Here is a 109,436-nt window from a genome sequence, read left to right as displayed (position 1 = left end):
GTGTCGAGCGACAATGGTCTACTGTCAAGGCGCGCTAGAACAGATGCCAGGGACTGTCGCTGAACGTTATAGTCAGGACAGTCGCACAGAACATGTTCCAGCGTCTCCTCGCAAAGACAGGCATTACAGAGATCGTTGTCGGCCATTCCAATGCGGAAGGAGTAAGATTTGGTGAAAGCCACCCCCAGCCATAAGCGATAAAGCAGGGTCGCCTCTCTTCGACGCAGTCCAGATGGCATATAGAGATGCATCAAAGAGGGCAGGTGGTATTGACGGTTGCTCTGGGTGGTCTGGCTGTTTGGTGTGCACCATAGAGATAGCGTGATCTCATGTGCAAGCACTCGAAGTCTGCTAGCTGCGTCGGATCGTGAAAGCGGTATGGCCTCTTCTTGTGCGTCTTCAAGAGCTGCCCGAGCGGCATTATCGGCGTCTTCATTTCCAGTGACGCCGCAGTGACTTGGCAGCCACTGAAACGTCACATGGTGTCCTTTCTCCTGTGATGTATGGAGTAGGCATCTAATATCGAATACGAGCTGCTCGAATGGCCCGCGATGCAGAGCTGATAGTACAGATTGTAGGGCTGCCTTTGAATCGCTGAAGATTGACCATTGCCGAGGTGGCTCCTGATTGACGACACGAAGTGCAGCGCGAAGAGCAGCTAGTTCAGCAGATGTCGATGTTGTTGGGTGGTCAGTCCTAAAGCTGATGGTAATAGCTTTTGCTGGGAGAACCACAGCACCGGACGAACACTGGATGTTTGTGGAACCATCGGTATAAATGTGTTCCCTGTCCGCGTACCTCTCGTGCAGAAGAAGCAGAGACAGTTGTTTGAGCACAGGCGACGACAGTTCAGACTTTTTTCCGATTCCTGGTACACTGAGATGGACTGTAGGGCTGATAAGACACCAAGGGGGTATCGATGGTTTAGATGCAGCGGTGAAGCCCGATGGCAGTTTGTCGTTGTATTTGATGATAGTTTTAGCGAATGATGATTGGTGCCTGTCCGAAGGTAGTGCTGCAAGGTGGTGATAGGTGGCACGTGCAAAATGTCTGATGTGCGTTCTCAGGGCTTCCACCGTAATGTGAGTTCGCATTGGATGGTCCCGAGCAATCGCAATAGTTGCCTCTGTTGAGGTGCATCTGGGCAAACCAAGGCAGACTCTGAGTGCTTGAGCTTGTGCTGCCTGCAGAACACGAATATTTGTCTTGCAGGTGTTGGTCAGCACAGGTAGACTATATCTTAGAAAACCGAGAAAGAGAGCTCTGTAGAGTTTAAGCATTGCGTCTACTGACATCCCCCACGTCTTTCCTGCCAAGTATTGAAACAACTGGGAAGTCGCTGTGAGGCGCCGTTTCATGTAGGCCACGTGCGGGCTCCAACAGAGGTCTCGGTCAATTATTACGCCAAGGAATCTGTGGGTTCGGACATAGGAAATAGTCCGCCCATTGATTGAGATGATATAAGGCGTCATCGGTTTGCGAGTAAATGCTAGTAGTGCGCATTTTTCTGGTGATATGCTGAGACCCTGTTTACACAAGTAGTTCGCTGTCAAAGTGGCCGCTCTTTGAAGTCGCGCACGTATCTGAGGACGTGTGACTGCCGAAGTCCAGACACAGATGTCGTCAGCGTATATTGAAATTTTGATGGTAGTTGGCAAGTACTCAGCAAGTCCAACAAGAGCGAGGTTGAATAGCGTCGGGCTGAGAGCACCGCCTTGAGGAACGCCCCTGCTGGTATAGCGTCGCGTAGTTGGGCCATCGTCAGTTAACACAAAGAATGATCTTGCAGATAGGTAGCTTGCAATCCACAAAAAAACTCGACCACCTAGGCCAACCGTCGCAAGGGCGTCGAGAATGGCCTCATGTAATACGTTATCGTATGCCCCTTTCACATCTAGGAATAAAGCTGCAGATAAACGCTTACGGGACTTTTCGTGCTGGACATAGGAAACGAGATCCACTACATTGTCGATAGAAGAGCGGTCACGTCGGAAACCAGCCATGGAAATCGGATAAATCTTGTAGTATTCAAGGTACCATTCCAGGCGGCCAAGGATCATCCGTTCCATTATCTTTCCTACACAGCTGGCCAGCGCTATTGGGCGGTAAGAGGTGAGTTCTAATGGGGATTTGCCCTGCTTTAAGAGTGGCACCAGGCGGCTTACTTTCCATTCGTCAGGAACATTTCCCTCCTGCCATGAGGAGTTGTAAAGGCTCAACAACTCTATCCGTGCGGACTCTCCGAGATAGCACAAGGCCCGGTATGATATACCATCCGGACCCGGAGATGATGAGCGCCTGCAGAGAGCTAGAGCCGCTTCGAGCTCCTCCATTGTAAAAGGAAGGTCCATGCGGCCATCACGTGAATTGGGGACGTCAGCTCGGGCTGGAGGATCTGGACGAGTAGCTTGGTCTGCGATCCGCGCACAAAAGTCTTCTGCGACATCGATGTCTTGCCGCCCTTGGAAAAGCGCTAGCGCGTTGAATGGGAAACGCCGTTCCGGAAGGCAACGCAGACCTTGCACCGTTTTCCATATGTGAGACAGTGGCTTGCGGGGGTCGAGTTTCTGGCAAAACGTTGCCCAACGTTCCGACGCTAATCTATCCATACGACGCTGAATCTTCTTTTGCATCCTCCTGGCTGCCCTAAGGTCATGAATTGATTTTGTACGCCGATATCGACGTTCCGCCCGGCGACGAAGCGCTCGAAGGCGCTCTAATTCTATGTCGAAGTCATTCCGCGTGGAAGAGGTCGTCATCATGCGAGTGGCGTTTTCCATCGTCATTTTAATCGTTTGCTCTAACCCTGATGGTAGGCCCTCGCGGCAGGCATCTTCCATCTCAGATTTGAAGTTGGCCCATTGAATCGTCCGAATGGTATTCCGTAAGCCTGATCTAGACGACAAGCCTTTGATGTTCAGATAGGTGGGAATGTGGTCACTCCCATGTGTCTCAATGTCTGGAAACCACTTCACACATCTGGCGAGAGAGTTGGAGACGAAAGCAAGGTCGAGGCAGCTGCCGTATGTCACGCCGCGAAGAAAGGTGGGGCTACCATCGTTCAGGAGAGTAAGGCCATAGTTGTGGGCGATGCTTGCTAATCTTCGTCCTCTTGCATTTGTCCGTGTACTTCCCCATGCTGGATGGTGTGCATTGAAATCTCCTATGATGACCCATGGGGCGGGACAAACACTCAAGATATCCGCAAATCTTTTGGTATCGAAATTGCAGGAAGGCGATATATACACGCCTATGAGAATAAACAAGAGTTTGTTCCTTTTAACTGTGATGCATATATATTGATTGTCGTCGTGGGGAGCAATCGGTTGCAAAACATAGGTGAGTTCACGACGAACAAAAATGACGATTTTGCTGCATGCACCATTTGTTGATGACATGATAAATTCGTATCCTGAAAGTCTTATTGATTTCGACAAGTTGGGCTCACAAATGACGATGAGGGGAAACAGATTGGTGTACACAAACTGCCGAAAATCTGAAATTCGTGATTTTAGCCCTCTGGCGTTCCATTGGATGATGGACGCAGCCTTGACTTCTTTCCGGAAGGATGGGGTATGGGTAGCCATCTTTCTAGTTGAGGGATGCAAGCACTGGGCCTAAGGCGTCCAGCACTTTAAGTGCGTTTTGAGCACAGGGTGTCCCGATGTCCACTAAAATTGCTCGAATGGCCTCCATGAGAGAACGTAGCACCGAGATGACACATCCATAGCCGGTGTGATTTACGACATTGACATTGCCATTCCCAATGATGACTTACCTAGCCTCATCAAGCCGGCATACGAAGGCACGATCATTACGCAAGTGCGCCGTCTTGGGAATACGCGCTGCGTAAAAGTCATATTCAAGGGGGATTGTATCCCATCCCACGTTAAAGTCGGACATTTCCGTCATCCGGTTCGACCATTCATCCAGAAGCCGCTTCAATGCCATCAGTGTTTCAGGCTAGGCCACGTCAAAGGCGTGTGTCCCAACTCGCTACTGTGTCCCCGTTGCGCTGAACCTCATGCAGAACAGACCTGTGGTGCCACGGTCCTAAAGTGCGTCAACTGTAGCGGCCCTCACGCGGCCTCCTCGAAGGACTGTCCCCACATCAAGAGGGAGCGCGCGGTTCTTAAGCAAATGGCCAGAGACAATTCTGCCCACAGGGAGGCAGCCGAAGTAGTCCGGCGTCGGCGACGACGTAGGCGCCATCGTACGTCTTCGAAGAAGGCGCATGCGCGAAGTGACAGTACCCACTCCACTGCGGTGCCAGTTAGTCACTCCGCGACAAGGCCCACCACTTCCACGAAGGAAGCAGAAAAGACTCTATCTTTAGAGGAATGGCCTACGCTACCAAGCCGCTCCCTTGCGAAGGAACCTCAGAAGGTCGGGGTCCCACCTGATCCTTCTCCGGCCATGGACGATTCACCTAAAACAGACCGCCAAGTCATCTCGGTGCTACGTTCTCTCATGAAGTTGGATAGAAGGTAGTAAATATTGCTACGGGGTAGTATTCCCAATGACGAAGAGCCGAGCAGGAAGAAGAAGAAGACGACGATTGGGAGCTAGCGCGGGCTGTTGCCTCTTGGTCAACTGCGGCGTATAGCCTTGTAAATATACTTGTAAATAGCTGGCATAAATGAATGCTGGCATTCGGGCAAGCTCCCCCGACAGTGGAAAACGGCTAGAACGATCCTGATTCCGAAACCGGGCAAACCACTGGACATCGGCAACCTGCGTCCCATCTCGCTGACGTCCTGCGTGGGCAAGGTGCTGGAGCACGTGGTCGCCAACCGTTGGCAGGAATACCTAGAGAAGGAAGGCCTCTATCCTGACACGATGATCGGCTTCCGGCGCAGACTCAGCACACACGATGCCATGTTACAGCTCAAACAAGAAATCGTCGACAACAAGACACAAGACAGCAAAGTAATTCTGGGTCTCGATTTACAAAGTGCATTCGACAAAGTCAAACACTCAGCCATATTAGGACAAGTATCAAGGCTCAACATGGGGGTAACGAGCTACAATTACATTCAAGACTTCTTGACCAACCGCACGGTGGAACTGCATGCCGGAGACCTCAAGCTCCCCGAACACAAGCTCGGCAGTACGGGTACTCCACAGGGTTCGGTTATATCGCCATTGCTCTTTAACCTCGTTATGATCGGGGTAGCGAGGGCAGTAGCGGGGACCGGCGTCCGGCATACGATCTACGCCGACGACATTACCCTGTGGGCGGCCGGCGGCACCGACGCCAGCATCGAGCAACAGCTGCAAGCGGCGGTTACCGCCATCGAGCAGCACCTTGATGGCACAGGCCTCATGTGCTCGCCCGCCAAATCCGAGCTGTTCGTCCTCACACCGCTTCGATCGGGACGGAAGCGCGCTCCTCTTCGCGAGTGTGATCACATCAAAATTGTGACTGCATCGGGGCAACGCATCCCCGAAGTTCCCAAGATCAGGGTCCTGGGCCTGCTGCTCAACAAGAGCGGCCGCAACGACGAGACCATCAACAAGCTTACCACCAAGGCAATGGACGCCATCCGGCTCATATATACATCGAGTCTCTGCACGACGGGCGGGCATGCGTGAAGACAGTCTCGTGCGCCTTGTCCAGTCGTTCGTGATCAGTCACATCGCCTACGTTGCGGCCTATCTTAACTGGCACGTCACTGACAGGACCAAGATCAACACGCTGATCAGACGGGCTTACAAGGCGGCGCTGGGTTTAATGGAGACCACGAGTACGGCTCGGCTCTTGCAGCTCGGCGTCCATAACACCCTAGAAGAAATAGCCGAGGCGCAGCTCAGCGCGCAATTCGAGCGCCTCTCTACCACCAAGACGGGCCGCAGTATACTGACGTCCCTGGGTTACAGCCCTCAAGCTCCCAGCCGGCAACCATGCGAGATCACAGATGAGGCGCGGGCCCACATTTACGTGGACCCCATCCCGAAGAACATGCACCCGGAATACAATCAAGAACGGCGGCAGGCGCGGGCCAAGACCCTCACTGAACAACACGCCCAAGACCCGCACGCCCGGTATGTGGACGCCGCGGAATACAAGCGGGAAGGCTTCGCGGTGGTGGTCGTTGCGGCGGCTACCGGCACCAAGACAACGGCGGCGAGCGTGCGGTGCACGAACGCCACAGACGCTGAGGAGGTTGCCATCGCTCTGGCGATCACCGAGGCCGAGTGTCGCACCGTGCTCAGCGACTCGAGGAATGCCGTGCGCAACTTTGCCAAGGGGCGAATATGCGCGCCGGCGGCCACCATCATCGGCAAGCTCCAACTTCAACACCGCGGCAGCACCGTCCGTATCAAGTGGTTCCCGGCGCACGCCGGCGAGTGTGCATCCTCACCGAACCACAACGAGACGGCTCATTCGGCGGCACGAGCGCTTACCTTCCGTGCCCCCGAGAGTGACCGTTCCGTGTGGTGGTTCGAAACCAAGGACAGATTGACTAGTTATGCCGAAGTAACCAAGTGTTACCGCTTAGCTCGGCGGACAATGCCGCCTCCCCACCCGGCACTCAGTCGGGAGGAGGCCGTAACACTAAGACAAATACAGACCGCGTCACTCCTCGCCCCCGCAATGCTGCACGTGCTTCACCCAGAGCTCTATCCGAGTGGGCTGTGCGGTGTTTGTGCAGCGGGTCCGGCGGACCAATGGCATATCATGTGGGACTGTGCCAGATTCCCGACGGCAGCTACCTCCAGGACTTACCCGCCAGAACTTCAAGTTGCACTGCAGTCTGCAGACAAGGAATCGCAACTATGGGCCGTCCAGCAGGCCCGGGGTGCGCTCGAAAAGCACAAGCCTCATGACCCACTACAAACGGGCCCAACTGGGCTAGTGCAGAGTAGGGTATAACCCCGGGTCGACGCTTGGCCAGCGTCACGACACGTTAAATCGTCGTATGCCGGCACCTCATTAAAGTTATCCCTATCCTATCCTAGCTTTTCGTCGGTGTCTTCCTACGTAACATATTTGGTGGAGGTGGACGTTCCCTGTACCTCGTCACGGAGCTTCGCAGTGGACAGTACGTCACGCCTACCTTCATGGCTCCCGGCGACGCCAACCCGCACTTACTGCTGTTACTACCGCAACCTGCTGTTACGCTCTTCCCTGTTCCGAAGTGTGTCAAGGATGTGCGCAGCTTCATCGGCCTTTGCTCGTACTTCCGCCGTTTCGTCAAAAATTTCGCGGCCATAGCACGACCACTAACCGAGCTTTTGAAAAAAGACGCCCCTTTCCAGTGGGGCGATACCGAGGCCTCTGCATTCTCGCTTCTCATCGATCTTCTCACAACGCCTCCCGTTCTGGCCCATTTCGATCCTTCTGCGCCTACCGAAGTCCGTACTGATGCCAGCGGTCACGGTATTGGCGCAGTACTGGCACAACGCCAGCGTGGCCACGACCGTGTTATCGCTTACGCCAGCAGGCTCCTCTCACCCGCGGAGCGCAACTATTCCATCACTGAGCGTGAGTGTCTGGCCCTAGTTTGGGCGGTTGCGAAGTTCCGCCCATACTTATATGGCCGACCCTTTTCCGTCATCACAGACCATCACGCGCTTTGTTGGTTATGCTCATTGAAAGACCCTTCAGGAAGACTTGGTCGCTGGGCCTTACGCCTCCAAGAATATTCGTTCTCTGTCACCTACAAATCTGGCCGACTACACAAGGACGCTGACTGTCTGTCTCGCTACCCGGTAGACGAGCCTGACGACGCCGACAGTAGTACCGCCGACGGCATTTTCTCTGTGTCTGCCTTCGCTAACATCGCCGATGAGCAGTACCGAGACCCATCGCCGCGAGTACTCATCGAGCGTCTGCGCTCTACACCTACCGACGCATCCGTTCGCCGATATGTCCTCCAGGGCGGCATTCTGTACCGAAGGAGCTTCCTCCCTGATGGCCCTGATCTTCTTCTTGTCGTGCCAAAACATCTACAACAGACTGTGCTCTTTCAGATGCATGACGCACCCACTGCAGGACATCTTGGCGTAACCCGCACGTACGACCGCGTCCGCCGCCGCTTCTATTGGCCTGATGGTCTTGCTCGCTCCGTCCGACGCTATGTTGCTGCCTGTGATCCCTGCCAGCGTCGGAAAACGCCTCAGGTGCTACCTTCCGGTCATCTCCAGCCGATCCCCATCCCTGTGGAACCGTTTTTTCGTGTTGGATTAGACCTCCTCGGTCCCTTTCCCACGTCATCCTCTGAGAACAAATGGGTAGCCGTCGCAGCTGATTACGCCACCCGATACGCTATCACGCGGGCTCTTCCTACCAGTTGCGCCACTGACGTCGCGGACTTTCTCTTGCGTGACATTATCTTAGTGCATGGCACCCCGCGACAGCTGCTTACTGACCGTGGTCGTAACTTCCTCTCGAAAGTTATCGCCGACATTGTGCGTTCCTGCTCTATTCAACACAAGCTGACTACCTCATACCATCCGCAAACCAATGGCCTGACAGAGCGCTTACACCGTACTCTTACCGACATGCTGTCCAAGTACGTTTCGAAGGACCACCACGACTGGGACGTTGCCCTTCCTTACGTCACCTTTGCTTACAATTCTTCCCGGCACGACACCGCCGGATTTTCTCCCTTTTATCTACTCTACGGTCGCGAACCGACCTTGCCCCTTGACACGGTACTTCCTCCTGCTGCGACCTCAACAACCGAGTATGCGCGCGACGCCATCGCCCTCGCCGATCATGCACGCCAGCTTGCCCGTGCTCGACTGACGGACTCGCAAACCACGCAGCAGCGTCAGTACAACGCCCGCCACCGTGACGTACAGTTTTCGCCTGGTGCATTCGTGCTCCTGTGGTCGCCTTGTCGTCACGTTGGACTTTCCGAAAAGCTTCTTTCGCGATACACAGGGCCCTACCGCGTGCTGCGCCAGGTGACGCCTGTGACTTATGAAATTGCTCCTGTGAGCTCAACCTCGTCATCTACTCTGGCGTCTAGTGATGTCGTGCACGTCAGTAGGCTCAAGAGCTACTACACTGCTTCAGAGTCCAGCCTTTAGTCGCTCCGGGACGGCGCTTTTGCCGCCGGGGGTAGTGCTACGGGGTAGTATTCCCAATGACGAAGAGCCGAGCAGGAAGAAGAAGACGACGATTGGAAGCTAGCGCGGGCTGTTGCCTCTTGGTCAACTGCGGCGTATAGCCTTGTAAATATACTTGTAAATAGCTTTTCGTCGGTGTCTTCCTACGTAACAATATAATAACGATAAAGAAGGGCATAAACAGTTATAAATCAGGTTAATAAAATGTCACTGAACAAGAGAGAAAACTAGGTAAGTTGGCACTGGTTCATTGGTAAACACAACAGCTTGGCAAGATAAGATAAACAGCCATTTTTCAGCAGCAAATTTCCTATTGATAATCAGCGCTTATGTTGCATCGCTGGTCTCCGTTTTCTCCGCGGTGTTGGCCTTAACCATAATAAAATTTGAAATAATAAAAAAATGTACAAAATTAACACCGACATGTGCAACGCAGTAAGCCGCCAGGCTCTTCTACGATTGTCACAAAGGTAGCTTGAGCAACCTCGTAAGCCTGCGTAATGCCTTCTGGGTAGAGAAGCGCGGGTTCTGAGTCGGTTATAAGACTCAAACGCGGACAAAAGCTGGCAGCACTTCAGGCCACAGTCGCCACAGTCGAGTCACACGTCACACAGCTTGAGCTTACATCAAATTCAAGAACTCACGACCACTGTGCTTCCCTACTTCAACGCCAATGTCGCCATCGCATGGGTGCCCGGCCGCCTTGCAAAACCAGGAAATTAGGAGCCTCGCGTGGCGTTACGTGATCAACATTCCACCATGCCTCAAGCCAGCTGGACGCCTTCGGACTCTGAATACGACCGGACACCTATTGCGAAGCTACGCAAAGGTCATTTAGCTTATTTGTCCGTCGCACCCATCTTCCCAAATATTATTCCCGCTCCAAGCGAGCCCGTTTGAGGCAACTCATGACCCTTACAAACGGTTATGCGGCACTCTTTCCTAATCTACCATAGAAGGACCGAATATTGAATGCAACTGCAAACACCATTCGGATCTGTATTGGCTTTCAATGGCAACTAGAGTCTCCATGCAGAACCTCCCCACTAATTTAAGACTTCAGTCGTTAAGGAACCTAATTCTGTCACATACACTCAAACTAGAAAAACCAGTCTCGGGCGCTATTTTGCACTTTATATTTCACCCTCATATTTTTCCCTGTTAATCCGTTTCCATAATCCATCATAGCACCTTCACGCTCCCCGAGATGTCTGATGCATTGGTAAAAGATCTCTCGCCATTTCTTTTTCTTTTTTTAACAACCACTTATAAAAACAACAAGAACAGTTGGGACAGGCAATAGATGTCAACGGAACGGACGCTGGATTAAACACTTCAATGCAGAGCGAAGTGGCTTGCTGCTGGTGGTTGAGCCAATACGTACTTGTGGGCCGAGGTTGCTTCGCCGAGGAGACATTGGTGTCAGCGTAGTGGAAGACAAGATGCATGTTACCCTGGAAAATAAAGTAGGATATTTTAGGTGGCATTACTAAAAAACTATAATCAAGACGCTATACAGACTTGCGCAAGTTACAAAACATAAGTAACCGATTAAAAGCACAATAACTTCTTTAAAAGATACAATTGATTACACTTACTCAATTATAACCTCACTAAAGCGATTGAGCAATTATTTAAAAAATAATCGATTATTTAAAGTTTACTTACTTCCCTACTTCTGCTAACATTGTAAATATACAGTAAATAGAACGAGCTCACCTGTGTCCTTCCAACGCGTCCTCTGCAGCTCCTCACACGTTGTTTTTCACTAAAAATTGCGTTTCAAAATTTTCTCCCGTACTGGATCTTCCTTCGTTTTCTTGTGAAGCCTCTTCAGCGACATTGGAAACACGTTCGACGTGCGCTCCGGAGCGATGGCTGTGTTGTAACGTGCGAACACCTCGCTCACACGATTGTGGTTACTCAATGCCATAATGATCAGGTCTGGGTCCTTTATGAAGCGCAGCACTTCAGTGTTTCTGGTGCAAGGGGAAGGCGCTCTGCATAGTCCCAGTAAAGAAACTGAAACATCGTCCATGGGTGATTACCTGGTATTCCCGAAGTGATTCCCAAAGCAGCCATCGCTGTCGAGTCAAAGAAGCGATGCTTTGATTGGCCAGCCAACATCTGGTGGACGTCCACCCGACACTCTTCATTATTTAGCCATTTAGACTTATAGGACTAACTGCAGCGGAGTCCAAAATTATAAGGTTTCACGTGCGAAAACTACGATCTGATTATGAGGCACGCCGTGGTGGGGGACTTCGGAAATTTGGACTACCTGGGGTTCCTTACCGTGGACCTAAATCTAAGTACACCGGTGTTCACGCATTTCGCCCCCGTCGAAATGCGGCCGCCGTGGCCGGGATTCGATCCCGCGGCCTCGTGCTTAGCAGCCCACCACCATAGCCACTAAGCAACCACGGCGGGTGAACGTAGTCCAGCAAACGTTCCCTTTCTTAGTTATAAAGGTGGCCAAATTTGTAATATCATCATCAGCAGCAGCAGCCACTGCAGGACGAAGGCCTGTCCCTGCGATCTCCAAGTATACCCCTGTACTGCGCCGACGGATTCTAACTAGCGCCTGCGAAAGTGATGAAATCAGGAAGTTGGGAAATGTGTACTGTAACTTATTATAAAGCCGCATATTATTCAGTCCTAATACTGACGATGTTCGTGCGTTGCAATCGCAAAATTGAATGTATATGAATCATGTACGAGGGCCATTTTTTTTTCAACCTCCGATAGGCTATAAATAAAAGACAAGTTCATCTAAAACAATAATTTTATTACCAAAAGATTAGTACAGTTACGGTTACTTTTCGACATAATCACCGAAGAGATTGAGGCATTTCTCATATCTCTGGACAAGCTTTGCAATACCCTCTTCAAAAAAAGTTGCCGCCAATAAATTCAAGTAGTCCTTGACGTTGGTTTGAAGGTTTCCATTGGTTTGAAAGCGCTTCCCCACCAAGCCACGTCTTCAGTCCAGGAAAAAGATGAAAGTCACAGGGTGCTAAGTCTGGACTGTATGGCGGATGATCGAAAATGTCCCATCCAAATTGTTCGAGAAGCCGTTGAGTTGCTCCAGCATGTGTGCACGGGCATTGTCATGGATCAGAACAACTCCAGTGGTCAGCTTTCCTCTTCGTTTGTTCTGAATGGCTCTACGCAAACGTCGTAAAGTTTCACAATAAACAGCTGCAGTGATTGTGGTTCCGGGCTCCATAAACTCCACAAGCAACACACCTTGTTGATCCCAAAACACAGTAGCCATGGTCTTTCTGTTGTTAAAGGTTTTTTTGAATTTCTTTGGTTTATTTGGTGAATTTGAATGCATCCATTGTTGTGATTGTCGTTTTGTTTCCGGTGTGTCGTATTGAATCCAGGTTTCATCCCCAGTCATGATTGATTTCAAAAGGTTGTCTCCTTCATCCTGATACCCAGGTAGCACAAAAGAGATACGTAACGTTTTCGTAGCGTTTATCCAAGACGATAAAAACGGGTTAAAGAAGACACGAATGAGAGAACTTCGGCGGGAAAACGTCGTATATCTCTGCTAATGTCCGGCTTAATTACTTTCTTGAGACGATCTAGAACAGGTCTGCAAGACGTATTCGAAAAGCTGGTCTAGAAATAGGATTGGGAAAGACACAAGTAATCCCTTTGCCAAAACTATTCGTAACCAATTTCTAAACGTTTTTAGGAGGTTATCAAAAAGCTGGTCTAGAAGTGGTCTTGAAAGGTTTACGATCATCTGAAGCTAATTTTCGCGAGTGACGGGTGCGATCAGACATCGTTGTTCAAAACACGCGTTTAGTTTCGCCTCACGCGAATGGCCTATTCCGCGCAGACGTCGTCAGCCGCACCCGTCGGCACGGCCTAGGCCAATCGCGTGAGGTGAAACTGATCGGGCGTTTCGAACAACGATCTCCAATCGCGCCCCAGATGAGTAGAAGCGTCGTGTTGACTGTAAGAGCCATGGCGCAGTGCCAAGCACTGTTCCCCGCATGGCCGGCGTATCCTCTACCAAGTCCCACGAAAATAAGCCTGTTAGGAATAATGAATCCTTAATACCACCTTTAGTAAGCTACGATGCTTACAACCAAAATGGGAATGACATCCTGCAAAGAACAAATGGTTACGACTTGGCAGGCGGCAAGACCAAGCCCTTCATGCCAAAAGTGAATGAAATGAGAACATTGTGACCAAGCAAAAACACTTTATTAAAATGTAATGCTTATGCAAGCTTCGAACAAACTGTGTGAGAAATGCAAATAGAAGTAAAAGTACATCAACAATGACAAAAGTCGCAGAAATTTAAGGATTCGTAATGAACTCGAAAGTGAACATTCACTAACACATAAACAAAATTCCAAGTACACATACAAAAATGAATAGAAGAACCTGGAGTGTACTAAAGTTTCTCATTTATCATAGTAAAGAGCACGTGCTATTAGATGGACTAGAGTTATGCAGAAGTGACATTCGGAGCGAATGGAAGTAGACTGAAAAATGCAAGAGTATGAGTCGGATGGTAACTGCCTCCAAGCAATGTTACCAATCAGCTAGAAGCTTGAAAAGAGCACAAAAAGAAATACCACCGCATACCATCATAAAACAATCCTGTGACAGAAATAAAAAAATGGGAACAATGCAAAATTGGAAATATCGCCTTTAGGATATATCAAAGAAGGTAATGGCGAGAAAAATAACCATACAACAAAAAAGCAATAAAGTGAAATTAGTACAGAATACTTAAACGGGGGATTCAGTGTAACAAGTGAACACTACTGCAGTACAGCGAACGATGAGACAGTAATGCTGCATCTTGCCACTCCAGAACGTGAGAAATGAATATGCAAGCCTCATATTAGTAACTTACATAAACATGGAAATAAACTGGAATGCACTGGAAGCTGCATTTGTGTAACAAAGGAAGCAATGCTCGTAATAAATAGTAAGTGTTTTATCTAAAAAACCCTGTACAAGAGGCAATGTTGTACCTCTCTGGCAAAGACAAAGTTGCAACGAATAATTTGCAAACCAGCAAATACATTAATTAGCACACTGACATGTCACACTTTGCGCACATCTTCAGTCTCCTAAAGTAAAAAAAAAGCAATCTGAATGAGAAAAACGTTTAACACATGTAGCCCAGAGCAAATTCTTTGCCAGTTCACCCACACTTTCACATCCAAAAACATTTGCCACAAAGTCCAGGCATAGTTCCACTGATGTTTACCAATTCACCCCCACTTTCACGTCCAAAAATATTTGGCACACAGTCGAGGCAGAGCTTCATAGATAAACAGCTTGAGCGCACCCTACTGATTATTCTGCAGTCCCGCTGGAAATAGAACTGCCGCACAAGCTGGTAGTGATTTAAATGTAGACACACTCGCTGCCCTGGACAGGTATGCTCAGATATCTGCACTGGTGCTCCGTTTTGTGAAGTAGACACATTGATGCACTACGCTGGTAGTTGAAATGTTTTGAATGCACAAGTATTGGCTTCACCAGAAAGACTTGCCCACATACCACCACTGGCATATATATGCACTTGCTTTTCACTCAGTAGCATTGAACTTAAAGTGTTCCCTATGTGGGAGCCATGTGTAAAACCGGTGTCACACGACCACTCTCGATCGCCATCACGCCCGATCCGGATCGAAATTATCGATGCGACTGGCTCACTGTCGTAGCTTGCGCAAAAGAGCCAATCACGACCGAGAAATTCGATTTGTAACGGATTGGATAGCGGTAAAAAGAGCCCCGTGTGAAACCGGTATCAAATAATGCACAAGCGTACGCTAGGAAAATGTGTTGCACAAGGACAAAGAACTGCGGCATGCCCTGCTGTGCGAAGCGCGCGAACAGAACACATACAAAAAAAAAACTGCGCGAGCGCTTCGCTAACTCCACGCGCACACATTGCACCCGCACGAACTCGGCAGGCCGCCGACTAATTAAAGCGCGAAGGGCGCACAGCGTACATTCCGACACATGTCCCAAACGGCAAACAATGGTACTACCTGAAGCATACTCGACTCACGTGCGCAGTATCCACAAGCGAGTTATGCAGCGTACATGCTGTATCCATTCGCCAAGTAGTAAAATTGATAACAAGCACAAAGCTACAAGGGACTCAATACATTAATACCATTTGAGGCGTCAAATAAAATAGGGTTGGGCCGTTTCATATATTGGACACAATATATGGACACACGTGGTACCCCGTAAGACCATGAAATACCGCTCACGTGGGTAAAGGGGGCGAAAACACAATCGAGAACCTGAAGCGTAAACGATAAAAGCACGGTATATATGGTGCACGCAAAATTCTGTCAGTGCGCTGTAGCGCGAGGGAAGAAAATAGGGCGAGCACTTGACCTCACCTTTTGGGATACCGTTCTAGTACTGAATCATAAAAAAAAAGCCTGTTTGAACCAGTTATCTTGTCTGCAACACTCTTGCTAAACGGGAGACTAAAATACCACGATGACGGCTCTATTGCGGAGATTGGCAAGGTGCGCACAGACAGCAATTTTGCCATCTTTCTTCGCATTCTGCAAAATGCTTTCTTGTTAGGATCACGCATAGCGGCCGATCCCGACGCTAGGGACACACAGGCACAATTTATTCCCTCTAACTTTCGTCCTTATACTGCCCTTAACGCCTGAATTACAGCGTCAGTGAAAAGGCGCCTCAAATAACATGACAATGAACTTGAAGAGCTGATTAGTGCCCTCCACTCGGCGCCCTGCAATTGAAAACACTACTGAATTCGAAATTAAAACTACGCAAACAGATCGCACAACCCAAACTAATCACAGAATGTCGTTTTCTTGACGGCAAAACACTGCAACACTTACATGACAAAGGGCAGCGGCAGCACATTCAGAACAGCCGCAAACATACCACAGCGCAATGCAAGTGCGATAACGCAACTATGCCAGGCTTCACGAATAACGTGGCCGCCATGGTCCGATAACAATTGAAAACACTACTGATTTCCGAATTAAAACCACACAAACAATTTCGCACAACCCAAACTAATCACAGAATATCGTTTTCTTGACAGCAAAACACTGCAACACTTACATAGCAAAGGGCAGCGGCAGCACACTCAGAACAGCCTCAAACACACCACAGCGCAATGCGAATGCGGGGACGCGACGACGCCATGAAGACGCGACTATGCCCGGCTCGCCCGGCTGCCCGGCATCACGAATCACGTGGCCACCTTGGTCACATGATAACTAAAGAGATAGAGCGAGTCATATGAAGTCGTTTTCAAAACGTATTCACCCCTCGTTTTTAAGCTGCCTGGCTTCCAACGTTATCCAAACGTATTCACCCCTCGTTTTTAAGCTATCTTGTTTGGAACGTCTTTGATGCGTCGATTTTGGTCAAAAATCCATTTCAGACGTTGAATCCCTTAATACGACGTTTTCAAGACTTTGTGTGCTACCTGGGTAACGCTCAAGGAACTCCAAAGCTGACGCCATTCGTCGAGTTTTGTGGCCGTCCGTCAACATTTTTGGGACCCAACGTGCACAAAGTCTTTTGTAGCGTAACCGTTCAGTAAAAATAGAGTACAAAACAGACCTTGAAACTTCTGGAAATTCCGTAGATAAAGCAGTAATGGTGAAACTGCACTTTTCTTTAACCATTCTGTCAACTCGTTTAACCAGGTCACCTGAAACGACAGGTTTGCGTCCTCGGCCCCCTTCATCATGCACATCATTACGTCCATCTTTAAAATTTCGACACGATTCACGCACAACACCATCACTTATGAAGTTTTCCCCATACACTCGACTCATTCTCCGATGGATTTCTGCAGCACCGTGGCCTTCAGCCTGTAGAAAACAAATAACACTTCGCAATTCACACTTGGCGGGAGCAACAATAATGGCAGCCATGTTTACGTGGCTGTAGTACAATGCCAACTGACGCCTGAATGTCAACAATGGCGGAGTGTGTAGTGCGAGAGCTGCGTAGTTGCCTACAGCGCATGTCCGCTTTCTGCTGCCCGCGTAGCGCCTGCACGGAGCGATCGGAGGTTGAAAAAAAAACGGCCCTCGTATATAGCACACAGATAGACACATATGCGTTTAATGGCGCAAAGCTTTTGTCTATATCAGAGAAGCTATAGACTCCACAAAGCATTAGGCAGCAGCTTTTAGCGCCTATGAAGGCCGATAAAAAGCGCTTCGAGGAGACAGAAATTTATCATAACTCATAAATTTTTGACGCCGACTGTACGTAGAGGTGGGCAACAAGAGTCTGGGAAATCGGTGGAGAATGATGACAGCATGGTTGTCTTAGTACACAAGTAAAAAAAAAGATAATAAAGCAGACTTGGGTTACATTGCAGTACCTCAACCCAGTTTTCAACAGAGATTCTTCTTTCGAGCACTTGCATTAGCCAATTTATTTGATGAACGTAATTAAGCCACTAACTCACGACTTTGCCCGTATGTGGCCCATACATGTTCTCCATTTCATACAAATGTAAACTCCTGTGGTCCCATTAAGCTCTTACGGAACACCGTAAATACTAACACCTAATGCTTGTTCAACACTTTCAAGCAGTACATTAAGTAGTCTAGTGCCTCCCCCACCCCATAGTATTTACTTAACTCACCTACCTCAACCTTAGTGCGCACATAAGCCCGAGTCCATCATCTGCATTTGGGGCAAACAAAGCACACACTTCGCATAAAGCCTTTATATAGGAACAAAGCAAGTGTTTAGTAATTTTATCCAAAGCCTCCAAATAAGCTACACGCGCTAAACTTCCAGTGCGTATCATCCATAAGAAGCCACACATGTCTCCAAATATAAAGTCGCGGAAACTTTTAATTCTCTTAGGACATCAGGCGAACTTTCTAGGCGTTTCATATAACGCATCTAGACATGGAGGAAACGAGCGTCTGGCAATTTTTGTTTAATCCACCATTGTAACCAGAACATTGCGATCTTTTCCCGCAAGTGATCCCTAATTTCAATGGCAGTGCAACAATCAGTTTTGCGAGGAAGTCGGAAATACATGCGCGCAACGTTTTCAGGTGCTTCTAGTCGCACTACGAGTTTCGCGTGAATTCGTGTAAATGTATCTTTTTGGAAAGTTGGCATCTGTCACCGCACTGAAAAAATGAGGCGGCTTTTGAATATCTATCGTGGTGAAGATTCGGCCCAGAAGACCGGGCCAGCTGACCAGCAGTCACGGCTGGCGCATACTTCATCACGTTCTTGCACTATGCCGCGATGTCGGTGTGTCTGTCCTATAGCGCGGAACAATGCCGCAATTCACACAGCGGTATCAAGGCCGTGGCCTCCGAGCCCGGCGGTCAGCTGGAGGTTTCAGAGGCGGCCGCAAGGCACACAAAAGCTGAACGCCGCCCCTTTAGACTATCGTGTCGAGGCTCCACCTGTCGTGGCTGGACATCGCGGCTGCCTGCGTAGATCTATCTATCTATCTATCTATCTATCTATCTATCTATCTATCTATCTATCTATCTATCTATCTATCTATCTATCTATCTATCTATCTATCTATCTATCTGTCTGTCTGTCTGTCTGTCTGTCTGTCTGTCTGTCTGTCTGTCTGTCTGTCTGTCTGTCTGTCTGTCTGTCTGTCTGTCTGTCTGTCTGTCTATTTATCTATCTATCTCGCTTGCCTGTTTCCAACTTCTCGCTACCACGACGCATGGTTTTCAAAAGCCGCAGAAGAGAGGAACACGTACCTGTTGTCGGCGAGTGGGTGAATTCGAGCTCGTGAATGCATCCAGGTGGGGACACTGAACGAATCAGCCATTTATTTGCTACGTATCATCTCCGGTCCACGAATTCGACACGACCAGCACAATAATTGAAATGTATGATTTCCCGCAGCCGAACATGAAGCCCTAACTGCCGCACTTCTCCGCCTCGTAAACACCACTGCTTCTATCGCCGTTTCCTCCCCTGCGCGCCTGAATCAGGGGTTGAATTTTGCATTCTGTGTGAAGAATCACCAACCTTTCTTTTTTCTTCGCCATGGGACTTTCACCCACCACATCTACGATAAAACTCCTCAAGATGAGAGCTTATGACACAAGGGATGATTTAATTGAAGCACACAAGGAGAACTAACTAGAGATAATGAAGCTTACGAAACTAAGACAAGCCTTTCTAAAGCATCCACATACACTCCAAGAAGAAGCGCACCTGCCCAGCGTATCCTCCACGAAATCAAGGATAAAAAAAAATTATGGCAGAGCTCATTTCACGATGACTGCCCACAGTTATACGATTAGTATTCTAGCAATTCAGTGACACGCTGCATTGCGGAAGTCACGTTAATTTAAATTCCATAGCGGTCGTTAGGAGACGTTCGTTGCTTCGGCAATATGCGAACCACAGGGTCTGCGGTATCGGCCTACTTTTCTGTGACACTCACTTGCCAAGCTCGCCTGTGAGCATGGCGGCATGACCACAACGCAGTGACGACGACGTAGTGATGGAGTAGGAATGACATCGAAGGAACGACAATTGACGTATGACGACGACGGCTCGAGGACAATCACATTTCGATTCTGAAGGCACGATGGTATAAAGACGACAGCGTGACGATTACGGAATGACGACGAGTGTATGACGACGGTGGCTGGACGACGGTATGACGAGAGCAGGTTGACAAAGCTCGGCTTCAAGCCATGGCTACCTGGAATAAGGAGGCACCCATTTCGAGGCGATGAACGCATGCGCAAGGTTACAAAATGAAGCTTTTTCTCTCTTTTCTCAGAGGTATCCTTGCGTAGGTGTTAATAAATTCACAAGTTTGTGTCTTGGTGAACAGTTGTGCGTGACTGCTTACTTAAAGGATGGTTTGTGCAACAGGTTACACCGGAATTAACGAGAAGAATTAAGCAATGCGGTAAATCATCTCTGCAGCAACGATTGCTACATTCGTTGCATCCGCAGGCTCGCATAAGATAGCATGTCGTACACATACGAGGCAACTCGTTTTCACAGAACACATAGCTTCAGATCACCCCTCGTTTGCCTGTCCAGTTAAAATTCGCACGTCCGTTTCGTTTTTGGTTAGCGCCACTTTGTAATTCTGGTGATCGTTACAGCTGTTTAGCTAAATGCCGTAGGTGCAAGTATATATACCAGCCGAACAGTTGCCTAAATGCTTATTGCCTGTCGGAGCTACGTGACCACGCGCTACGCCTGGAGCCAAGAGCGTCACAACTAACACGTCTGTCCCGTCAGGGTGGTCGGAGTCTGACACGCCTGTACATCTTCCTCCCACTTTTACACGACACCATTGACTTAGCCTCTCTCTTTCTCTCATCATATGTTGCACGCTCCAAGTCCGTACTCTGAATAAACAGATAGGCAAAACAAAGGAACGAAACGAATTGTGTTTTGTCCAGCGCCGAGTCAGGGCTGCCTGCTTGACATACTCGTTCATGCTGTAATGGCCTCCGCGGCGCCTCGTGGAACGTTGGTCGATAACATACGCGTCGGGTGAAAGTAAGCGTAGAGGCATGCTAAATGACTCATACAGTAAAACACGTGTGCACGTTCTCTCGACTGCACTCGCCGCTCACCTGATATCCAGACTTCTGCTCACTCGCGTGACATTTCCGGCATTTGATACTTTTCTTTATTTTGTAATAAATAAAATTCGCGGCCCTCGAAGCCCCACAGAAGAAATGCTGGCAGGCCTCAGTGACGACCAAACGTACCAAAGAAAATAGCTCTTTTACGATGCTGTTTGAGATTCGTTCTCGGAATGTGCATGTATCATGACATCATGACGCAGAATGTGATCACGAGGCAGCAGAAAGTCGCGACTTTTTTGTCACTCACTCCGGCTGGCTCGGTCATCTCTTACCCTGTTACGCTGGCCAGCGCAACTTCGAGCTTCATTTAGGGTAACGTTTTAGAAAGGCATTCAGGTTAAGACCAGTAACGTTCACTAACAAGTTAAATGCCCAACTGCAACGATATTTCACTGTGGCTTAAATTGTTGTAAATGTGTATTATATAGCACGGAAGCCCTCTTGGCCAAGCCACAGGGCTGGTAGGTGTATAGTTTTTCTGTTGGCAGCCTTTCATCAGCACCTAAGCAGACGATGCATGCACCTGGTGGCTCTCGCTACAACGGGAGTCCCAGCACTTCATTGGCTTCTCCTCCGAGATTTTCCAGCTCACTAAGGGTGGGCCGGGGTGCGGGAATCGGATTATCTCGGAGGTTATGCTGAGTAGCCGTGCGTTTTGAGGGCCCGGATAACGACCCTGGCTTTTGGCTCAAGGTCACTTGAAGGTCGCCGACAACGGGAGCTAGAAGCTTTTCATGCCTAAAACAGTGCCACTACACCTGGCGGGAAGTGACAGCTCCCCTTCCCCTTAGTGTAGAAAAAGCAGAACGCTCAAAAGAGCTCGTGCGAATAAGGAAAAAATTATGCGTGTTCGTTTTTCGTACATGGTTTACCTGACCTAGAATAGTATTCTGTGTCTGCATGCCATGCATGCCAGTATGATGAAAAGCGACCCCCTAACCTGTAGGAAGACTTTCCCTTTAAAAACTTAAGTCACGTAAACTTCCTTCCACGTGACTTTTTTCAGACAACAAGATACCGTCAAAAATCACTTCGGTTATTTCATTTACGCACGCATGTTGAAATGGATCTGTGCACTTTCTAATAGTAACAAACACAATTAACAGCGATACATAAACATAGCAAAATAATCATATATGAATAAATTTTCAGGCATTGCGGGAAATCCACGACTCATGTGGCAAACAATTGAAGAGACATTACATCTGAACAGAACAGGTGTGCAGTGAGAATCAAGATGTATTCTTTTCATGTTTGTAACCCCCCTGCTGTAACGCTTTCGGGCTAAGCGGGGATATGTCTGAATAAAGAATAAAGAATAACTGTGGTCTACCTAGGAAGGAATTATTCCATAAGAAAAAGCTGACGAACAGATACATCCGCAATATTTTTTCAGTTTATTAAATGCGTGAGCATTTCTATGTCTACCGAACGAGAGAGAAACAACTTTTATTGAGTCCTTGATGGGGTCAAAAACGGCCAAAGGAGCGGGAGACAGCCCCTCTCTCCCCTCTCCCTTAGACGGCGGCCTGTCCTTGTAGAGCGCCGACCGCGACCATCCGGACCACCCAGAGCTGATCCTCCGGATCACTGGATCGCTGCTAAGCAGCATAGCTTCCCCCTGGTCAGCAGCGGTAATGGTAAGTGCAGGGTGGGGGGCATGTTTGTGAGTGCACGTGACCGGTGGGCAGGCCAGACAATGTGATGTAGGTAGGCAGGATGGTTACAGAGCGTGCAGAGCGGGGAGTAAATTTCGGGGTAGATGCAATGGGAGAGCTTAGGGTTAGGGAAGGTGTGGGTTTGAAGTAAGCGCCATGTGGTAGACTGTTCTTTGTTGAGTGAGCGGTGAGCGGGTGGGTATTTCAAGTGCCCCTTGCGATAGTATTGGAGGCTCTCGCCGTAAGTGATCATGCGGTCCCTCGCCTGCTACTCGTGTAAGTTGTTTGATGCGGCCGCGAGGACCTGACTCGAGGTCTGATTGCCGCTCTCAGCAAAAAAAAAATGGCGTGCGAGCCCAATGGAGGAATTCTCGGGCGGCGCTTTGAGCGGCTTCGTTGCCAGCGAGACCGGAGTGGCCCGGGGCCCAGATCAACCGCACTGTGCGGTGTCGCTAGGGAGGGTTGTGTTTAAGGATGCGAAGTGCAAGATGAGAAATTAAATCTTCGAGAAAATTGCGCAATGCTGTCTTCGAATCACTGATTATTACTCTCGCTTTTGTGGAGACGTGCGCGAACGCTATGGCGGCCTCTTCGCTCTGCTCAGGTATGCGGTGCGGCCGGATGCGACGCTCATGTCATCGTGCGAAGACCGAGTGAGGATTGTAGTGACCGTAGCTTACCTGTCGAGGGTTCTCAGCTGCGTGTACGTAGGCTACATGCGGAAGGGAAGAATACGTCTGCAGTAGTTGCCGAGCGTGGGCCTGTCGCCTCCCGATGTTGTACTGAAGATGCATGTTTCGAGTTATCAGGGCAACACTTGTAATGGATCTATAATCGGGGGGATGGGGAACTTGGTGCCAAACTGGGTAACGTATGGGATCTAGAGGTTACCAAGGACAAAGCGACCCGAAGGCAACTGCGCAACATGTTTGTATTGTGATATGGGTTGAGCTTCTATGATTTCGTCGACGGAGTTATGTAGGCCTAGCGCTGCGAGGCGGGCATTGGACATGGAAACAGGGAGGTCGAGAACCGTCTTGTACGCTCTCTTCATTATTGTGTTCAGGCTACGCTTGTCTGTTACATTTAGGTGCAGATATGGGGCAAAGTAGGCAATGCGGCTGATGGAGAAGACCTGCACTAGCCTGACCGTGTTGCGTTTCTTCATTCCGTACTGGCATTGGGCGATGCCTGCAATCAGATGGGTTGTTTGTTGGGCGTGAGTTGTTGCAACGCTTCGGTGTTACGACCGTTCCTTTGCAGGCGCAAGCCGAGGATTCGGATGCTGTATACTTCGGGTATGCGGTGGCACAGGGCAAATAGTTGAACATCAGGAGGGTCAGATGGCGCGCGAGTGTCCCTGCCTGTGTCCCGGTAGAGAAGGAATTCCGATTAATAGGGAAGCAGGAGAGTCATCGCGCCTCGACGTAGGTCATTACTGTATTCATGGCTTGCTGCAACGTGTATTGAATGTGTCCGTCGCGGCCTCTTGTTACCCGTATAATGTTCTACGCATAGACGTTGTGATGTAAGGAAGGTATGCTGTCGAGAAAGGAGCGTAGACCAAGCACGGCCACTTTGAATAAAAAGGGGGAGAGAACTGACCCTTGGGCTATGCCCCGGCCTCCGAGGGCGATGGTATTGTTGGTTGTCCGCGCGAAGAAAGAGGAGGCCGTTTTGACCTCATTCTGTTGGATGGGGACTTCTAAAGTTTCGTCTGGCCTACCGTGGTAGGGAGGGTGCTGGCTCTGCTGTTGTGGGCCGAGGTAACTTGTTTGGCGGTCATCTAGTAGTTCCTGATCAGTGTCTGTGTATGTGTGCGCCAGGTCCTGTCGTTGGGCTGTCTTGCTAGGTTGCGGGCTTAGTAGCCTGCGTAGTATATTTCAGGTTCTTGGAATGTGGGGTTGGCGTTCCACGCGTTTGGAGACTGCATGCCAGTTTTGTTGTGTGAGGTAGGTCGCATGACCATCGATGGTGCTGCGTAATTTCGCGGTCCGTTTCCGCAAGCTTATGCAAGCCATCCAATAAGTGAACTAGCAGGGAGTCGGCACCCAATGCAGGCGTCTCCTCTAGGGTGGTCTTCGTGCATTGGCTTTGGTCATCAAGGAGGTTAGCTGTCCAGGTAGATAGGGAAGTGAGTGGTTCGATGTGGCAGTGGCGAGAGCGTGCGTCCCGGAAGCGGTCCCAGTCTGTGACGGTTTTGGGTGTCCCTGACGGGGGGCTTACTTGGACCGGCCTCCACTGGGATGCGAATGCAGTGATCTCTATTTACGATTTATCTGGTGTTAAGTGATTCAGCAGAAGGAATCTTATGGGTGAAAGTAAGATCGGTGGTTGTATCACGATTAACGTTATAGCCCAGTCCGGTGGGCACTGATGTATCGGAAAGCTGGGATAGCCCAAGAGTTTGTGCATCCGTCCAGAGCCGCCTGCCCTAGCGGCGGTCAATGGGATAGCCCCATACCGTGGCTGGGGCATTGAAGTCTCCCACGACGACTAGGGGGTGCCCACTGGTGCAAACTAAGGTTTTGGCGAAGAGTTGATGAAATGGATGTTGTAGTTTTGGACTGCTGTAGACATTAAGAATAAACAAACTGGCCGAAGATGCGGAGCGCGTGGGGGGAGGTATGAGATCGATGATGAGGTGCGGGTAAATGTTATATCGAGGTCACGCACAATGACCCCGACTGCGTCTCACGAGAATAGTGACACAGTTGTAAGTCGGATTACGGTAGGCGGTGAAAACAGTCAATTTAGCGGTCCATCCCATTCATTGGAGGGCAATAACGTCGGGTGCTGGTTGTGGTGTAAGGGTATCCAGGTATTGCTGCAGGAGCCCCCACTTTTTGTGCTAGCCCCTGCAGTTCCCCTGCCAGACCGTATACAAAGGGGATTTATTGCTACGTCTCTTCGCCATCGTGATGGTGGGTGGTGAGTCGCGGGTACGGTTTCTTGGGAAGGCTAGGTTGAAGCTTCAGAAGAGTTTTTGCCAGCGCCGCGACTGCGTGAGTGCTTCTACTGGCGTTTGTGGTGGCGCTAGTGCAATTGTGCCAGTCGGGCCGGAAGAAGGGCATCGAGCTTGGTCGTGAGGGTATCCTCAAGGAGTTGCTCGGGTGGAAACTGCGAGGGTGTGGAAGATTATGGTGGTAAGCATGCCATCGATGTGCGTGCGAATATTTTGTTCTATACTAGGCTGCAGTTGCTAGAATGTCTCGGGAATGACGAGCGTGGAAGGGGTAGCTCTGTGGATCAGTCTGTGGATCTTAGTTAGCGGCATAGAGCTGTGATACTTGTGTCGTGCACGTGTTTTTTGGGGGGAGGGTTGAAGGCCGCAGTACTCTTTGTAGTAGTGATCTAGGTGATCAATTTTTACGTATTTTAGCCTTGAGAGCATGGAATTCGTTTTTGATATGTATAGTGTCGCTTGTATTTTTAATGGGTGGTGTGGTTCTGACCGGAGAGGCTATGCTAGCGCAGCTTACCTGGCATTCGCCGCATGCGGAAGTCTGGGTGCGTGATGGCCCCTTATATGTCGAGGGTGGATTGAACCGGTGCTGGTCTTTCTCCTGGGACCTGTTGTGGCCTCTCGATCAGCTGCGGTACCGGGTGCGACTGCGGCTCCTGGAGCAGTCGCGGCAAGGTTGGTTTCCGGATGATGGCAAGGTAGGTGGTGGCTTGGCAGGGTGCTCCTCTATAGGTTCTTTTTCACCGGTGATCGGGTTGAAGGTAAGGCGGGCGTACAACGTTGTTGGTCTTGGCGGCGTTGAAGCAGCATGCGTGGTGTTTGGTAACGGCGACGACACGTCTTGTTCCCATTGACGTGGTCTTGACCGCACAGCGCACGTTTAGAGGTGCAGGAGTGACCCTTAGGTGGAGAGGCCATGGGGCAGCTAGGGCAGATGAGTTTGGTAGGGGTGGAACACACGTCTGTGCTATGGCCTACTGCTTCGTATGCGTTGCGTACTTCCATTCCACGTTTGTGGCTGTAGCATTTGCATTCGGCCTCTCGGTAGCATACGTACGTAAAAGGGGACTGTCTGGCCATCAAAGATGATGAAGACCGAGTTTTTGCTACCCATGCGTCGTGCATGAAGGATAGTGGGGTTGCGGCTGTTCATCAAGCTGCGTGAAATGCCTTGGCGCTGTTATAGGCTGGAATGTTGTGAATCACTCCCTTGACTGTATATTTTTGGGGCGTTGCATATGCGACTGTCTCGGGTCTGAATGTGCCGATGAGCAGGGAGGGTAGCTGGCAGCACTTATCGGCGTTGTCCAAGGAAACTGTGCTGGTAATAACTATGTTGCTATCCGCGTTAATACGATATATATTGTTGGTGGCCGCAAGAGCCGTAAGCGAGACAGAATGTAGTATAGCATCACGTAGGGCTTTCCCGACTCGGGTTACCGCCAGGCCATTGCAAGGAAGGACAACTGTTTTCATGTGAGCTCCAGGGAGGCTAGACTGTCGTATCGTGCGCGGACGTGCAGATCGACGTTGAGTAGAGGGTTGTGAAGAACGCTCTAGTTCTTAGTACGTATACAAGCTGCTCAGTCAGCATGTGGCGGCTGCGCTTGGTCTTGTGACACGTAAACCAGCCGTTGGCTGGAATTAATGCGTCTTGGTTGAGAACAGTGCCTTCTGTTACATCGGGGTTTCGGTTTCGAGACCGAAACTTATTCGCACTCAGCGGCGCTGTGGCAGCGATGCTGATCAGGTGCCGCGCTCTCAGTAAACTCTCCGAGCCTCGGTCCTCGTCTGCGTCCGCCTCTTCAAGCCGCCGTCCCGTCGTGCCCAACGTGCCCGGCGTGGTGATCATGGCAGCCACGCCGACATCACATTGGCGACGAGGATTAACTTTCCGAGCGGGCTGCCCATCGTCGACTGCTGCCATAATGCCCACAAGAATTGCCGATTCTGCCATTCTGCCATTCTGCTGCCGCAGACACCGGATCCGACGCTGCTATAGTGCTGCCCCTGGGCAACGCGTTCCGTCGCAATTCGTGACATCATATTGGCGACGAGGTTAATCCACATGCATCACGCCTACATGTGAGTTAGAACGCCCAGCTTGCTTCTCCACTGCGCCTTCTACTTCTGCTGCCCTCCTTTCAAGCAGCATTTCTGCATCTTTATGCTTTTTGACGCGACGGCGACGTCATCTGTCTGACCCTTCGACGCTACTGCGGCGCCTTCTTCACGGCTGTCCGAACTCCTGGTGACTGCCTGCTACTTACTTCTTCAACATGAAGAAGTAAGTCATGTCCGTCATGTCAGTCTTGGCAAGTCCTGGCGTACCGGCAATTCCTTGGTTCAAATGACGACGTGTTTTGCAGGCATACGTCGACGCCGCCGCCAAGACCGCTACACCGTACCAAAAGAAGCGCTTCTTTTCAACACACTGGGGGTGGAAGGCGGCAGTATTTATTATTACCTCATCGAGGGAGAGACGCGCAGGCCGGAACCGATGAAGGGACAGGAGATTCCGAGGCAATTGACGTATACGAAGCGGCGCTTCAAGTTTTACACAAACACTTTCGTGAAGAAGAGGACGAATTTTGCAGTCGCGTGCATTTCAAACGCGGAGTACAGACTCCTGCGGAGCCGACTGCCGAATTCATTCAGGATGTGCAATAGCTCGACCTAATGGTTCAAGACCAAATCCTTTGCGGCTTACAGTCGCATCAACTTCGCGCGATGGCGCATATTTCGAAAGCAATGCCATCCTCAAAATTTGTTGTGTGTGGAGATGCCTTCCAAACCGCCCGCTACAATTCGTAGATTGAGATATGTGCGGTAAGATAACCTATTAAGAAGTTAATTTGTTCATTTGCGTCAATTAATTTATTATGATTTTCGATTTCTCGAGCAAGTAATGTCCGCCTCTTGAAAATGATCACCGTGTTTATAGATTCTAACCTGTACGTTGCAGCTACCCAATTTTCTAAGTATAAATAAGTGCCACAACTAAAGCAACTCTATAAATATAAGTTAACGCCGGACACATTCCGTGAGCACATAACAAGTACTAAACAGCTTCTCTCGGAATGCGCGTACACCCGTGTAACGAAACAACCGATAAATATGGTTCAAGAACTAACTATGGAGATTGAAAATTAACTTTATTGCAGACATCAACCTTGCATCTTAGACGTTTTCAATGAAAGAACATCGTTTGTTAAATTAGGTTGTGGAAGAGATTATTTTTTCTTGCTGACGTCTGGTAATTATTGTTTTTGCATTGTATGCGGTTCTCTCTTTGAAATTTTATTGCGATTATTGCGATAGAAATTGTATGGACACTCCAAGCGCCTCTACCGCCGTCGGCGTCGCCGTGAGGGTGCGCGTTGTGTCCCAGCACGATAACAACGTCGCCGTGCGCTTTAAGCTGTATGTGGGAGTCAACACGTGCGAGGAGAGCCCATGATCGCGGTTCAATCTCCCCCGCGCGATAGAGACGAAAGCGGGGAGGAAGAACGCCGTCTCCCTAGTGGGCGAGGCACTCAACGTTGCGAGGCGCCTGGGGAGGGGAGAAGGGATGGGGCGGCCTTCTACTCCCGCTGCAACTGCGCATGTGGTGGCTGCGTGCAGTCGTGCAGCTGTATCGTGAGAGCGATCTGCGATGGGGGCCGAGTCTAGGTGCCTCGGCGGCTTGTAGCTTTGTACGTGCTGTGTGTTGTCGGCGTTCACATTGCGTTGAGCAATAAACAGCACGAACGTCACTTCGCTCGCTGCAGCTGCCGCGTTTCCCCGTGTCAGCGTTTTGACCGCCAGTTTTCGCGGTCATCGAGTCGGTTGCGTTCATGTTTGCTTGTGTGTGCGTGATACTATGCATGTTAATTTAGTAAGTGTGCCGATGTTTATAAGTTTATATGGCCGATAAAACTACTATCCTTACATCGTATAACTGTCCATTAATTTGCTATCGCGACGATGCAAATTTCGCAGTTTCACAAAAGTCGCAGTTCGCAGTTTTCGGGTGAAACTGCGGCTTCTTTAAACTTTTTCTTGTGCATGTGAATTATATACGCGACAGTTGATTACGATGTGTTATGTTATCATATCCTATGTCAACCAGGAAAATACTCCTTCCTTATTGTATAGTACGCCTCGTTTAAAGCGCATTATGATGAAACCTGCCGCTGTCCTTACTGAATAGGGTGGGTGGCTTGACCTCTGAGACACTTGTCGTGGCTTTCAGCCATGACCCCCCGAAATATTTTTTGTAGAATTGTGATGTTTGTGACATGTGTGTGAGTATTTCCCAACTGTGTGTATTGGGATAGCCGTCTCCCATCTATAGTTTATACCTTTCCATCAGTGCGCAGTAATTAAACTACCACAGATGTATGCAAATTTTAATTCTTACGAGGAAGCTTTCACTCCGGCCAAACTCCGATGCGGCCTATTCATATACATATAAAACACAAAAACGTTTTTCTGAGATAACGCCTGGACAGATTTCAATGAAATCTGTTGCATTTGAGAGCTAAAGTTCAATTCTAGCGACTGTTGGAAGCGAAATTTCGTTTTGGAGCCTGAATTTTGTTGAAATAAATTTCGAAAATTCGAAAGTTCGGAAAAACATTGAATTTCGATGTTTACAAATTAATAACTCTGCATCAAGAACAGATATCGTGGTTCTGAAAACGGCATCAACTAGATCATTGAAAGCGGACAAATTTAGTGTGTCATTTTATATTTTAAGTGAATTTGTTACGTTGTGTAAAAGGGTTCTGCAAAAGCTGTATTTCCATGTTACTAAATTATTTGAGATTCATGTGTAACATATCAATTTTCTCCGCTTTAGATGTACTATTAGGTGCAATTCACATAAATGTGATATCATTTTTCATTGCTGAGTTACAGAGTTGTAAACTTGATAGTCTTGTTTTCCTAAAGCTTGTGATTTTTGACAATTTTTAATAGGAAATTGACAACCTAAACCAAAATTCAAAACAAAGTGACTAGTTTTAAGTTTTTCTTTTATATGCAACAAACCTCGTCAAATTTGGTGCAGTGGTTGACGAGAAAAACAAATTCTCCTTTTACATGTAGTTAGGTAGGAGCACACGAGCTAAAGCCTCCTCTTAAGTCAACTCCATAGCAAATATAATAACTGAAGCGTTTCATTATTTTATACAGCCGTCAGCAGGTGCAATTGTTTTGTAACAGCTTCGCTGGACATCGAGTGTCGCAGGGCCGGGATGGCGAGTCAATTTTTATGTTTGTTTCTGATTAAATGTCTCCACGATTGCTAGAAGCGTATGGATTCGTGACATTAAATGCTAGCCATCTTGAATATGTCTAAACTATAGCTTGACTTAGCGCTAGCTGCTTTTAGCCTGGTCAAGCTGTACAAAGCTAGCTAATAGCCAACTCGTGTTTCCTGGGTTGTGACCAATTTTAGAAGCTTGCGAGCATATTACTAACGCACCTGTCGGCTGATGAGTCACGTCTAAGCAGCAACAGCGGTCCACAACTGAAGTGACAGCTGGCCTTTGTAAATAATCAGCACAGTCGAGACAAAAGAGTGCAATGCATGGATGGAAAACTCCGGAGAACGTGTTCGACGTGTACTGAAAACACTAATTCGATTTTCTTTTTTTAATTCCGATATTTATTCCAGTGAAAAAAGCTCTAGCGTTCCGTTATTGGCTCACAAAAAAAGAACGGATTTTTTTCTGTTTCCTTTATAACGGTTCCCTTTTCTTTGTAGTAGCACTTAAGCAGTTATCAAATATAAAGTTATCAAATGCTCGTGAATAGGTTCTGCAGTTTCAGTGTGCATTATGTGCTGTAGATTAGCTGAACAAGCATGAACTGCTGAATAACGGCAGTGTGTTAAACACTGGGCGGCAGCAATAAAAGTCGTTTCGGTTTCATTTTCGTTTACCAGCATCCCTAGCGCCAAACACTACGTACTGCGACCAACTCTATGACTGCGACATCCGGTTATCGCGATTTCCTTTTGTTCGTTTTTTTAAGTCGGAAGAAGTCGTGGAGTGCGCGGCGGGGCCAAATTCCGATTTCAGCGTTCGGTAGCGCTGCATATTTAGACACGGCGCCGGTGTTACGTGTCGCGTTTCCGAATACTCGCCGTGGTCGTAGGCTCGGCGTCCCGCGTAGTCCTTTGTGCCAGTCGTGTGATGCACGGACGAAAACCCAGTGCCCACCGTCAGCGACAGTCGGTGCACGTGAGACTGCCGGAGTACAACAAATCACACGTGAGCAAGCATCCTTACGCAACAGTTGCTCTGTCCAGACGGGTGCCAGCTTGCACAGTGAGATGATAGCGTTGTCGCGGTAATTTGGCTTGATGCTGTAAAAGAGCTGTAGTGGCCTGATAGCAGCCGTTTCGTGCGAAAGTTCGCGCTGTTGCCGTCTTCGCGCACCTGCGTTGCTGCAGCTGCCCAAGACCGACGTGTAGTACCTGACCCCTCCTTGTTGTTGCCCGTATTGGTCTTTCATCTCGCCAGCTGGCCGACTGCTGAGCGCTAGGCCGGACGGGTACGCGATTGCCAGCCGTAATTCAATAAAGCTTCGGCCCTGCGTTTGCTGCCTTGAAAGTGTTGTCATCTTGTTCCGTCGATCATGTCACACCACACGCTTCCCGTCTTGTGCCGCTACTTGGCGATTACTCCCTCCAAACAGACAAAGGATAAATGGTCGTTGTGGTTGTTATGTGCGCGTTAGGCTTTAGTTCTTTCTGTAGCTTCCAGTTGCCGATGCGCGCTAAGGCCGATTTATATGACCAGGCAGCGCCGGCATCACTGGAGTGGGCAGTGACGCCCGCGTGCCAATGTCGTGCGACCTCGACTTTAGCAACAACCCGTGCTGCTGGGTCGTTCTTAGTACAGTTTAAGTAGCTCTGTGACCCTGTGCACTCGCTGGCTTTTGAGGGTGCAATTTTATTATCTCTGTGCACCGCTCGAGATAAAACGAGCGCATCAGCTCAGCTGGCGTACGCGCGGGAAAAAGAAAAACAAGTTAGAGAGAGAAGTGGGGAGGCAGAGGAGAGAAGTTGCCGTGCCTGTGTGGCAGTTGCCGCGGTCGTCGTGTGCAATAGGAGTTTCCTTCTTTGCACTTTCCACTGCATCGGCGTGCGGCGGGTGCGCTCACCCTCCAGCGCATGCATATACAGACGGGTTTCTTTTTACAGTGCTGTCTCGCCGCATGCGTATACCTGCCAACTGCACCGGTGTACTTCGGTTTGCGCGGCCCTGATGTGAAAGCGGCGAGTCATGGCGAAATGTAAGTTAGGCAATCAACTGGCGTGCCTCCGTTCTTCCTGCTCCAATCTTTTATCATCTTTCTTTCTTTCTTGCATATTCGTGTGTGCTTGGTTGCGTGCGTACCTGTGGATGAATACACGCACGTTGCCGTTATGATAGCCATTTATTTTACTGGAGAGAACGACGGAGGCAGCCCTTCCTCCTTTTGACTGTGGGTGAGGGCACAGCATTAAACTGTCGGCAGAGGTGTACCATATGATGGCAAATATGTACAGTGTTATGCATGCATAGTGGAAGAACTCATTAGTATTAGTGCAATATTACTCGCACTACTTGTAATGCACCCTATTAAATGGGAGAGTGGGGGAATTTATTTACGCGAAGGCTGAGGAAGTCGGTCTGAGGTATAGGCATCTCTGGCCTACTACTTCACACTGGAAAGAGGGTTCGGAGAGTGAGTGAAACAACTTTATTTTGTCCACTATAGGCGTAAGTAAACTCCACGCCACCTGGCTAGGCCCACTCGGGGACCATCAGGTGGAACCTGACGGCCTTGTCGCGAGAAAAAAATTTATGGCGAAGAAGGAAGTAGATATATGCAAGTCCACCACGTTGTGGCATTTCCAAAATCCGTTTATCCCGGCCAGTGCATTACATAAAGGCGGCCATTACAATCACTACCATGCTGTTCGCATCAGGCTGAGGACTAAAAAAACCCAAGTAGACTTTGCGCTCAGTAAAGTACATTCTTATTGCAGTACAGTAATCTTTAACAGTCTTGTGTGCATTTCCCCTTAACATTACACTTCTAGTACTTTCCTGTCAGAAATGCTATACATGTCTATACGTGCCCCAGCTATCCTACAGGAAAGTAGTGAGCACCAAGCATTAAAGAAAGGAGAAAGCCACATTGCAGCGAGATGGGATGCCAAGCAGGAGAACAGATTGTAAAAACAGAAGCAATGAGTGTCCCATTGCCACTGCAGCATTGAGCTCAGCAGATAATGATTCTGGCGGGCTTTTATATCCCTCACCACATCCAACGGGAGGGCAGGTGGAATGCCTGTGTTGCCAGGCGGCTATTCTGTCATCCGCCAAGCTCGGCAAAACAGACCACACAGACACATTCATGAATTGGGATAGACTCAGAGTTACGTTATCGGCCATGCTTGACGAAAACCATGCAGGCTTGTGCAAGGTTCAGGGTAGATCCATGAAGCCACATTGCAGCGAGATGGGAGGCCAGCAAGTAAATCTGAGCGGTAGGACAGACTCTAATAACAAGCAATGAGCGTCCAATCATTGCATCGTCACCATGCCAATGGGACCCCGACTGGGCTTCATCGCAACATATGTTACCATCGCTGACGTACGCGAATTTTCTATGTCTACAGATCCTCCAGACTGCACAAAAGTTTTTTTTAGTTCAGGTTAACCACTCCCAAACATTTGTTAAGCGCTCCATGACGAGTGCTTCCAGCGCATACCCCATATATTGCGACAGGGCCCAGTCGGGGTTGCAGCCATCGAACAGTTCTGAGGGGACGATAACATCGTAAAGTGGAGCCAGTAAACAGTGAACTACACCTGTGCATACGACCCCACTTGGAAAGGCGCAGGGACAAATGTGCACGAAAGCGATCCGGCATGCTTGCAAGGGACAGATACGCATAGTCAACTTACCAGTTGTTCACGTACCTGCTAAAATGTGCTCAGAACGACCCTTGGATTTGTAAAGTTTCACGGTGAGTTGATATGGGAAATCCATCTCGTTGTCACTGTTCAAAAAGCTCCCCGGTTTCATCGCTCACATGCCTGCATGCCTTGGAAAATGCTAAAAAAATAGCTGAAATTTCTACTACATCATCATTAGCTAACTTCTTTTTTAGTTTGGAACAGTTGCTGCAACACCCAACTGCGCACGACACCATTTATTTGGCACACACTTGCTATAGTACATGCTTTCTGCTCGCTACAGAGTGCACCAACATTGCACGCTGCCCAGTTGCCGCCGTTCATGCATGCATTCTATACAGTATGTTGTGCTTTACAGGGCTAGTAGACAAGTCATCTGCTTTGCACATCAGATGACATGCCTACACTTTTTAGTTTTATTCTCGTCTAGAATATCATTTACTCTCTAGCTCGCACTGCTGTCTCCCTGTACCTTAATGTCACACCTATTTTGTTCCTCTGCTCATTTAAAGCATCTTATGATTTTTGTTTAGAAAAAATAATAGTGGGCTTTTGATTCGAGAAGAGGCACGACATGTAAAATATCAATCACACGTTTACGTTCAAGAATCCAACGTGTGTGCTTGACAAAGGCCATACAGGCGCGTCCAAGCTTTGGGGTAGATCCATGAAGCCACATTGCAGCGACACAGGAGAAAGTTAGCTATCTGTATTCACGCCTTTTGAATTATTATTAATCTGTTAATTTTTGTTTGTTCAAGTGCGCTTTAACCACGACGTCAAAATGTGACAAGGTAGAAATTCTGCTGTGTTGTTATGCTTATCTTGTTACTTTTATTTCTTGTAGTCTCTATTTCTGTCTTCCTGCTGCTGTGAACCCTTGTACTAATGGGGGTTGCAGTCTCGTCAAGCTGCCGAATGCCACCTTTCATATGCTGTTTCTGTGTCTTTATTGCAATAGATGAAGGTAAAATGATTGAGTGATTGGTTGCATGGTCCATACACTCTTAACAAAGTTTGCACCCTTTGGGGCGTACCTTGTCCCACAACAATAATCGTCATCTGTCTTGCCCGCATTTCCTTGTTTTAAGGGGGTATGGTTGGGTAAACACCCCCCCCCAAAATTGAATTTGCAATTCTGGCGCAGAAAAATCGACTGCAATATGAGGAACCAACCTATTGAAGCGCGACCTCGAACACCCGCTCAAAGCGGTTCAAATATCACGCTAAAGTGTGCCGCACGCCCTGGCATTTGAAAATGGCGGGTGGAGGCCGGTTTATCATCGTTCGCGGTTTTCTTCTTTATGGCATGGTTTTCTTTTGCTTGTGTGTGTGTGTGTGTGGTAAGTAAATGATTTGGACTAAAAATCATATATTAATTAAAAGAAAATGAGGCATCCACCCAATCGTAGCAATTGCCACAAAGGAATCCCATGCGGCTTCCTCGAAAGGAAAGCATCGCAGTTGTTGAAAAATTCGTCCTGGTCTAACACTCTAATATCATCACATTCCTCAGCGTGATTGCAGAGAAAAGGTACATCAAATAATTAAAACGCACCTGAAATTTTGGGAGTGGACCACAGGAAAGGCAAACCATCTAGACACAAACAAAGTTTCTTCTGTTGCACCCAAGAGCATCTTTTGTAAGTGCGGGAAATTTGATGCGAATATCTGCAGCCGTTTCTAAAATATTACGTTAAAACTAACATGTACCATTTACCCGACCATACCTCCTTAATGCTCCGAAGCCGGTACTTCCAAATTACGAAGTGCTTGCATGTTATCAGCATGACACAGCATTCTTGCAGAAAAGTAGCAAGTGCAGCGTTTTCAAAGGAAACGCAAGCAAGGTAGATGACGAATATTGTGGTGGGACAAATATACGCCCCAAAAGGTGCAACTGTTTTAAGAGTGCAGCTTCTCTGTTTTTTCTTGCTTTCCTTCTCAGTTATTTTTTGTTATTCACCAAGTTTCAAAGGCACGTTGTGGTTCGGATGATACATAGTCAAATGGCTCCTCGTGCTCGGCAGCACAAGCAACACTTATCTCCCCTTGAGGTGATGGTTAATTCTGTCCATTAAAAATCTTGCTTAGCACATTCGTTGGCATCCTCAGCACCAGTAAATCTAGGCAGCATAAGAGCACTTCAAGAATTTTGAATTTTCTGCGACTTCGATAAGCATCTAGAAGTGTGGATTGTCCATGTCTAAAATCTGAAAAAAATGTTTTACGTGTGGGAGAAAAGTCGTCTGACAATCATTGTTCTTGGCAATCACCTAGATATATCAGAACTTAGCCTGTTATAAATCCTCAGTGTCAGAAACAGAAAGAAAGGAATCTGCCAGATGATGGCATATTGATAACTCCAGGTAAGCCCTGAACGTCTTTCTTGCATCTCATTTTTTCCTAACACATATTGTCATCTATTTAATCCTTTATGGGCACCGTTTGGTGTACATAACACAGCAGGAGGAGAGTACAAAGGGACAAAAATGGAATTAAGACATGGCTGTGTGAGCATACAAAGCAACTAGATATTCCGTAAAACACAGGAAAGTAAAACATTAAAGGGTGGCAAGAAATTGAGTACTGTATATCAGTTTCTGAGATTAACTGTCAGTAATTTCTGTGAACTTGAGAGAGTTATGACCATTTACAATTGGTGCTGGTAGCTTGTCTGATTCTTCAGTCAGTGTCCATAGAAGAGATGAAGCTATTGGTAAAACCACGCAAACAGTATGCATAACAGTGCGCGCTTTGAGTGATGAAAGTTTGGTGTGACATGTGGGCAGATGGAATGAGACTTCTCTGTACAAGTGATCGACATTGAAGTGCAGTTTATATGCGGCAAAGTCTGGTAATTTTGTTTGGAAGATATAATGTACCCAGGCCAAGCAATGCTTCAAGTAATGCTGTGCTGAGTATGTTGCATAGGTCTTTTTCTTTGCAAGTTATTGCGTAATACATTTAACAGGAGCCACATTCGTGACGTTGAGTGGTGGTCCTTGTTTTCTATTTCCCCGAGGTGACCATTGCAAGACATAGCGGTCTGATCAGGGTTTAAAATGGAACAAGACATTTTACATTTATTTACATTAATTGGTGACTATAAGCTGCTAAACAGACAGGTTCAGAAACATTGTGTCACTTCCCAGTCGAAGTTCCATCTGCACCTTATGGCCACATTCTGCACTCCCCTCATTGGAGAGGAGGTTTACATTCACTTGCAGCTTAACAACCCAGTGGTTACTGAAAAAGAAACAAGGCCTTGCAGATGGTGTGCTGGTTGACGCTGACCTGGACATCGCTGTTAGCTTTTGAAAAGCGCTTCTCTGGGAATTTGGGCAAGACTGTCCCAGACCACCCATGGCTTCTTCGCTACTGTTGATTTTTGTTTTCTGTGTATCTTGACACTGCTCTTGGGCGGTCACATGGCATCCCTTACAGCTGCAGTTTTCTCAAACATTTCCTTTACCAGTGCAGGGGCTTTCCACAGGGGATGCTCCCCCACTTTGCACATTTGCAGACTTGCGCACATATTTTTTGACGGCCTCCAGTGCCGAAGTGTGTCTAGCACAAAAACACAGGTACTGACAAATTTTTCAGCATAGATGTAATCGGAAGTTTGACACCACAAACTATGCAACACATGCTGAAAGTCATTATGTATGCACGTAAATTGTATTCTTGACAATGCTAATTGCACCTTAGGATTTCTGTGCTATATCACCTCGTGTTAACCACTCCTGAAATGCTGATGTAACCTCATTTCACATGGATATTTACTCACAGTTAATTTCTACGAAGAACCTTGAAATATTAAAACTGCCTTCCCTCCTCCATCACTTGCCATCTGTAATGCCAAAAGCTTCAAGATAGCCACTATTACATGAATCAGTTCTTGCCCCTTCTATTTCGAAAATATTTAAGCACTTGAAAGTGTGAATATGAATTCATTACTCCTACTAATGATCTCAATGTTGAGCTGTTTATTTAATTAGTACACATTCCACACAGCTTCCAAAAGGAGTGTACACATTCTATAAACTATATAGTGCTGGTAACTCTTTCATTCCTTGGGTAGCTCTTCAGGAAAACTCAGGTAAAGGGACCCTGAAATGATTTTGACGATTTTGTACAAGCGTACCGAGTCGTTAGGGCAGGTCATTCTTATCATTAAGTGACACATTTAGGCGTTCCACAGAAAGCATGTAATTTATTACTACCCATCGCAGCAGTACTGCTCCCCTGAGTTTTCAGCTGCTCTGTTAGAATTTACGAAGTTTGTTCACGTGACATCAGTTGGGCAAGCTGTCCATCCAATTGGCTATCCAGGTACCATCGTAGATAGCTTTTACAACTTTATGGGGAACAAATGTTTGTAATACTTGGAAAGTTAGTTAACTTGCATCTGTAAAAAAAATAAGTAACAGCCAGAGAATACACAACGACAATTTATCACAACACTCAAGCACTTCTGGCACACAGCAACTGTCTACTTGTGTTACAACGTGCTGCATGTTGACGCAGGGTTAGTCTTGAGGTTTCCTTTTGCAAAGACCACGTATCGCCGTTATTGTGTTTTGGGCTGCAAACGCAGTGATTGGTGACATATCAAGCTGCGACATCGTGTCCCTTTGCAAAGCAACAGGTGAGCGGATTGGCTGCAGCACATCAGGCTGTCGGTAACCGGCTGGTGCCAGGACTTACGCATTTGCAGCCATCACCTCATGCTGGAGGGTTACCAAAATAATTGTCTGGTGCTGCACAAGCGTGAAGCCTTCATCGTCCATATCACTGATGTCCGCTATATCACAATCATCAATAAGCGCAGACACGTCTGTTTCGGTAGCCTCATACAGCCAAACCTCGATATATAGAACAGTGTGGTGATCGCGAAATAGTTCGATATAGCCAGAATTCGATATATAAAATCAAGTAAAAAATGCATCAAAAACTTCTGCAAATCAATCAATGAACCAAGGGTGCGATCAGGAATGGTTGTTCGAAGCACGCGTTTGGTTGTGCCATGCGTATTTGGCCTAGGCTGCGCCGACTTCATCAGCGGGGAGCACACTTTCGGTTACTCCACACACAATTAGCCTAGGCCACGCCGACTTTGTACGCCGCGCGAAGTCAGTGGGGCTTAGGCCAATCGCACACGATGGAAGTGAATGTGCACTATAAACAGCTATTCCTAAATGCGCCCCGATCGTGGTGCAGTAAACACTCACTTGAAGCTTGAAGTCAGCGAATGCTGCCGTTTGGAGGCACACTGGACTCTGGAAAACCCTTGAAACCTTCACACATTTCCCTTGTGCGAACAAGCAGACGTTGTGACTGCAATTCGCCTTTGAGTGGGAACAAACAGAACGACCTGCTGGCCCATAACAGAAGAGGTGAATTAAAGTTTATGGCTTTAACTGCCACCTGGATAATGGCGCTGGCAATAATCCAGGTGGTGTTAGTATTGAAAAAAGTGTAATGGTACAATATTTAAACAGGCATTCGCTGGCAAGATTCATACAATATGAAAACTTGTACGTAAGTTTCTGTGAATGCAGGCACGAATTTGTGTGTTGCCGAATTTGCAAGGAAGACTGTGCACCTTACTTTGAGTACGACTTGAAATAAAAAATGTAATTCCACTAGGGAACACACAAAATCAATTTCTATGGGTCGCACACGGCTGTCATGAAGTTAAGTACAAAGCAAACCCCTTAATCTAACAAGTTCAAGCACTATACATCAGGATAGGAAGTCGGTATAACAATTTATATATTGTTACAAACTTGCAAGAACTTTTTGTCAAACCACCGTTGTGATGCATGCAAAAACAATAAAATATGTGCGTAACAGTACCACAAGCATCTATTATGTATATCAAATGCAGGTTTCTTTTTCTCATCCCAGCTGAAAAATATACATGATGACTTAAGAAGAACGAAGAGGAATTACAATGATGATAATGTACGTGCATATAAAAGTAAGCCATAATTGCAATTACTCGTATGCACAAAGTTCCAAGGAAAAAGATTGTCGCAGGAGTATGGTATGAAAACCGGCGAGTGATCATCCTCACGTTGGCAAGGCAATCACTCACCAACTTGTGCTGAGCAATTGCCTTGCCATCTTCACTTTGGACGAACATTGTTTTTCATATATTTATAGAGCTTATTATTGTAATAATATGCAACATTCAAGAACTACTCTAAAACAATCGCAAATTTCATGTAATATGGAGCTGCTCGACTAAAACAAATACCGAGAAGAAATGCATTGCGTAGAGTCCCAATTGATATTTCTTACACTGGGGATTTACGGTACTGGATTAAATATACAAACTATCTCCATTTGAATTAACTTCTACTGCCACTTGGACCATATAGAACTGCAGAGTTGAAACGCGACAGAAACTGTTCTTCGGACTGAAAATCTTTGCAGCAGTCCCCACTGTCTGCTAGACCAAACTTAACATGAAAGAGAGCTTGCAGTGTCCCATCCAAAATGCAGTTTCTCAAATCATTCTTTGTCAATGAAACCTGGCTGAACACGCATTGGACTGGTGAGTTTGAAAGAGGCCTTGCAAGTAGACACAAAGTGAGCTCAGACAGCAGGAGGAACATTGGATTTCCGGCAATTTTTTGTTTTTGTATTCCTGATGCTTGTTGATGTTTGGTGATGCCAGAGCAGAATATTTAGTTTTGATCGACACTCAAGACCACTGCGCTTCGTTGAGCATGTACATAAAGAGCCGAACTATCGCATTTCTCGTTCAAAGCGACATACGGATTTTTTCATAAGTTTACTGCGTAAATAAATAATGTGGTGATTTGTGGGAAAACCAAGTAATAGGTTTCGAGGAACCCTTGATCAACATGGAAGGACCACGGGAGAAAATGACTCACTACAACATGCATACGAATACTTGACCTCTTGTGGTAAATCGACAGAATAGTTTGCTGTATAGCAGCCAGCATGGAACATGTACTCTACAGCTGTCAGCCCCACAGTTTTTCCTGCTGAACCACACGTGAACTGGTAGCAGATGGCGCGAAAACCAAAGAGAAGGAAGATAGCTTAGCGTTGAAAGGACGTATAAATATGGAAGCCATGACTTAATGCCATCCTCCCCATGCCGGCATTGCTAAATAAAGGCCTTCGAGATTGCCTACATATCTTTGTAGCAGCAGTGAGCTTTGGGTTTTACAGCAGCCTTCCAGAATTTTGTCAGTATGGACTTCTCCTCGGGACAAAAATAGCCCAAATATAGCCATGTAGCTAACTCAGAATTTTCGACGCCAACCTGCATAATAAGTAGCCCAATTTGGCTATTAATAGCCCATTCTGGCAACTCTGTGAATTGCGCGTCTCAACAGGCGCAGAGCGCGGCACCAAGAAGGAGTCAGTGCGACAAGTGCAATGCGTCGTTGACATTGTCGAACTAGCCAAGCCACCGCATACATACGCTGCTACGTTCAAATGGCACCCTCGGCACGATCATTGTGTGCAGCTACAGTGCGCAGCAGTTGGGAATGCCCATCGCGCCACCGCTATCTTTGAGGGTGTTGCGGGAAAGCTCACTGCCTGTTAACACAGCGCACATGGTCTGGGGTGGCGGAGTTCGATATATCCATTTTACGTCCGACCTCGTTCAACATAAAAAATTAAAAATACATGCGAGTTTCCAGGTGATATTCAAAGCACTCAATATACGCAATAATTCAATATATCCGTGTTCGATATATTGAAGTTTGTTGCTTACATTCACGATTGCTCTCAGTCACTTGGTTTCCTCTGGCCCGGTGTCAGGTCTGGCGTAGTCATGACGGAGCTCTCGCTACTACCAGATCAGGCTCTTTTGGAGGCACCTATCGAAGTGGCCGGAAGGGTAGGCCCCTCTGCACCCCCCGAGCCTCTGGTAGGGAAGGCATCTTGGCGAGTCGTTCGACGTCTTCAACAATTCTGGTTGACAAAACATCGAAAAAACGCAAAAAAAAACTAGAAATTGAGACAGCAGTGCGACTGTGGTGAACCAAACTTCCTCTTCTCATCACATCATGTCACAGAGCTAGTGAAGGTGGAGCTTAGCCTAGGTCACTCGGTGAATGAGTTGAGGAGAAAAGGCTAGGGAGAAGGTAAGTTGCACTTGTGCGTAGCTCTCTTAATATATTGCTTCACTTAAATTGTGGTGCACATGCATTACTGTAGCTGTACCCTACGCATCTACAAAATTTGTCAAAATTATTTCATGGACCTTTTAATGACAGCACAGGATTGAAGGCTAATCACAACAAAATTTAGGCCACGTAGAAAACCTAGCTTCAGCAAGTTGAGATATAGAGCAGCAGCCTCAGTGCAAAATTTTGCATTTCTAATTCGAATGGATGCAGTATTTGAAAATCTAGCAAAAATAGATGTTTTTGATACCGAAACTGAAAAAAAAGTGCTGCTGTTGTTGCCAGAACTGGCGCATCACGCAGAATATTGAGCACCAGCACAGCTTCTTGGCGTGACCTCTGAGAACAGGCAGCACGTATTGCAGGCTAAAAATCTTGGAGGTGATGCACCAAGATTGCGTCATATCTGCTACCCACTAGGGGCATGCGTAGTCTGCTTAGGTGATATTTAAAGGCTTCTAATAAGAAAATTGTACCGACTACTATCCCCACAACTTTCTCAAGACTGCTTTAGTAGTACGTACTACATAACTAAAGTGAAGTTTTTGTTGCAGTTGACCTTAAGGGGTGTGATGAGGGTAGAAAATTTGCAGGAATAGAGTGCAGTTGCCTCTCACAAAACACGAGGAATCTGAGGTCGCTCCAAGAATCCCTTGTTATGTTGTGGGCATAAAATACTGTGAGGATGAGGAACTCTTTTATATAGGAGTAACTGCTAGACCTCTGCGTGTCTGTTTTTTTTTTTTTGTCTTGCCAGAACCATTTCCATGAAAGCTTCTTAGAAAGAAGTATGTCTCATTATATGTCGTTGCTGCCTGTAATAGACGCAAGTAGTGGGACGTGTTCTTGTAATAAAACATATTTGGTGGACATGTATCCAATACTGCACAAAGGATTTGAACTGCTGTGCAGCACATCTTAAGGTTTCACATTTATTCAGTGAAGGCAATTCTTTGAATGGTGTCTTCGTGTAGAGTATTGCTGGGAAATATAAAAATGCCTGTTAAATGCTTGACTTGGTCTCAAAAAGTGCAGTTCTGCTACACATTATAGCTGTCAGCGAATGACAGTGAAGAAAGACATTTTTGTTGTTCCTGGAGTATTGGTCAGATACATGTGGTATTCCTTTTCATGCTATTTTCTGGTGTTAACTGTGGCTGAAATAAAAAAATTTTTTTTTTTCATGCACGCGATAGAAATTGTGGCTTTAATGACAGTCTTTGTTTAGTGTGTGTGCATCTGCATACGTGCTTGTTGCTTGCAGAATCTGTGAGTGTTCTTCCAGCAGTGGCTCCTTCAGTAATGACGCCTATTAATTCGTAATTTTTGCTTCAACTTTCAAAGTTCTTATGATAATTTTGTTACAGTATTTCATGGAAAACATTAGTAACAATGTCCCAAAATATTCTGCCTGCCAGACACCTGTAACGAAACGTGCTGAGAAAGTGCTAAACAAAATGCAGATTGTTTTGCAGAAGCACATTCACAGGTGGGTTGCCAAATGCCAAAAAGTGTATCGTGATGTCTCAACCATCAATACTGAAAAATTATGTATGAAATTATTAATCACTACTAGGGTGGCCTAATTTTCACACCATCTCAATGAAGTAAACGCATCTTTAGGAAATTCTGAGATGTACACATATATAAACTTGATTTAATAATTGTTGCTGCAAGTGAGCTCAAATATATATGTTTTTGAAAATGGCAATATGCTTTTCTTTTATAGTGTAGCTTGCTTTAGAAAAAGATATGCTGGTTTGTTCAGTAAAGATAGCCATTTTACTCTATTGGCAACAGAAAAATTGTTGCTGGGTCAGCACGTGTTGCTGACCCAGCAACAAAAGTTAATTGAAGCTATATTAAGTTGGCGAACTCTGCCAACTCTGATGGTAACATTGCAGTAAATAGGAACCAGGAGTTATTGAATAAACTGCTTTGTTTCAGAGGTTTCACAGGCACAATTGTATAACTGCATGTTACCTCACCCTGATGAAGCAGTTGGGTTGATTAAAAGAACCGCAGCTAAAGCAACATGCAGAGCATGTGTAAGGACAAAAGATTCAGTGCTTCTAGGGATTCAAACTTTGCGTTCGAAACTTGAAATAAAGTGCTTCAGGGACATTCGCACTCTAAGCAACATGTGGAATCAAATTCAGTGCCTATGCAAGAACAGTGACACGGCCAGAGTTTCATTGATGCTCAACCCTGACAAAAGCCAAGCTTCATGTTTGTGGAATGCCCTGTCTATCTGCTAGTTAAAACACCGTTGCGCAATGGTGTCTCACAGTGGGCATCTCTGTACATCATCTTAAAAGCATCCTAGTATCATGCAAACTAGACACGGAAACATAAAGCATGGTGAAACACACGTGGCGGTTTGTATTTTTTCACGTAGCATCCTGTAGCACTGTGTATGTCTCCCAATCCTTGCAAGACAAAGAGGTCATAGGAAGATGGACTTGCATTGAACAACCGTGGCTGAACAAGCAAACTCTCAGTGGTCTGCAGCTGTTCCCAAAAAAGGATATCGTCACTATGGCCCTGATGGAGACAGTTGTCTCTGTTGAAACGTTGGCACTAGGCTCAGGATTTTTCTTGTTCAGGGTTCTTGTTTGCCCATGGTCAAACTGTACACACTATAGCTGTATTTTCAACACAAATATATGATATGTCATTTTGATCTGCTTTAGGGGCTCAGGAGGTATAGTTGCATTACTTTTGTCATTTGTTTTGTGGCTCATTTAGACTGTTAAGCCCCCCAGGTAACAACAACTTGCCTTGTCAAAACATTGGCTCCAAGCTGATGCTTCCCTAGTTTGCCCAGTATTGGCCAGTCATATCCTTGTGCTGCCTCTGTGTGTCTGTTCTTGTATCCCTGTGTTAACGGTACATTCTTATTTGCATCCATTTGCTAGAACTGTTGCCTTGTATCTTCTGTTGTACCCACATCTTGCTTGCGCTACTCTATAGTGCCTTTATAATGGCCATTGCATAACTACATGATCAATGCTGCTATGTTTTTCTCTAGAACTGTTCTAGAAGCTGCTTGTTGCATTGAAAGTTCAGCATGTAATGCATCTCCACGTGCCTTTATCATCAACAGGTCGTGTGCCGGGGCGTTACTTGCTCCTAGCCCTACTCTTCGTCGGCAACACGATCCTCTCAACACACAAGTTTGACCTGGGCATTGCAATTTTGGCCATGACTAACCAGGTTCCCGCCACAGACGAAGCGGCCAGTCTTGCACCCGGTGATTCCTGGCTCCAGCATGACAATGACACAGTAGCGACACATTTCAATGCTTCTAGCATTGCTGTAGTGAACAGCAGTGTGGAAACTGAAGTAAGTGAATAGTTTGTGTGTCTTTCTTTAATATAAAGGCGGGCAAGTTTGCCACATTTAGCTGACACCATATACATATTAAAGAGTTTATTGCAGCATATTCGTGAGAAGTAGATGCTTTCTTGATGATATTGCCTCTTGGAAGAAACACCTTCATCTAATACATTATTATAGACTCAAGTTCTCTCATTTTTCCAGTTCTGTTAGGATAAATGATCTCATAAGTAGAACGATTTGGGGACAATGTGTAGTTCATACTGATTCATTGAACATTGATTTAGACAAACTTCTGATCACATTAATACTATTGACTTTCAAGTTCCCTGCATTTTCACCTGTAAAGGAACACACTGTAATAACATGAAGTGAAGTTTTTGTTTTGGCTTTCCACTACATAATTTCAAGATTTCCTTGTGTTAACTGGAGTTCTCAACTGTTTAACTGTAATTCCTTTTATGAAAAAATGTATGGCCATGGTGCACGTCTGTGAAAATGACAGAGCGGTAGTTTAAAGGGTGCACCTCTATGGTCCTCAAGCATTAGGGTGAAGTAATTGGAGTTGGATCTAAGTTAAACCTTTCTCTTGAGCCTTAGTTCTAATGTGCAGTTATGACAGTTATTGCTTAATGCAGAACTATGGAAAGCTTTGTCCTTGAAACATTCTAATTCCAAACGCAGAAATATGGTGTTGCCACTTCTCATTTCTCAGCTGTTTCAATGGCCGGCACATTTTACAGCACATAACTGAGCTCACTTGATTATACTTTTGATAATGTCTGAGTTGTGTATTTGGCTTGAGTGGTGCTACTATATTTCTCCATATATTGAGAGTGCATATCTCTTCAATGTTGTCAATCAATATTGTCAGACAGGCACTCACACTTGGGTGTCGGCTCATGCTCCCTAGGACTCTCTCATGCTATGTATTGCTTTTGTATTACTATACATGCTGGGTAAGTGTTACTTCTGCGTTGTCTTGAATATTACATTCAAAGCAATGATATGTAAGCCTCACGCTTCCTTTCTTTATTTGGTTTGCTTTGATTTTAATATTTTATGCAGTTTTTATTTCTTTGTTTCACCTGCTTTGAGTTTCATCTGCTGTACCAGTCAGGAATTCCTGCAAATGGAGCAGGGATCCCTACAAGCTGGCATATGAATAGCTTTTTTTATCTTTGTTCCCAGCATTATTGCGATTTCTCAAAAAATGGTAATGATTAAGCATATCTTGAGTTTCATCATCGTGCTTATGTTTTTGGAATAAATATGAGTGATAAAACTCAAGGCGAGTGTACTGACTTTTGGGAAAGCGCATTAGTGCTCAAGCGAAAATAATAAAGTAACATTAGATGCCCTCACACCAAGTAAGGCCATGTTGATTTCAGCTTGAGGCAGAACCTCTGTACATTGAAGAATGTTGTTTTAACTTACTCAATTAAAAGTTTTCTTGTTTCGTTACTATTTGCAACAACAGCTGCCTAATTGTTGCTGCCACACTTTCTGTGCCTCTGTTATATGTCATATATGTGCAGTGCTGTAGGCAGACAAAATACAGAATAAAAAACTAATATGCAGTCCAGTTTTCAAATTACTTCATTCGTGTCTCTTATCCGATGACCACGTCTTCTTTCTCTATCTGCAATGTCTGCAGTGTTGCTTTTTAGTGATGAATGGAAATCATTTTGTACGGCATTCAACTTTGCTATCTAGATGTATGTGAATTGGTTGTGTGCTTAGTGGCAAAGTTATGGAATTTAAGCCCCCGGTGAAACCTCGCAACCAGTGTGTTCACAACTCTTTGGTACACTTTCCTCCATGCATATCCTGTGAATAGGTGATCAGTAGATGACTTGCATGTGGAATTGCACGTACTGTACTGGAACATGATTTGTAGCTTCAACAGCACACCTAGTGATAAACAAATTAGATCAGCATGCAGCTTTCCAGTTGCTAGTGTCCTTGTAAACACGGCAGTTTTCCCAATGTTGTTGCTGTACTTTTTGTTATGGCATAATATAACGGGACATTTTGACAGTGACACCAGAATGGAGAGCATGCAATGGATGTTGGAAGTCAGTGTGTTGTGTCATGTCATGTGCACTGTCCTTGTCTCATTTCAGTGATCGATCTGTGCTGGCAACTGTAAAACTGTCAGTAAGAGCCAACTGTTGTAATGCACCCACTTTTCATCCTTTCGCATTTGTTGTGCCTCTTCCTTTGTTGTGTGGTATGTGTGCGGCATACGAGCATTCTGCTGTACAAGTTCCTGTGCTGTACGAATACACAAAGACTGCCACATTGTAACAGCAGGGATGTCCTTGTAGTAAGTGTCTAGTCAATTAAGAAGGAGAGATTGTGGCACAAGGACATATTTCCAGTACGATTAGGTTGGGTGCTGTTGTTTGGCTAAGTTACTACATTTGGTGATCATATCTTACGTAATATTGCTCTATTTCAATGAAGGAAAAAAAAGAAAGCATGATTAATGTGTAGGTAATGAAAGCTCGGGTAGTTTATTGGCTGAAGCATTAACTGTTCAAATGTTGTGCTCAGGACAATGCCCTCCTCACCACCACACCTGCAGTTTCACTGGAGGAGGAAAGCACAGGAGCACCTGTATTCTCGTGGTCACCTTCAGTGCAAGGTGTCATCCTGGGTGCATACTTTTACGGAGTAATTATGCCGCAGGTGAGATTACGCAGCTCATTTACGGGTATTTGGGCACTCTCGGGGCCAGTGAATTACATGTTGGTGTAGGCAGTCGCATAAAAAAAAAAGAGTAAGAAATACAACGGACTTAAACCAGAGCTGCTAGTCGCTATTTGAGAGGCCATATTCTTAGTCAGTCACGTTTAGAAATATAAGGTTCCCTGAATGCTGATTGATGCTGGTTCACATGGCACGATCTTCACTTTGCAACACAGTGATTTGCATCGCTCTGTAACGGTCATGTGCTCCCCATGTCTCGATTCCGCGAAGTTGTTAGCACTGCCACAGTGTTGCAGCGGTCGGCACAATTGTGAGCAGGGAAACAGCAAGGGATGTCGAAATAGGGGCTCTCCTGTCGATGTCTATTTTACCTTGTTTTGTCTTATCAGACTGGCATTCTTTTACGCCGCAGCTGCAGACAAAGGAATTGTTAATGTTCAACAATTTTAAATGCTACAGAGCATGAGTGTCATCAGCTGAAAAGCACCTAACTTGAAATTATGACCTGCATTGTATTTATCTTGTGCCTGGCTGTTTGTTTTGTGGGATAAAATTTTCATCCACCCTGTTATGACCTCGACTAAAGATTACTGTATTCATAAATAAAAATAAAGATATTATGGTCTTAGAATAATAAAGTCTGGGATACTTGTAGCATTTTGTCTGATTCTTCCAAAGCTGTTACCTGCTTACATGTGACTTCTTCATTTATTTATTTTTCATTTTTGTAATGGGTTTCCGAAAATTAGCTATCCGCTGCAAGTGGTGGTCTTAAAGTTCGAAGTTTTACTTATGGCTATGTAGTGATCACTACAGGAGATGCTGAAAATGCTCACCAGTGGCTTGAAGACATGTCTGCACGGGAGACTGCATATTGTTAAACACTTGGTGGAGAGTTGCTGGAGGTATTCTGTAGCTCCGGCAGTGTGTGAGGATTGTTCTCCCACACCTGTCATTTGAGTGCAACCCACTAATGTTATCAGACTAACTGCAGGTCTTGCACTATTGTATCGCATGTTAAACTGCACTGTGGCTCATAATTGTCATACATATTTTCTTTTATTTTCTCACTACATAGTTATGTTAGGATTCCGTATGCGCTGTGCAACTTTCACACTTTCAGCAGACGCTATGGCAAAATAGCTTTCTTGGCTCCGAGTGCTCTAAGTACAGTGCTTTAATACATTTGGAGCGTGCCTGTAACATTTCTTGAAAAATGTAATGCTAATTTCATTTCGTTTAGTTTCATTTCCATTTCGTTCTCTGAAAGCCGCTTTGGGGTATGGTGTAAGCTGTGAATGAAGTAAGCAATACTACATACTTCACCGTAACAAAGTTAGTCTTGAAGCATGCATTGTACACACGCATAACATGCAGCCCAAGCAACTATTCTATGGTTACTTGAACGTTGGTATATGCGAACGGAATATTTGTTTGCTGCCAGCATCCATCCTTTGGTTGGAAGAGGTGATATTGAGTCCAGCCCATGGTGCACCGTCTGCCAGCTCTATTTGCAGCAGCAGTGCTTTACTCACCGGTGTGCAATTACGCAAGGTTTGCATTGTAGTGATTATTTGCTGCGTGCAATGTGCACTGTTGCATAATCCAGGGTAGCGTATCGTACTGCTGCCGACTTGTAGCAACGCCTGCCTATCGAAGCTCGACCGATGTTACTTATTGGGTAGCGTGGCGTTGTCGGCGAGCTGCAGGCATCCGGTAGACCATGGTGACCAAGCAAGGGCGAGACGATTTCTAGTGCAAAACTTGCACTATTTATTCAAAGGTAGATGAAAGAAAATGAGAAGAGCATGAAGTGATCAAAAGTAATTCCTTAAATAGGCTCTCTACAATCGTGGGAGGGATCTTGCTTCCGTCGACGTCACATGACCGGCACAGAAAGCCTGCTGCAAGGAGGAGGCCGTCCCGCCTCCTGCAATTGTAGACGCTTGTCCGTCTCTTTTGCGCATTACTGGTTTGTGGAAGTTCTCCTGTAGACTTTGGCCGTTCGAGGAAAGGGTCCCTCTAAAGTTGCACACACACACACAGACACACACACACAAAAGAGGCCTGTAAACACTGCGGGGCTTCCGCCCGACCGGCAGACACTCGAAATGGTCATGGTGAATCAGGAAGTCACGCTTATTTCGATGAGGCATGGTGAGAGAAGGTAGGATGGAATCCCTTTCTGCACGTGGTGCCAGACGCCAACACTAACAGCACTTAGCAGTTGGCCCCAATGGTCACGCAATGTGTGCAGTGTGTTCTGTAGTTACTACTGGCCAAGGCTCACTGAAGAAGATGCCTACCATGAAACCTCAGTACAGTCGAAGCCCATTAATTCGACCTTGACAGGACCGACCAAATCGAATGGATTAACCAGCGGGTTGTATCAAACAAGAAGCAGAAACTAACACCGAAACACACATGCCACTGGTTTATTTGGCAGTATTTTTCCCTATTTTAATATGCCCCCAAATCAACCGCTCACCCACTTCCTATATGTATAGAAATATGTATACTGTATACATATATGTATATATGCATGCTATATGATGAGCATGGATATAACGAAAAATGATTCTCATCAACATCTGTACGTAACAAATATAGGCTTATGATGAGTATAAGATATAATGAAGGAATTTGATGTCAGGTGCAATTTCACTGTAACGAGGTTCGACTGCGAGTAGAAAAAATGATACTGTCATTCACAAGATGCCCCCACTACATGTCGAGTTCATGCGACATTGGAGAGCAACCTTTGATAGTTCATTGCAGCATAGCCCTACAGAGCTAGACAACATTTAAGTGAGATTCGTTTCATAAGGTTTCTGTAATATTGGTGAGATTTCTACACTTAGAACTCGAAGTTTTCACAGTGATGCTGGTAAAGAGAGTTCAGCAACGGTTCTCATGCGGCAGTGTCAAAGGCCGGCAACTGCAGCAGCGGGGTTAATATCAAATGTCAGTCAAAGAACAGCCAGCAATACAGCCAGTGCTGTAGTCCCAAAGCAACCATACTACCAGGGCATCAGTGAGAATGCACAGCTCAACTCCAGCGTCGGCAAAACTGGCACAGTATGCAGGAACACGTGTTCAATATAACATGCAGTACAGAAGTAGTAAGCTTGGATGTAGTGAAACGTTTAAAAGGCTTGTATATAATGAAGGCATTGCAACATATATAGCAAACTACTTATTAAGTTTTGGATAAATTTTGGCAGTGGCAAAATGGACCTCTACCCAGGATTTCCCAAAAGTATGAGAAGCACCTTGTAGAGCTTCACTGTCTTTGACATGCAAGTGGTACTCCTCGTGGTAGTCGCGCGTTGCGCAACTACCTATAGCATTGCGTTGCCGAGCTGAAGGTCCTAGGTTCAATCCTGGCTGTATAGTGGCTGCATTTGATGGGTGTGAAATGCAAAAGCACTTCAGCACTTAGATCTAGGGAAACTTATAAGAACCACAGGTCAAAATTAGTTTGGAATCTCCCACTATGGCATTCCTCATAATCGGATCATAGTTTCAGCACGTAAAAACTCTGAATTTCTTTTTGTTTTGTTTTAGTCGCCAAGACATACTGAATGAACTGTAGGAGACTTGTCTGAATTGATAACTGGGTTTATTTCTGGTCTAAAATACACAGCCACTCGAATTGAATCTTCTTGGTTGTACTGTCGTGTGAGAACTGTCACTGGGGATTTGCCAATCAAGTTGCTTCTTTGGGCTTTGTCCTCCTCGCTGGCACTCAAGCTACTTGTTGCGTCGAAATGTGTAGCAGCGTAGGGTGCCCGGACAGTGTTCTTGTATTACATCTTTCTTGCATTCTTCTGTTGCTCCGTTTGATAGGAACAACAGAAGCAAGGTAGCAAGCAGAGATGATCACCATACATCTGCAAAGCCTTTCTTTTTTTAGACAGAGTCAATATTTTCACATATGTTTAACACCTTTGCACCAGCACTGCAAATCACTTTTGTGACTAAGACTCATTGCGATGCAAAAAGGGTTAGCGTTTATGGTCTGTAATCTGCGCATGTGATCTCGCTTGTTGGCTATCAGGTTCTGGGTGGTCGCCTGGCGGAGCGCTTCAGTGCCAAGTGGACCCTGCTGGCAGGGCTGCTTGCTTCCTCGGCACTGACATCGGCAACACCATGGATAGCCACGTTAGGTGTCGCACCTCTGGTTGCGCATAGGATACTCCTGGGATTTGTGCACGTGAGTATTTTCGCTGCACAATCGCACATGTTCGGTGCATACTCTTGAAGTGATGTCTTTTTTATTTGTTTAAATGCAGGTGGTTTATGGTCCTAACTGTGTTTATGCAGGAATTAATGTAAAAGGTGCAGCTTTGTGTAAGAGAGGCACAAGGAAGACATGCATAGCACTGAACTTTGAACAAAACATTTATTTTACCGGGAGACAGATTGTGTACTTAACACCGTAACAAAACAAGAAAATGCTGCATTGATACTGCTTGTCGTATCACGATCTCGCATTGGCGGTGATTGCTAAACATGAGCTCTTTTTTGGACAAGGCTACAGACGCAAAACTTATACCATTTCTATCCACACAAGCTATTTCGGCAGCCTCGATAATTTCCCTGGTAAGCACTGCCTGTGCTTAGTTTTGCATTCAGCCCTCTTGTGGAAAGCCTGCACAAGTTTATCTGCACAAGGATACAACTTTCGCAGGTGCACAAAAAATAGTCTGCAGTTGTGCACCCTGACCTACTGTCTCAATGGTTGCACAAGGTTCCATGAGAATAGGGAATATAACAGCCTTCCTATTTTCTTTTTCGCCCCGTCTATTTTCCTTCCTTCATCCCCTGCTCATGCTTGCGAGAATAACTTTTTCCTTCAATCTGTGCCAGACCAACCCGCAAACCTAAGGCATAACCATCTGCACTAAGGCGATGGCCCTGCATGTGAAAACTTTCTTCCATCAGATGTGAACATGACTTTTTCAAAGCACTGGGGAAGTAAGAGGCCCCTATTCTTTCTTTTTACGAATTTAGAGTGTGCTGACACAAGTGGGAGATGCGGTTTGTTCACCCTTGCTTTAGACATCCAGCACGCATGATGCCTAAAAATCCAAATGTTATTGTTTTCTGGAAGTTCATATGTATGGGGTAGTGGGTTTTAAATATCTTTGAAAATGCTCAGAACACTTTGCACTACAACAAGTGTGGTCACAGCTGTTATTCGAGTCATGTTTGAAAATGACATCTTAATTCTTCTTGATGATTAAAAGATATTGTTACGTGTGGAAAGACACAGACAACATATGACTACTTACACTGTATTTATAAGAGCAGCACAACCAGAGACCAAGATGGAAACCAGCTCGTGCCAAGCCCAGATGCTCGTCTTTGTTAGCGCCATGTCTCTTGAGTGTCTATTGTATAGCAACAATATCTTCAAATATACTTTACACCAGTTTTTACACAGTTTTACACCGCAGTTCTGCACCACTTTTTACTAAGTTTTCTAGGATATTGTTATGTGGAAGCACAATAGATGAACTACTGTGTTTACAAGGTGTATTTACAAGGGGCAGCAAGCACGAGCCAACATGGAAGCCAAGCAACATCAAGCAAGGCACATGTCATCCTCAGGTCAGCCAGTAGTCGCTTATAGGTACATGCCACTAACTCTAAGGGTCAACATTTTCTTCTTCAAGCAGCACGTAGCATGACACCCGCAAACAGAAGCTGCAGCCCGGTGCCACTAAGAACCCACAGCAGACAAAGAGTGGTTATGCTTGAGTCTCGAAATCGCTGGTGTTGGAACCTCAGTGCTGACACCCGTTATTGCAGTCGCACCGCTGGCACGAGTTGTTGCAAATGGGTCGCAAGCCCCAAGGGTAGCGTTGGCCTGGCGGCCTGGGGCACAACTGGAAGCATCCGAAGGTCCTGGTAAAGCATGAGTCGACTGCTAACAGAACAACTTGTTTATTCTAGCATCGCAAAAGAGCGGCCGGTCAGGTCGACCGAAGTGGAGAGACGGGAGAGCACGCTTCTCGACGGAAGAATTCGGAGCCTCTCTCTCTTGGCGTCCGGGGGCAGCTGCTTTTATACTCTTGGCGTCGCGGGCAAGAAGGAAGGTCACGGGATGACACCACGTGACAGCGAGGCACGGACGAGCTGAGAGACATGTAGAGACGAGTGTAGTGACGCATCAGCCGGGCCGGCGCCGGTCGCGCCTCCTCGCTTCACACTTGGGGAGCTCCTCTCCCCGGCTGCCGCACTTTGACAAGCGTGGGCACACACACGCACACACAAAGACACGTGGCACTGAACATGCCGGGACGCGCTTGGCGGGGATGCGTTGCGGCCGCTCCGAACGGGCCAAAATGTCCGCCGCTTTGAACGAAGCTCCGGCGTCCGTTGCATCCGCGCCGGCTACACCGCGCGTTGTAGGCGAAACGTAACACTGGGCAATGGAACAGAAGATGAAGTGGGACTGCCGGACAAAATCTCGTGCGTGACATCAGTCACTTGTCAAAGGACGTGGTATGGGCCCATGCAGTGAGGACGGAGCTTTTCAGAAAGGCCAACCCATCGGGAGGGGTTGCAAAGTAGCACGAGGGCACCCGGAACAAAACGTTTGTCGCGGTGTCACTAGTCATGAAGCTGCTTCCGATTCTCTTGGAAAGCAGCGAGACTACCACGGGCTACCTGCCGCATGTAATCAGCCTGGGCAATGGCGCCGCATGCATATTCACTAGTGGAAGTTGCAGGGGAAAGAAGAAATGTGTTGATTGGTAAAGTTGGTTAACGTCCAAACAAAATGTAAAAGGGAGAGTATCCAGCAGTGTCATGGTGGGAGGAATTTTATGCAAACATCGCGTATGGCAGTGCAAGGTCCCAATCGTGGTGGTCAGCCGACACATACTTTCAAAGGATGTCTGTCAGGATTTGCTTGAAGTGCTCAGAGAGCCCGTTCGTCTGAGGATGGTACGACGTGGAGATCTTGTGTTGCATGGATCAGCAGTGCAGTATATTGTCGATGACTTTAGACAGAAAGGTATGGCCTTGGTCAGTCGGCAATTGACATGGGGCATCATGTACTAAAGCTATGTCACGCAGGAGAAAGTGCCACGTCTGTAGCACATTTGGTCTTCTGTCAAGGTAGCTTGTGTCAATGTGTAGTGTGTCGCGTAATCAGTAGTGACGGCAACCCATTTCTTTCCTGAAGCAGATGTAGGAAAAGGTCCGAGAAGGTCCAAACAGACACGGAAGAAGGGCTGAGGTGGGATGTCGATGGGCTGAAAATACCCAGCAGGAAGCACAAGCAGTTTCGGCGTTGACAAAGCAGATGAGAGGATATCAAGCCTTCAATTATTTTTCTTTAGTAGGCATCCTGACACTGTTCATCGGCACTGTTATGCAGCTGACTCACGGAAAAGACACAATTGAGGGATTCAGTGCACAAGGAGTCACAGTCAGCCACGGAGTAAAGGGATGGACAAACCGCATCTTTGTGTGGATATGACCGTGTAGGTGTGCTCTTACAGGCGCAGTGCCCATCGTGCGAGTCTGCCTGTACAATCTTTCAAAAAGATGAGCCTAACAGAGGGCATGGTGGTCAGAAACTAATGTGAACGGTTGGTCGAATAGATAAGGGTGAAATTTTGCAGCTACCCAAACATAAGCGAGGCACTCGCGTTCTGTAATTGAGTAATTTTGCTCAGATGCGAACAGCATCCTGCTGGCATAAGCAATGATGTAGTTCACTCCACGTTGACGTTGGGCCAAGACAGCGCTTGTTCCGTAACCGCTTGTGTCAGTGCGGACTTCTTTTTGGGCTGATAGGTCGAAATGTACCAAAATACGAGGTGTTGTGAGGTGTATGGCTAACTCGGAGGAAGCCACGGCTTGTGCAGGACCCCAGGTAAAAGGGGTGTCTTGTTTAAGATCTGTGAGTAGTTTTGCAATCACTGCAAAATTCTTCGCAAACTGGCGAAAAAAGAAGCAGAGCCCCACAAAGCTGCGAACATCTTTGGCAGACTTGGGCCACACGGAAGTCTTTCACAGCTTGAATTTCCTCCGGGTCAGGTTGTACACCGGCTGCCAGCATCCACAATATGGCCAAGGATCATAATGGAGTGACGGCCACTTTGATGAATTCAGGAAGTCCAGCACAGCGGAACACGTGAAGAGTCACTGAGAGGCATTTGAGGTGTGTATCAAACGTAGGCAAAAACACAATTATGTTCGTCGTTTAAGTAACACAAGCATGTATACCACTTGAACAGATGAAGCAGAGAGTGCATAATTTGCACAAATGTGGCTGGGGCATTACACAAAACGAAAAGCATGACCTTGTACAGGTGAAGTTCATCAGGAGTTGCATAATACATTTTGTTTCGGTCCATTGGGGCCATAGCTATCTGCTGACATCCAGATCGAAGGTCGATAGAGGAGAAGTAGGCGGCACCATACAGACAATCGAGGGCATTGTCATGTTGCGGTAATGAGTAAGTGTTTTTCTTCGTAATATTGTTGAGATGCCGATAGTCCACACAAAAGTGCCACGATCCATCCTTTCTTTCAACTAAAACAGCAGGGGAAGCGCTGGAACTGGAAGACAGCTCCATAATGTTCTTTGCAAGCACTTTGTTGACTTCCTGCTGGATGACACTTCACTTAGACGCAGACACTCAATAGGACTGTTGGTGAGCAGGGCTGGCATCGCCTGTGTGTATGCGATGCACGACAACAGACGTCTGACCCAAAGGCCGATTCTGGAAGCCAAAAATGTCTCAATACGACTCGACAATACATCTAAGGGCTTCAGTGCACTTAGGCAGAAGGTAATTGGCAATCATGCTGCGAATTTCACAGCTGCCACAAGTTGTTGGAGTCAGAGTGCCCTTCTAATGACGTGTAGCATCCAGTGCAAGAGCTTCTAGCTGAAAATCTTGCAGGGAGCAAAGGTGGGCTACGGAAAGCACCTATAGAAGCATTGTTTGATGAAGCTAAAATTCGCAAGTAGAAGGCAGGTTCTGTCAGCCCTAATTCTCTGGACTGTGTAGTTTGCAGTGATACTGTGAGTAAGCAGGACATCAGTAAGAGGCAACACATAGTAGTTGCCATCTGGAACACCTGGCGAACATTACGCTTCGACATATGTCATGGCTTTAGATGGTAGGCGACCAAAGTCGCTGCAGTGTCAGCGAGACGAAGGAGGTTGGTCACTGGGTTCGCAGAGGTTAGGCAGTTCAAGGCAGAATACACCGGCAGAACAATTAATCAGAGCGGAATTGGCAGAAAGAAAATCAAGTCCAAGTATGAGGTCGTGGGGCACTGCGCAAGGACCATAAATGTAACCACCTGGTGACCAGCAACAGCACCTCCAACTGTGCACATCTAAACAGCAGTGACCGTCGCACCGTCAGCAACACGTTCGACTCGGGTCGTGGGAGGTGTATGGATCTTCTTCATGCGACGACGAAGACTGGCACTCATGACAGAGATGTGCGCCCCAGTGTCAATGAAAGCTCTGACAGGGACCCTGTTGATGTGGACTTCAAGAATGTTCCGGTGGTCACGTAAGGGCAGTAGAGAATTTTGGGTCAGCATTGACAGTGCAGCTTCACCTCCAGAAGCTGCGCAGTCTAGTTTTCTGGCGAAAAGCGACGGCCAAAGGATGGCGGAGGAGAGCGTCGGCGCATCGGTGACTGAGATGGATGGCAATGTGGTGGAGGCGATTGGGCGTAGCAGGTGCCTTCCTCAGGGACATTGGGTGCAGGGGATTCGGTGTGGGACAGAGAGTGGCTTGCAGTACGGAATAGACCAGAGCAAGTGGGAAATGGGCTATGGGACTGAGAGGACTGCTGGCTTTGGCAATAGCGAGCAATGTGTCCACTCGGCTGCAGCGAAAACAGATAGACTTATCATCTGCAGTTCTCTATTTCAGCGGGTTTCTGGAACGATGAAGGGCGTATGGTCTGCGACGAAGTCTGCCCATGGAGACTAGGGCAGCGTCAGGAGTGTTCATGGCGCAGACAGTAAAGAAGAGGCCTAAGTTCACAAATTCCTGCCATACAGTGGCCTGGATCAATGAAATAGCCGGCGTCAAGGTCTCGGGTACCATGGGTTCATAAAAAGCTGGATATGCGGCCTCAAGTTTTTGGCGCACAATGTAGGTCACATCATCTGATGTGCATAGTTGACAAGGAGTTGCCTCACAGGACGACGTTGCAGCCGCTCGGTAGACACTCGAACTGAGGCGAGATGGGCCTGCATTTCACTTGCCCAGATGACAGCACTCTTTGGTCACCCTTTCAACGGTGTTCACGTTGGTGAAGACGAGCAGATTGAATGCATCGTATGCGACACCCTTCAATTTGTGGGCAATCTTGTCAGCCTTGGAAATCTTCTTGTCAGCTTATAGACACAAGGCCAGCATGACCTGTGTGTACAACGAGTAAGGCTCACTTAACATCTGGGCACATGCTGCAAGTTGGTTCTTGGCAGTTGCTGTTGACCAAACTGCTTGCTGAAAAGGTCGCAGAGCTGCTGCTTGAATGTGTCCCGACTGGTGAGGTTGTCCTTGTGGGTCCGAAACCAGACGCAAGGGGTTAACCAAGGTAAAATATGACATTGACCAGCATTATAGTTAGATCTCGGCCATTTTGCCGACACGCTCATACATGCTTAGCCACTCATCCATGACAACACTGTTTGCCCCAGAAAAGATCCCGGGATCGCAGGGCTGTGAGAGGACAATAAACTTGGTAGAGGTTGCAGGTGTAGCTGAGAGTGACGTGTCATCACCAGGTGGCATGGCGGTAGATTCGAGATGACATTCTCTGCAAAGCTGCGTCGTTAGAAGAAGTACTCTGCACCTCCACCAAATAAATGTTAAGTGGGATTACAGTAGGGGAACCATTTACAAAATGTGTTTCTGGCCAGCATGAAAGCCAGCCAACATCAAGAAAGTTACGTCGTCCTTTTCAGATCAGCCATTAGTCGCCTATGCGTACGTCCCAATAAATCCAAGAGCCGATATCTTTGAGTAGCACGTAGCAGTATTTGACAACCAATGTGTGAACCCTGATGTGTGAACTTTCAGAAAACGATAACATTCGTAGTTTATATTTGTGTCTTAATTTTTCAGACATGTGCTCGATGTTTGAAATAAGGGCAAACAATCCAATACTCCCATTTGTGTTAGCATTGTCATAATATATGGTACGCGGGAGTGGAAACATAAACATACGAAGACTGCGCCGTGCGGGGGTGAAGAGGACAGTGAATCTTGGCAAATACCCGCAAGATGGTCATCATCATCATCGACGCCGACTTGGGAGCGTCGGCAGTGGCGCCTCAAAAAGCGTGGCACGAGAGTGTGGCCCGTGGCCCGTGGCGTGAGCAGTGCGCGAGGTTCGGCGGTCGACGGAAACAGCTTCCTCGCTGGGCGTCTGGCCCATAGGAGCTATCGCCGACCGCACCAATACGCCACACCTGAAGCAACACTGTCGTCTGCTGGGAGGTTACCTCGCCACGCTCTTCCACTGGGCACTGGTCCAGGAGGGCTGGCGGTCCGGAACCGGGGCGCTCGAGCGTTCGGGTGAGCGGCCACAGGGCTACCCCGCCTGCTGTGGACGCGACCCGGTGACTGCGGCCGGCTACCTGAGCCCCGCGAGGCGGTCCGACCCGGCCGTCCAACCTGGCTGTCCGACCCAGCCGACCGTCCCGGCCGTCCTACACGGCTGTCCGACCCGCCGGCCGACACTGTTGTCCGACCCCGCTGGCCGGCATCGGTTCAACGAGGTCTCAGACACGGCGACACACGCTTCCGCCGGAACTGTAGGCCAATCATAATCCACCGATCCATAGATATAGTGCATGTCGCCTATGAGGCATTTTGGGACATTGTCACGTGTGTGTGCCGTTATCTGTGTCGTGTACGTCAATACCAGTCTGATGTGTGTTTTGCTTTCGCGTGCTGCTTCTCCCTTTTTCTGGAGTGATCCGGCCCCAATAACATCACAAGCATGCTCTAAACTCGTGAAGAGAAATATAGGGGCCTCTGCACATGTGGCTCTACCATGCTATCTCATTTGTATATGTGCAAGAGTGTGTCATGATTTTATAAGTGGTAGCACCTTTATTTCAGTTTTCACCATTGCACTTTGAGAGGTAGTCATGTTAGTAATACACTAGTGAGCGTTTGGAATTGGTCACCATTAAATAGTTCTGTTGGCAGAAAATGTATTTGTAATAGTGGAGATCACTTTTGCACATGCGTCGGAAGGAAGAAGCGTTTCCCAGCTAGGCGGTCACTTTTTATCATGCTGGTATGTAATCTGAAGTAGGTATGATAGAAATGATGTATGGTTTCTGAAGCAGTTATGCGGTACTTAAAATAACGAAAAATTTCAAAAAGAAAAATACTCAGTCTTTTGGAAGTCATGATATTAAAGTCATTATATTGCAAAGTATGCTCTGGCAGAATATTATAGCTCAATTCCATCAACAAGTGCTTAAAAAACAATACTTTATAAGCGTTGACTGACCCTACTCCACGCTGAAACTCTGAAGTTTGACCCAACTTCGAGCCACATTATCTCCGCGCGACAAGAACCGATCAGCATCATCTTGGTCTTGTTGCAAAGCTGCTTCTCAGCGTTTGAATTTGGGCTACCTCAAAGTAATGTATGCCTCCCAGAGGCAGGGTAGTTGGCTCTTTTGATAGGTCGTTAGGAGGATGCTGATTGGGTAAAATGCGCCTTCCTCTCCAATGCAGCCATGCCCCATCCTTCCAGTTGGCCTTGATACTTACTTTCTCTCCCGGTGTCCCATGGTGTGACAAAAATGTCTTAGTCTTTCCTTGCTTTCACTGCTGCACCTTTATTCAGGGTCTGAGTATGCCATCATCAGTTGCCCTGGTGGCCCGGTGGGCGCCCCGACAGGAGCGGTCAACCTTTGTAGCCGTGGTGTTCTGCGGCCGGTACATGGGCATCGTGGTGGCCACCCTGCTCTTCGGTCACCTCTCCTCCATGTCAGTGGCTGGAGGGTGGCCCTTTGCCTTCTACATGTCTGGTGAGCCATGTTCACTCAAAGACTGCATCGTCATAAAAACATTGGCCTGCAGTTTTACAGATACGGTCAGACCCGTTTGTAAGAGCACCGATTAATGCGGTATACCAGGCATTTCACAACAGCTGTCTCTCATTTGAACCCTTTGAGGGTCACAATTTTTTTATTGCATATTGAAGTTCTTCAGAGGGGCTTGTGTCAAGAAAAACAAATAATTTTTTGGGTGGTATAAAGCGACAAACATTTTTTATGTGTGTGCTGTATTATGCATTGTGTATCGTACTGTTGTTCAGTAGATAATTGACTAGCATAGATAGTTTTTTTACAAATGTAATAAAATTCACACAACCTATCTTTATCCTCTATATATGTTTGGCACAACTAGGGTCCTTATATTGTAATGCATGTATAAGATGCCGGATGCAATCTTTAGAGCTGGAAACATTTATTGTCAGCCATATTTCACCCCAGCAACGGTTTCATCAGTGCAAGAAGGGGAACAGCATGGTAATGTTACCAAGTGCACGCTAGGGAGTCGGGCGACAGGTGGTGTTTGCTCACCTACCCTCTCCACCTAGTGCATGCATCTTCATCTTTACTCTGGCCACTACGGAGCACACAGGGTGGGCCATGCGCCGTATTTTGGAGGTAATCTTAGGCAGATTCAAAGAGTGCAAAGGGCGGGCTGAGATGGCTGGTGTCTTGTTTCGCCTTGAGTGATTTTGAGTGTGAGGGCTTAAGAATGAAGCAGAACTTGATCAGCAGTGCTGAATATTGAATAAATGCATGTTTAGTGTGTAACCGCTGTTAGCATTGTTCTGCATATCATTTGTCGCGTCGTTTGCGGTTCTTCAGTCATGTTTTTCACTCGTGTAAGGGTCACACCTTGCCACATTTCCTGGAAAAAAGAAGTCTGGGTCTTACGCAAGTAAATGTGGTGCATTAAAATGTTCTCCTATAATTCATTCTGGATGGCATGCTAATTTCATTGCAGGGCTACTGGGGTTCCTGTGGCTAGCCCTGTGGTACTTCCTGGCCTTTGACGATCCGGCTCGTGACCCAAAGGTGTCTGCTGCTGAGCTTCACAATATACAGGGAGCGAATGGAGGTGGACCACTCAGGGCTAGCACAGCGGTGAGGAACAATGTATTCGTTTCTTTCACCTCTTCGTCTCATTTCAGCGAGGCGCCTTTGCAGCTAAATGGGTGTACGGTTGGAGAAACACGCAGTCATGTAAAAGTGACGAGTACAAGCAGGCAGGAAGGTGCCAATGAACTTCAGACATTAAAAGTGTTTATTGGATGTACTTGTGGCTGTGATAGAAAGTAATAGCGGCACTGTTCACCGCAAGGTCTGCAGTCATCGGATCGGATGACCCTGATGGGTATCAGCGCCTTACTTACTGGACATTACCGTATTTACTCGCATAATGATCGCACTCGCGTAATGATCGCACCCCTAAATTTTGTCATCAGAATTCGATCTTTTTTATTTCCCGTGTAATGATTGCACCCGGAACTTGCCACAGTGATATGTCGTGTGCCACGTCTAGCTAATAATGATCGCGCTTACCATCTGTCGAATGCTACGCAAACGACCCTTCAAGACAAGCCAAGCGGTCTGCACGCACCAAACATTCTTAAGTAGATGCCTCATTTCATTACTTTCATCACTTTCTGCACTTCCATTACAAAAAGAGGTACAACCAAACTTGCCTTTATTATGGGTAGGCTTTATAAAGATTATGGTCAACAAAAACAAGAAAGGCACCTTTTGATTATTTTCACCTGCACTCATGAGCACACAACAAATCGCGCGCAGCAATGATAGTAGCCACGTTTACACTGATACGTTAAAAGTGTACACTATTCATACGCCGACGCTTGTAACATGGCTAAGATATTCGGCCGCCCTTAGCGGAGACGTGCCGTGTTAGGATAGTAGTGAAGACAGATGCCGCAGTTTCCGCATCACGCCGGCCGTGCGTTTCTGTCACTGGCAGCTAAGCGCGCCCATCTGTTTCTGTCCCCTCAAAGTGGACATGGCTACGTTATTGCTGCAAACTTGCCGATAATAACAGTATTATCCATCACTGATACGGAAGAAACTGTTTCAATGCACGTAATGTACAGTTAAACCTGGATATAACGAAGTTGACAAAAGCTTGCAATTTTTCGTTACATGCAGGTTTTCGTTACATGCAGGTTTCGCGTGAAGGCTCGTACGAATGATGCAGAAACGAAACCAAATAGCTCAATATATCCGCGAAGGTGAACTCACCCTTCAAGCATTTATTTTACACCAAAAAACTGCGTAATTTGCGCTTGCTTCTTCGGCACAAGTGACGGCACAACACGCCGCTCCAAAGAAGCTAAATCGTGTAGAGCTCCTTCATCGTCGAGCGAGCCGACGAAACGGCGCATAACATCCATTGCGTTGATCACCTCCTTTGCAGAAGGCACGTCACACGGATCTGCCTCACAGGCACCATCATCACCGCCATCGGGATTTTGCACGCTTTCAGCTACTGCTGCATCAGACATTTCTTCTGTAGCCACGGCGGCGTTGTCGGCAAACAAAAAGTCAGTCAGTTCAACGTCGTCGGGTACACCACCGTTAGTGCATAGCTCGTTCCACGCTTCGGCCACATCGGACGGAGTAGAAAGGTCTTCCTCCTCTTCCTCGTCGGCACCAGCCCGTGCGTTTTTGGCTATTCCGGCCTTTAAAAAGCAATTCACGATAACTTCTGCCCTGACCTCTTGCCAGGAGGCAGCAAGCATCTCGACTGCTTGATAAATGTCGATCTTCATCTCCCGTTCCAGACGGATGTCGAGAAGTATCTTCTGGATTAGTAGGCACCGGTAACAGCATTTAAAACTGTTAATGACCCCTTTGTCCAGGGGCTGTATTAGAGACGTGCAATTGGCCGGGAAGTAATGCAGTTCGATGTTCGACAGCTGCAGGCCCTCGACGTGGTGCGCCGAGCAATTGTCCAGCAGTAGGCAAACTTGACGGCCTTGCCGCTTGACGTCCTGGTTAAATTCCTTCAACCACTCAGAAAATATTGGCCGAGTCATCCAAGCTTTGGAATTCGCCACATACTTCACGGGCATACGCTTCGTCCCCTTAAAACACCTGGGACGGGCACTTTTGCCGACAACTAGCGGGACTCGCTTGTCTGTGCCGTCGAGGTTGGCACACAGCAGAATCGTTATGCGGAGCTTGCTCTGCTTTCCACCGCGGCAGTCATCGCCTTTTAACGCTAGCGTGCGGCCCGGAAGCATCTGATAAAATAGAGCCGTCTCGTCGGCATTGTAGACATCAGCCGCCTCGAAGCGACTCAGGATTCCAGGCAGCTCGTCAGCCACCCACGAAGCAGCAGCATCGCTGTCTGCGGAGGCAGATTCGCCGCTGATTACTCTTCCGACAACACCATGCCGGCTCTTAAATCCCTGCAGCCACCCGTTACTTGCCTTGAAATCATCATGGCCCAGGAAACACGCAAAATCCTTTGCCTTCTGTTGCAAGATCGCACCACTTGTGGGTACATTTCTGGCTCTCGTGTCCAAAAACCATGTGAACACTGCCTTGTCCACATCAGTGTATGTGGACAGCTTCAGTCTTTTTTTCTTCGAGCTTGTTCCCGACTCCACTGCGTTTCTGATGCTGTGTTCCGCACTCAAAATCGTTGATAATGTGCTCGCTGGAATGCTGAAACGGGTGGCAACGTCCTTCTTCTTCTCGCCCGCGGAGACAGCATTTAAAATTGCGAGTTTGTCTTCAAAAGCCGAACTTTTCGTTTTCTGGCAGCAGAACTCATCACGACCAACCGACGACGTAGTTAGAAGCGGAGACGCACGACTACACGCCGACAGGCAGGCCTAGCACCTCCAAAACAAGTCGGACAAACCAGTACCAGGGCACAGTTGACACACGCACACGTGCAGAACACAGGACAACACTCAAAATGGCGAATGCAACGCATCCATAGAGAAAGAAAAAAAAGTGACGCATGTCGTTCGTCATGGAGTGTCGTTCGTCATCGTCCCTCTCCCTTCCCGCGCCCTGGCAATGAAAGAACCGGCTATCAGCGTTGCTTTTCAAGTGAATTCTTACACATAAGTGCGTCTAAGCCGTTGAAACAAATAAAAATCACTAAATAAGAATGCTTGTCCTCAAATCTATACGAAACAAAATAAATCTGAAAGAGAAATCAGCTACCGATACCAATGCCACCTGGCGTCACGCTAGACAAGCAAAGCCTGAAAAGACTGCTACGTTAGGCACGGAGCGGCGCTAGTTGCCGCCATCATCATCATCATCGCTAACTGCTCGGTCGCGGCAATCCCTGGCGTTCGCGTAGCTGCTGGCTCCTTACAATATTAATATTCAATAATCTAGAGCATTTCTTCGGCCGAATTTTCCTTAAAAGTGCAAAAAGTAATGACTGATCAGCTTTGGGAGTTCGTTACATCAAGGCTAACCGCCGCAACGCGTTCGTTACATCAAGGTCGAAAATACATGGGCTTCAATGGGGGCAGCGTTGGGGAATTAAAAAACTTCGTTAAATCCAGGAATTCGTTACATATAGGTTCGTTACATCCAGGTTTAACTGTACTCACGAGAAGAGAAAAAAAATTACGTTCGGATTGCTCCGCCGGCCGCCATTTTTGTTTTGGTGTCCCGCACCCGCATCCCGCAGCAAATGCGGGACGAAAAAAAAAGTTTTTTTTTTCGCGGGAAATTTAACCCGCGTAATGATCGCACCCCTGAATTTGCATCAATTCTTTCTGACAAAAAAGTGCGATCACTATGCGAGTTAATACGGTATATATAGTTATAGGAGTTGCAATACCCAGAGAAAAAAAATCCAGTCAGCATAAGCTTTTTGGGTTGTGTGCATGGTTTCTTTCATGTGTTGCAACATTTGAAACCCTGTTAATGAATATTAATAATGCAATTAGGATTCTATGAGAACTTCACCCAATTTGCAGTGTGTGTCCAAGCTCTTTCACAAACCTAGTGACCCAGGTAGTCTACAATGAAACCTCGTTAATATGAACATCATATTAAAGGGGCCTTGCAACACTTCTCAAGCCACCATTTTCCTGCTGCACGTTGTGGAGATTGGCAGTTGGGAATTTTCCCAACGTAGGTCAAAGCAGTGGTATTGCAGTGTTTAATATTTTAGTCATGCAAGCAAATCACTACACCACTGCAGACCGCATTTTTTCGTCCCGCATGCAGATTGGTGAAGTTTGGATAACCACTGCATTGCAGCAAAAACACGATAAAAATTGGTTTCATGTTGTTTGCCGTAATCTTTATATTGACACAAACGGATGCTGCTTTAAAGAAATCACTACAACCACAAAACTAGACAGCAGCACTGGCTGTTCTTTAGCCTCTGGCATGGTGGCATACCTATGGCACCTGAGCACAAAAGCTTCTCTCCTCACTTCTGTCCACTCGTGAGCAGCCTTGTTGCCTCGTTTTGCATGTTGTTCTCGTGGTGCTGGTTCCTCACCTCGGTGCATCGTTGTTGCCGCACTGTTTTGGTTGTTCGTGGTGCTGCACTAAAATAAAACTGAACTGAAGAAAAGAGAGTTTGCGCAGTCCCAGGTTGCTCAACCAGCCTCATCAGCACACCGAAGTAACCGGAACTCGTGAACATAAAACGTGTAGGTAACCATGGAGTGCGAACTCCAGCTACGTAGGCGCTTTGGGCTCTTACCATTGGGAGTGAGGTGTTAGGGCAGCAGGTGAGAGAAATGGGGAAAGAAGACCGCGTGAAGTTTTAAGTTGTGGGCATGCATTTCCTTTTCTTGTATTTTGAAATTTCTCGGCTAGATAACTTTGGACTGCTTACCCGTGTCGCTTCCATTTGTGTTGCGTTTACTTCTCCAGCTGTCAACCTAAGCAACCAGAGACCGAAAAACAGTGGCTCGAAAAGTGTTTGAGGGCCTCTTTAACGAACTTTTCAGGTTAATCAACATTCAGAAATCCCCTGCTGTCTTCTTATAGCTTCACTGTAAAAGTATTTCAGTACTATGAACTTCAGAATGTCGAGGTTTTCAACGTAATGATTGTTATTCAGTTTCCGCATCATATTGTCAACACCTCGGTAATACGAATGCATATTTCCGGAGCCGTGGGCTTAAAGACGACGTGGTGTAAAAAGCACACGCTGCGGCGCTGGCATAAGAAAACCTGAGATGGCACAGAAGGAGAAAAACGCAGGAGGGGCCGACGACATATCAGGATTCCTAGCTCATACTCTGATCTGTCATACTCTGCCATACCATACTCTGCCGATACTCTGCCAAAACAAGTGTTGCCTGGCAACAGAGACACCTCTCTTCCTTATTTCATCCCTCTTTCGGCTTGTGCCTCTTCTTTCTATTGCAGTTCTTTCCGTGGCCTTTACATGCACAATGTAGTAACCGCCATGCTCACGGGGATGCCACGTGGCTTGCCATTTCCGGACAGCGTTGTTTACATGGGCTTGTGTTTTCAAATGCAGATAAACCTCAATATAACGAACTTCAATATAGAAAAATTCTCAACATAACAAGGTACTTAACTTTTCAGAACTTCTTGTCCATATAACACCGTGTGTTCAAAACCTCAATATAAATAAGTGTATCTATACGTGATTTCAGTATAGTTAAATTTCACTGCCACCACAGAGGAATGCCCTTATAATACAGCAAACCCTCATTATAACGAAGTCACTCTAGTCGAATTTTCGCTTTATTGAATTTTCTCTCAGTCCCAACAAAAACTCACGCATTTTAAACTAGATTGCTCGAAGCATACCGAGACGCTGCCCCACTTAAGCGAACTATCAAGCAGTGTGGGCACATTGACAGCAGTGTTCAGAACCTTTCGCACCAAGCAAGGCATTCCACGCTGGATGAGCAAGCAACTTTCTGCACCACTAGCTATGCCATTGTGCCGCCTGTGCGCCTTTTTCCTCCATGCTACGCCCGCGTATTATCAGCGATGAGCAAGCTGCACGCTCACGGCCAACGTTACTAGACTAGGTTCAGTTTAATTCTCTGTAGCCGCTGTATATTGCGAACGCCCCTGTGTGTCTTTGTTAGCCGCCAGAGGGCGGGAACGCCCCAGGTACGCTACGCGGGTGCTGCTTTGCGTTGGCGAAGGTGCCCGGGACCTCCGATTTCGGAACTTACGAATGCAAGTGTTTTCACCTATGCGTTTTTTAATGTTTTTATAGTCTCGCATTTAGCAGATTGATTAAAAAGCTTTATGTAGCTGTGAAAATGCTACTGTGCTCCCCTGGAGTGCGTCACAGCAGCCCTGGCCGTCCACTGTGCTCTACTGATCAGCTGTTGCTGATTAGTAGCTGTAAGCAACATATTAGTACCTGTAATCAGCTGTTGCTGATTAGTACTAATTCATTATTAACGCAAATGCATTGTATGGCTCATGAGGCGGTGCTAGCGCAACCACGCGATGGTCCAAAAAGTCAAGGGAGCCCAAGTGCTCAGTTGATGACGTCAGTTAAGGCCAAGTTAAGGCATAGTGAATTAGGCAAAGCTAATTAAGGCACAGTTAATTAAAATAAAGTTAAGGCACTCGAACCCACGACCATTGGTGGAAGTCGGACCCACCACCATTGGTGTTAATTAGGACACAGTTAATTAAGACCCATTTTCTAATATATAGTTAAGGCACTCGAACCCACGACCTTCAGTGGGAGTCCAACACGTGGCCTCAACACACAGCCTCAACATGCGGCCTCAGCAAGCAGCCTCAATACGCGGCCTCAACACCTGGCTCGCAACGTGCCACGAGCGGCAATTTTACGTGCATTTGCAAACTTCTTCCACAGTCAGAAAAATACTTTTATGTAGCACGTATTGAGAAGCAGAAATCTGCATCGGGAATTTTTCATGTCGCTCTACAATTTTTTCATTTACACTTTTCATCTAACTATAATATTTGAGAAGTTGAATAATTAGGTAAGACTAATGATCTAACTAGGCTGAAATTAAAAAAGTAATTTGACATCTCCAAGTGATGGTAAACAACATTACCTTAGTTCTGCCCAGCTACGTGGCATTCGCATATTTATAAACTCTCGCTAAGGTTATCTGAGACACCCTGTATACATACACACTCTCAGCACTTCCATTTCGGGATGAAAAAAAAATGAAGCTAGCACTATTTCTTTCACCAGAGCACCACATTCGCAAATGCAATGTTAAAACCTGCGTGAGCTGTGCGCGTTTGCGAGCAGACTTGCACATTCAAGGCAAGTTCTCGTTGCAGGAACTGAGCATAAATATGCATTCGCATCACCAAAATAAATGGGATGATATGGGTGGTAAACTCGCCAAAAGTGCACACTGTACTGAAAACGCACCAGAGTGTCCCAAAAAACACCGAGACTGCAGCAGAACACGCATGTATACAAACAGCCGAAACAGGTGAACAGCCGTGGACAGTGCTTTGCCGCCTTGTGTGCGCAGTGCTGACTGAGCAAAGTGTGACAGCAGCGCCACGAGATGCGAGGATCGGTGGTGGGTCCACACAGTCACAGGAGTTTGAAAACTGAATCTAGTCTAGTGACATTGCTCACGGTGGCACTCACGGCCTCTCCTTCTTGCTGCACTTGCCTTCCCTCACCGCTTGCCCTCTCAGTTCATTCTTTTTGAATGTGGCGATCGCTCTGTACAGCACACTGATCATCACAACCACCAGATCCACAATCGTCACGATTGCAGTGTTCAGCCCTGCATTCAAGGACAACTGTCATGGCCCCAGAGCAAGTCCAGACAAAGAAAAACCTAGAAAACAAAAGGCGCAGCCAGTAATGCGTGGACGCCCGTGCGCTTGCTTCCGCGGAAACTGCATGAGCACAACCATGTGAACCTGCCCCACCAACAGGAGAATGCGGATAAGACCTAGACCTCCTCACCTGCCCCCGTTTGCTGGCTCGGGCAGCAAGATGAAAGAACGTCACTACCTTTAGTTTTATTCGGGGGGCTTATTCGCGCCGAGCGAGCCAACGATCCTCTCCATTGGAGTACCCTTTTCCTCGCATGCTGCTCCCATGCACTATCGGCAATGCGTGGCGGCAGTGTCGTAGCCGTGGTGGCAACAGTGCTGTGGAAGTAGTGCGAAACAGAACAGACAAATAACATTCCGCACCGCCTTCCACATGCCCGGCGTGCCCAGGGTTACTTGAATTTAGACCATATTGGCTCCCTTTCTCAGATTGGGCAAAAGAGCCAATTGCTACCAAGAAATTAGGTCCATATCTGACTTGATCGCAATTGAAAATGTGCCATATGGCTCCCACATTAGACTTTCGTGAGTTGTACTATTTTGCCTCTACTTTTTTTTAGTTTTATGGAGTGGTTGCTTTTATCTTATTGCCACTTGCATCGACTTTTTTTGCCATCTTGTTCATTTTGTTATAGCAAAGGTTCACTATAAATGGAAATCTCTGCGGACGCAGATGGTTAAACGGTTGAAAACAGGCGGCTGCTTGTGAATGCACCTCTCAAATTGCACACCACTGCTGAAGCGGAGCAGCGTCATGTTCTGTATAAAGTCCAAGTGTGATAGGATCCTATTGCGCCCTGTAGACTGTATACCTTGGGTGCATGGGTGTCAGGAAGCGAAGTGGCAGAGTGAAGTCATTCATGTTTGCTTTTATTACGATAGCAATTATATGGACACACCAGCTGCATTTCTGCCGTTGCCGTGAGGTTCCATGCAAAGCCCAAAGGTGATAAAATCCTCGCTGCATGGCATATGCTGTATGTGCGAGTGAAAGTGTGCAAGGGTGAGCTAGTGATCGCAGCTAAGTCTCACGCATACAGTAGAGGGAAGGAAAGCGGGAAGGAAGCACACAGTCTTCCGTCGTGTGCATGGCTCCGGGGGAAGGGAGGGGAGGCACATTTTATTCCGAGCGGCCCGGGCCGCTGTGTCTTGAAAGCCATCTGCGATAGGGACAGAGTCCACTGTTCACAGTGTTTTCATAGCGCTTCGTTCGCATTGGTGCTAGAAACAGCATGAAGGTCAATTCCCTCGCTGGTGCTGCTGCGCTTGCTCATTCCAGTGACCCGGCAACGAGTTTCTGCAGTCATCGAGTTAGATGTGTTCATGTTTGTTTGTGCATGCGTGACACTATACTTGTTAATTTAGTTAGCATGCCTATGTTTACAAGTTTATGTGGCCAATAAAACTGCTATCCTTATTTTGTATAGCTGTCCGCTAATTTGCTATCGCGATCAATGCTTCATCTTTCGTGTGAAGCTGCAGCTTTTTTAAAATGAAGCACTTGAAAACAAATATTAATGACGAAGCAGTGTGTACAGATTCACAACAAATGCAAAAATTATATTTACAGAACAGCTGATGCAAGGTTTAAAAAACAAACAAGGCGTTAACAGCACAGTTCAAAGATCACTATAACAGGTAACGAAAATATGTCACTGAGTCATGGTACAGATGGTAGACACATTATGGGATTTGCAGAGATGCTGGCAGGTAGGTTTGGTGCTGGTGCAGACCTGATGAAGCAATGGCAGTCGACGGTGCTGTAGCGCGACGGGCTTGAATGTGGAGGAGGCAATGGCTGGACATGCTTTTGGCATTCGCTATCCATAGCTTGGGCACGGTGACAGAGATGCTGGGTTTGCCCGGATTTGATGGGCTTGCAACGTTCACCAACCGCAGACTGCAGGAAGAAGCTTGATGATGCGCGTGTGACTAGGTAGGAGCCTACCACAACCTTTGACCAGGAACTCAGCAGGCCACTACTCACCGTCTTCTCAGTCCTGCCACGTCTGCCACGCTCGCTGTCTCTCTCAACTCTCTCACATGTCCTTCCGCCTGCTTCTTTTTCTTCTCTCCACTGAGCATGTGCACATGTCATCGATGCACCGTTGCCGCTAGCCTTCACAGGTCATCGCCATCGTCTGCTTGTTCATTTCACCGACCACAGTGCATATAACCATATCTGTCCATTCCGTGTACATCATGACAAAGGGAAAGCACGGGAAGGTAGGCAGAGAAGGATGGTGGCTTAAGTTCCGTCTTCCCACACGAGTAATGGGAAAGGGGGAGAGGTGAACGAACTCCCAATAATGCAATCAAGTGCATGCGAGGTGGAAGTGGGGTGCAGGTTGGTGCACGTCTTCTTTTCTAGCTTGGCTATGGTGCACATAGCTGTCAGCATGACTGAACGCATACGCAACCCGCACACTACAGTAGAATCTCGTTACAACGAACTTCGCGGGACCACCGAATTTAATTCATTAATTTGAATTACCGTAGTACTGAGAAACCAATATTTTCATGTAAGTAATGTAACACAACAACGAAATTTACATACCTTTGCAGCAGATGCGTGTGTTCGTACATAAATAATAAATGAGAACGCTGGGCAGTTACAATTTATTGCTTGAAGAAGCCTGTAATCTTCTTCTGGCGAGTAGACAGCAAGCGCTGCAGGATGAACGCCTCCACATCCTCGGCCTTCCTCGGAACGTCATCGGGGACATCCTTACAGTGCTCGAGGAATGACCGCGTCTTTTCCAGAAAAACTAAAACATCCGAGCTGGAAACAGTCTCTTCCTCTTCGTGTGTTGATTCAGTGTCAGCATCATCTTCGTCACTACTGCAATCTTCTTGCTCATGCACTTTATTCATGATGTCTTCGTTGGTGAGCTCTGTGGATGTTGTCACCGCGCTGTCGCTGTCAATGTAATCATTGAAGGTCACCGCGGTGTCGACGGGGAGCTTCTCGGTAAGCTCATTCCACAGTTCTGGGTTGAGCTCCTCTGTGTCCTTGCAGTCTTACGGCTTAGGTGAAGCCTTTAAAAGGCCTGCCTTTCGCCAGCAGTTGCTGATCGTGCTTGCCTTCACGTTCCACCACAACCCTGTAAGTATTTCTGCAGCTTGACGGATGTTTACCTGTGTGGGCAGCTTCGGTTGAATATTGATCAGGAGGCGCTGCATAAGACACTTTCGAAATTTGGCCTTCACACATCTGATGATGCGCTGGTCCAAACGTTGGAGCAAATAAGTACAATTCAGGGGCATAAATTCATGTCGCACATTGTTCAACGCACGTTGCACCGAGAAATTGTCGACAATGGGGAGAATTTTTCTGTATTTCTTCTTCAATGTGTCGTCAAGCTGCAGCAGCCACTGAGTGGACAACTCTCGTGTCATCTACCCATTTTTGTTGGCTCGGTAGTCGCAAGGCAATGAGACAATGTTTTTCAAGCAGCATGGCTTACCAGACTGGCCCACAATTAGCGGTTTGAGTTTTTCCCTGCCCGTGGAGTTGCAGGAGAATAGAACCGATATGTGGAGACGTGATTTCTTTCTGCCCTTGCCCCTGTCACCTTTGAAGTTCATTGTTTTATCAGGCAACAACTGATAAAAGAACGCCATTTCATCGCCGTTGAAAACGTCGTCTGGAGAGAAAGACTCTATGATCTCTTGAAAGCGCTTGTTCCGCCAGTCAACCGCACTCTCGGCATCTGCTGCCTTTTCTTCGGCACAAGCAGCCTGCCACGCAATGCCATTCCTTTGCCGGAAGCGGTAAAGCCATCTGGCACTTGCATCGAAACTGGAGATATCCAAGGTGGCCGCGAACTGTAGCGCCTTCTCTTGAATAATCGGGCCTGACAAGGGCACATAGTTTTGTCTGGCATCCTTAAACTACGTGAGGATGGCGTCGTCGACGTTCTGGTAGTTGCCAACCCGCAAGCGCTTTCTTGAAGGAGCCAGCTGTGACTCTCGATGCAATTTCATGATCTTTTTCCGATCCTTGAGCATTATTTCCATTGTTGACGGGGAAATATCATGCTCCTTGCAAAGGTCGACTTGATTTCTTCCAGCATTCAGCTGCGTCAAGATCTCCACTTTTTCTTTGAGCGAAAACTGGCATCGCTTCTTCTTAACACGGGGGCCAGGAGAACTAATTGTCAGCAAAGAGAATGCACAACACACTCGCAGCACCGGTAACTTGGCAGCTCCTGCCGATCGCTATCAACGGGGTGACGCTAGGCCTATGACGTAGTAGGAGAGTTCGAACATGACCATACGCGACACTCGTGCTGATGCCGATGCTGCTGGGGCTGTACCCGTTGAAACCCCGTCCCCAGTGCATGGCTGCTGCTGCTGAGGATGATGATGATAGGTGTAAGCCTCGGGAATTCGGTACCGAAACTTCAGCGGAACTTCGTAATAACAAAGGATCTTAGTGATTGCGGGATTAAATTACATACTTTATTCTGAAATATTTGGTAATCTGAAATTCGTACTACTGAAAGATTTTTGTACTGAAAATATAGGCATTTTGGCGGGGATTTAAAAAAAATTTGTAAATCTGAAAAGTTTGTTAATGCGGTGTTCGTAGTAACGAGATTTTACTGTATGTTTTAGAGGTACTCTTCTGTATGTGCAAAGATTGGGCATGCTAAGATGGTGTGACATCATGTGGGCTGTCTTCCCGCAAGTTTAGTACTCGAGGTTGCATAATCTTAAAGCTCGAGATTATGCAACGATTTGACGAAGCATTCGCTCCCTGCTGCTGGCACTTTTCGTGATAGCGTCGTCCCACTGCTGGAGACACTATCAGCCATGAGGAAGAATGGACGTGAAAGCATGGCTGGCTTCACTTAATTCAAGCCTCCAATGTGAAGCATTGACACGTCATGAAACCATATCTTCTTCGCAAACCCTCAAACTCAATAAAATGAATCTTTTTTTTTCATTCAAGTTTGCTTTTGTTGAGTGCTTGATAATTCGGAAAATTTTGTGGGCCCTTCCATGTAAGAAAAATTTATTGGCAACCACTTATTTGCATAGAAGGTCTAATTTCAATACGACAAACTTTCTATACAACAAAGCAAATTAATTATTTTACCTACTTAGTCATATTGAGGTTTAACTGTAGGTCAGATGTCCACCTCAAGCAAGACAGTTGTGGTGTCTGTGGCAAGGGATGTAAAAAAAAAAAAACATTGTGCTTTGCAAGTGACATAGAGCTTACTCCTTGTCGGTGGTGTTGTAGGTGGCAGCGGCATTTCTTGCGTGTGTGCTACTTTTATTAATGGTGCATTGGTGGTTCATGATGGCAGATTCTAAGTAAAATGGCAACGGCGTGCCCCTAGAGCCAACACTGATGTTTTCATGGACGACCAATACTGTGACAGCTGATGGTTTGATAGGCGGAATGGTTCATTTTATGGCTTTTACTATAACGAACTTTCAGAATAATGGAACAATTTGTCGTGGTCCCCTGAAGTTTGTTATATTGAGATTCCGTTGTACCAGCTTGGGCCTCTAGGTATGTGCTGATTTGCCAAGCAGACACTGTCTTGCTGAGGAGACGTGGTCCATTGGGTATGTGCCTGAATGAGCAGCTTGTCTGGCTGATGCCTGGCCTGAACAACTTGGTTCATTGGGTGTGTGCCACTTCATATGGGCACAAACAAACATTTCAGCACTGTGTATGTGATATTGGTGCAGGCCCATTGTTAGCCAATCCCTCTGATTGAATGTGCCAAGGTGACACAAGATGTACGTAGTCTTAAATATTTTGAAGTAGTAGCACCCCACCCACGATAGCACCTTCACGTCGAGCACGGCCACTTGATGAATAGCCCTTGTAACCGAGTTGAAGCGTGGACACTAGGGATAGTGGCAGCGGTGTGCAAATCTTTGCAACTTCAAATATTTGATTCGAATTTGTTGGCCTTTCATTTGATTCGAAAGACACATTTACTATTCGAAATATTCGGATTCCTAAAAATTCCTGTTGCTGGTTTTTTTAAGTCGGCTTCGCTGCAGTACTGCCATGTTATGCGGCGAAGCATACACATTGTATTGCTGTAAGGCTTATTTGTTGTGCAGAGAAGCATATGGTTATGATGAGGCAAAGAAGAGAATGACGACAGTCCTGAAGATGATGAGAAGTTGACACAGCCTGACTGGGCTCTCTTTAGTCTCTGCGAACATTCTTTCTTTGTAAATACATATTGTAAATAGTTTTACATGCGTAACAGTATTGAAGGTAAGAATGGGCACTGTCACGGTGCCCTTGCTTGTGCTTATGGCTACCCAAGTGACACCATCAGTTCAAGCACCCACACTGTGCTGCCTCTTCATGCATCTGTGCAGCACCAGCCGCCAGGTGTAAACCTCTGTGTGTGCTACTACTCTAAGTGTCTAAAAACACCGTTTCCAAGCTACATTGGCCAAGTCGCAAGCTTGGCAGTGTTTTAGAACCTCGTTCTGAAGTTGTTGAGTACCTCCAGGATGCTTCCATGGCAAACATGACTTTAAAAGAAGGAAAAATTCAACGGAAAGGAACCCAGATATGTCTTCAACAACGAAAGCTTCTGAAAGGTTTCTTCCAAGTCGGCACTGTGGAATGTCTTTTTTGAGCTCATCAGCCAGCAGCAATTTTTCCTTGCTTGTAGCAGCGATTTTCACTGCCATAAGCACATGTTGAGGATGGTATGTGCAGCATGAAATTTTGAGCAAATAAAAAAGATCCGTGTGAGCGATAGTATAAGCATTGTGCCCACTGTTGGCTCGGCTTGCATAGGGATATCTGCCGATACCAGGCATTAGTGTGTCCAGTGAGCAGCTCTTTTCGGCGTCTGAGTGAATTACGACATGCAGGAGGCTTTCACTGCTCCTATAGATGTCAAACAGCTATCCTTCCTTCATAACAACATTAAATAACTACAGTGATGATACTGCCAAGCAAAAATGTGGCACGCAAGAATTTTGTTCACCAAAAAGCATAATTTTTCTGTGAAACATACTTGCTTTCTTTTTTTTTCTTACCGCTGGTTGATGAAAAAAATTGAATTTTTTGCAAAACCAGTCGTACTTGCATTTGAAAAAATATTTGACAAATATTCAATTTACACTTGGTTTTCTTTATTTGAATTCGCTTTGAAATTGAAAATTCACACAGAAACTCCTATGGGACTTGTGTATGCATAAGCATTGTGCCACTTGCTCATCTCCACACAGCCCAGTGTCATTGCTAATGTTATGGAACTTGATCCAACCAATATAAACAAGAGCGCTGTGGCGACATAAACTGCTGCAGACGGCAGCAATCATTATATGCAGTTATTGCTCTTTAGCACCTTATCCGTCCACGTTGAACCATGATCAGCCGTCATCTACTGTGCTTTAGCATTGGCTGCCTATGGCACAGCCACGCAGGCCTATATTTTCGCTGCTTAGTTTTGCGTTGAAGTAAGACGTGGGGGGCCCTACCTTGAAAGTGATCTGCAATGTGGACCTAGTGCGCTGAGTACTGACAGCTTCATGTGTTCTGTGTTCTCACAGTTTAGTTTGCGCTGAAGCGAGGGGTAGCACGAAAGCGAATGTGCTTGCTGCTGCAGGCCTTATCTTGAAAGCGATCATCTTACGTGGCAAATGGATGGACCAGTTTCCTCACTGGGTTGGCATAGAGATGCTTATGCATTTAAAAATTTGACATTTGCTCATCCCTAGATAGTAGAGGTTACTACAGAGTTTCAACTGGAGTGCAGTGATTATAAAGTATACTGTGTAATAGTATCATTCAGCATTGTGATTGGCAGTGAGCATGCCCCTTTGTGTGCTTGCCGATGTGCCCATTAGGTTTAGTGATTCATGGATTGCAAGGGGATACAATAATCATAATAATCATCATAACATATTAAACATGGCATCATAAGAAAGATTGCTAATTGCATTAACACCGCCAATCATCGAAGGATCGATGCACCTGCCATTTTTTTTAATTGCTGCTTTGTTTGAGTGAGTTATTGCTTGTAGCATTGTATCACTGTTATATTACTGTTTGTTCAGCAATTTTTGGTCTTTCATGTGTCACAGCATTAAGACTTAAATGGATGGTATTTTTCTGGTTGGTGTATTGAGTGCAGTATTGTGTGACTGTACGTTCGACTTCCGCTAATTCAACCCTAATGTGACTGACAAATGTCATCAAATTATCCGGTGGATCAAATTAAAGATGCAGAAAAAGTGCCCAAACACACCTCTGATTCATTTGGCAATATTTTCCTGATGCCATTGCGCCCCTTAATCAAACCCGCACTGTCTTTCTCTGTGTTTAAAATAAAAAACTGACTTATAAATTACAGTAAAGCTCCTACACTATGTGGAAATCTAACGCACACCAGATTTTTGAGCAAGAAAACTCGGCAAGAGTGCAATATGTGTTGCTCAGTGGCGGCCATTTTTCTGAAGTGAGCTTCTCTGCAATACACCAGTGTTCGGTAAGGCATACGAATGCAGCAAAGCTGGATTTGCTTTTGTGTGCAGGCAATTTTTGGCCCGATTTAATTGAAAAAAACAAGAACAAATATAAAAATGCACATTAGAATTGGGTAAATAGTGTAATCTGACATTGTGAGTTACAGTTATTGCTTGCAGATGTTCCGAGGGCAGACTGAAAATAGGTGCTTTCGACGGGATCATTTTTTTTTGTGTGTGCAGGGCATTTTCTGTTGCCTAAGCTCCAACGAGACAGATGCTGCCACTACAGGGTTTGCTCTTGGGGTCACGATAGGGGTCAGGTGTGTGCGTGCTAACTGGTCAAGTTCGAATTAACCGGAAAAGGCTAATTTTAGGATCAAAGTAACGGAAGGTTAAGGCCCAAAGAAATGCATGGGTTTGCCAGGACCTACGGTTGGTATCAATTTAACCAAAAAATTCAGTTAGCCGGGGTTGAGATATCAGGAGTCTGCTGCATTGTGTTACTGCTTCATCACCAGTGTGTCTTTAGCCTCAGCCGAGATTAGGCTTAAGCATATCAGAGCTGCATGTCCAAGGCTTCTAGTCTGCAGTCTTTTCCACTCCATCTCGCAGGAAAAATAGAAACCACTTTGAATTTTCAACTTTCTAGCAGCAGCCTGTGCACTAGAAGATTTCACTGTGTCTGAAACAGCGTGGTCTTCATTAGACAGCAGATGTCATGTATGCATACTTTTTTGCTGCAGAAGCGGCCACTGCCATGGCGAGCCGTGTTCACGTCTGCACCTGTGTGGGCCCTGGTGGCAGCCCGGTTTTCCAACCTGTGGGTCTCCATGCTGCTGTTCACGAAGCTGCCAGCGTATGTTGAAGGCGTCCTCGGGATGTCCCTGCCTCAGGTCAAGGCTTGCCCAAGTCAAAATGAGTGGAACAGTGAAAATTGCAACTTATTGAAGTTCAAGTTTGATAAACTTGTTGACCTCCTGAGCATACAACAGAGACATTACAGGAGTGTGAATGTAACTGAAGGTTCCAGATTCAAGAAATGTCAGGGGTACATCCTCACTGTAAAAGTCAATGAAGTCTAAAACACGCCAAGAGGTTACAAACTTGAGAACTATAGTGAACAGGATATGACTCTAATAAAAATAACACAACACAGAGATCATTGTAAAACACAGTAGTACCAAAAAGAAGTTATATATAAAACTCTTTAAAACACACAATCTTGGTAATTAATAAGTGAATAGAGAGTCACTACCCAATGGGCACTTGTCAATCCTGTTCTTGTGTTCTCCTTCAATTTAAATTTACAAGACAGCAAGTCACAGCGAAGTAGAATGCGTCATAGCATTTTTTCATTCTCCTAGTTATGCAGTATTTTCACTGTTCTTTAAATGGCTCATTGTGCTGTGCCACTCGCAGTTCAGTCTTGGCTGAGTAATACCTGTGCTTGAGTTCAAATATACACCTGTTCAAGCAGAAGGCATGCATCCATGTCAATATATTTGAAAAGTTAGCCATAGAAGACATGGATAGATGAACATAGTTATTGACTGGCAGGACACCTTGCGTTTTGTGTCACTGTCATGGTTATATGTACACTGAATCTTGAAGATAGTGAAGTTCTTGGACTCCGACTCTTATAGAAAAACAAAGGGAATTTTAGTAGAGAGCACTCAAGCCAGTTTGGCAGCATCTTCAGTTGGGCAGCTTAATGCCTACTGATGTTTATGTCCGAGGTCGAAAAGAATCTTTTTGTAAAATATATCCTGTGACTTTTTCCTGCATTTTATCTAGTGATAGAATGACACGTGTCATACTTACTCACTCCAGACCTGCACCCTACACTTTAGGGGTGAAATACTTTCCGAAAGTTTTTTTGCACAAAAGATTAGAATTTTGACAGCATGACATTTTGCATCAGTTGATGCCTTCTCTAGAAGCTTTAAAGTTACTACATTATCTAATAGCATGGACAGCACCAAGGACAACCATCTTTTAGAGTGTGCCACTGATGTAGTAGGCTTCGGTGAGGACGGGAGAAACATAGGGAGCAGGATGGACAAACAAAGGATGAAGCAGAATTCAATCGGTTTGCTTATATTATTCTGTATATTATTCATGGCGTCATCTGCAGGTTTAAAAGTCCGAACTTGTGTACGAGCTGCACCCTGCCAAGGTTCAGAAAAAAAAAAGTGTTGCTCGTACAAATAGTCAATGATGAATTATTCGGACACTGATAATTCAGACATGCTTGATTATTCCGACAGCCCATTGGCACCATAACTAGCCCTATACATAGTCTAACCTCCGTATTCAGAAATGCATCTTAATTTGAAGCCATGCTTCACTTGATTTAAGCGACACCTGTCGTCAACGCAATGAGCGTCTTCGGCATGTTTGCACCAGGCGTCATTTATATCAAGTCGAGCATGAGCTTCTAGTTAAGTTGCATTTCTGAATGCGGTGGTTAATCTATCACGATGACCGAAATTTCGGACATCTTACAGTACGTCGTGCGATAGTTTGGACTGTGACTGAATGACCCTGTGCTAATACGGCCACCAAGTCAAGCATAAATAGCAATAAAGTTAAACCTTGACGTAATGAAGTCGGTAAAATCGGCATTATGTCGACATTTACATTGAAATTTGAACTTTTCTGCAAACAAGTACAGTCACCAACAGATTTTTCTTACGTGGAAGGGGGCTGCAAATTTTCTGAATTATCGGGCAATCCGAAAATACGCATTTGAATGAGAAAAAAGAGTCAGTTTGCTGAATTTGAGTCGGTGACGATAGATACAGCTTCATGCCGATCCAATGATATCTTCACATCAGCGAAGCTAATCCAGCCGCATATTTCACAATAACTCTGCCCCCACAGCTTATAGGGTCTCCTGCAGGGAGACAACACCATCGTGAGAAGTGCCAGCAGCAAGCAATGAATACTTGTTCTGCCTCTCGCTTGAATGTGTCTCTGAAACTAGAGATTACGCAATCTCCAGTACTAAAGGCACAGAAGGACGGTGCACATGATGCACCATCATCTTGGCATGCCCACGCTTTGCACGCATGGCAGATTACCTCAAAACTTGGTGTGCAGGCTGTGTATGCACTCATACACGCTGACAGCCACACGTTGTCATGGCAGCACTAGAAAATGAGACACGCTAACAGGCTCTAACTCCCCTCCCCCCCTCTTTCTTCTTGCTGGCGTGGGAAGACAGTGCTTATCAACTTTATTGAAAAGAGTGAGGGACGAATGTCTAACATAAAAAACAAAAAAGTTGCAGTTTTTCCCAAAAGGCAAAGCATCCGTTGTGATAGCAAATTAAGCAAGATAAGCACGGTAGCGGTGGCAAGTGAATTGACCTTTGTACTCTCTCTTGCTTCAATGTGAACTAAACGTTGAAAGCACGGTGCATACAAAGCTACCGGCACCGGGTGCACTGTGTCCACATCGCAGATCGCTTTGAAGATGAGGACCGCACGGGCGCATACTAGGTTCACGTCACAGATTGCTTTCAAGATATGGCGCCCACGCGGGCAAGCACTTTACATCGCACATCGCTTTCAAGATAGGGTGACCTCGCTGTGAACAGCAGCGTTTGGAGTAAAACCCCCCGTCTCTCGCCTCCCCCTTTCCTGTGCCTAGCGCGCAAGAGAAGGCGATGCGTTTCTGCCCCACCTTCCGTTCTCGTGCACACGATATTGAGCCGCAATAGTCGGCTGACTCTCCTAAGTCAGTTGTCAGCCCGTGTCGGCGCGGCAGAAGTATGTTTTATACGCCCAATTTTGAAAAAGAATTGCTGCTAATTTCTGCCGCTGTAGCCAATAGTTTGTTGTAGCATGGTCCGTTAAAAGCGAACTTCGTTGCATTAATAAACTAGGTAGAACAAACTGAGGCTGAAATATGGTCTGTTATATCTGAAAGGCTGTCGTACATGGGTCCATCATAACAACCGTAGATTGTATTTGACCATCTGTGTTTGTGGGAGTTTCCATTTATTGCCTCAGGATTGCTTTGCGGCGGCAGTAAAATTTCATTACATTGAAATCATATATAAACACACTTCATCATATTGAGGTTCAAAATACATGTGTTCTTAGATAAGTAGTTATATACTTCATTATATAGAGAATTTCACTATATTGAAATTTGTCATATCAATGTTTAACAATATAACAGATTCTGTTAAACAGCAACATTCTAGATTGCAATTTCAGTGACTTTATGTGATATCAGCCTGATTTCAGCTAGCATGCTTAGTTTTGGGGACTGCTTCATCTTTGGCCAACAGATACGTAGGTGTATGAAATCCCAGTCTGAAGTTCAAAGATCCCCGAAACAGGTTTTGTTGTATGCCTAGACACAGGTGGTATCTCTCAAGGAATACTTTATCACAAAAATTTCATGTCAGCGCTATAATAGCACAGGTAAGATCGGTTCAACATTACCCTCCCCTCAAGCCGCGGCATTCCCCTTTAACTTTTCACCGTGCTGCCATCGCTGTATCTCATGTCCTTCACGCAAGTGTTAACTACTTCTGGTTTATTTGAAACGAGTCTGTTCCCACGTCTCTTTCCTAAACTTAAACATGAACTGTGTGTGTTTTTAATGCTACGTGAAGCGAAAACTTGCAGATGCCACCATGGGCATTTGCCACATTGCTGTAGCTGTTTCCATTAGTATGTTGGTTTGATAATTGCCTGATAACATAAAACTATCTAGTAAATACGTTTACGATTGTCTCTATATTACACTTACAAGTCTTCCTTGTAGCTGTTACCCACCGTGGTGGCTTAGTGGCTATGGTGTTGCGCTGCCAAGCATGAGGTCGCGGGACCAAATCCCAGCCGTAACCGCCGCATTTCGATGGAGGAGAAATGCAAGAACGTCCGTGTCTCGTGCACTGGGGGCATGTTAGAGATCCCCAGGTGGTCAAAATTAATCTGGAGTCCCCCACTACAGCGTACCTCAGGATCAAATCATGGTTTTGGCACGTAACACCCTAGAATCAGTCAGTCAGTCAATCCTTGTAGCCGTCAGCATAAAAAGAAAGCGCTGCTGCTAACCTGGGAATGTGGTGAAATGGGCGACCTTAAAAACCCGCATATATTCTGAGGGTTTTTTTCCAAATTTTACCTTGTGAAAATCCTAATCTGTGCTATATGTAGATCCCAACAGTTTTCCGCCCAAATACACAGTTCCAGTTTCGGTATTGCTCGACGCTATCTGCATCAGCTTTCTTACTCCATCATCAATCGCTGTTGTAACCGCAACACATCACGAAGTGAGTCTAACACTGACTTTGTGATGGCCATGCTTTGCAAATGTCAGGGCCCCAAAAGCAGTGTTCAGGTACTGTACTTTTAAAATAAAAGTGATTGTAGTTGCCGAAACGATCGGCAGTCGTGCTGCAGGGAGGCAGTTCGGTGTGAATGAGCGAAACATTCGTGGTTGGAGGAAGCAAAAGGAAGCTCTGTAAGTATGCAGCGGTCTGAGAAGAAGTTTCTGCAGACTGAAGAATGGAGTGTGTCCTGAAGTACACAAATTACTGTGCATATGTATGCTATTCAAAATTAGCTGAATGAAGCGGCACATTTCAAGTCTTCCCAATGACACAACTTGGACAGCTAATTGGATAGCCCGCCTGATTGACGTTACAGGTGCCTGCTGGCAACGCATCGTTGCCTGCTGGCAACGCAACGTGATAGCAGGCAACGAGGCGGCTGAAAAATTGGGGAACTTTGCTAGGTAGCGATGCACATTTTTGAAACTTTATAGTAAGTTACACACTTTGATCAGAAGGATTTACCCCAACAACTAGGTACATTTCTACAGAACTGTCGAAATCGTTTCAGGATCCCTTTAATCGTACTACTTAATACGTTCCAATTTCACTTTAATTTGTCCATGATGCGACTTGATCCTGCACATGAGGGAGTAGAAATGGAGGTACTGAGGGTCTCGATTTATTGTTTGTGAAAACCAAATGAGGAAGATCATAAGGGAGATGAACTATATTGAGTTAAACATCTAAATAGTAGTAATCAGGGGTGTGTGAATACCAAGCAGTAAATTTCTAATCGAATACCGAATATCGGAAAATTTTTCAGTGTATGTAATGGTTACAAATTTTGGGCAAGAAAATACGTTGCTGCACATGCTAGGAAGTCAGAAAGCATTGCTTAACAAAAATTTAGTAGGCTATCAGTAACATAAGTGCATGGAAATCGTGACATACAGTACGGTCTACTCCTATTAAGGGAACACCAGATTAGCATGCCAGCACTGATTACCGCTTTGTTCTAGTACATGAAGGTCTGGAAAATATTTTTTTATCAATAGAATTTCTGTTGAGTAAAATCGAGTGCTTTGTTTCCTCTGAACCTAATGAATTATGGACGTTCTGTTGTACTGAATACCAATGAGGTTCTCACCTTAATAGTGGGCCTATGTTTTACGGCAATCTTTTGTTTATTGCATAGATAATAATAATAATGCTTATTTCTCATCAATACAAGAAATGATGATGGAGGGAGGGGGAATTAAAGTGGCAATCCACTTGACGGAGTTCCGACTCCCATTACAGCAGGCAGCAGCAGTGGGGCATACAGTGTAGAAACAATTGGGTGCACATACACAATAATGTCGGATGGGCAGTTGATAGTTTGCTTTTCTGTTTATCTCCAAAACGCAGAAGGGCTATCCCAACTTGACGGCAGGTGGGTTATCATAAGGCCAATCTGTGCGACAGGCGAAGGTACCGTGCATCATGTGACTTTAGTAACCAGTGCACAGAGCAGGTGCCGTCCGCACCGTTTCATTGTCAGATTTGGCATGATTTTACAACCGTCAGAGATTCTAAAATCTGCAGGGCCATGGCAAGTTCACATCACATGAACTTTGCCATTTGCACTCGACAGTCCTTTGCAACGAAAATAAGGTGAACCGCTCGCTTGGCTGACATCGAGCACAAGGGGCTTCGCAGTGCACGTGACATGTGGCACTGCGTCGGTCTCTACACCAAATATATCGAATAGTAAATATTCAGTTTACAAATAAAATTAGTCCAACTCTCACTATTAATTGAGTGATATTAGATATTCCCATGTCCGTAGTAATAAGTAAAAGGCGAATGATAGTGAAAGAAAATATAACTTGCTGCTGGCAGTAGTCGAACCAGCAACCTTCTACCTTTCTATTTAATGAACGCACTTGTTTTCCCCTATGCTTACCTTGGTGTCATTGTTTGTTAGCTTCATTTGGGTTCTTCCTGCACCTGTGTCATTGACTGGCTTCACATTTCTATGTTCGTTGTTTCGCCCAGAATGCCAACTTCAGCGCACTCGTGTTTGCCTTCACCATCGTGTCAATGCTGGGCTCCGGTGTGATCGCAGACTGTCTGCTTCGTTGCGGCCTCCAGACTACACTTGTCCGGAAAGCATTTCAGCTCACTGGTGAGTTATCTGGACAGACCGTTGTGTCTTTGCAGCAGATGGTCAAAGTGTGCATCACGAAGTCTTTTGGTTCCTGGCGTGTCTGCTAGCAACATAGCCACCTCTGGAATCAAACAGTCGTTTGCTGGGCCACATGTTGTGAGAGCACGGATAAAATGTTGTGCTGAAACATGTGGCACAACAGCAAAGAGATGACGCCGTTGCAAATCGACTCGGTCCACTGCCCGTGGTCCTGCACGTAATTGGAAAACATAAGATTATGGGCACATCCAGCCTATGGGATTCCTTTCCACATTTTTCATACCTTTAAAGGACCCCTCACCAGGCTGCACAGCAAAATTTGGTTATGCATTGGAAGTTGTTATGTGCCCTCTTGGAAGGGTTCTAAGGAAACAATTTTTCAAATTAGATCATTAATAGCAGAGATGGTGATATTTAAAGTGCAGCAAAACCCACGATTTCAGAAGGCGAGTGTCACCGCCAATGTAGACACTCTCTCTACTTGCCCCATCTAGCCTCTGCAAGCAAATTTCCTTCCCTGCATTCTCCTATATAGGAGCTGGAAAATCGTGGGACGAGTACGTCACGGGCCCCGCCTTCTTTTTTTTTTTCTCTCTCTCCCGCGTGTTTTTTGCTGAGTGGCACACATCCGGTGACGGTATCGCACGCAAGCTGTTACGTTGGTCTCGCTTCACGCATTGGATGGTTTTGCGTGCTCTGCTTGAACACACTGAGTGCCACAATCATGAGCAGCGAGGCAGGTGTGAGAGGATGAAACAGCATGATCGCAGTGCTGGAGCATGGTAGAAAATGAGATAGTTTCGTTCCCTGGGCGTGTGGCTGTGCAACATGGTAACAAGCAGAGGGAACGGAAGTACATCTATCTAGCTACAGTGCTAATTAAAACAATAACACGCAGACATTCTGTTTGTATGTTTTATTATTTCTCTAAACTTTAATTCCTCTATTGAAACAACAGGTTGCACAAATAACAGATGTTGCCTTGAACAGTTCTCAAAATGACGTGTCACCATGTGCATCATTACGGCATTGCCATGTACAAAGGCGCACTTGTGCGATTGACATCAACTCTCTGGCTGGGAGCGCAGCGCCCATGAGGAGAAAGGTGAACGGTGTTGGATTTGAAATTTAAGCTCTTTCCGCGTCGCATAGAAATGTAATGCTTAACAGACATGATCGTTAGCACCCATTATGTGCACTGCGCTTATCAGCTCGAAATGGCCAGACCTGGTGAGGGGCCCTTTAAGGTGCCTTATGGTGCTTTCAAGCACAGCGTGCTGTCAGCTGAAGCAAGACATTTGCAAGCAGAGGGAATGAGGCCCTCAGCTCCTCTGAATGATGGACCCGCCAAGGTGGCTTAGCAGCTATGGTGTTGCACTGCTAAGCATGAAGTCGCAGGATCAAGTGTCAGCCACCGCGGCCGCATTTCGATGGGTGCAAATTGCAAAAACACCCATGTCCCATGCATTACAGACACATTAAAGATCCTCTTGTAATCAGAACTAATCCGAAGTCACCCACCACAGCATGCCTCATAATTATATCATGGTTTTGGCACGTGAAACCGCAAAACTCAATTAAGTTCCTCCGAATGAGGCAGAGCCTCAATCATTCCCCTCTGGGTCCACCTAACCAAAGTACCACCACTACAGCATCTGTGTGTGACCTCATTTATTTGTGGTTCGGCATGTAATTTTTAAAGTTGAAGGCCATCACTCTTGATGAACGATGGCCTTCGACTTTCTTCAAGAGCCCATGCTATGCAGTCGTGCATGCAGAGAATGAAACCATCTCATTTTCTACTGTGTTCTAGCACTGCGATCGTGCTTCTTCATTCTCTCACACCTGCCTCGTTGTTCGTGATTGTGGCACTGATCAAGTGTTCTCTTGCAGAGTGCACAAGATTGTCCACTGCGTGAAATGAGACAAACGCAACTGCTCGCATGTGACACCGTCACCGGAAGTGTGCCACTCGGCAAAAACACGCAAGGGAAGAAGAAAAAATTATGCAAATCCCATGCACTGTGGGAGTTGATGTAAGTGAAGCGAAGCTTTCTGTACTGGTTGCTTTGATTGATGATAATTAGTGGTGATGTTAACGGGGAAAGCTTAATTTCTTCTTTGTTTAGTCTAACACGAGAGTGGTGAGTTGATGTTAAACGCTACCTCTGCTGTTTGTCTGCATAGTTCACAGAGCACACAGGGAGAGGTGTTTGCTTGAGGCGTTGTTGTGTGCCATATTTCATCACCTCTGAGAAGGTTGAGCATTGTCGTTGCCTCACATGGCACATCGCATCATGGCGGAAGTATTAAACTTGAATTGCATTATGGGACTGTACGTGCCAAAACTACGATCGGATTATGAGGCATGCCATAGTGGCAGACGCCAGATTAATTTTGACACCTTGATGCTCTTTAACGTGTCCCAAAATTTAAGTGCATGTGCGTTTTCCATTTCGCCCCCATCAAAATGCGTCTGCCGCGTTTGGTATCAAATCTGTGACCTCTAGCAATGCCATAGCCGCAAAGCTGCTGCAGCGGGCACGGAAGTGTTGATTTGATGGTCAACCACTTCTGTAGTGTCGCCTGGACCCTGTGGTGCACTTCAATTAATGAGGCTATGCTTCTGCACGCCCTGCGTAATTTGTCCGCTTGAAATACGAGGGCCGTTTCTTTTTCAACTTCCGATCGCTCCGTACAGGCACTACGCGGGCAGCAGAAAGCCGACATGCGTTGTAGGCTACTGCGCAGCTCTCGCACTACACACTCCGCCATTGTTGACATTCAGGCGTCGGTCGGCATTGTGCTACAGCCACGTAAACATGGCTGCCATCATTGTTGCTCCCGCCAAGTGTAAATTGCGAAGTGTTATTCGTTTTCTACAGGCTGAAGGCCATGGTGCTGCAGAAATGCATCGGAGAATGAGTCGAGTGTATGGGGAAAACTTCATGAGTGATGGTGTTGTGCGTGAATGGTGTCGAAATCTTAAATATGGACGTAATGATGTGCATGATGAAAGGGGCCAAGGACGCAAATCTGTCGTTTCAGATGACCTGGTTCAACGAGTTGACAGAATGGTTAAAGAAAACCGCAGATTCACCATTACTGCTTTATCTATGGAATTTTCAGATGTTTCAAGGTCTGTTTTGTACTCTATTGTTACTGAACGGTTACACTACAAAAAATTTTGTGCACGTTGGGTCCCAAAAATGTTGACGGATGGCCACAAAACTCGACGAATGGCATCAGCTTTGGAGTTCCTTGAGCGTTATCAGGGTGAAGGAGACAACCTTTTGAAATCAATCGTCACTGGGGATGAAACCTGGATTCAACACGACACATCGGAAACAAAACGACAATCACAACGATGGATGCATTCAAATTCACCAAACGAAACAAAGAAATTCAAAAAAAACCTTCAACAACAGAAAGACCATGGCTACTGTGTTTTGGGATCAACAAGGTGTGTTGCTTGTGGAGTTTATGGAGCCCGGAACCACAATCACTGCAGCTGTTTATTGTGAAACTTTACAACGTTTGCGTAGAGCCATTCAGAACAAACAAAGAGGAAAGCTGACTGCTGGAGTTGTTCTGATCCATGACAATGCCCGTCCACAAACTGCTGGATCAACTCAACGGCTTCTCGAACAATTTGGATGGGACATTTTCGATCATGCGCCATATAGTCCAGACTTAGCACCCTGTGACTTTCATCTTTTTCCTGGACTGAAGACGCGGCGCTTGGTGGGAAGCGCTTTCAAACCAATGGCGACCGTCAAACGAACGTCAAGGACTACTTGAATTCATTGGCGGCAACTTTTTTTGAAGAGGGTATTGCAAAGCTTGTCCACAGATATGACAAATGCCTCAATCTCTTCGGTGATTATGTCGAAAAGTAACCGTAACTGTACTAATCTTTTGGTAATCAAATTATTGTTTTAGATGAACTTGTCTTTTATTTATAGCCTGTCAGAGGTTGAAAAAAAAAGGGCCCTCGTATTTGCATGGTGTTTATTTTTCAGAAATATCAGAAACGTATTGCGCCGTACCTTGAACTTGAGTTTATCCAGTTTTCCTGTAACCGCTGTCGTATAGTAGTATGGTTTCTTTGCCTTCTCACATCACCTCCCCCCACCTCCTTGTATGGGAACTGCCTCTTCTCCTCCCTCCTCTCTACAGTTCTGTCTACCTCCCCTCTGGATTGCATGTTGGTTAACAGGGAAACACTGCAGTTTCTGCAATGCTTTTGAGGAGGGGTCACCGATAATTACAGCTGTCAAGAGGCTAATGTGGCGATGCCCAGGGAGTTCCAGAAGGCAGTGTGCACATTGGGCGCCGTGGGTTCCAGACGAGTTTCTCGCATGGCCTTTCCTTTCTGACTCGCTCCTGTCATGTACGCACACGCTCTGAACTACCCCCGATGTGGTGTGCCAAACAGCAGCAGCAATGGGAAAGTTGAAGGATGAGGCAAGAAATTAAAGCTTCGCTTTAAAAGAAAGAAGGCGGGACCTGTGACGTATTTGTTCTGCGGCCCTCTGGCTCCAGTATGGGAGAACACAGGGAAGAAACTTCACTTGTGGAGGCTAGACGAAGCAAGTGGAAAGACTGTCTATGTTAGTGGTGACGCTTGCCTCCTGAAATCATGGGTTTGCGCCACTTCAAATATTTCTGTCTCTTCTATTAATGAACCAATTTGAAAACTGTTGCAGTAGAACACTCTTAAGAGAGCACGTTACAACTTCCAATGTATAACCAAAATTTGCTATGTGGCATGGTGAGGGGCCTCTTAAGGGTATGAAAAATGTGGCAAGGAATATACCATAGCATTCCGAGCAAGGGCCCTCCCCCCCCCTCCCCCTATAGTGAAATATAATCCAAGAAATTTTGCGGTGGGGGCCTTTAGTCAATTGCAGACCAAAATTCAAGGGCTGTTGGCCCCGAATCTGGCAGCTAGTAAGCTAGGCCTACACCATCTCCCAGCAATCGCAAGTGCGCCTGGCTTGCACGTTAGCGTCTGTCAGCGTCGGTAAAATAAAATGTATTGCAATTTAAGTGCAACGTTATTGTGTACACGTTGTACTGACGAACATAGGCGCCTCATTACGAGCTGCATGCGACTGTGTCCCAAGCACCACCGGTCTCCCGATTCAATGGCCCAGCGAGCTAGGCCTGCCGGCTCATGGTCATCGGCGGCCGTCATCGAAGCCAACATTGCGGACGTGGTTTCGCGGAAACACACCTACACTGCTCACATAGTCGCCTTTATGTTGGCATCTTGTTTACGAGAGAGCTGTGCAAACACGTTCGTTTTCATTTTTAAAATTTTTTTGTCAAGGTCATTCCAAGCGTTCATGCAGTGGCGCTGGTTCTGGGTTAAGCTATGCACCGCTTGCTCATTTGCACCCTGTGTCCCGAATCGTTGTATGCGTCAAGTCGGACTCAGACACGTCATATGAGGGGTCACACGAAAAATCACACCTTGTGTCTCGCGCTTAATTCGCGTGTGACACTTTGCACGTTTGACCAAAACGGCGGCTGATGAAGGCTATGGCTATGCAGATACCTGGCCATGGTGAACTGTCACCTCGGCAGAAGTGTGGCCAAACAATAACTTTCTTTCTCACTAAATTCTGTCATGTTATATAATTTAATATGCAATTTCATTAAAAAATGCAAAAAAAACTGTAGCCGAGCAGTCTGGTGAAAATGCATAAATCGGTGAACAGATTCACTTTCGAGTGAATCACTCTAAAGTGGAGGCATGGGTAGGGGCGCTTGCTTGGAATTTTACGATATGCTCAGCAAGCAATATGTGCTCAGGCTCTGCAATAAAGCCTTAGTTGAAAGTCAGCGCTTGTCCTGTCTCAACCTGTCCTTTGTTGTTACTGTGCTGTGTATTCTGTATAACGAAAACCTATTCCCTTCTCGTATGAGTTGATTCCTGCTCACGCCTTACAAGATGATCTCACAAGCACAAATTAAAGGATGCTCAGGGTGGCCACCGTGGGGCCCGCAAGTCACACAATTATTAATCTTGCGCACCGCTACCGCATTGCTCTCTTGCTGCTCGCAGGCTACCGATGTGTGGATGTGGCATGTGATGGCTTCATTGAATCCAAAATGCAATGCAAATTTGTTCTTCTAGATGAATAAATTGTGGATGTAAATGGGAAGAAATAAGACAAAGCTGAATTCGTTTCAATTTCTTGCAGCACCGTAAGAGGCTGTTTGTGGAACTACTGGGTTTCACAGAACCAAGCTTGGGAACCCCTGTTTAGAGGTAGTGAAGGGAAAGCTACCAGGACATGGAGCTTCTGCAGATTTGTTACTGCCCTAAGTACTCCGGCAGCATTCGAGAGCACTTTTTGATCCCTTGGAAGAGATACAGAATCACTGTAGCTTTTATGTGTCACGGTTTCACATGGGCCCAAAATGAGAGAGAGAACCAAGGAAAAATAAGTTGAAGTTATCACTCAGTAATGTATTTTGTTTTACTTTTCTGTTGTAATAAGATGCTCACATTTTCTTTTCCTGAGCCTAGGCTAATATGGATAACAATGCACTTTTTTTCAAGAGCCCTCATAATTGTGCACCCTTTGCTTCCGTATCTTTCCCTTCATTGTCACAGAAAGTTATCCACAAGTGTAGCTGCTCTTGAGCTCGCCCAGGTACCAAAGTTGTGATTCACTTAGCAGGAGCTTAATTAGCTATTAAGACCAACTACATATCTATTTGATTCTAGTATTATTGCCGTCTTCCGATTCCTACATCTGGCCCATGGCTTCCCTTTGCCTAGCTAGGTTCCTATCGGAAATACTGCGCATTGTGCACCTGTCTACCTAAGTTATTACCTACAGTCACCTTTGCTGCATTACACAGTGCCCTCTTTCCGCTCTTGGAACGCCATGCCGCACAGTGGACATACTTCGCCGCAATACATGTTTCAAAAGTAGGCTATGGTGTATCACTGCTGAGTATGAGGTTACGGGTTCAATTCCAGCCATATTATAATTGGGGTGAAATGGAGAAATGCTTGTGGTTTAAAAACACGCCATATTCGTGCAGCTATATAGTGCAACAATGCTGATACATTCCTCATTCGTACGTTTTTCTCAGGCATAACAGTGTATAGGCCTGGTCCCAGCAAAGGGCTCATAGGCACTGATGGATTAGAATCCCCATTGATTCATGGGCACTCCCACAACATTCCCAGAAATGCGTGACTTTGGCGTATAATTACAAGAACAATGTCAGGTTCGTCATCTGCAGTTATACAGCAATATGACGAACTTCAGTATAAAGAAATGTTCCATATAAAACTGTTAACTTTTTACAACTTATTGTCCATAAAACACCATGTATTTAGAACCTCAATATAACAAAGTGTGTTTCTGCATAATTTCAACCATAACGATATTTCTCTACCACCGCAAAAGAATAGCCAGACAATAAATGAAACTTCTGTGGACTTAGATGGCCGAGTGGTTGGGTTGAATTACAAGTGGCTGCTTGGGAACGTGCCTCTCAAATCACGTGTCATGCAGTCCAAGCGAACAGTGTCATGTTTCGTATTAAGTCCAAGTGCTATAAGATCCCATCACTCGTTGCCCGCTGTAAGCTATGGGGACGTGCAAAGGTGAGCCAAGAAGAATTGTGGCTTGATAAGTACCGTCCTCCCAGGAAGCGAGCTCAAATAAATGCAATCAAGCGCGCGCGAGTGTGAGGCAGGAAGGCAGGTGGTCACCCATCTCAGTTTCTAGTGCGACTGTGGCTTGGCATGGCTGTCAGCGCTGCTGAATTGCATACACAGTCCATGTGTTCACTTTTAGAGGTAATGTGCTGGATATGCAAAAAGTTGGTGTGCCAAGATGGTGCGATATCATGTGTGGTACTTAGTACTACAGGTTGCATAGTCTCAAGGTTCAGAGACACATTGAATCAAGAGGCAGGTGAAGTATTCGCTCCCTGCTGCTGGTGCTTTTCATGATACTAGCACCATATCATGGCGGGTGAGTCAACCTAAAGTTGCCGTTCCGTCCTGTGAAACAAACAAGTACTACGATTCTTTTTTACCCCGCACAAGTGTCGACTGGAACCACCTTTCTGCTTCCATCATTCACATTGCAGATACAGTTAAGCCTTGATGCAGCGAAGTAGGTAAAATCGGCAATTTTGCTTAGTTAAATCGAAAATTCTTTGTATTGAAATTCGACCCTTTTGCAGTTAAGTACAGTCACCGATCAATTTTTCGTACAAGGAAAGCGACCGCAGAATTTTCCAAATTATTGGGCAATCCAGACAAGCAAATTTGAATGAGAAAACAATTTATTTTGATGAATTTGGGAGTCGGCGATGAAATGATACAGTTTTGTGCCACGTCAGCATTATCCTCACATCAGCAGTACGAATTAAGCGAAGCCAGCCATGCTTCCGTGTGCACTTTGTCCCGCAGCTGATAGTGTCGGCCGCACTGGGACGGCGCCATCATGAAAAGCACCCACAGTGGGGTGCGAATGCGTCGTCTGCCTCTCTCTCAAACAAGTCACCCAAACTCAAGATTACACAAGCTCCAATACTAAACGCGTAGGAAGACAGTTAACATGATGCCACACCATCTCGGCAAGCCCACTCTTCGCACACGCGGCAGATTGCCTTTAAAGCCCGGTGCGCGGCTGTGTATGTACTCAGTCGTGCTTACAGCCATGCAAGGCCATGGCCAAGACGTGCGCCAGACACCAGAAATCGTGAAGCCGCAATTTATGTCCCCCCAAGGCCCTCTCGTGCACGCTTGATCGCGTTACCGCGAGCGAGCTCACCTCCCCCTCTTTCCCTTTGGTAGCGTGGGAAGGCAGTACTCCTGAAGCCACCATCTTCTCTCACCCTCGCACACTTTCACTCTCACCTAAAGTACACAGGGCACGATACAATCTTATCACACTTGGACTTTGTACAGAACATGATACGGCTCCACTCTTTGCGGTCGTTTTTGTCACGCCGCAGCCGCGTGCGATTTGAGAGGTGCGTTTGCAATCAGACGCTTGTAATTTAATCATTTGATGACCAGCGTCATAAGTTTCCATTTAATGTCTCGGCATTCCTTTGTGGTGGAAGTGAAATTTTGTTATATTGAAGTTCTAAATACATGGTGCTGTATGGACAAGAGGTTAGGAAAAGTTAAATACTTTGTTATAATCATGAATTTCGTTATATTTAAGTTCGTTATAGCAAGTTTAACTGTACATCTTCATTTAAAACAGCAGTCTACCATGCTATCACTTTACATTTTTTTCTTTTATATAATTGTCTACATGTTATTTTGCTTTGTTTCCACTCCTTTTTGTATCCCTTCTGGCCTTGAAAGTATGTGTAATAAATAAATAAATAAATACCATCCCCACACCGCAGGACAAGCCAAGCAAAGCCACATGTTGTCAAGGCTACATCAGCTACATTTGCTGTTTGTCATGCGAGTTTGATTTGTATTTGATTTGAGAATTAATTAATACTCAAAGTGGTTGAACATTCGTTTTTTTTTTTTTTCAATACCATATTTACTCGGTTCTAATGCGCCCTAAATTGTAACGTGCACCCATTTTCTGTGACCAAAAAAGAAAACAAAAAGAAACGCCCTCGATTGTAACGCGCACCTGTTTGCCGAGACCTGAAAAAGAAAGTACACTACCACACTGCACATTCTTTCATACAGAACTACAACTTTCTCTTATTTGGAAAAACAGATTTACTCCCAATGCACTAAAGTTGTGATATATAAAGAAAATTGCAGTTTTGCTCAAAAGGCAAAGCATCAATTGCGATAGCAAATTTGTAGACAGCTATATGAAAAGTAAAAGTAAGAATAGGAGTTTTATCGGCCGTATAAGATTTTAAACATTCACTTACTAACTAAATTAGCAAGCATGGTGCAAGCAATGTCAAGCAAACATGAACACATCTATCTCAAAGGCTGTGGAAACTCTTGGAACGCTGGAGTGAAAAAGTGCGGTAGCAGGGGCAAGCGAATTGACCTTTATGCGGCATCACGCTTCAACGTGAACTAAACGACGAGAACATAGCACAGTACGCCTTGATGCATAGGCTCCATTGCAGATCGCTTTTAAGATAGGGGCCGCCCAGCCGTGCCGTACGCAGTAGCTGCCGATGTAGAACGCCTTTCCTGTTTATGCCAATCCCGCACGCAAGTTTGAGGAACTCCGAACGTTCGTGATGCGGCCCAATTTCCATCCATCTCCACACACGTGGTCATTTTCCTTTTAGTTGTTGCATCATGCTGAACTCAGCATGTCTTCACAGTCGGCACTTCCATGCTGATAGAGCAAATACAGAAAACAGGAAGAAATTTGTTTCTATTTATTATTTAGCCGGTCTCACAATGTTCCAATCTCTGTAAAACTATGTGCAGTTCTTCAGTAAACACTTCTTTCTTTCAGTGAACATTGCATGCACCTTGTAACAAATGCTTCCCTTGTTTTATTACTGTCATTGGCTATGCTGCTCCAGATAATTCAAAGCAATTTATTACTTGCAAACTGCTCAGTTGTCCACAGGTGCAACTTTGAATGGCATTACATGCATGTGTTATTCTGCATAAACCTGATTTCATTTTTTGCCAAACGGACACTGCGGAAAGCTAGTATTACATGTTGATTTGCATATGCGACAATATTTGATTCGATATTCTATGATTATTTTCCTTGAATATTCGTATTCGATTTGGAAATTTTACTGTTCAGTCACTCCTAATTTATACGTTGTATAGTAATATGATCCCGAGCGACTTCTACAAGCAGTTTCAAGTGCCAGAACTCCACCATCTACGTCTGCAATGACGAGAGTGATAATTAAGTGAGGGAAGCACCGTACATTTACTGCTGCAAAGAAACCTGCAACCGTTCAGCTATTGCAGCTCAGTCACCTTCTGTTGTGTTGCCAGGGGATGAAGATTTGGTACACGTATTGACTGTACTTTAGTGTATGTATGGCAACAATGTGACAGTGGTAGAAATACGGACTACCCAGGTCACAGGGAAGTGTATGTGCACGCAGAGACACGTTGACAAACTTTGGTCATCCTATCGGGTGATCACTTTCGAAGCTACTTTAGCTTCGTAGTAATGGATGCATTGACGGGCAACAGTGATCCTGGCACTGTGATCATAAAGCATGCTTGGCACTGCACCAAGAATACCGTCATTTGTTGACACTGATGCATCTGGTGCTACATAGCTGTTCAAAATCTCGCGAAAGAAACGGTGTCCCCAAGAGTGATCATCCGAGAATACAACACATCTTTTTCGGCCACTCGTGGAATAAGTCGCTCATTTCCTGCTAATTCCGATATTCGGACTCCCTCAAGGGGGTTGAACGCAGGGAAACACGAGGGTGAAGGAAGGCACATCGAACGCACAGGTGTCCTCGTGTTCAGCACGCAACCATCTTCAGTCAAGATGCACCAACAAGCCCGTCCTTGTCCTCAGGCTCCTGTTAATTGTACCTTTTGGGCAGTCTGCACCACGTCTGAATTATCAGTTCCCGACTGTAAACTATCTCAGAGGCCAGGTCGTGCATGATGTCTTTTGTTTTCGATATTTAGCAGCACGTTCACATTAATTTTAACAGCATCTTTGAGTAAGACATTACCTGGGAGATATGGTTTTTTTTTTTTGCGCAGTCCTGTGAGAAACGTATTAGAAGGGTTACACTGTACTTACCTACCCTCACATGAGCACAGATGGCAAGGAAAACTTGTGCATTGATTCCAATAATCGGAAACATACACCAGAATTATCGGCATGCATTGTGTGGAGATTGACACGTGCTGTGTGTGAAATGCTGTCCTGCAGCCAACTTTGGCCCCACGCTGTGCCTTCTGTGTCTGACCATGGCCGGAGCGAACCGATGGCTCGTGCTGTTCCTGCTGGTCATCGGCAAGGTCACACTGGGTGCCTTCACGGCCGGCAATGCGGCTGCCGTGGTTGATTTGGCTCCAATGTACTCTGGTATGTGGCCACACTCGTTATGTTCAACTACCATATTTACTCACGTAATTTGCACCCTTGCGTAATTTGCGCACCCCTAAGTTATCTCCTTAGCTTTTGAAAAATAACTTTTACTCGCATATTTTGCGCTCCCTCTCCCTCGCCACAGCAGCTTGTCAGCGCGCACGCGTTGGGCGGGCTTGGGGAGGTTGGCACAGCCGCGATGTCGCACACTACCACCACGCTGGCACCACAGCTGTGACGTTTGAAGGCATGGAGCGGTGAAGGGTCGCTGGAGGCCAAGCATGGCAAAGTCGAAGCAAAGTCATACACAAGAAACAAGCTGCACGCGCTTCTTCTTTAGTTAGCACTATTTTCCACATTGGAGGATGGCGTAGCACTTTGCTGTGTAGACAAATCAGAAGCACCAATGGCACCAGTGTATCGTGGTGCATTCTTGCTGGTGCAATGGCTGCTTAAGAAGACATGCGATGTTGCCCACCACGTGCTTCAAAAAGCACGGCTTCGGCTTAGTGCAAGAAACGGCTTCAGCTGTGGATGCTGACACATCCCGTTCCCATCCAGTAGCACCATTTGAGCCAGCAAAGTGGCGGCGAATGTAACTAGGGCGATCGCGCTTGCTCCCATTCCAGCCCACCTGAAGCAGCAGGCTATGTGTGCATGGAGAAGGGAAACAATGACTTCTCAGAGTTGCATTCCTTGAGAAGCAACTCTGACTAAGCATGGTATATTTGTGCTTATCGTCACTCGCTGCCACTTTTGGTCAGCCTATTTTTCGGTTAAAATCGGTGGACATTTTGGTTGGAATCAAGTCGACGCAATAATTTGCACGCCATGACCTTTGTACTATATGCTATTTAGGACGTGCCTGTGCATTTTTTGTGTAATTTGTGCACCCCCTTTTTGAAGCCCCAAAATAAGGAAGAAAGGTGTACAAATTACTCCGGTAAGTGTGGTACATTGCATTTGTTTACTAGAGAATCTTGCGTGGTGCATACATGGTGTTTCAGCAAATTTACTCCAAGCTTTTAAAAATTTGGGTATGTACAGCTGTAAGAATGGAACCAATTTGGTATTGTTCCCTGTTCGTTTGAGCAACCCAAAGTACTTTTTTTACTTTGCGCTTAAGTCAGTAGTAAGAGTATTTATTAACCTGGTTTTCAAGTATTTACTTGAATACAATACCTTCAAAAGAGATGTAGAACTTAGCAAAAGATGTCGAATTGAATTTTTTCCATAACGTAGCTGCTATGGTTTTCATTTTTTCAGGATCCCATCATCTCATGGTTTCAGTGCTCTGCCACTTTCAACGTCTCCAACTTTTTTTCACGCAGCTACCCTTAATGGGATGATTACAACATTTGGACAGACCACAGGAGTGCTGGCTCCTTTGGTTGCTGGACTGCTGTCATCCTCTGCAGTAAGTCCATTGCTCGCTTAAACCATATGTTGCAGATTTTAAAAATTGTATAGCAGTGCTGTCTTGTAAGTTGGTTGTAGCACACTTGGCGTACTGATATCCTTGAAGAAAAGTATGCACAATCATGTCTCACTTGAGCAAAGCCATACTTGCTCCTGAAAAAAATTTTTTCCTATTTGGAATTGGTCGGCACAGGACAAGGGTAATTGGAGATCGCAGGGATTGGCCTTCGTCTTGCAGTGGACATAAAACAGGCTGATCATGATGATGATTATGAAGATGATGAATGCACTTTCTCTATAGGGAGTTGGTCAGGACTGCACTAATTCTTCGTAAAACCTGGGACGTCATGAAATTGGGGGATGCTTAACTACTGGTTTTCCGCTCGAATAGTTTTGATAGTACTGTAGTTGCATACATGGTATATTTCAGCGTCTCAAGTCGAGGAGTTGGCCAGTGTTTTTGGTTGCAGATTTATTGTATTCATGACCTGCTAGTGCACAAGATGGGTAACATTTCATTTCATTGTTTCAAAATACTTGGTGTTTTGAAATTTCTAGTATTGAATTAATGTAATACAGTGTTATGGTAATATATTATAGCTTACGATAGTACAGTTAAACCTCAGTATAATGAAGGCGGTAGAATCGGCAATTTGCTTCATTATATCAAAATTTCGCTGTATAGAAATTCGACCTTTTATGCAAATAAGTACACTGTCTGATCAATTTTTCTTAGACAAAAAGGGGCCACAGAATTTTACAAATTATCGGGCAATCAAAAATAACAAAGTTCAATGAGAAAACAATTCATTCTGATGATTTTGCGAGTTGGCGATGAATGATACGGTTTCATTCCACGTCCGTGGACTGTACCTTCACATCGAAGGTGCAAATTAAGCGAAGCCAGCCACACTTTCACGGGCTCTCCGCCCTCCCGGCTGGTAGTGTCACCCGGACTGGGACGACGCTATCAGGAAAAGCGCCAGCAGCAAGGAGCGAATACTTCATCTGCCTCTCGCTCCAATGGGTCACCGAAACTCCATATTACGCAAGCTCCAATACTAAACACACAGAATGATGGCTTACGTGGTTGCACACCATCTTGGCATTCCCACTCTTTTCACATGCGGCAGATAACCTTTAAAGCAGAGTGCGCAGCTGCATATGCGCTCAGTCATGCGCGGCCATGGCAAAACACGCGCCAACTTACCCTTCACTCCACCCCCGCTCTGCTCCCTCGCGCGTGCTTGATCACGTTACCACCAGTTCGCTCCCCTCCCTCTCTTTCTCTTTGCTCGCGTGGGAAGGCGTTGCTCGTGAAGCCACGATCTTTCTTGTCTCACCCTCGCGAACTTTCACTCGCATCTAAAGCACATGGTGCACGGAGCACAGTAGAATCTTATCGCACTTGGACTTTATACAGAGCATGATGCGGCTTCACTTCAGCGGTCGCTCTTGTTGCGTGGTGCATGATTTGAAAGGTGCATTTGCAAGCAGCTGTTTGTAATTCAATCATTTGATGATCTGCATGTGCGGAAGTTTCCATTTATTGTCTCGGCATTCCTTTACGGTGGCAGTGAAATTTCATTATATTGAAATCGCATATAAACGCACTTTGTTATATTGAGGTTCTAAATACATAATGTTCTATAGACGAGGGGTTACGAAAAGTTCAATAGTTCGTTATATTGAGAACTTTACTATATTGAAGTTCATTAAACAGTCAAACCTCGCTAATACGTAGTTGGCCAGGAACGACATTAGGTACGCACTAAGCAATCTATGAACTGTCAATGCCAGTTTAGAAGCTACTTACCCGCCGGAAAGGAACTGCGTCATGATGCTCTCAAGCACACACACTCAGACAGGCTTTATTTGTGGGTAGGCAGCAAAAAATCGGCGACCTTCACTTGCTGCGTGGCGGCCTTGATGCGACGTCTTCGAACTCGGTAAGACTGCAAGCGAGTTCCCCCACCCAGTCTCAGTGGGGGCTGGTTGGGGGAATCTTTGTGACTACGTTTAAACAGCAATTACACATTAATCAGATATATATTAATCATGTTTGACTGTATTGAGGTTTGACTGTATTAAAATCGTACTGAAGTACTCAGTGTGTCTTTCAGCTGTTGACCTGAAAAACTCAATATGAGGTGGTTTGCAATAACAAGATTTTATTGTAATGAGCAGTAAATCTAACAATGCATTTATTTCTCTTTTTTTTCAGAAAGGCGACAAGGTGACACAGTGGATGCACATCTTCTACCTTGCAGCCGCCGTAAGCTTTGCTGGCGGTGTTGTGTTTGCCATCTTCGGCTCAGCCGAGCGACAGCCTTGGGCCGACCCCGGCAGCATGGCCACCACCAAGGAACAACAATCAGTCCCGCCGTCGAACTCTGCTGACCTGGTGGCATCTGCAGAAGATGGTGTCAATATCGCAGCCAGCACAGCACTTCTTGGTACACCAGCATCACCAGACACAGCAGAGATGTCACCCACCAAGAAGCTTTGACACTAGTGAGGTTTTTGGAGACTGCTTCCTTGGTGTAGTTGGCATTGCTCTGAGACTGCTTAGCTTTGGTTTGACGGCAGCAGAAGTGATTGACGCTGAAGAACACAATGTACAGATGTGTGAAGAACAACTTCCATTTGCGCTTGTAACGCAAATGGATACGAAGCGATTGACTAACGTCGGTTAAGTCTAATGGTGCATTCGACTGATCAGTTTTGACCACCCTGAGCATTCCGGGGATGAGATTTACATTCGGCTGATCGAAACTGAGCATTCAAAACACATTTGTGTGGTTCATCCATTGTGCCACACTCTGGTTCAGAGCAGTTACATGCATTCTCACCTTCAAGCTGGTATTGCAACTGGAATTCGACAGAATTCCAACCACTTAGCTCCTCTGATTCCTGTGCGAACAGCTGAATGTTTGGCCCGGACAGACTTTCTGTGGCTCCCATCTTGAGAGATCTCTGTAACACCGAGCTCGGTAAGAACCAGTCAAATGCACTGCAAGGAAGACAAGCACAGCGCTCTGGGCACAGCCTTTCTGTCACATTGTGTTTTCGTGTGCCGTTCTTGGCCAGCTCTGAATAACCAACTCGCTGAGGCTTTGAGTTTGTATAGTAGAAAGTGAGCGCAGGTGTCACTAAGTGCCTTGTCTTTCCAAACTCCTGCACATGCCAAGCTACTGCGAGTTTACAATCATTGTATACATATGCTTAGAGGTGTCGCACGTTGCTGCCATCTTTAGTCTGGCTGCCAAAAGGAAAGGCTTGATGTCGTGCAAGGTGTGGAGTAGGCTTGAAATGGGAAAAATTCCGGGGCGAAAATTGTGGACTTCTGGAGCTGTCATACTTTTGTACTGACTAGTCATTAATATATACAGCTAAAGCTGAACTTTGTGCTGGTTGGTGACACAATACTGGAGTGCTTGAAAGCAGTTTGTGAAGGGCTTGGAAATCTGAAAGGAGCACACTGCAAGTTTTGTGGATCCTGGGTCTTTTTAACAGGCGTCACTTGCAGTGGCCCAGGAAAGCAGTCCAGGGCACGTGTCTTGTATTCTATTTTTTTTTTCTCATTTTCCTTTTCTCGTCATACGCTGCAGTGACTGGCATCAGCCAGCCATGACAGCAGAGCAGTAGCATCCAGGCCAATGATAAAGAGAAAAAAAATTTTAAAAATGGATTGCGAAAATGCTAAAAAATGTCTCCACAGGTACATTGATTGAATACAATATATCTGCAGCTACTGAAGAATGGGTGAAGTGACCTTGTTGCGTAAAAAAGTTTACTTGGTTATTTGCTTAAATATGATAGATCAAAGCCCACCTGTTGCCAGGGGGCCATACATCGTGACTACTTTTTTCTCGTTCTATAGGGCTGGTGGTGATGTCAAAAGCGCAAAATCAATATCGAGCAGTTTTACATCAGCATATTGACGTGGGTCCTTCCACAATTCACAAGCATTCTAAAAGACGATTCTTTGGCACTGCTTTGCAGGGATCAGTCTATATAGGCATGCTAATTTTACAGTGGTAGCTGTTGCAAGTTCTTTCAGCTGTCGATAGGTTTACACATCCATCCATAAGCCACTAAGCTAGCTACGTTATACAACCTAGGTACAGCTGATGCTGGACATACCAAACCTATACATATCAAATTATTGTCTATTGGGGGTGAGGAGTTACGGAGTCGCCATCTGTCGGAAGCGCCGCCCTTGCGTAGTATGAGGGATCACGTAGCACGCTCCTCATAGGTTTCGCTTACGGCGCTCAATAAAAACACCATGCGTCAGCCCTCCTGGATATTTATGTAGGTACTCTCAAAATGAGGGAAGTTTTTGACTGTTGATATAATAATCTTGGGCAAACTGAAAGCACAGAATTGTTTACAGACGCTATCTCTTTACCAAATACATACAGTGAACGCCACTGCGCGCGGTCGCCGCGATGGAGTCTCCCGAACCGGCTTCTTGCGTGAAAGGTACGCAAACCCTGAGAGTAAACTATGTGAAATATGTTCTACTAGTGGGCTGTCTGTATAACCAAATGGGGCATAACAGAATGAAGCCGCAATGCAGCGGTCGCACGGGTTCACAGCGGCCGACTCCGCGTCTGCATGCATGTCCGCACACAATGTTTTGCTTTCGCTGTGAGCGCGTTTTCGCACCGTGCCGTGAGCTTTAGGCCTTAGCATATGAGCATTTGACAGTACACTAGTAGAACCATTGTTGTGTGGACACTGTCAGAACTGTTAAAAAATAATTTAATTATAGAAACTTCGACGCCTACGGCCACTGTGATGTGCAGTCGCGACAATTCAATCTTTTTTGTCTTCTAAATTCTTGGTAATTTAAATATTATTTTTCAAGTTGAGTCGCACTGTATGTTTATCGGTCTTAGCGTGTGATTTCCCTCTGCTTCTTTTTTGTAATCCAGTGCATTAATTCATAACACAAACATGACCATATATGCTGGGCCTTTTTTTTAATGTGCGTCTTACCGCTCCCTTTCCGTTCCAGTGAACTTGCCAGTATCTAGCATCGACAAGTTCACGGACCAAACCGTCATGACGTTAGCCGGGCAGCAGGCATGGGCGAGCGTCTGAGTGCGTGTTTTCTGCCACTCATCGAACACCGCGCATGCAGTCCCGGCGCCGTAGCAGAAATGTTCCTTGCATCTGTGCTTGCTGCATACCCGAGTTGTAGCCGATGGCTGTCTGCCGGTTCTAAGTTTTGCCAGCCAAGCTTCACGCAGCACCTTGCCTCATGGCTACGTGTGAATAAGTCTGACAGCAGGCTCCATTGCGTACGTCCGGCGCTGCGGAACCAAGCAGTAGCCTACCATGCTGCACACCTCCAAAGGCAGCCACTACCTATTATAGTACTTTCAAATGCTATCAAGCAGACATCTAAGGCGGTAAAGCCTCACCACTTAATCAGAACCGCGGCACAGGTGTTAAACTATGGTTTTCAGCTCGCTTCGGCACTTCCGAAGCAGCCGACGCAGCCGCTGTGTCACATGATCCCTCATGCCACGTCACGCCGTTGGTGGCGCCAGCTTTTCCAGTGGTGGAGCTCGCCTCCTATACCTGCCCTTACCTGGTGCAGTGCCGTTGCGGTGACTCGAAAGACAGTTATAGCGTTTCGTCCCCTTACTTCTACTTCCCACCCCAACCTTGTGCGGTCACATTGAAGCTTGTCTGTGAGTGAATGAGTGTGTGGCCTTTACTCAATACCCCTGTTCTACAGCCACTTCCTCATCCCCACCTCAGAAGAAACATTAAAAAAATCTCCTCCCCTCCTCTCCGCGGCGGTGACTCACTATAAGATGGCGTGATGACGCATCGCCAGAGCGCTGGCTCGATAGCGGCAGATCATGGTGCGTGCTGCCCAATCCGAAACGCAGAACCACCTCCATCTTGAACTGCGTGCTCTGTATGCAGTTACCTGTGGTTGAAATAAGGCAGCAGGTGCACTCAAACATCGCTCTCAGAGATAGTTTCACTTTCATAAGGCTCAGCCCGTCCTAGCATCGAACCTCTCAAAATATATGGCCGACAGCGCTCTTGGCACTGTGCCAGAAACACTTATTTGGGATGCATTGTGTGCAGAGTTCCGCGAAGGTTCGCGAAAGTGAAACTAGGATGCCTCCGAAAGTGATTCCGAGAGTACCACACCAGAAAATCTCTCTCCTCCTCGGACGATGATGATGAAGGAAGAGAACTTGGTTCCGAATTGTGATTCCTTGAATGAAGGTACCATTCCTTTTTCCATTCATCTTGCGCTACATTCTCAATTTAATTTGTTTATTTTGCGTGACTGGAAAGTCTACCCTCACGTTACAATTGCAGTCGCATTACTTTCGAGTAAATATGGCATTTGGCAGACGCTATCAAACTAGACATTAGATGCGAAGGGCAGTACATGCCACAAAGGCAAAATCAACAAGGCACGTGTCACTGAAAGTACCTATGGCTTGTGCAAACAGCAACCATTTGTTATCAACAAAAGCGGATCGCCTTGCTGCTTCAAGAGAGCGAAAAGCCTCCTGGTCTGGTGAAGCACTCTGCAAGAAAGTATGGATGACACTCTGTCTTTTCACGGAGTTGCTGAGAGCATGAGAGGCCAAACTGAAGATACAATGAAACCACATTAAACCGTAGTTGGCCGGAGCTCGGAAAAAGTACATACTAAACGGTAGTACTGTTTAACCGAAATAGCATGAGATTGCCCACTTACCTGTCGAAAACGGAACTCGGAGAGAGTGGTTGGAAGAGGAAAAAAACATGCAGTATTTATTCACTTCGCGTGACAAAAGTGTTACTTTCGTTTGATGCCGCGGTGGCCTAGCACGACGACAGCGGCCTGTTCGCGCACCTGTTCTCGTCGCGACGATTGCATTCATGAGGCTGACGTAACGCGAAGCTTCTGCCACTATCGGGCCTGAATCACCCGTGCTGTCACTTTCTGTGCCGTCCTCATCATTGTCGCTAGTCGACACTTCGGCAGCAACAGAGGCAACGATGGCGAAAAGTCGAACCTCATAGCTGACATCTCTTCGCAGTCGCAGCAGCACTGCTGAGAAACTTCTTCGCATTCCAAATGCCACACGCTGTAGTCAACAGCAGATTCCTGTCGCGTGCCAGCGCCGACTTCCTCGTGTCACATTCGATAGCACGCACGATGTCTAATTTTTCTTCTATGCTGAGCACCCAGCGTCTTTTTTATCCGAGCTTCGGCATGACGCGAGTCCTCACTTGCACGACGCCACAACACTCTGGCACAGTGTCGAAATGATGTTGATGTTGATGTGGCTTCACGCGCAAATGCACAGGGCACTTGGAGGCCGTTGTTCCGATCTCGGAGGCTTGTTGTTCTGCTGGGCCACCCTGATGGAGACGACACACCGCCTTGTTTGCGCGACGAACAGTGGAGACGCTACATTTTAACCGATGCATACGCAATAAGCTGGTACCGTTTATGTGGATACAAAACACATTATGTTCAATGGCCGCTGAGTCGGGGATTTGACTTTACTACATTTAAAACGAGACTACTGTTTAAGCGGGTACGGTTTAACGAGGTTTTATTGTATCTGTGTCACTGGTTTTGTCTTCTTGTATGTCAGAAGGTTTTGCCTAATTGCATTTTATGGCTCTGTGAGTAGCCTGAACAAATCGAACCTCAACCCCTACTTGGATATATTTTTCCATTGCAATTTTGATTTAACAAAACTGTTGGATGCCACATTCGCATTCAGTAGTCTTCACAAAAAAGACCATCGTGACAGCAGTGCACAGGACTCATCGCTGTGGGAATTGTGGGTCTGCGTTGAACAAGTTTCATTCGTGCTCGTAAGGCTACAGTGAGTAGAAATGTACTCGAATATCCTGCAAGCTGAAAGCCACTTTTGAATCCAACAGGGTCTGCTTAGATTGGTTTGTTGCCAAAGTATGACCATCAGCCACTTGAACGCAGTATTGTAGTGGACACGCGGGGCATGTACACACATAATTCATACTACAGTCAATGCTTGTTACAACGGATCATGACAATCCATAGAAAAAAGGTCCGTTCTATCCAAACTGGGGGTCATGGAATGTTGTGAAATGGTGAAACTTCACATACAACACTGTCTAACCCATAAGTGATCGCAACAATAAAAACATCGAACTCAAAGAAAATAACTATAGATTAACATGTTTACACGGTTATCGTACAAACACGTGAAACGGCATCTTCCAGTCCACCGGTTGCTGACAAATGACAGTTTTCCTTTTGCTAGAACATAAATGCACCCACACAGTGACAGATTAACGGCCAGTACAACGGCGGAAAGCCAGCCTGAGCACATCGCCAATAACACTAGCAGTGGCTGCAGTCTGTTCATCGCACAAAACAGTGGCCAGTAGTTATGTCAATGTCTTAATTTCATCTTTTGCGGGTATCTGCTATGGACGTGGTCATTCTTACATGCACACATCTTTTTCTATACCATAAGTTCCATTATTACCCACATTGAAAGTGAGCAGCTGCAATTATTAGAGGCATCATTTTAGTTTCAGATAGGACTTGTGTATCAAAGTCCACTGTATAATACATTATGTTTTTCATTTCCATCCTTATGATTGGTTCCTTTACATAACCTAATCTTTATGTATTTGCATACTGAGAGGCACAAGATATGCAGACTACATAAACATGTGCCAACAGCTTATATATGCCTGATGGCTGGTAGTTGTATGCATTACTACCTGGCATCCCCTGACTGGCGGAACTAAGCCTAGCAACTCAAACAAAACTGTGCATTTCACTCCTTTCGTGTCACTGGTGAGCGTCATCATCATTCAATATTTTTTATTACTCTATGTATTATGTGTCCTGCTCACTTTTCCTACTACCCACTGAAGTGACTTTAGATAGTCGGGTCACATAATGTACACTCTTACCAGCATTTTGTAGAGGTGATTGTGCAGGTGTCGGAAACATTTTTTGGGAAACTTGTACTCTGCTTTTATGCTACTCCCTTTCCCCAAAGCTAGAAATTAGCATTTAGGTGTGTTCTAATCCGTATGTTTTAACTTGCCGTACGCAATTTTTGTGAACCGTTTCTGCGAACCTGAATGTTTAGTGCATGATCTCCCTGTGGTCACCGAGTGCCTTAAGAAAGTTGTCCAGCGACTTCTAACCCTGAAATAAGTCGTGAATTTCCTTTTTGGGTCACTGTAAAATGGCCAAAGCAGTGCAGCATGGAAACATTTCGCGATGCAATTAATGCTGAACCTTCTGTCTGTTCTTCAAATTTCTTCACAGGCTATGACATATGACATTGTAGGTCAGGTCATCAGTCCTATCATGCTCTACACCTAGCACTGGACTACCTTCTCTCATTCTTTAAGAACATTTTTAGGATTTTGAAATGGTAACTGATCATCAGACAAATGAGCCAGTTATGACATCATACAATCACAGACGGTCAGCCAAAGCCCATGAGCTGAACTTTCATATCAAGTAACAACGCTATTTTATGAGAATTCAGGTGCGCATTCTGTTCGTGCCTGATAATAATAAAATATGCAGTAATTATTTTTTAATTGTAGAGCACAGTATGCTATAAAGGGCCACCGAAGAAGAACATTAAGCAAG

At 46.1% G+C, this 109,436-nt stretch overlaps 1 protein-coding gene across 4 annotated transcripts; it reads left to right on the top strand.

The window, feature by feature from the left end:
• Positions 1 to 31,284: 31,284 nt before the first annotated feature.
• LOC135905319 (sodium-dependent phosphate transport protein 3-like) lies at positions 31,285 to 105,167 on the top strand. 4 transcript variants are annotated; one of them, XM_070536105.1, is made up of 12 exons: positions 31,285 to 31,588; positions 45,578 to 45,816; positions 48,370 to 48,504; positions 52,586 to 52,741; positions 61,395 to 61,578; positions 62,570 to 62,709; positions 79,605 to 79,754; positions 86,195 to 86,324; positions 98,207 to 98,362; positions 99,697 to 99,782; positions 102,009 to 102,298; positions 104,811 to 105,167. In XM_070536105.1, exons 1-11 carry the CDS (start codon positions 31,300 to 31,302, stop codon positions 102,291 to 102,293), a joined length of 1,950 nt encoding a protein of 649 aa, XP_070392206.1. In that variant the 5' UTR covers positions 31,285 to 31,299; the 3' UTR covers positions 102,294 to 102,298; positions 104,811 to 105,167. The 4 variants fall into 4 exon arrangements, 3 of the variants coding, with proteins under 3 accessions (XP_070392206.1, XP_070392205.1, XP_065292421.1); XM_065436349.2 differs by adding an exon at positions 32,524 to 32,615 and having other exon boundaries at positions 31,448 to 31,588; positions 102,009 to 105,167; XM_070536104.1 differs by having other exon boundaries at positions 102,009 to 105,167.
• Positions 105,168 to 109,436: the final 4,269 nt, after the last annotated feature.

Source organism: Dermacentor albipictus, chromosome 3 (genome assembly GCF_038994185.2).
Source record: "Dermacentor albipictus isolate Rhodes 1998 colony chromosome 3, USDA_Dalb.pri_finalv2, whole genome shotgun sequence".
Lineage (NCBI taxonomy): Eukaryota > Metazoa > Arthropoda > Arachnida > Ixodida > Ixodidae > Dermacentor > Dermacentor albipictus.
Note: the sequence above shows the minus strand (reverse complement) of the source record. Positions and strands in the feature narration are given on the sequence as shown.

Coding starts and splice junctions, on each gene's coding strand:
- LOC135905319 (XM_070536105.1), top strand. CDS start 31,300: ATGACTGCGACATCCGGTTATCGCGATTTCCTTTTGTTCGTTTTTTTA. Junction 52,742..61,394: donor TACTCCTGGGATTTGTGCAC/GTGAGTATTTTC, acceptor ACCTTTATTCAG/GGTCTGAGTATGCCATCATC. Junction 99,783..102,008: donor GACTGCTGTCATCCTCTGCA/GTAAGTCCATTG, acceptor CTTTTTTTTCAG/AAAGGCGACAAGGTGACACA.